Source organism: Pagrus pagrus (assembly GCF_965226575.1).
Source record: "Pagrus pagrus genome assembly, chromosome: 12".
Taxonomy (NCBI): domain Eukaryota; kingdom Metazoa; phylum Chordata; class Actinopteri; order Spariformes; family Sparidae; genus Pagrus; species Pagrus pagrus.
This window is the reverse complement of record NC_140196.1, coordinates 1,863,951-2,008,012: the sequence shown is the minus strand read 5'-3', so window position 1 is coordinate 2,008,012 and position 144,062 is coordinate 1,863,951. Positions and strand designations below refer to the sequence as shown.

The 144,062-nt window shown below is 44.7% G+C and overlaps 1 protein-coding gene and 1 long non-coding RNA gene across 4 annotated transcripts; one reads left to right on the top strand and one right to left on the bottom strand.

Moving 5' to 3' along the window:
- Positions 1-29,444: 29,444 nt before the first annotated feature.
- adcy8 (adenylate cyclase 8 (brain)) lies at positions 29,445-108,154 on the top strand. Its single transcript, XM_084369046.1, has 17 exons — positions 29,445-31,369; positions 57,979-58,128; positions 63,063-63,193; positions 63,562-63,673; positions 65,378-65,505; positions 71,369-71,527; positions 73,127-73,397; positions 87,234-87,334; positions 87,684-87,885; positions 88,226-88,315; positions 89,101-89,273; positions 90,931-91,009; positions 97,343-97,501; positions 101,134-101,280; positions 103,318-103,410; positions 105,532-105,646; positions 106,132-108,154. The coding sequence occupies exons 1-17, from the start codon at positions 30,464-30,466 to the stop codon at positions 106,629-106,631; spliced, it is 3,516 nt and encodes a 1,171-aa protein (XP_084225172.1). The 5' UTR covers positions 29,445-30,463; the 3' UTR covers positions 106,632-108,154.
- Positions 108,155-115,401: 7,247 nt separating this feature from the next.
- LOC311266586 lies at positions 115,402-120,232 on the bottom strand. 3 transcript variants are annotated; one of them, XR_014623736.1, is made up of 3 exons: positions 120,200-120,232; positions 118,078-118,143; positions 115,402-115,691 (listed from the first exon to the last, which is right to left on the bottom strand). It is a non-coding gene; the product is annotated as an uncharacterized lncRNA (long non-coding RNA). The 3 variants fall into 3 exon arrangements; XR_014623737.1 differs by lacking the exon at positions 120,200-120,232 and adding an exon at positions 119,435-119,523 and having other exon boundaries at positions 115,402-115,843; XR_014623738.1 differs by lacking the exon at positions 120,200-120,232 and adding an exon at positions 119,435-119,523.
- Between the last annotated feature and the right edge of the window lie 23,830 nt (positions 120,233-144,062).

Here is a 144,062-nt window from a genome sequence, read left to right as displayed (position 1 = left end):
TAAAAATCATCACACTGAACACGCAGACTCGTCGACTCTTTTACTGGTAAGAGACTTTAAAATAAAGTGAAAAAGAACATTAAATTGTATGTTAGGTACGAGGTGCAGGGGTTATTACAGACGTCTCATTAAACATATTAAACATATATCCTGCATAAGTTCAGTATAAGGTTGCAGATTTTGGTTGTGAGAAAACATTTCAGACGTGTGTTTGGGTTTCTGTCTTTAAATGTGCTCAGCCTGCAGAGACGGTGAAGGTCTGCTGAGGTTAAATCTCAGGGAACAGCTGAATAAGTCTGCTGGATAACAACACGTTCTCCTTTGATCAGACCCAGCAGCACTCTTAATGAGACGGCGGTGGCGGCGGCGCGGTCCGCCGTCTCCCATGGATACAAGTGGCTCTAAATCAGCAGAATGGATAAGTCCGACGCTGTGGGGGGGGGGGGCCTCTCGCCCTCCCAGACGGCTGAATCGAGTCACGGCGAACAAATTGCAAAAGTTCAAACACAGACATCTCGAGGAGTTTCAAGAGGAAGTCGATTCGTGCTGTAATAACGACGACACAGACGACATTCAGAGGAAACCGGACGAAGCATTACTGGTTACATTTTCCTGTGCAGCCTCAGCATCGTCATATCAGAGTTAATCTGTGTGTACACGATCATCCATCAGACGGTTAATTAAAGCAGAGAGTGGAACAAATAGAAAGTGTATTTCGGTCTTGTTGTCACAGTAATCAGTGGAGGGAGCACCTGTCATCTGCGGCGATGAAGTTTGAATCCAAAACACCGAAACTGTTGTGGAGGTAACGTGTCAGCTCGTGTGTGGAGTGATTAGTTGCTGATGTGCTCGTGTGTTCAGGCAGGAAGCACAACGAAATGACTGTGTGCAGGATACAGTCCCGTCCTCCAACACCTGTCAGTCAGCTCCAGGAGCTGCCATCCAGCCGAGGGTTCGTTAAAGGGTAGGTTCACACTTCTTCAAGCCTTCCTCACGTCATCTTAATCTACGTCATTTCTTTGTTCTCTGATCTGTCCACGCAGCACACGGCATCCAGTGTGTCCTGCCTGTCAGAGACGAGGGAACCGGAAACACACACATGTCCACACACACAGGAACTTCTAAAAACATATATACCATAAGGCCACGTCAGCCAATCAGGAGCCTGCACAAACAATTAAGAAATTAAAACCTGTGCACATGAATTTTACGTGAAATAAAACTTAAGTATCCAACTTTTTTATCTTTCCCTGACAGCTACAAGTCTACAGAGCTACTGTTACTAATCCTCATGTTGTCTGTGGCCTCAAGTCAAAGAAAGGTGAAACTAGATTGGAGCATTTGACTTAATAACATTCAGTCTGTAAGTTTGTTTTATTAGTTAATTAGATTTGATGGGACAGATTGTAACGAACACATTACATGCATTAGTATCAACATACAGTGAAGAGCATCTGTTTCTACGTGATTAACTACTTAACTTTGTACATTAGACTGACTGTACAGATGTCGGGCAGATGTTTCTGTCCACAGTGACCTGACCTGCTGGTTGAGAGGAGATCAGCGTCCTGCTCAAGGACACGTGGACATGAGGGAGGGATCGAACCTTTAACCCTGCCGTTAATGGTCAGCCGAGCTACAAGTGATTTTATACAGAGAGCTTTATTATAGCGTCCTACACCAGCGTGCACAGAGCAGCACTGTTACCACGCTTCAGCAGCTGAAAAACAATCAGTGACTCTGGAGAGCCGCCGCGGTGCATAATTCATTCATCATACGCACGTCAATCAGAAACACATTAATTCCACAACTTTAATAACAAGGTCACCGGCAACATCCGTGACGGAGAGCTTTGTTCAATCACACAGAGCCGCCGAATCACTGCGAGTGTGACGGCGATGCTTAAATGAAATGAATGTAAAGGGTTCGTTCTCTGTGACTCTGACATGTCCGAGCTAACGGACTGCAGCCCAGTTACACACCAGCAGCACATTAGACATGCAGGATGTGGTTTATCACTGGTTGATTATGAATAATAAACTGAGATTACAGCAAATACAGAATGTTTTTTTTTTTTTTTCTTTAAAGCAGGAATGTAGACGTCAGGATGTGATTAGCCTAGCTTAGCATAAAGAGAAGTAGCAGGGGGACACAGCGAGCCTGTGTCTCTGCAGCTAACTGGCATGGTTCTTTGTTTCTTGTACTTTCTGGTTTTTTTCAGACTCGTCCACCTGCACACACACCGGCTCGCTCACCGTTCAGTTTCTCTCCCAGCAACGTCATCTGCTTTCATCGTGAGCGGCATGTTTTATGAAGTCGACAAAAAACATCCCTCACCTGCGATTCCTTTGTCATAACAGCAGGTGAGTCGCATGAGGAGGAAGCTAGTTGTTACTTATGTAGCCGATCAAAGCCGACATGCACTGAACGACTTCGCAAGAACCAGGTTCACTTACAGAGCTCACGGGGTCAACAAATATATGTGGATGGTCATTTATATACCAGGGCAGCCCGCCCAAGTAAAGTATATGTGTGGGAAACACTGGTTTTATTCGCCTTTATAACTGGAACAGACTCACAAAAACACAAAGGAAATCCACAACGTCAACTAAAAGATGCTCTCAGACCTTTTTCTCCTCCTCACACCGACATGTAAGGAGGAAAACCACAAGTTTAGTTGAAGACTCAGTACAACAGTTGGTCAATGAACATAAACCCAAGCGTCAGGTTTAGTGATTCTCCGACGACTCCAGAGTTACCTCCCGTCCTCCAGGCCAGTCTGGCAGTTTGACAGTTAGTAAACTACACTATTGTTGCTTTTGCTGATATAAAAATGAACCAGTGAGCAGCAATGAACAGATAATTATGTCACCAAACCATCACAGAAGAAATGTGAGCGAGCATTTTAGATTCCTCACCACGGATGGAGAAGACGTGGCTGTTTGTTTCTTACCTGCCTCGTTGTGTTTGCGTTTGGTCCTCTTCTTTAGAAGAAGAAACATTATTTTGAGTCTGCATTGTGTATTTAAATGTTAAATTAATAAAGGGCATGTTCTCCTGGTTATTTAGGATGGTTTGTAGTCTCTTTCACGACAAACACCAGTATAAACGTTAGCAGTTAATGTTTTTGCTAACCACGGATATGTTGCAACCTTACGTTTTGTGACGATTGTGATTTGTTTTGGATGTTTGACTTTTTTCACTGACTCTCACACTGTATTATTTTCGGATCAAAGAGGAAGGACATGAATCAACCTCCTCACCCTCTGATGAGGAGGATGGAGCACCGCGAGGCCAATGTCACACTTGGTATGCGTGCTGGAGGCCGTGAAGGCTTTACAAACACCGCGGCGAGCTTGTTCACTCGTCTCGACCCCCTCGGCTCCTCCTGCGAGCCATTGATCACGCAATCAATGATACATTATCCTCGCGGTGACCCGAGTTCATCGGGGAGGTGCGTATACATCGACTGGCACAATAACAACTCATTACCAGACCATCTGACATTCACCATCACGCTGCCACCGAGGACCCAAGGGAAGACCGGAGGCTGGGGACAGTGATTGATACGCACTGTCGGTGTCGGCGGCCTCGTGGAGGACGAGGGGCTGATGGAGGAGGAGGAGGAGATAGAGAAGGAGAGTCTTAGTTTTCCAGCGACCCCAGGCTCTGATACAAATGTCACTTCTTTAATTAGAGATGCCAAAACAATGCAGCGAGGATGAAGAGGAGGAAGGCTCTGATCTAATCAGGACAGCTGCTGTCTGCGTGCCGCTCTCCCAACATCTCGCCCGCCGTCGGGCTCCTCCTCAGGTCCTCAAACCGGGTGTTTCGACCTCCCTGACGAGTAGTTAAACGTCACAGGCAATTAGTGTTTTAGTCGCGGTCTTCCTCTCTATCTTCATCAGTGAACACAATCGCTCTGTTGACAGGGAGGATGTCGTACACGGAAACGGCTAATGAAGGTTAGCTTTTATAACGGCTGGCAGGATCCGTGTCTGTGATGGGAAATGATCTCTCTCTGAGAGTGAGACCAGCTGATTGATACAGTGTGTAAATTAATGTATTGCAACCCACGTACAGTTTAAACGCTAGCTCACATCACTCAAGGAACAATAGTGTAGTTTACTAACAGGCGTATGCGACGGACGATCCATTTTAAGACACAGCATGCTGGTCCGCTACAAACTAAAAATCAAAACACCAAAATGTCGCCGCTCGCCAACAGATTCTGCGTTCACATGCAGGTATCCGTCTGTAGAGATGAGTTTTTATCGTCTCAAAGTTTCTTGAACTCTCGTCTGCATCCACGTCGCTCTGTAATGAAAGTACAACAACAGACATCAGAAAACTAAACGACGTCGACGAGAGCGAACGTCAGCTGCAGGAGAAACATCACGTTCTGCCGGCACGCTTGTCTCCTGCCCGACGGGAATCAAAAGTGAAAGGTTGAAACCATCTTATTTAACCTCCTGTCAGTGACTCACTGGATGTAGTGTGTGTGTGTGTGTGTGTGTGTGTGTGTGTGAGCAGAGCTTGAACACACAAACGCACATATTAACAAAGGGGAGCAGTGAAAGAAGCAAAAAGAAAGAGTGGGTTTCAGTTTTAACTTCATTTAAAATGAGCTTCAGGTAAATGAGTGAGGGATGAATTTAGTTGTCGACACTGTTGAAAAATGACGTGATGACATTAAATAACCGTTCATGTGGAAATGTGCAAAATGAAGATGTGAAAAAGAAGGAAGAGGAAAAAGAAGAGTGATGTCAAACAGTAAGTTAGACAAATGTTACAGTCAACATCAGGATCTCAGTTCGTTCTGCAGACGTGATGGACGGGCAGACGTTTAAATCTTACTGGTGCTGTTTCTCATGCAGTGTTGCCGCCTCAGATGTGAGATATGAACGTCTCCGCAGGACGCAGCTGATCGATGTTGTATCCCAGCAGGAGCTGACACTCGACTCCACGACGGCATCACGTTACAAAAATATCTGCGGTGGGAAATATTAGTGCTCCATCTACTAATGTGTTCATGTTCGGTGTCAGCAGATGAACCGACTGATGACACTGACCAGCTAAACGGGTGCGTCTGCTTCAGTTTTGCAACAATAGAGATCGTCACGTTTAGGGTTCAGGTTGTAATGAAAGCAGGTACTTCACAGTCTTTACCGTCACAGTTAAACGTACAGTTCCTTCTGGCACCGGGGAGCGCTGTCAGAACCAAAGATGTCTGAGTGGAGGTCCGGCCGGTGAGAGCCGCCGCTCAGCAGCTTAGAGCCGGCTAGAGCGTCTGGATTAGAGCCGGGCCCTCTGGAGACTAAACACCAGGAGTCGCTTCAGATTCTGCTGTAATCCGTAACGGTTTACCATCGATAGGAGCTCAGAGATTACTTAAACATCTGTAATTAAAAACATTTATCTTCACTCCTGTTTATCAGCCTGACTGCAGCAGTGATCCGGAGGTGACCTCCATCGTTAACCTCTGAAAAACCACCACTGATGAGAGTCTGTCTGATGTGAGTGATGAAAGCTTTCGTTAAATATTTAAATTGTCACCACACAGACGACGCAGTGATGCAGGGTTGTGTGTTTTATACCCTCCAGTTTAATAATCACAGGGTGACACGTTGGATTCACACATCAACACATCATCAGCACATCTTCCTGTTCAGTCTCGCTGTATTAATCAGTTTCTTCTTCTGTGGTTTACTGGAACAACAGCCAGTGGGGGCTGGGAGGCGTTCAGGTGTTATGCCTCCTCGGTGTGGCTACTGACCCACGACCAGTGTCAGTAAACACATCATCCTCGATCAGCCCTGCTGTCACCTTGCTCGGGTCAGGCAGAATATTCTGCAGCTTCACTCGACTCTGCTGCCAGCAGGACCGTCAGACGGGCTTCAGTCCGTCAGAGCAGCAGAGCAGCAGAGCACCTGCAGACCAAACAAGGCAATTCAACACAGGAAGACTTTTTTTAAACATCAGTGGTAAATGTCAGCATTTGGTCTCAATCCTGAATCAAAGAAGAGATTTTCCTCTTAGAACCATGAAGTTGTTCAACGGTCTGAAAAAAGAGGAAACACCAGAGAGATTTCTACAGAAACTCCTCAGAAACAGCAAATTATAACTTCTCGTGTTTGATGTTTCCGTTTCTCTGAACTGTACTTTCCTTTTCTTCCTGCTATTTGGATCTTGTGTCTCGAATGCATTAAAACTAGAAGGAGGAACATTTCTTTAGGTTCAGTTTTATCTTGTGACGACGCTGTGCGTCTGGTTAGGTTTAGTCACAAATCCACTTGGTTATGGTTCTGAAAAGATCGTTTTCATGTGTGCTTTTCCCCACAAACTGTTGAATAAACCTGGTGTCAGTGGCAGGATTTACTTTTCAGAAGTGTTGAAACTCAGCCTTGAACAGTGGTGTCTGGCTCAGTGGACATCTTGCCCGGCTGTCATGCATCCACCATCTCCTCCACCATCTCCTCCACCATCTCCTCCCCTCCTGACAGCTCCTATCATTGTGTTACGTGAACATGAAATATCAATACGCTCCATTTGAGACGTTCAAATTCAAATGTATTTCGCAGTTTTCAGAATTAACCCAAAATAAAATCATTAGAATAATAAAGACAGTGTAATTGTACCGCATGCAGCCGTAACTAACTGATTATAATAAACCCAGCCGATCGTTCCTCCTCCATCTTGATTCCCTTTGATCGTTTCATCCAGACCATCGACATGTTGTTAATCTGAGCCGGCACAGCAGCAGCGACGCGGTGAATCATCTCTGCTGTTGTACATTCACTTCACATTAAAAGCCTTTTATTAGCGCGTGAGCCAACATTTACACAACCACACAAACAGATGAGCTCACCGCTCAGCGGCCAGGGGACCAAACGGTAAACAAGTAAATCAGGAAGGAAAAGGCTGCACGACTTAATAAGCGCTGAGCATGCTGGGATACATATAGGTTGTTTGTTTTTCTTTTCTGTCTGTTTTTCTTGCCGTCTCCCATGATGCACTGCTTTCGTTGTGTTGTTGCTCTTCTGCAGCACGTGGCGTTCCTGCGGCTCGGTCACAGCTTCAGTCTCCACTGAAAACATGTGAGAAACAGAGTCTCTGTTCTTCAGCCGCCACGTTTATATCGTCAGTTTATTGTTTTAGCTAATCTACATTTTTCACTGCGATAAATACACGTTTGCAGTTAAAGACAGTAGTTTTACAGACAGCAGTTTAAAGACAACTGAAGATGCTGTTTGACTCTTACCTGTCGCACTGAGGACAGGAGACGGTGGACACAGACGCAGAAGACGGCAGGTCAGCAGATCAGCTGCAGGACATTTATTCAAAATCAACAACAGGATGATGAACAGCAGGATCAGGGAAACACAACATGACTCGACAAAGGCCACGCTAATGACTGGACTTAGAGACAGGTGAGCGTCAGAGTTAGCCTGTAGCTCTGCTGTGTGTAGAAAATGTATATTATTGTGATGTTATTCTGCTTTTGTGTTACACACACACACACACACACACACAGACACACATATAGTAATGAGGGTGTTGAGATTATTCTGGGTAGGTAGGTGGTGCTGACGGAGGGGGTGGAGGAGGTCTGTTCCCGTCAGGCCCTGAAAGGGAACTGGGCTGTGAAACAGAATTACAGGATCAGTTCTACTTATGCATCAATCACAGTAAATGACTGTGGCGCAGCGTTCAGGTTCGTCACCGACTCTAATAAATAACAAAGTTTCCATCAGAGACTTTTTTATTGTTCGTGAAGGAAGAACAACTCTTGGAAAATGCTGCTGGTACCAAAGATATCAAGGTTTGATTTGTTCTGATCTATTCCTACTGCTCTGCTCAGATAACCACTGTAAGTTCTTGTATACGTCCACAGATGTGGCTGTGGTTGACATTTGAACCAAACGTGTCGTACCACGTTCACATTACAGACGTATTAACCGCCTTTACAGCTACTTTACAGCCACCAAGGCAGTCAAACTGCCGACCGCAGCTCGAGTCACCCCACTGGATGTTTGTAAGGACGTCTGGACACATTTCCATTCGTTTCGACATTACCAGCAGTTTTTGTTGAAGTTGAACCATGATCGTGGAGAAGGAAACAGGTATTTTAATTCAAACCGTGATGTTTTTCTAACCCTAACCAAGTGGTTTTTATGCCTCAACCTAACCAGAGATTAATCACAGCGATGTGATGAGAGAGAAATAGAAAATTCAACCTGAACAAACGTAAAGTTGCGACACAAAGAAACATTCAGCTTGAACTCATCTGTGGTTTTTGCAGAAACGTTCTCAGCGAACATTTATTCTGGCGGTTGAGCCCGATGCTGTTTCCTCTCGACTACTTCAAGTGTTTGAATGTGAAAAAGATGTTGAGTTTTAACAATGAACAGAAAAAAATCACTGAGATCATCACGGCGATCAGGAACAGATCAGGAAACACAGATTCTTCTTAATGAAATAAAGACTGTGTACCAGCTGGTCTCAGACAAAGACCTGACTCTCCTCAGTTAAGGTCAATAAAAGTTAACTCTTTGAGAATTGATCGGTAATAAAACCTTTAAACATTTGAAACCCACGTAAGAGTCTTCACAGAAGCAGCGTCCTGCTGACTGGTCTGATGAGACGAGTGTGCCGTCTGTTATCTGGACTGAGATATATCAGGTCACTGTCTATTTCTGTCAGAGACCAGCGCTGGCTGTCTAGACAGTCGCACTGACCCAGCTCCTTCTGCTCAGCTGAAACATTAACCTCCTCTGCTCATTCACATTGTCAGTGTCCTCAGTGCTGAAACAGACGTTTTACTCAAGAACCCAAGAAATCTGAAACAGCGTAGAAGACGAAACGAGACAGAAACAGACGGTATGTGACGTCCTGGGAGTGAAACTCTTAATTTCTAATTTTTATAATGTTAAATTGGGACCAGACAAGAGTCCAGGCTGCTGTCCAGAGTGAATTTGCTGTTCACAGACTTCTAACATCAGTTTTTCTCCATACAGGAAATGAAAGCAGGCGATGAATCAGTGAGGCAGACAGATCGCAGTTTAATTCATTAAACCGATGATTAAAAGCTGCATCAGGACTCAGCCGGCCGCTCCGCTCCACTCCAGAGATCCTGAGTGACTTCAGCCTGCAGAGCTTGTTCTGCACATCTGAGACGAACAAGATGTATTTTTTTACCTCAGTGTGTGTGTGTGTGTGTGTGTGTGTGTGCTGCATAACAACACACAACTCATCACGAACAGAGAGTGTGTGTGATCAGAGGCTGGAGGGAGGCAGCCGACACTGACCAGCTGATCGATCCACCCATCATCAGTTTAATGTCTTTATTCAACATCCACCTCAGAGTTTACACCTGTCCTTCATCTAACCTGAGGTCACACCAGGTGTGACGCTGCTTAAAGAGTCAGAGGTCGACTTACACTGACAACAGGTAACTTTGAAGTAAAACTGATCACACACTGTACTCTGATCAGTCCCTCTTTTATTTTGTAGTTCACATCCTCTCGTGTGATGTTTCACTTTCCACTCTTTGTCTGTTTTCTCTTCTCCTGTGCACACCTGAGTCTCATTAGTCCGTCACTGCCTGTGTATTTAAGTCTGTGTTTTCCTGTTGTCTTCCTGCTCGTATCCTGTTTTCGTCTTGTGTGTAACACCTGTTCCTAACACCTGTGTTCTCCTCGTGCCTTACCTGTGTTGCTGCCTGTGTTGCTGCCTGTGTCCCTCGTGTCTCCTCGGTTTGCACTGGGATTAGTTTCTACACTAATAGATTACTGTTTTGTGGCTCTAGTTTTGATCGCCTGCCTTGTGTTGTTTTCATATCAGCTGATCATTAAAAGCTCGCTCTTTGTTCTTTACCTTCTCGTCTCTGTGTCGCTTTACATTTGCTCCATTTTTAGCAAAATACGTCAGTAATGACTGTCGAAAAATGACGACACCCACACGTAGCTTGGTTCTCTGTAAGCTTCATTTCAACTATGCTACATCAGGAAGAGGAATCGTACTCAATCCCAGGTAAAGGTGGAAGAACTGGAACAGCTCGCTGCTGATGGAGGAGGCAAAAGAAAGGTGAAGAGGGGCAGGGATAGAAACTGAGGTAACACAAGAGTGAGCAGACGAGGATTCACTGGTGGAGAGTGGTCCATCCGAAGTCTGTTCCCCCGCTAATATGTTTCCTCTCACCACCAGGACTTGAGATCAGGGTGTTCGGGTCAAACTGGGATTCTTACGGCTGTTTTTGGCTGTCAGCAGCAGACATGTTGTTAACTCTGTTTGTTACAGTGGAGTTAACAGTCAAAGCACAGGAAAACAAAAGGAGGAGGTTGAAAAGTTTTGTATTTCCACTTTAGATGAGCGAGAATAAGTTACCTATAAGGAGGCGACTGCACTTCTGTATGTAAAGGAGTCATTTTAACCCAAAGTATGATCTTTTCCTTCACCTCGTCCGACCAGAACAGTCCAAAAGTCAGAATATATTAACTGTTTTTTTTGGCAAGCTTTATTTTGAAAGTCTAACTGGACGATGCACATTTATTATCGCTAATTTTGAGCTCTGTACATAAAAAACTGACACTAGAGGGGGAAGAAGAGCGTTTGAAGCTTAAGACGACGGACTGAGCGGCTGTTTGACGAGTTCACAGATATTCTGCCTGATTGCAGAACATTAAACTCATTTTAAACATAGTTCCTACAACATCATCAGACCAGTGTGTCCTCACAGTGTGTCCTCAGTGTGTCCTCAGTGTCTCTCTCACAGTCGTCAGGCTGCTGACCGTGTGTCTGATTCCCTCTCAGCTGCTCTGGCACGTCGCTCCTCGTGCAGCCGAAGCCGTTAATTATTGCAGCCAGTTCACAGTTTCGATAGCAGTGCTTTGGCGCCCTGCGACATCCCAACTGTCAGTTTAATCATAGAGCCGGGTCGACCGCGCTGGGATGGCGCTCTGACTCGCCTCGTCCCCACACTGCAAGAAGTGTCTGCGCCTGCAGCCGCTGCTGCTCAAAGCTGAGGCTCGAAGCTGCACGTGAATCTGGACGTTGGACACGAGTCACATTTTGTTTTAACATGATTTGTTTATTATATGATCGTCTTTATTTGTGCTTCTGTCTGAATCTTTGTATTGAAGTTGTAATTTATTTAATCCCAAGAATCAAGAACATTAAAAAGTCACGGAAACAGTTTGAAATACTTTTACAGCTTTACTTGTTTTAGGTGGATAAAACGTTAAGTGCAGAGAACAACAGAGACCTGGTGAGGAGATGAAGTTTCCCTCAGATGTGCTCAGTCGTGTAAAGATGGTTTATAAGATCCCGTCTTCTTCTTGCAGCGTGGAGGAGGACCGGGGCCTCGGGGGCCGACAAGTCATTTCATCCGGTGGCGTTCAACCTTTTATGCTTCGTGGTTTCCAAAAACAAACCCAGCGCTGTACAGCACGACACAGAGAACAGCGTGACTCATTACTAACAGTGAACAGCTGAGATGATTACGTTTGTTTGAAACAGAGCATCATTACAGCTGCTTCAGCCACAAAATGTAATTCATGTTTAGTTTTATGTCATCTCATGATAGAAGTCAGCACGGATTCAGTGATTTGGGTGTTTGCATGGGCAGATTACACCCGAGCTAACACTGTAGACGTTTGTATTGAATTGATTTATAATCCAGCGGGACGTAGAGATCACTTCTGTTTAACTCGAGCCATCTGAAAAATTGAAAGTTCAGTTTTTGTAATACTTAGTTTTCTGGTGACGTACCCGCTAAACTCAGCTGTACTTTGTGTTCAGTGCAAATGAGCAGATTTAAGCATGCGAACACGTTAATTAAGATGTCGCTGTAGACTCTCAGGGGGAAACGCAGGACGGCAGCGTCTCGAGACAGAAATACATGAAGTCCTAATCCCCAGCTGACGTCTCTACTCTGCAGCAGAAAGTAGCATCTTTCTGCACAATGATCACTGCTGGAGCAGAAGGACGGACACACGGGCAGGAGGATCAACGGACGAGGGTTTTATTCAGGATCTTGACAGAAACAGGGAAACACAGGAGAGACGACTCAACAAAGACTGGACTTAAATACACACTGAGCTAACGAGGGGGAGGCGGAGAAACACAGGGAAGGAGCTGATAGGCTGGAAGACACAGGGAACAGGTCTGAGGCTCATTAGACAGATACAAGACAGGTGTGGAGGGAACAATCAGGCTGGTTGAGGGAACCAGAGCAAAAGACCACAAAAACCCCAGAAAACACAAATACAAGGAAACTGAAGTGACGTGTTGATGAGCTCTGTGATCCCTTTTAGCAACAAGCTGCTTAATGTTGTCGGACGTAAGTGAAACATTAAACGGCTCCGTACAGCTCGTCCGGCGTGACCCTCGACGCATCACTTCAGATGCTGTGCATGCTAACGCTTTCAGCTCAGCGGCTACAGTGAAGGTTTTGGTGTAAATAACGTCTTCTCAAATCAGTTTAGGATCTCAGGAGATTTGGATTACACCCAGCAAAGAGCTGGAGCTGTTGTTTTGAACAGTAACAGTTTACAACAACGTGCTCCAGGAGAGCCTCGCAGACCTTCACCACGAGGGTGAGAAGATCATGATGGGATTTTTGGGTGAATTGTTCCTTTAAGTCTTTGCTTCAAGGGAAATTCTGGTTACTTCTTACAACCACACTGACATCCTACAGGTTGGTCTTAAAACAAATGTGCTGTAATCATTAATGAGCCATTTCCTGCTGCTGCGCCCCTGATTTCAGGTGTGCCACAGTTTGAGTTAACCTGGATCAGCAGCAGACAGCGCAGGTGTTTAACGTGTTTTTCCCAGCAGCTGACTGTACAGTATGTTGTTAAGTGTTTCTTCGTCTCCTGCAGCTGCCACTCGAGGTCGACGTGTAAGTGAAGATACTAAAAATAAGCTCAGAACATCGTGTGAGAAATCAGACGGCGGCTCTTAATTTGCAGCGAATCCTGTTTGCTTTTGTAAATTACTGTTGGTGTTCAAAGACCGCTCGCTGCTCCTGAAGGGCTTTTACACCAAGGCTTCTCTTAACCACACACACACACACACACACACACACACACACAGTGAACAGGCCCAGTGACACATCAGAAGTGCTGTCTGAATTTCGAAGGCTCATTAATGGTCCATTTCTGTCTGTGCTGATTTGATGTGTGCCACCCGCCGCCGCGTAGTCACAGCAAATACGACATCCTGTCCTGGAGAGGGTCGAAAATAGAGGCTCATTAACTGGCTTCTCCTCCACACGCGCCCACACACACACACACACACACACACACACACACACACAGATAAAGAAGGGTGTGTGTCGATGGTTATTTTAAGATATGTATTAGATCTTAAACACTCTCATGCTCACAGGCACATGCGTCTACACATGTGTTCATGAACACACCCCAACGATCCGTCTGCACACAGATGTGACTCATCGTTCAGAGGAACCTTGACTTGTCAGCAACCTGACGGTAAACACACACACACACACACACACACACACACACACACACACACACACCTGTGTTGACTGAAGAGGTTGTTTTCTGAAATGCAAGTTAAAGCTTCCTTTGACTGAATCGTTTGGATCTTATTGGCTCGTTTTGTTTTACATTGTGTTGTAAAAAAAAAATAAAGAGCCAAAAGTCGTACTTGAGTAACGAATACGAGTAGCACTTGTGTGAAAGTCTTACAGTTCTGATATTAAGACCTAGCCACAAGCCTTTCCAAGCTTTCCTAGGGCCGGTCACGACGCACCACGTAGAGGAAATACGCCTGGAGGGGGCCAGCCAGCGCCGACCGGGCGTACCGTGAGGGGACCGCACCCACACCGAGCGGCCGTCACATGTCAAACAAGAGAGAGACAAGCCAGAAAAACCCGGTTTTCAACATAAACACTGAAAACAGTGTTTCTGAATATCTTCATCCTGGCAGGAGTTTTCCAAAAGCTCCGTCTTTCAGTGACCTTGAATGTCGTAAACGTGTACGGAGGAACAAAACACAAGCTTCATTTTAAGAAATACCCGTGTACAAGGTGTTAATGTACTGAAGTATCAGAAGTAATTTTCTGGCAAAAAAAGTATTTGAAGCAACTAAAAGGAGTGTAGCCAGTAGTTCGAGCCAGACGACTGCGACAGAACGTAGAAGTTTGAATGGCGGACGGCTGAAAGTACCGGAAACGCTGCTTGTTGTCAGTTTCTCTGATCGGTATCAGTGAAAAGAATCCTTCATCCACATGTCGTGATGTTTGATGATGTTTAATGTTCTTACTGAAGACGCACGAGATCCTTCTGTGACAGGAAGCTGCAGCTTTATCGATCTCAAAGACAGAAATGACCACGACGTGAGTCAGAACTACACGATCTGCTTCCTAAATCATTTCATAACCAGCCGCACAGAAACACACAGTTATTAAAAACACCAACAAATGAAAATGATGTCAAACGTGCATTTTTCATGAGAAAGCATCTTTTTGTTTATATATGAATTTGTACCTGCAGATGTTTTCTACAGTAGTCGGGTCTTTAGTTTAGGAGTAAATCATGGGTTTGGCAGCAGGAAGCTGCAGACCGGCAGCGAGACGCAGCGACAGACGGGGACGCTGACGTCGTTTCGGGAGGCGACATGTTGTGTCAGCTGCGGGGGTCTGAGGGGAAGGAGCGTCAGCGTCGTCAGTGTTCGGGCGAAGCTCCAAAACACACGACATGTGACACAGTGTGTGAACACTCAGCCACACCATACATCAACCTGACAGCATCCAGCCTGGGACCCTGACATCTGCCGCTGCTGCTGCTGCCGCTGAGCTCAGGCTGAGAAGACTGGAAGAGATAGAAGAGACGGAGCAGAAGTGTTTATCATTTAACGTTTTATAACGCTCACATAACTTTACGAATAGATTACGAAATGTTGAAATACGTCACGAGGAAATAAAAGGAAAGAAATGATCCGTTAGCTTCGTCTTCCACCATCTTTGATTTAAACTGAGGAGCAGTGAACGGGCAGCACGGACACTTCCGCGGCTGATGAGGGTGGTGTTGAGGTAATTTGTGTCGCCTGTAAACGCAGTGACCCGTGGGAAGCAGGAGGTGAAGGTGGTGCTGATGGACATCATTATACAGTTTTAACAAATCACTCAGGAGTGCCTCTCCTGGACGTCTCATCCATCCTGAGAGGCCCGCTGTGAAACCTCGCAGGCGTCTCCGACACGTTGGCGTGAACAATTCATCAAACAAAAGTGAGACTTGGTTCAGACGGTGACATCCAGCCTACTTCTTCCACTTCAGACTTTACTGGCTCCAAAGAGAAAACATGAAGCGAGGTGAGACACTGAACACACACAGAATTAAACATGGGACGCTTCAGACAGAAGAACCAAGTCTCAGTCCCAGAGCGACAAAAACAGCAGCGCCACACTTCTTCCTCTTTGTCACCCGCCGTGTGTGACGCTGTTTTGTCCTCGTGACTTCATATTTCAGCGTTTCAGAAGAGGATGACGTCGTCGACTTGCTTGGATTGTGTTTATTTCATCATCTCTCATTGATTTCTGTGGTTGAGCAGGCTACGTACTTTAATCTCTTCGTAATCTCTTCGTTGTGTGTCTGTTTCATGTGTTTTTTGTTCATATTTCTTCATATTTCAATCAGTTCATATTTATTTTGAAAATTGACCAGATGTACTGTGCTGTCAGACAGAAAGACAGCTCCAGTGATCCAGTGATTGGGAGAGTAGATCCCTTCCTTTGTAAATAACCATTGTTTTGTCTCAGCTGGCTAACAAGTGTGTTAATATGACATTTAACCGTTAGTTTTGACGAGGACGAACATGTTTGCTGACGTGAATCAAACTCGAGATTCTCTGGAGGAAGTTTGTCGGTTCAGCCTCCTAAAGAAAGTGTCTTCGACGGCAAAAAATAACGGAGTAAAAATAAAAACTGTGGAGACTGGAGAGAGGGATTTGTTCTGTACGACTGAAAAATCTAATTATGAGTTTCAAGTGAGCTATTTGATCATCAGCAAACAGCGAAGAAAAACCAAATAAGACTCAGAGAACAGAAACAATTCAAGACAAATTAAACTCCACATTTAGACTCTGACTGACGAGATGACGCAAATGAGTTTGTCAGACATGAATTAAAAGTTTCTTGTACATCTTGACTGTCTTCAGCTCAAGTGGACAATCAGGAAAATGTTTCTGTCCTGATCAGATTCCAGCTTCCTCTGATTACCAGCGTGATTACAGATGATTAATGCTGCAGCTCAACAACCAGAACCAGCAGCCGAGCCGACGACGAGCTGAGCGCAGCAGATTACAAGCGGAGGGGGTGACTGGAGGAATGAGGAGGAGGAGGAAGAGGAGGAGGGAGAAAAAGAGAGAAAGAAAGTCCTCTGGATGACTCATCCCCTCAGGCTGCCTCTCAGATATGATGCCAGCACAGTTGGTTATTTGCAGCAGGCTCAAACCGCCGCGTTACCCTCAAACATGATCATTTCCAGAGCCGGCCTCAGCCTCCGTGACGGCCCGACGTCATCTGAGCGCAGCAACATCTCCACCGCTTCTTTAATCTCGTACAGAGGATTAAAAACTTATATCACTGTGAACACATGAGGGTGATTTCTGTGTTTCCTCTGCAGAGCCGCTTGTTTTTGATTAGGTTATGTAATTTTTTCAGGCTCGTACAAGTACAGGACATATCTTTTACTCTGCTCAGCAAAGACACAGATGCACAGTTCTGGTGATGGCGTAAAAAGACGGTTTATTTCTGCAGGAATCGATTTTTTTATGTTGTCGTCTCACAGTGAAGGATCAGGACACACTGGTTTGGACACTCGGGTCGTCTCCTCTGTGCATTTGGGCCGAGATCTGGTTGTTTCAGCCTGAAGGACAAACTTTCACTTTGAGGTCAACACTCTGAATAAATGATAAATGTGTTGTTTTTTTAATTCAGCATCTCTTCACAGCACATGTAATCCTGACAGCATGACGAGGGCTTTGAAACAGCAATTAAACCATGATTTCTGATTAATAAACAATGTTCTTGCTTCATTTTATACACATTTTTTTTCTAGGCAGCTTCCTGGAAATAAGAAAAGAGACGCTTGTGTGTGTTCAAGTTCAGTTGGTTCTGTTGAATCAGCTGATGATTTGTCGTGAACAGCCACATTTAGATAAACCTTGCAGATAATATCAGCCAACAGAGCAAATGAAAGACCCCAATGCTAAAACATATGAGACTTTCTGTCTAGTGCACACAGAGGACTTAACCCCCGACCACAGTGTCTATAATCCGTACAGCCTTGTTTAATCTATTTACTGCAAGTTAAATATACATTATATCACTGGTCTGCTTCTGTTTGGGTTAATTCAGGCTACAAACATTATTTCTGTTCTCTTCTCTTCTTGGCTTTGAGCTCAGAAACCCTGTGTGGCTCCTCACTGGGCACAGAGGGAAGGTGAGGGCGTTTCAGAAAAGATCCTGGTTTCTCTTCAAATAAGTTTTTCCTCTAAAGAATCACCTGATCATCGGCTGCACGGAGGGTTTGAACCCTGATCTCTGCGCTCGAAGACCCGTGACTCATTTTTATGTTGTAATTAAGTGTGAATACATCATGTTATAGAAGTGACACACCTTGAAACAGCTTTATTCTGATTATTAGCACATTAATACAAAAAATCCAAACAGCACGCTGGCATCATCTGTTGTATAGTTTATATTTCACACAGTTTATGACAGCGCTCACCGCAGAGAGAGTCATCCAGAGAGAGTCATCCAGAGAGAAATTCTCATTACATTGAAAAAGTCATTATTTGTGATTAAACCAGGTTGGTGGTGATGTGTTCGTGACCTTCAGACGTGTGATTTCACTGCTTTTATTGGCTCCCACGTCACTGGAACCGTGTTTCTGGTTACAAGTACGGGGCCCAGGGTAAAAAAATACCAGAACCCCCCTTTAACATGCTTCGGCCTGACGGACTCAGCGGTGTGGAGGATCCATACTCTCATGTTTGATGAGTGACATCATGTTTGTTCCTCCACATAATGATCTTTCTGTCTCCGCAGTGATTGAACAGATCCTCGGCTGCTGCAGGCGGGTCATGTGTAACCTCAGCACATCCTTACAGCCGTGTTCCCACGCTGAGATATCAGCGCTGGGAGTCATACGCATGCATACGTGCGGATACACACACTTGTACACGTGCACATAAACACAAATAAGCTCACACACACACTCCCAAGTACACACACACACACACACACACACACTGAGACGTGCAGCACACGGCCAGCATGCTGATGGTGGTGTAGCTCATCGACGGTGGCATGTGAAGTACAGGTAAGCGTGGCAGGAGGCGGTGTGTGTGTAGTGTGTAGTGTGTGTGTGTGTGTGTGTGTGTGTGTGTGATAAGGCTCCTGCAGCCTCTCTCATTTCCCAGCCTGCCTCTGATCTGTCAGATAAACTGCAGTCGAGTTGAAACCTGCTCAACGTCAAGAGAATCTGCATCCTGTCATCACACAGACTGAAGGCGAAAGAGCTGATGTCAGAGTGACGTCCAGGAGTCCACAGAGTCCACACAGTCTGTTTGTTTGAGACCGAGTCCGAGACGAGAGTGTGTTTGAATCTCTTGCTTACGATTTTTTCCATTTGAGTCCCAGAAACAAGCTGCTGCGAAGCAGTGGAAGTCAAACTTTGGAAAACAGAAAGTGGCCTGAGAATATGAGCAAGAAACACAACGTCTGTCGCCACAGTTTCACCAAGATGCACAATCGTCCTGCTGAACTGTGATTGGTGGATGGATGTGTATGACATCAGTGAGAGCGCAGACAAAAACACAAACACATTAATCTCTCATGTGAGAACATCAAATCAATCAGCAGAATAAATGTTGCCGGCGATCGTTTCTGCAAATTAGGTACAGTTTTCAGTTTTCTGTCGTCTTTGTTGTCGACTGTGAAAGCAGCTTATCATGACCTATATTTAGGTCTCTTGTTAGGCGACGCCCTCTTGTGGCCATAGTAATTATTATTGAAGCAAAGGAGGAAGTCGGGCAAAGTACTATAAAGAGTCCACAGAGGGGGAGGTCAGGGATGGATGACTTGTTCTTACTCCTGTGGTCCACACATGAACGTAACTGAAGTGTTAGTCTGACCCTAACCAAGATGTTTTCCTGTACATAACCAAACTGCAAGCGAAGGTCGCTGGTACGCTGCAGTGGCCGTGTTGTTTTTGGATTCAGTTGTTTCCGTATGAGGATGTTCGGTTAGGTTTTGGCACTAAAACCACTCGGTTAGTGTTCAGAAAAGTTCATGTTTTGGCTTAAGATAACCAGTTTAATCGGCACCAACACGGCTGGAAAAAGACATGTTTTGTTGATGTTGATGTTAAAACGCCGTCTCGGACAGTGGTCCAGGAATATCAGTTCATAAAAATGTAATCTGAACCTCATGTTGTAGAAATGTTGATGTAAGATGTATGAAAAGTAAAAGTTTGAGCGTATTTTTCTGGTTTGCAGAAGCGTAAAGATGCCGACATTTTATTCTGGCGACTGGGCTGGAGAACACAAGTTTTTTAGGGTCTTTGAGAAATCCAGATCGATCTGATGACAACACAGCTTGATTACCTCAAACCCACAGATCCTCTCATGAGCTCGGCTGTTTCAGAGGTCTGGAAGCAGGATAACAACATTACAAACGGGAATTAAATTCAGGTTCCTTCCACTGCATCAATCTGTTGAGTCTCTGTCGGATGCAGCTGAAGTTTGTCTGGATGTTACATCCTCAGTGAGCTACTGTTGTTCTCAATCTGGAGTTTTCCAAGTTCCCCTGTCAGAATAATAAGGAGTTTTTACTCTCGGATCATGTTTGACCCAGATTCATCTCAGTCAACATCGAGACAAAATAAAACAGGACCTCTATTCTTCTGCAGTCTTTGTAGTGGTAATCCTACAGGGATGAAGAGTCTGTCTGCACTTCCTCTTTCCACACACTTGATTATTTCCCCTCAGTCAGAGTCTGAGCCTCAGTTTTGAACCCTGATGGGTCGAGAAGTGAAGCGACTGAAGGCAGAGAGAACATGTATCCGTGTAATTATTAACCATTATTTAACTAGAGGAAGGTGACGGAGCTTTTTCCACTCGTTTTCCACCCACTGCCTCCTTCAGTCATACATTAACACTCGGCAGCAGGCCAGCACAATCAGTTTGCTCTTATTGGAGCTGAATTGGAGTGAATGAGGAGGAGAGGGCTTGGATTTAAAGGAGAAGTTCACCCAAACAAAACGAAAATCCAGTCATCTCCTCCCACCATGCTGATATGAAGTCAGGTGAAGTCTCGTAGTCCACAAAACATTTCAGGAGCTTCACAGTAAAACAGCGTCGCAGTGTTCACCCAAACATCTGAAGTAGCTGGAGACAAAACAAAATGTTGTCAGTGTGATCGGAGTCCCTGGACGGCCTGAGATCCCAAATTATTTACACCCAAAATCTTCACTGTAGCTGCTGAGATACCACAAACCAGCCTGGCACAGAAATGAATCAGGTTATTGAACAACGTGGAATAAATCACATGATGCACAAAGACAACCGTAAGTGGTTCAGTTTGAAACGTGTGAAGCTGAAGCTGGTGAATGACCTTCACAGCAGGCGGCTGCAGCCTGAAGAGAGGAGGAGAAAATGTTTCTGCACATCTGACGGAGGGAAGAAGAAGAAGAACAGCAGGAGGTTCAAAACCCACCGAGGACGCTCGTACGGGAGAGATGTGGACCGTAGCACTGTGTGAAGAAATGTGCACATAAACCAGAAAAGTCATTGTTAAATCATTGAGCATATAGATGATGTTGAATTGTTTTACTGCTCATGATCAGACAGCTTCAGTCATCTGAAGTCACAGTTCAGGACGGCTCTGATTTAAATCACCCAGAACATCACTGGTACCACCTGCAGAGCGTCAGTGAAGTGAGATGATGAGGATACTGACAGACGACAGCCACAGTCTGCTCACCCTGCTGCCATCTGACAGCAGATACAGAAGTGTCTGCTGCCGTACCAGCAGACTACAGAGCAGCGTCGTTATATTATAAGCTATCAGCTTTGGGTCTCTTGTGAGTAGCATAAACGGACTACAGCCCCATCTGACTGCACGATCCTGGTGGTTGAATGATAATGACATTTCATTTTGATAAATCTGTTGTATCCTTCCGTCCGTCCTAACGCTCAGAAGTATTTACAACATCTGGCTCTAGTGCGGCTGTGCTCCGGCCTGCGTCCCTCAGCAGCCACATTAATAAGTAGTTCAGAGTTGTTTTGCTGACATCTCTCTTGTTTCACAGGCAGCTAGGATTCACATTAGTAGCTCATTGTGTTGCCACAGATTACTTTCTGTTGTTTCTAACCTTCGCTGTCAGAAGAAGCAGAACGTTATCGATGAAAACAGCCGAGTCACAGCGGCACAGACAAAAATATCCTGTCGTCTTTTTAAAAAGGGGAAATGAACTCCGGCTCAGTCGTTCTGAAGGTGAAAGTCTCAGTGTGCTTAAAAGCAGAACATCAAGGCTTCAGCGTGTCAGCAGGTGACGTATCATTACTTCAATAATTCATCATTAACTGATTAATTAGTGACTGACTCATGCAGTTTTTGTTGGATGTCTCACATCCTAATGAGTTTGATTTGAATGCAGCTCTTCGAGAAGTGAATCATCCGGGTAAAATCATCCGCGGCTGATCTCAGAGCAGTTGTTCATTATTCACCGTCTGTTGCTGCTCCGGATGACATCATCACCACAGTCTGTGTCTCTGCTGCTCAGTGGAGCGACACTGCAAAACCACAGATATGTTGAAACTTTACATTTCTCTACTTTCAGTTTTCAGTGTTGTGTGGTGACGACACTGAGCCTGTGCTCTGAGGTGGGGCGAGGGTGAGGAACGTGGTTTTGTCTCCACGGACATGGCTGGAGATATCCCAGTTTCCAGCTTGTGAAGGGCTCAATGCACGGGTTAAATATAAAAAAATATAAAATGCATTTTATTTCATTTAAATGCGTATTTCCATGTAAAAGAAAGGCATTTTAATTTTGCATAAACCCTGCAATGTGTCACGTCCAAACTTCCCGTCAAACATGTTTTTTTTTACAAACTTTTAACAAACTCGTGGTGGATTTTGACTCCACCATCATCCATCACACATCCAGACATGAAGGTCAGCTCATAAACATGTAATGTGACCATGATGTGACAGCGATTGGCCTATGACACAGACAAATGTGAACCAATCAGAGGTTTGCAGAAACGTTAAGTGTCAACATGTATGGATGTATGGATGGATGGATGGATGGATGAAAGAAGAAGTGCTGAAAACCTTGAACTGGACAAAAGAGACAAAAAAGAAAGTGAGGCAGAGACGACGTCCTGCTGCTGGCAGGTTGTCTCCGGTGGGAACAAATGAGGAGAATAAAAGCTCCTGCAGAGCTGAAAACCTTCCCATGTCCCCCTCCATTATTCAAGGTAAGGCCTTTTTTAGCTCTGCAGTTAGCCGAGGGGCAAAGGCCCGTTCAGGGACCGCAGCCTTGACACGCGGTCGGGTGACGGCTCGGGGAAAGGACACGCTTGTCCTTGGCGTGAGCGCTCGCTGTCTTGAAGCTCTGTGCATGTGAACGGAGGGCGAGCCGTCCCTCATTTCCTGTCATCTCATCATTGAAACCTCAAATTACGGCACTGTGGAATTGATGAGCTGTCAGGCGCGACCCTGCAGAGCTGTCAGGGGCTGACACCCTGAAATGAACAGGTCCGGGCGAAATGGCAAACAGCTTAATTTCTGAGAGGCTGCGACATTTTGACGGCCGACGGGCGGCGCGGGCTGATGCTCTGCAGATAATGTATGCAGCCTTTAATGTGACTGGGCCCAAAGTAAACTCAGGGTTTCACTCTAAATCAACATTTTACATTTAAATCAACACCTGATTTTCATGAGCTCATAAAACAAATATAATGTGATCCAATCTGCTCAGTTGTTAGTTAACTCATGACGTCTGTCGAGGCACACAGCTGACAAAAGGTGGATTCCAGTTGATATTGTAAAACAGGAAACCTCACATGAAGTTTATTCTTCAGCACAATAATAAAAGTATGTCAGCTCCTGTACATGAATCACTGACGTGGTGGGTTGAAGTGAGCATTAATCATGTTGAGATGTGCAGAGGCCACGCGTCACGTATAGAGAGTGGTTATTATAGTAGCATCCTACAGAGAGCACGGTGACACAGTCTGTTACTCAGACTACAAACCTGCCATGTAGCCTGGTTAGTGAGGGAGCTAGTGTTGCTTCAGCTCTTCTGGGGGTGAAAAGGCAAAGTGACAACAACAACAACAATGGCTGCTCCGGAGCTTTGGATCAGACGACATGTCCTTCATGAGTAGATAGAGTTTGCCCAGAGACAATTTCAGCAGGAGTTGTCTGTGGGGCAACAAAGCTGGGTGTTTTTTAAGGAGACATCTGTTTTTTTTGCGTCATCAAAACCAGGTATTTTAAGCCCGTCCCAACTGGTTTATGTGCCTAAACCTAATCAGTCTCCAACCAGCGTCGTCAAGCCCTTTTCACTCCTGATGGATCAACAGCAGGAACACGAAAAGACTAAACTAACAACTGGACTTAAATACAAACTACAGCAAGCTTTTATTTTGAAAGTGTGACTGGACTTTGCAGGTTTCTCTTTGAGCCCGGCTTCACTGTGGAGGCCGTCGCGTGCAGGATGGAGCTAGTTTGAGGCCACAGGCCGCTGGCCGAGCTGTCGTATTGGAGACGCTCACGAGTAATCTCGGCTCTTTTGATCACATTGTCATCAGTAGCACTGTGTTTAAGATCACATCGTACTGAGACTCACCACACGTCAGCACACAGGCCGACTGTGGAGACTGAACTCTGTATACAATCTCATAGATTACTAATAGATTACAAGAGTCCTGATCTGATAAGGAGGGTCAGACCACTGCGTGTTGATCTTTAGGTTCCTGTCTCTGGTCCAACAGGAGGGACGAAGAGTCACCAGGTCAAGATGATGTGCTGTGTTTAAGATGTGCTCCTCTCATGAGACGCTGTGGGTTCATCTGCACACGCTCCAGTTAAACTCACAGAAAGACAACAGTCGCCTCATTCAACAGAAATTGCCAGAAACACTCGTATTCACAGAGTTGGAGTGAAAATGTTTGATGTGAAACATACAGATTTAACAAATCCATATCAAGTAGTTGTCTGGATTATTTAACAAACCTTTTAAAAGGTGGCCGACCCGTCCAACAATCCCCAAACATCAGTACATTTAAAGAATATCACCTTTAACTATAAAATGTGGGTGTTTTTTTGCATATTTTTTGAAAGTCAATCATATCTTCAGGTATTCATGTGCCGTGCCAGATCCCACAACACCGCAGGAACATGTCGGTGGCAGGTCGTGTCACACGGTCAGGTATTAAACACAGATTGTTTTGTAAAGACATGTTTTATCATGTATTTGACTTGTTCAGATGTTTACTCAGTTTGATTGAGCCGGTTTGGTCTCTATGCTTTACAGCGTTTGTCTTTCTATCTGCACATGATGGATTTCAGATTTAGTTTTCTGTGACGGACTCGTGGGCTAAATTGTTTTGATTTAGATCGAGTTTCCTTCATGGTGTTAGGTAAAAAAAAGCCACAAGGTGACGTTTGTTTAATGCACATCAAGAATCAAGAGACCAGTCAGTGTTACACAACTATGTTCAAATTCACCATGTACGTGTGATCATTCATTCTGTAAACAGATTTCATTACATTTCAGACTCATTTAAAGGGAAATCTTGTTTAATTTTGACGAGTACTCACATTGTTCATGATGAATATTCGTCCCGCTGCAACACAAACAGCGTTCGCTCGTTACAAAGTGTCAGACAGAAGCCGGAGACGCGTCGGTGTCGGCTGATGCTCTCTGACGTTCAGCCTCATCTGTACGCTGCTCCTCATCTTTCTGGAGCAGCTTTCCTTCTGAAGCTGCGGCTCCAGCTGGGAACTGCAGCTTTACAAATTTCAAATTTTTTTTTTTTTTTTACCCCTATCAGTTGTGATGCCCTACTTATAAGGACAAATAAAGGGCATGTTGAATAATAGCCGGCTCTTGCTTGGTGCTTGATAGCGTTTCAGAGTGGTTCAGTTTGGGGAAAGGATTTCAGTAATTCTCCTTTCCTGGGAATCAGCAGGAAAAAAAAAAAAAGGAGCTACAGTGGAGACACGGCAGACGAAAGGAGGGTAAAAATAGACTGAATAGCAATGAGGCAACTTTCCTCCAGCCTGGAGCCATGCGTGAGTCAAAGCGGGGGGTTGCTTCTCCTCATGAGGACCTCGCAGCTCCTCAAGGTTTAGGAGGGAATCGTTTCACCCGATCTAATCCGAGTCCACCGAGGTCTGACAGGCCTTGGCCTCCGCTTCCCTCGGATAAGAAAAAAGTGGGACAAGATGCTCGCTCACAGCGGGGGATGATGGAGCCGCTGCCGTGCACATCTCCTTCTCCACTACTCCGTCTACATTTTGGGCATTTTGATGACACTCTGAATTAATCTGAATTAATCTCGCTTTAACCAGAGTCCCCCGGGCGACGACAGTGAGAAGACGTGTGGAGGATGATTGTATGAAAAACATCTCTGGGGAGGCTCTCCTTTCACCATTAATTTGAAGTTTACTGTTTGTGATTAACATTTGAAGGCCTGTGAGCCTCAGATTAGATTCACCATCGACTTTATATCACCCAGAATATCATTTTTCATTTTTAGTTGGTGAGTTGATGTCCTTAATGAGGGTGACTTACACTGAGGGCGACAGCACAACAACCCTTCAGATAAAGATGAACAAACATTTTACATCAGGAGTCGTGCAGTTGCTCAGCCCCATCTTTGATTTGAGTTGTTTACTGTAACTCCACCAGCCTCCCCTGCACCTCCTGATATTAAAAGTCAGGTCATAAACAACGTGAATGTGCTATGACATGTTTGTAGACAGGTCAACACGGTACGTCGCCTGTGACACGTACAAAAGTGAACGTGCCAACAGTTTATCCTGCCGACTGGGCTGCTAACACTGGAATATGATCCAGTCAGTAGTGCAGAGTCTGTGTGAATACCAGCAAATGACCTGAAACTGGCAAAATGGTGATTAAACTCAGAAACTATCTGATCAAACGATAAGTTAACAAGATGATGAATGTGCTTCTCTTCACACGGACACGTTGAGGTTCAGAAAAGGTCTCGATGTTTGATACCACGAACAAGAAATGGATTCATGTGTTGCAAAGTGAGGTGACGGCCTTCAGCTACAGTTCTGGAAATGTTTCAACTTCGGCAATTCACAGAGTCAATTAGTGCAAACGGACAAAAAGAACTGGAGTTGTTACTGGATAGCTAGAAGCTTCAGCTAATGTCAGCATACCAGGAAGAGTGGCTTCCACATGTTTGCCAAACTGTGATAACAAACGTCACCAGGAGCCCAGAAAACACCTCGTAGGTTTGGGGACCTTTGGACGGAGAGCTGGTCCGGTACCTCCTGGACCGGGTTTAACAACACTCCGACACCCAAACTCACATGAATGAGATGAGGAGAGGATGCACTTGTTTTAAAAGCATCACATTTAGACACATCGCTGAAATTCACCTGGCCACGTCGTTTGGAAAATCTCTGTAGCTTCAGTGCTAACGGCTGCTGCAAGAGAAGCTCTACCTGCTTCGTCTGCATCTGTTTCTACACCTGTAACATAAAAACATAAGACGCTGATCAAACTGCTTCTGAACTATCGGACGATGCTTTTTGTTTTCATCTTTAACGAAGCTACGCTCACGTTCCCGCCAGGAAAACTAATCATTTCTAACCAACATGAGTCGATGTGTGTGTGTCTGTGTGTGTGAGTGTGTGAGAGTGAGGGAGTGTTGCAGCTTTGTGGGACAATGAGTTGATGACTCATTTTGCTGCTACGCCAGCTGATGCCTGCTTGTTTGCCTGATGCGGTCGGTCCTGTTATAAAACACCGGCGCTCTGCCCTCGCTGTGGAGACACAGCTTCACACCTCACACATCATTTGATAGACGGCGACGACGTCTGACATCTGTTTCACATAAGAGTTATTATTTGTAACGACGTGAGACAATAATCTGAATTATTGTCCAGTTTCACTGACATGGAGGACAAACATTAGAATCTGTTTATTAAAGCTGCTCGTGTCCTTTAAAGACTAAAAACTAGTTGTTGATTTATAACTCACACAAGTGTTTTTTGATCTGCTGCCTCTAAAGTTCAGTTAAGTTCAGTTCACTGTGACTCGTGTGAGGTCAGGGAACTGTCCCGGACACTTTCTACATCTGAAACCATTAACTTTATTCTTTCTTCTATGAGTCCAATTACTTCTGACTTTATCTATCAAACCACAAAAACAATGATCACAATCTTCCTCTTACAATAAGTGTTGAACCTGCCTGACCAGCCTGTAACCAAAGCTTATGTGCGATAACCTCCATCTCCCCTCACTTAAATCATCACTCCTGAGTCAGACAGTTTGATTCAGAGTTTTCTAAAAGAAGAACCAGAATGAGGCCGTCCTCGTCAGAGAAACCACCTCATACATCGACTATAAAGCAACTGTGTCATGTTTGTGATTCTGTGATTTCCTGTTTTATTTTGAAGTTTTGCTTTTCATTTGCTCTTTTTGTGTGATTTCCCGCCTTTCTGTGTTCACTCGTGTCTTGAATCAGCCCCTCTGTGTATAAATAGTCTGTGTGCTCCCTGATGTCTCCGTCAGGTCGTCTGTTTTGTTCCCTGAAGCCTTTTGTTCCTGATGTCTCCTCGTTACCGGTCTGTACTTTGCTTTGGTCTCTGTGTTTTTGGTATTTTTGCACTTCCTGTGTTTTTGTTCCTCATGCTGCCTGCCTCCTGAGCGCTCTGCGTTTAGGTCCTCACCGTTTTACCACAAGCTTATTATTTACGCTTGTTGTTAGGTGGCGACCTCTAGTGGCCATAACAGCAGCAAAGGAGGAAGTCAGGCGAAGTGGAATGAAGGGCAGCAAGTCCGTACGGTTGGTGACATCAAACAGTTCAGTCTTCACGATATAATGTTAGCAAACCACAGCTCGTCTGAGGAAGGTGGTGGCGTTGTTACAGACAACAAGGCTGCAAACGGTCACACAGCTGGATATATTTAGGACACGCTGGGACAAACCACGATGTTTTGTGACAGGATATCAGATCATCTCCATCAGTGACAGCGGCGACCAAAACAGGTTCTTTAAGCCAAACCACGATGTTCGTTCTGAACTCTGACCGAGAAGTTTTAGTGGTTAAACTTTGGGCCGGTCCACACGTACACAGGTGTTTCTTATAAGGAATCTTTTTCTATGTGTTTTGTCCTTCTGTAGACGCGTACACGCCGTTTTAGGTCCCTGAAAACGGAGCAAAAACCGCCTGTTACTTTGGCGTGCACTTGACAGACTGCGTTTGCGTTTCCATACGGCTGGTGTGTTGAAAAATGCGTCTTTAAAAACACCCGTGTACGTGTGGACTAGGCCATCAGCAAACGGCGATGAAGGTCTGCTCCGCCCGCCTCAGGTACGCTGCAGCGGCCATGTCGTCAGAGATATCCTCCTCTGCATTATACACGTTCTTCTTTCTTGTCATAATCTGGTGCCTACATTACCCAGAATGCAGCATGGATACAGAGAGTTTGATCAGAAATGGCTACGTTATCCAGAATCGTCAAATATTGACAATATCGAGTCGACGCGTTGGCTTGTTGCTCAACTGTTGCCACAAAGTTGGAAGGTGTCGGTCACAAGGATCCACCGTGTGTGTGCGTGTGTGTGTGTGTGTGTGTGTGTGTGTGTGTGTGTGTGTGAGAGTGTGTGTGTGCTTTAACATCATATGTTGGTGAAAAGTCATGACAGAAAAAGAAGAGAGCAACGTGAAATGGAGGAGGAGGGAAATTATCTCAAGGAGGGGAGAAATATTTGGGGCCAGAAGGATGGAGGGAGGTGGAGGAGGGTAGAAATGGAGAACAAAAGGATGGAGGAGGAGGAGGAGGAGGAGGAGGAGGAGAGCGTGGGACGATGAAGACGGGAGAGAGGGAGCACACACACGCACATACACGCACACGCACACACAGATACAGAGGTGACTGTGACGTCAAACCGGAGCCCAGCTGACTCGCTCGCTCCGCCGTGCCTCTCGCTGACCAGCCTCGCGCTCTCTGCACATCCTCTCCACGCGGCTGCTGCTGCTGCTGCTGCTGCACGCCCTTTTAAACACCGAGGAGGAGGAGGAGGAGGAGAGGGGGGAAACCGGGAGGACTCACGCGGAGAGACGGGCTCACCGGAGGAGGAGGAGGAGGAGGAGGAGCTGGAGGAGGAGGAGGAGGAAGGAGGCTGCGCTCTGATCCTCGCGCGCTGCACGGGGACACACGGGACATCATTTTTTGGACACTCTCCATGGAGACGGGTCGCTTTTTCCCCGCGCGGTCTCCTCCGCACAGACCAGGATTGTGACTGAGGACAGGTTGTGTGTCTTGGCATCGCCCCCCTCCACCCTCCCTCCCTCCACCCACTCACCAGCCAGGTGTTGCATTCAAGCGCGAGCCCCTCGTGTGGATGGAGAGGCGCGAGAAGGAGGGCTGAGCTCGAGCACTCGACACTGATCCTGTCTGCGGAGCCTCTTCAGCAACAACAAGTTGACAATCGTGCGCGTCCTCTGGCTCCGGAGCGCTGCGGGTTTCACAGACGGATTGTACTGACGGATTCTTTGTTTTGTGGCCTCACCGGATCACCGGATCACTGGATCACCGGATCACTGGATCACTGGATTTGTCTTTTTTGTGGCACATTTTTTTTCTTTTACGAACGAAACAGAAAACAGGTATTTTTGCTCTCTGCAGCGCGCGTGAATAAGAAGAAGAATGGCAAAGTGAGCGGAACCAGCGGTGCCAACGACGCATGAGCCATTTGTTGGGTTCAGTGTAAAGATCTCCACCACAGCTGCTGTCTGACACCGTCTGTCTGTTGGTTTTTCCACCGACCCCGGCTCTCCGTGACGCCGCGGCACCCTGATGGTGCGGACGGTCGGCGCACGGTGGCTGGAACACGCCGCCCGGTGCTCGGTGACGATGGTGATGATGAAGATGAAGGCGCGCGGTTAATCCAGAAGATGCTTTTCCACTCGAGTCGGATTTATGTGCTGTTTCTTCAGTGGGATCGTTCGCGTGACGATGACCTCCAACCGCACTTTACCCCGTGCCGTGCTCGCCGCGCCCCCGGTTCGATGCGCACGAGAGGACGTCGTCTCCCCAAAATCGCTGAGCTAACTCACAACCGGGCAGACAGCGACCACTAACCGAACCGACCGATAGGAGGAGAGAACAGTAACGAGCGCAGCAGCAGCGGCAACAAGCGGCAGCGAGTGATGGAGCTGTCCGAGGTCCGGTGCTCCAGCGCGAGCGAGGAGCTGTACACCATCAACAAGACCCCGAGCAGCAACAACAGCAACAGCAGCGGCAGCGCGCGACCCAAGCGGCTGCTGTGGCAGGACGCGGTGCGGCACATCACCGAGCAGCGGTTCATCCACGAGCAGGGCGGGGGAGGCGGAGGAGGGGTGAAGGGCATCGGGCCGGACGAGCCCTACGACCCGAGCCAGGGCGCGCGGAAGCAGTCGGCGGGGCGGACGTCGGTGGGAGACCGGCACAACAACGGCGGGACCAAAGTGTTCCCGGAGCGCGCCAGCAGCGACCTGGGCTTCCTGCAGATCGACTGCGCGCCGAGCAACTCCGACTTCTTCCTGAACTGGGGCTACACGTACCGGGGCGTCATCTTCCCCACGCTGCGGAACGCCTTCAAGTCCCGCGACCTCGAGCGGCTCTACCAGCGGTACTTTCTGGGCCAGAGGCGCAAGTCGGTGGTGGTGATGAACATCCTGGACGTGGTGACCAAGCTCACCCTGCTGGTGCTGCACCTCACCCTGGCCTCCTCCCCGATGGACCCGATCAAAGGGACGCTGCTGGGCTTCTTCACGGGCATCGAGGTCGTCATTTGTGCCTTAGTGGTGGTGCGGAAGGACACCACGTCGCACAGCTACCTGCAGTACAGCGGCGTGGTCACCTGGGTGGCCATGGCCACGCAGATCCTGGCGGCCGGGCTGGGCTACGGGCTGCTGGGTGACGGGGTGGGATACGTGCTCTTCACCCTGTTCGCCACCTACAGCATGCTGCCGCTGCCGCTCACCTGGGCCATCCTGGCCGGCCTGTTCACCTCGGGGCTCCACATCCTGGTCCAGCTGCTCATCTCCCAGAATGCACAGCTCTCTACCAACCAGGTAAGCTCTCACCTGGTCTCCTCATCACCTCCTCCTCTTTTACCTTTCTTCCTCCCTGCACCATCCCCTCATCCTTCATCTTCATCCACCTCCTCTTCTTCCTCCTCTTCCTCATTCAGCCTCCTCTCTCTATCTTCCTCTTCTCCTCTTCTTCTCCTTTATTCACTTCATCTTCTTCCTTCTTCATCTTCCTCCTCCTCCCACTAATCCTAATCCTCTTCTCCTCACCTCCTCTTGTCCATTTCCAATCCTCCATCCATTTCTCCTCTGATTCCTCCATCACCCTTCCTTCCTTCCTTCCTTCCTTCCTTCCCTCCTTCCTTCCTTCCTCCTCTCCTCCTTCTCTTCAGTTCCTTCCCTCAGAAACTTCCAGACTTGATGATGTCTGCAGACTCCAGCTGTTGTCTGATCAGCTGTTGGTGTTTATTGAAAACAGACATTTTTGTGTTTTTTCTGGACATTTCTCTCAGTTTCTGCTTCGTCTCTGCTCGGTTCTGATCCTAAACACTGAGTCAGTGCAGCAGTGTGTCTGCAGCTGATGTTTCCTGTCAGTGACTGGGCTCGTGTTGTTGTTGTGTTGTTGTTGTTGTGTTGTTGTGTGTTAACGTGTCGCCTCAGTCGAGCTGTGTGTGTCTGCGACCTGTCGGGTCTTGGATGTGTTATTATGAAAGGTTTCAGGTTGCAGAGTGAAGCGAGGCGGTTTGTGTGCGACACCAGCCTGATCCGACTGCTGCTGAGGTTTCAGCACCAGGAGCTGTCCGACACACACACACACACACACACACACACACACACACACACACACACACACAGAGGAATGCACCTCAGCTCCAAACAGGTTCAGCTCCCCCTACTGGTGGATATTATAATCATACATCAGGTTTCTATTTTTCTTTCTTTCTTCCTCTCTCCCTTCCTTCCTTCCTTCTTTACTTCCTTCCTTCTTTTCTTCTTTACTTCCTTCCTTCCTTCCTTCCTTCTTTACTTCCTTCCTTCCTTCTTTACTTCCTTCCTTCTTTTCTTCTTTACTTCCTTCCTTCCTTCTTCCAGTGACTTGTTTTATTCAGTCCTTAACGTACAGATAAAACCACCACCAGTCGACTTTTCATGACATCAGTCCAGATGATCGTGTTTCACAGCTGGAGACCAGACTGAAGACAAACAGCACGTCATTAAACTTTTTATTTATGGATGTAAACATGTTTAAAGACGACCGTCACAGAGTTTAGTGTCTTTTTCGTGTTTGAATGATTTTACTGGACATTTCACAGATATGTAACGGAGGCGAAACAAACTTTACTGTCTAAAATGACACAAATGCACTGAAACAATAATGTTACTGCGAATTCAGTAATTATAAATCAGTAAAAACATCTTTCTATGTGTTTTAATCCTTAAGAGAGAGTTTATACATCAGCGCAGATCAGACGACATGCACGCTCATACTGTTATATATGTGAGTGGATGATGATATGACAGTACATCAGTCAGGCTCTGTTCTGTTCTCAAAATACGTTAACGTACCTGGAAGTGGATGTTTTACATCATCCAGGTGAACTAACTCACAGACTGAGCTGCTGATCAGGACGAGACGAGTCACATTTACTTAGATCGAGTCAAAAGTTCGTCCTAAGAAAGATTATTACACTTACAGATCTCATGCAGCTCAACAGAAGTGCTTTTATGGCTCTTGTTGGTTTGAACGTGAATCTTCCACATGTTTGACAACACGGGTTAAAACGAGTGTCTTCCTGAGAGGATCAAGGACAAACTGCTGCAGATGAAGAGCTGTGCGGCGGTTTGATAGAAACTGAAGTGGATCATTCAATACGTGAAAACCAGGAGGTGTTTATTCTTCTTCTGTGGAGTAAAAAAATCTCTCAGCGGCGATTATTTTCTCCAGCGAGTGTTTTAAACAGTCTGGAGAGCAGAACGCGTCTCACTTCAGAGCGAAGGTCGTCACAGCGGCAGTTAGATGTGAATTATATTTCCCTGTCAGCTTCGACTCTCGCTCTGTTTCCGGTGTTTTTCAGAGAGGTTAATGTTGTGAGAGGGAGCAGAGACGACAGCCTGTCAGGATCATTTATACCTGTTGGTGTCATAACAGAGAGGGCAGTCGTGTGATTTATCAGCCATACGTGGACAGTACAGACACGTGAAATATGAGACAACACAAGCTGAACAACAATCAACAAGCAGCACAGCAGCAGACCACAGTGTGTATGTGGCTTCAGCTCAGGACAACACAAACGCTGTCGGCTCGTTTACAGACGTGAACCTTCGTATGACACCAACACGGCGCTGTTTAATACTTTCATTCAGTATTAATGTTTCTTTTAGCGTATTCGTTGTTAAAATATGCTGATCAACTCAAAATGCCTTAAAGGTGCCATATGCAAGAATTAGTCTACTCCCAACAAAGAGGGGCAGCGCATCACCAGAGTAACTGCTAACTGCTGCTAACGCTAGTCTTTTTATCCGTGCATGACTGTAGCTATCGTTGCTCGATAGCTCAGTTAGCCGTGCAGTTAGCTGGGGGAAAGAGGTTAGCTGGTTAGCATCCTAATCACCAGAGTACATGTTGGCAGTGCATGTTTCTGCAAACCACAGATATTCTCAGACTTCACATTCCTTCAGGCTCAGCTTGAAACATGATGTTGTGACAGCGCTGTGCTAACGACCTCGTTAGGTTTAGGGACAAAAACCACAAACACAGCTGGAAATATCTCGCTGCCTCATTACAGATATCTTGTGGCTTTGCCAGTTACAAATGTTGAAACACCGGATTGGAAACGTTGTGGTCTTGCAGAGCTGTCACACAACCACCATCTCTTTCCTGCTGCCGATACGACGCTCAGCTCATAAACATGCAACGTGAATGTGATCTGACACGTAAAATCTGAACGTGTCTGTGATTTACAGAAGGTACATTTTATTCTGGCGTCTGAAATCAGTGAATATGTGATTATGGCTGTAAAGTGTGTGAAGGTTCAGGGACTGACAGGAAGTCCTGATGTTTAAAGAGATGATCAGTTGGACTGGAGTCTCGTGCTGAGGCTCATCAGCAGCACATTGACCCAGTTTCCCTAAAGAGACTTGTGTGTTTTTGTTCCATATTTCATCTCACGTTAAACATTTTCATATCCAGGTTGTCAAATTCTGGCATTTAGGTCACAGTGAGGTCATTCGGTCTGTGTGTGTCCTTTTTATTTTCATATTTAACTTTCTGGTCAGACGAGCAGAGCATGAACGATTCGTCAACTCATCATCGATCAGTTTATCCTCATTAGATGACTCAGCAACAGCTGTGGTCGTCCTTTAATCATTTGAGTGAACATTTCCTTAGTTTCAGCTCTTCGGTGGTGAGGATCTGCACCTTTTGTTGGTTTCATACTGCTGTGTTGAATATCTTTGAGAAAACAAGATATCTGGAGCTGCTACGTTCGACTGTGGAGCCTTTTTAATGAATATTCATCAGTGTTTTTGGACATTTATTAACCAAACAATGAAATAAAGTAAGAAAACTAAAGCTGAGGTTCATCACAGATTCAGTCAGTTGCCTCACAACCCAGGGACACGAGTCTCACAGAGCCTTTGAGTCATTTTCATGGTGCGTGTTGACGCAGCTCTCCGTCATACAGTTCATGTTCAGACGTGAAGGAAACTCCAAAAATACTCCGGACACAAACACAGTGAGCGCTCGGTGCGACTCGCGCTGCCTGACCTAACGGGCTGGATGAACAGAACCTCGTCCTGCTGTCTCTCTGAATCCCGTCATGCGTCACGTCTGTCTCAGCTGACGCTGCCTGGCCGTGTAGATGACTGTAGATGTGATGCAGCTGACTGGACGCTGCTGCAGTGTGTCTCTTGTTGTGTAGCTCAGGGGGGATTTCCCAGCTTCCCCCTCTGTCGCGTGGTTCAGCTGTGTCAGTCCGCTGGGAGCCGGCGACCCGGCGAGCCTCTCAGAGGAGAGGTCGCGGGTCGACGCCGCTGTTAGCCGGATTGGAGACGCTTTTTGCTTTGTGGGGGATGATTGCAGTGTTTTATGATTTTAGCAGATCAATAAAACATCTGCTCTCTGACAAATTAAACACGACGGTGATTCAGCCTGTTTTCAGTCCTTAAAAGCTTTTTTCTATTTGCTGCTCGTAAAATGATTTAAAAAAGACAGCGTGCTTCGTTCTGAAGGCAAAATGACGTTACACACGTCGGATGGTGAGTGTGAGGACAAACATGAAGACGCCAGGTAGTTTAAACACAACCTCCTGAGTCTGATAATAATCTGATTACAAAGTCTACTCTGCCTCCGAGAGCTTTAAACCACAGACGACTGGACTACTGGTGTTAATGATTAATCATTGATCGATTGATCGTAGTTAAGAATTCTGGCACAAATACAATAAAAAAACCTTTTACTAAAACAGATTACAGATACGTGCTTATCAAATATATCCAAATATACACAATATACTAGTATGAATAAACATATTTAACTTAAATACAAGTAATTTGTAACTTAAAAACTACAGACAGACATTTTAACAGTCGGTCTTGTTTGGATTTTGTTCCCAGTTGTTGAGCAGCGACAGACAGAAGCTCCGTAATTATTACGTGTTTAGTTTATTATTCAAGTTTAATTGGCAATATTTCTATTTAGAGATTATTAGTCATTTAATCAATCAGTTGACGGACAGTTCATTCAGACCACAGTTGTATTTTCTACTCGTCCTGTTTTCTATCTTTGCTGGACGTGGTTGGTTTTGTTGTGATGACTCAGGACATCTGCAGACGTTAGCTTGGACTCTTTCTCTCCTCTTCTCTCAGCTGACTGGTGTCGAGATGTTGGGTTTATTTTCTTTTTCAGAGATCCTTTATTGATTTGTCTCTGAAGAGGGCTCACTCAGCACAGACTGAGGAAACCAAACATTGTAACAAACTGAATTTCTCTCTCTTGTTGTTTATTGTTGAATCACTGACAGCTGTTTTTTTTTTTCATTGAACTCTTGAATCTTTATTTTCCGTGAATGTTGTTTGAACGTGCTGAACTCAAACCGATGAAAAGCCACCAGGATGATTTTCAGGTCATAAAAGCAACAAACTGTTGATCTTTACATATCCAGAGGTGAAAGTCTAACGATGGCAGAGCCGTCAGTGGTGGTAAGAAAAAAGATTTTAATCCAGAATCAAATTTATCATGTACCTTAGACCAGAATGAAAATGTGTATTAGTTGCAGCTCTAATTTCAAAGTGGTAACTACATTAAAAACTAGAGGTCATCTTGTGATGGGGTCAAACCAGGACGCCCGTCAACATTGTGGTCAAAACAAACCCAAATCTAGTCCAGTTTTAACTTAAATACATTTCTGACCTTTAAAATTTGAGACCAACCTGAACAAATCTGACCATTAAACAGCTGAACTGACTGTTCATCCTGCTGAAGGACCAACATGTTCGTCTGGAGGTATTCAGTGTCTGCACCCTGATGGATCCCAGGCTTTATGTTCTGATAATTAAAGTAAGATTTCCCTTAAATCTCTGATATGCAGCAGCGTCAAGAGTCCGTTAATTAGCCTCCGCTCGCGCTGTGCTAAGCCTGAGTTTGTGTCATTACTATAAGTAGTAGCTCTCTGTGGCTCTGTGGGCGGGTGGGATTATTTTAGCACCGCGTGTTTATTTGTCGAGCGGAAAATGCTCAGATATCAGCGACTCACATGTTAATTCGGCTGCGGTGACACGCGAGCTGCGTTGCGTTCGGGTGCGTGCGGGCGGACGGACGCGGCGGGCGGACGGAGGATTAGCACGGCTCACGCTTCACTCCTGGGGTTAGGAGGACCGGGCTCGCTGTGAAATTAAACATCCTCGAGTCAAGCGGCGCTAATCTGCTCTTATTAATTGTGTTTGCTTAAGGATGTGGTGAACATATAATATACATATTAACCGCAGAGAGCAGAGACGAGGAGGGAGGACAGTGATTGTCAGTTTAATTAAAGAGGGAGGCTCGGGGTTTATCAAACGTCTCACAATCACAAAGTTAAACAGAGGCTAAGGACGTTCCTGCTGCAGAGCAGAACAAAGACGCGTTTATGAGCGTTACGTATGTTTTCATGTCAACACTTCAGGAAACATCTGATCTGATACTAGACGCTCCGTCACTTTCTATTTGTTAGTTTGTGCAGACTTCTGTGTAGCTGTTGTTTAGATTTGGATCTGTGTTTAAGATGGAAGCAGACGAGCGACCATCACTGTCGACATCTGCAGGAGGAGGCGACACCTCCGGCTTCACTCTGTGTGTAAATGTGTGTAAAATTATGTTGAACATGTTCGAAACTATTTCAAAATAAAAAAAGTCCTGCATCTGTCCCTTTATCCAGATCCACACCAGACGTTAATGGGGTCTTATTCTGGGTCGAGACCCATCCTCCAATCCGAGTCTCGTGGAAATCTGTTTTATGGTTTTTGTGTAATCCTGCTGAGAAACCAACCGACAAATGGACACAGGCCGAAACATGACCTCTGCAGGGAGGTAATAATACATCATGTGGTTGATTGACGTGTGACGCTGGCCCAGACCCACACATGACATCAATATGGCTTCAAGGTTAAAAGGGTTTGCTTGGGGAGAAAGATCCACGGACAGAATTTATAATTCAGCCGAAAGGAAAACAATGACGTGTAGTAAAGGAAGACGGAGACACGACCTGAAGCTGCAAATGAACTGAGACACTTTTTGATGAACTGTTCTGGGCCGAGTATAAAGAGACAGAACGTAGATCACAGTTTGTCGACTAACACTATGAATGCTGAATGTGCGGATGGTTTGCTTTAAATTTAAACAAACATCATTTCCCCTGAAAGATGGATGTTTTTCTTCCCTCACGGCTGCAGAGACAGTGCACACTGTGTTTTGTCCTCCGTCTCTGAGCCTGATTGTTCCTGTCAGACTCAGAATAGCCTCCATCGATCCGGCTCCGTCTCTTTAGAGCCTCCCTGTGCCCCCGCTGGCCCCACATCCTTTGTCTCTGGCCCGTCGAAGGTCTTCGGTATTGGCCGCTGCCTTTTTCCATCAAGTCCTTCACACCAATCCGATCACGTCCCATCCTCTCTCTCTCTGAACAATAAGCTCGTATTGACCCGCTGTTCGCTCTTTTTCTCCTCCTGAAAAAGACTCTGAGCGGACCTGATTCTTGTCCTCCAGTCGCGGCTGTATTGATGGCCGCCTTTGTGCAGGAGCCATTTAGCCTTTTATACTTGCTGTTAAATGAACAGCGGCGTCCGTAAATAACAGATTAGGTTGTTCTGGGCTGCGGGGGGAGTCTGTGTGTGTATGATAATGTGTGTGTTTTGGTGTTAGGGGAGTGTTCTCGTGTAGCTAAGAGCATTATAGAAACCATCAATAGCACTGTATCTTCTTCCCTCTGTCACACACACACACACACACACACACACACACACACACACACACACAGCAGGAGCTTCACGCTCGCCGATTAGCCGTTCTTGAAGCTCACCGCTGTTCCCTCTTCCAAGGTCAAACTCAGCTTACCTGGAGCGCCGGCTGCACCGAGGAGATAGAGGAGGAAAAAACTGTTAAAAGACCAAATGTGTACATCATGAGGAGGACGCAGGCGCGCAGGTTCAGTCTTTTGCCTTTAGCGCGGCCTGGAGATACGATTTTGTGTGTCTCAACATTAAAAAGGCTTCGCTGTTTACAGTTGCAGCCAATCACAATCAACCCATTGTTGTGTGTGTGTGAAGAGGTCAGCCTCGTCCACATGCCTCCATTTATATTTTACATTCGAGGCGTTTATGTCCCGAAGAACAGATCGTCTTTCTCCTTTGACACAGAGACAGCAATCGCCATCGGTGTCACCGTTTCTGTTCTATAACAAAAATTCCCCCATTGTTCTTTTCTCTGCTTCTTCTGCACGACTGAAACAAACAGCTACTTCATAGGCAACACAGCTAGCTTAGCATTAGCCCGCAGCTGCACCTCCACTCATCCTGTGTGTTTGAACACGATCAGCTGACTGGTCAGCTGAGGAAACTCTGACAGCGTCTTCAGAGATCTTTTATGGATTTGTCTGTAAAGAGGGTTCACTCAAGGACAGATCTGAGAAACTGAACTTTGTAACAAACAAACACATTTCTCTCTTGTTGTTTACTGTTGAATCACTGAAGGCTGGTTCTGAACGTGCTGAACCCAAACCTGCAAAGACTCAGCAGGATGAAAATGTGAATGATCATTTTCAGGCCATAAAAGCAACGATCTGTTGATCTGTACAAATCCAGAGGTGACAGTCCAACAATAAGGATCGTAGCTATTCCTTAATTATTATCCATGTTTGTGATCGCTTTCTGTTTCTGGCTGAAACCCGTCCTCTGAACACCGACTTCTCCTGGAGCATCAGAAGACTTATCTTGGGTTTTCCCCCCACAAGCTCTGCCATTTTTTCGTAGCCTACTCCGTTGCTAATTGATGTAAAACTTACTGCCGCAGACACCAGATCTAAAAACTCTGTTACACTGTGAAATAAAGAGATTTATCTGGTGGTCTTAATCAGCATTGTGTGCACAAAAAAGAGTATTTCTGTATTTTGACAGCTGCATGTGTAAATAAATCACAGGTTTCATTCACACACAGTAATTGTATGTTACAGTGTGCTGGATGCCTGAGCTGCTTATTCATCAGGTGGCAGCGGAGGCTCATGGGAAGGGTTCACTGCAGCAGAAGCAGCCTCGGCTCTGGCCTCCGTCCAGCTGATCTGATCCACACCAGGAAACTGTCATCATTAATCAATTGTTCAAACACTTAATATGACCTCTGCTACCGTTGGTGCTCATGCAACACGGCATGTGACTGAAACAGCTGAGTACGTTCACGTCCCGCCTCCAACCAAAGGTCACATGGAGCTTCCTCTCCTGTGACCATGTTTCTCTTTGCTTAATGAATCAGTTGTAGTTGACCAGACTTCAACCACAACAGCGCCAGCATGCAGACATATGTCCTCCTACAGTATGTAACGTCCTCAAAGTGCTGAGAAAATGTAGAAAATCTACAACTGTTAGCATGCTAACCAGCTAGCCCCGGCTCGTCCTGTCTCGTAATACCACTTTGTCCCTCAAGAGGTGATGGTCTGATGCCAACAACGACAAAATAAACTCACAAAATGTCAAAAAAGGAAATATTTCTGCACATATTTCCCTTACTCAAAAGAAAAATACAACCTTACACGTCCTGTTTCTGTCTTTTCACGAACTAAGACAAGTTTAAGTGCCTTAATAAAACCACGTCATTAAAACTCACCACAAACACTCGCGGTTTGTCTCCACAGTCACCTCTGGTTCGGTCCAAATAAATCCTCAGTTCACTGATTGCTCCTCACACTGACCTCCGTCGGTCTTAGGAGGCCATTTAGCTCCATTGCTAACTGAGCTACTTGCTAAAGGCAGCCGCTGTGGACTGAAGGATTTGTTGAGTTTGTGGGAGGAAAACTCAGAAAACACGTTTTGGAAATGTTGAGGAAATAATTAAAATACATGTTCCTTGTTGGCTGACGCTGTGTTGTAGCTTTTATGACACGTTGTTGGTCTGTTGCCTTCAGCCTGTGATCACTTGTCGCTAGGCAGAATCTGTGTTTCCTAAATCCTGAATGCGACAACATTAAAAGGCAGCCGTGTTGATCCTGACCCACTTTCTAATCTGAAGTCGTCGTGACCTTTAAAGTCTGGCTGTCCTTCAGATGACGGCTCAGCCCGCTGCCGAGCGTCTTCACACTGACTCAGCCTGATGAGAAACAGTTTCTGAGGGAGGAGGGAGACGGGACGGGGAGGCGAAGAGGGAGTCCGACTCCCCTCCTTCCTCCCCCCGTAACCTCTTATTCACCCTTCTCCTCTTCAGCCTTTATCTCGCCGGTTTCATGCGATTGATCTTGGACAATCTTGCTGTTACCAGACACTGCACTCAGCCACTCTTAATATTTAATGAAGGATCAGGGCCATCAGCAGCGGCTTTCTGAGCTTTTAATGGCAGAGTTTTCCAGCCGCGTTTGTGCGCCGTGACCTCCGAGGCATTTCCAAAAAATTGCTGCAGACGTAAAAAGCTTTTACCGTCCTCCATTCTCATTCTTCTGTCACGAATGAAACCCCGTAATCAGGGCATAAATACTCTTCATCCATTTAGAAACCAGCAGGCGTTATTACAGTTTAACCACCCGAACATGATTGATGCTTCCGAATGGTTGAAAGTGTGTTTTAAACATTTGCCGTTGTCATAAAAGCTTCCTCCAAATAACAGTTCAACCACTGGATCAGTATGTGTGAAACTTTGCACCGTAAATGAAAACGTTTGAACATTTCTGTGGTTTCAGAACAATGCCAGGTAAAATCTGTTGAAAAGAGAAACTTTGAGTATGAGGTGACCCTGTTGTCATATGGATGAAACTACCGCTGTGGAAATATACATTTTCACCACTGCCGTTATAGCAAAGGCAATTTTATTCCGCTTAATTATTAGTTTGAGCGACGTCTCCTGAAACAGCATATGATGACGTCCACAGTGAGACATCACAAGCTGGCGTAACTGTTTCCTCCTGACACGACTGCAGTACGACACTTCTGGTTCCCAGAGGATGACTCTGAATGATTTTGGTGATCTCTCCCCGCGTTTCTTTTTCTTGCAGCTGAACTGGATTGATAGAAAGTTTGCTACAGACATCCACGGTTCCCCAGCTGTTGTATCTGAATTACTTTGGTTATCTCCTGACTTTCCTCCACTGAAACTTAGTGGTTTTGTGTCTGGACAACTATGTGATGAATTGCCATGAACTTTGTTAGCATCACTGTCACACTGACTTGAGCATTTAGCTCACAGCGCCACTGTGTCAAGTAACAGAATAACAGAGTGTCATCTGCATACTGTGTCCTCTTGGAGAGCTGATGTCAGTAACTATCTCAGTTTTATGTTGGCGCCAAAGACATTACAGGACGGGGAGTAATGTGGATGAAGCAGTAAGAGAGGGTGAGGTTTATTTTTCAGTCCTTCAGGTTTGTTTAAAAGCAAAAAGAGTGACGAGCTTGATTCAGTGTCTGGCTCAGTGCCATCACCAACTTCACTGAGAGGATGTTTGGCCCTGGCCGCCGTTTGTCTCCGTGTTTATTCCTCCGGCTTCGTCCTCGGTGAGACCGGATGAAACCGTGTGTCCGGGAGAATTACAGCCCCTGAGTCTGGGCTCTGAAACCATAAAGAAGACGCCTGGTAGTGGCTCATTTCCTCCTCTCGCCGCTGTCCGCCCTGGGCTTTTAAACGTTTTGAGAAGGTTTTTAGTGCCAGGAGAGTGTCCTGACCCGATGACTGAAATCTGGTGTAGTTTTACAGCACAATCAATCCTGATGCTGCCTTCAGGGAATGTGGAAGCTATTTTCTTTTGTTGCTTTTACTGAAACGTCATGTCTCCAAGTCCAAATCTTCTGAAATGTGTCAGTTTCGATCCGGTGCATTCAGCAGAGCGACCTCCAAAGTTACCTGCAAGTCATTTCGTTTTTTTCTTGCCAAACGCTGACTCAACACTCCCCCTCCTCCTCCTCTTCCTCCATTATCGTCCGGGCAGCCAGACATTCATCTTAATGAAAGCCTCACTTTGTGTCCCTTCTACTGAACTGCTGACAGGACCTTATTACTGGTTATTGTAGTGCTGCTGGTAAATATGAGAAGGCTGAATGCTCTGACGTGAACTCTTGGGCATGAAGTCCATTTTTTTTTCTTTTTTTAGACTCTGCAAAAATGTGCCTCGTCAGGATCCTCACGACTCATTTCTGCTGAACACTCAAAAGATTCTGATCAAAACAAACAAACCAGGTCGTTCAGATGCAGAAAGATGAATCTGTGTCAGACAGACAGTCAGAGCTGCTTCAACCTGACAGCTGTGAAAATACTAATGAAATATTAACTGTACATGCATCATGACAACGCCTCTGTAGCACCGACACCGCTCCTTTGTGGTTTACTTTCTGTTTTTATTTATTTTTATTTGCCGTGGGTGATGACGTGATCCATAGGAGACAAAAATACGGTGAATATTATCAGCAAGGCGAGGGGAAAGAAAAAGAGCCACGTTGGCGTCACCATGGGGCCGTGGAGCGCTGCGTCTTCACTCCGGGCGGCCGCCTGCTGCTGCAGACGCTCGCTCATTAAAAAAAAGTCACTATGTGGACAATTTTTCAAAGTAAAATGCTGAATATTTTCAGATATCCTCTTCTCTGTTTTGAGTATTTGCTGCTTTTCTTTTTCTCATATGATCGTAAACAGAATATCTTCAGGGTTTTGGCTGTTGGCGGCACAAAACAAGACACTGGATGCACTCAGTGTTTAATAAAGGCAGAAACAAACTATGACTACGTGTTAAACTACTGAGGAGATAAATTGCAGTCTTGCTTTTCGCTCTGAGCCTGGACCGTGAAGATTTTGAGAAAAGGTTTGGTCAGCAAATCTGAAGAGTTTTTGTGCAGGAAATTGTTTTAAAGGATGAGACGCAGTGGAGAGCTTAAAATCTAATTAACAGGATCTTAATATGAATAAAAAAACTCCCTGGAAGCCAGAACTGTGTCTGATTGTGTTCTTGGACGTCCTCTGCTCCTCTGTGTTGTTGTCCTCTCCCGTCCTGCTGCTTCATTAATTAGGTGAAGCTGTGGCCTGAGGCCGGGTCAGGAGGTTAAAGGACTCTCTCTTAATGGACAGTGTGTTGAGACGTCTGACCCTGAGACCTCTGCTATCAGGTCTCCAGAGGTCGAACACGCAACAAACAGAGTAATGAGCAGAAACAGATCAGAACAGCTGACTGAGGGTGACACTCGACCGGGATCACGACTGCTGGGACTCCTGGTGAACATCACAGCGTCAGTGCAGAGACCCATCCGTCTTCACTGAGTCGTGTCCACACACGTCTCCTGCCGTGAAACAACCACATCATATTTATAAGAGTAAAACTGAGCAGTGGCTTGTTGCTTCACTCAGATGAAGGTTGTCGCCTGTAGTCTTGGTGTCGTGGTGCATCACACAGATGCTGCAGATTAGTCGGCTCCACGTTCATGCTGAGTCTCTCCCGTTCCAACTCGTCCCAGAGGAGCTGTGTTGGACGGAGATCTGGTGACTGTGGAGGCCGATGGAGTCCACTGGGCTCACTGACTGGTGGTGGCAGCATGACATGACGGCTGCTCTGAGACACGAGGGTTATTTGTCTTCTTTCCTGTCCTCTTCTTCGACTTCTTCCTTCTTCCAGCTGTCTTCGTCCTCCTCTTCTTCCTTCTTTCCTCTTCTATGCCTTCTTTTCCTTCTTCTTCTTCTTCTTCTTCTTCTTCTTCTTCTTCTTCGTCCTCCTACTGTCTTTTTCTTCTTCTTCCTTCTGTTTTCTTCTTCTTCTTCTGTCTTCGTCCTCCTCTTCTTCCTTCTTTCCTCTTCTATGCCTTCTTTTCTTTCTTCTTCCTCATTCTGACTTCTTCTTCTTCTTCCCTGTTTCCTTCTTCTTCTTCTTCTTCTTCTTCGTCCTCCTACTGTCTTTTTCTTCTTCTGCTTCCTTCTGTCTACTTCTTTTTCTTCTTCTTCTTCCTTCTGTTTTCTTTTTCTCCTTCTTCTTCCTCCTGTCTTCTTCTTCCTTCTGTTTTCTTCTTCTTCTTCTTCCTTGTTGTCGTCGTCTTCCTGCTTCTCATTCGTCCTTCTGTTTGAAGGAAGTAGTTAACCATGATTTTACTTTTGGGGCCTTTATTTTGAAAGTATAACAGGACGTAGCGTGTGTGTGACCACAGGATGACGATCTCAGGGATGTCGAGGAGAGCAGCTTCCTGAAAACCAGATTTTTTCCTCCTCTTGGGTCCACTGAGCATCATGAGATGATTGCCGGTGAACTTCCTCCTCTGGACGCCATCAGAGTATTCACCCCGCAGATTAAAGCGCGTTTGATACGCAACAACATTTGCCCTGTTTGAGTCTGAGGACATATTGAGTGAGGCTTTAAGCTTAAAGTGAGGGTGATTTACGGCTTATTCTTCACATTGAGGATGATTTCAGACGGGATTACCTCCCAGCTGTAATCTATTCATAGCACCAGGCGCCAGCCAGCAGCGTTCGCCGCTCTCCTCCGGGGGTCAGCATTTAAATGAGATTACTTTTGGATTACTGTTATCTGTTTGAAATGTGGAAAAACAGCAGGTACTCGGGAAAATGAACGAACGGCGTCTGATTTCGACCCTCGTGGTGAAAAATGTGCGACCACAAAGAATTTACGGTACGTCAGCTTCTTCCTGTTGGTTTTGTTTGTTAAGATCGACCCATTAAAACACGGCCGGGTCGCCCCGACGGCTGAGGGACGATCAGTGTTGAATCATTATCCCGATGGGCTGACACTGTTTCTTTTCATTTGCAATAAACTGGAACAAGTCGTGTCTTTCTGGAGCGTCCTCGAGGAACACTGAATCCAAACAGAGCAGTTTGACACTTGCCAATGAAATTGCCTGGCTGGCCGTGAATTTGCCTCCGAGCTGAGTGCAGGTTGACACCCCGGTATTACACAACAACGACTATCTGTCACGTCTGATGAGAGTCTGGCAGCAGGAGAACCATTAGCTTTTAGAGTGTTTCAGTAGAAACACGGACATCGTGACAGCCAACGTGTTTCATAACCAGACTGAGGATGGATGAGTTGATTGGGATGGATTTTTATGAACTGCTCTTTAATGGATGTGTAATGTTGGATTTTAATATTCTTAGAGAAAAATATAGAGGATCAGCTTTGATTCTGGACAGTTCAACACATTTTCTCATCAGGACTTCAGGTTTCTGTGGCTCTAGAGGACAACACAGGTTTCTACAGCTCGGGAGGGAGGGTTTGTTCTCCCTCATTACTGCGATCATCAAGGCAAAAGCACAACAAACTGGACTTTGAGGGTCAAACTTGTGTTGGCACAGTTAAATGTTCTTATAGCGGACATGTTAGCAGAAACACTCTTTACACCTTCAGCAGACAGCAGACGACATGTTCATCTCATCGGAGCTGTGTCTGATGAGTATCTGCCTCTTTAGCTGCTGAATGCTCCAGTTCGTCTAACTGTGCCTGCCTGCTGTTCACTGCTGGACAGGTAGTGAACTGTGGATTCATCACAGCTGCCTGACTGACTCAGAAATGTGACCTAAAAGAGGCTGAGAAGCTCTGATACCTGCAGACTTCACATCGCTCTCTCCTGCAGTCTATACTCCTCGTGCCGTCTCAGGACAAACTGGACCGTTCAGCACATGATCCCGAGGCTTGTAGCTGCTTGTGTGAGTGTCTCCTGGGACGACGGGTCTTCAGCGGCTACAGTATCGCAGACTGTCTCTCTTCTGCCGCAGGCTGTTGTGCTCCAGCTGCTCCCTTCCCTCCGGGATGTGTCGCCGGACAGATCCTGGGAATAACTCAGCTCGCCTCGCAACAACAAACAGGACTGTGGACTCTGCTGCGAGCGTCTCGAAGGCGGACTTGCTTTTTAAATAAATTTGGATTTCCTTGTTAGAGAGGACATCTGTGCTGAGAGCTCATTGCTTTGTGATGCCAGCTGTTGGATGCTAGTCAGGTCACTTTAAAGACAAAAACATTCATTTTGCTTTCTTCTCAACTTTAATGTCGTTGTTCTGATCTTTCTGGTCCACTCAGTTTATGTGCAGCTTCGTGTCCACGGTGACGATCGTCTTTGGCAAAAAAGTAACAACAAATTCCCCTCAAATTTTACGTGATCACTTTTTCTAAGTACAATAACATCTGCATGAGTCAAATGTGACGATTTGCTGCTTTTCTTTGTCAGTAAATAAAGAGTGATGTTTGAAGACGTCACTGTGTTCTCTGGAAAACTGTGATGAGCATCTTTTTATTTTATTGACTAAACGATTGATTGTGAGAATAATCGTTTGATGCTGTTGAAACACTAATGAACTGTCACCTTTACACAACTACAGAGTGTACTGAAGCATTTAGGTCAGCTTGACTGGTCAGATATTAAAACTGTAGCACTGTAGCTCTGTTTTCACCGTGCTGATGTCTCTCTATCTGCCATGAGGTGACAGCACCAACACACTTTTTACTTTATTTATGCTGCTTTATTGGCATTCATTTTAATTGGGCAGTTTGTGGCATGATAGAAAAAAACAAAAACAATCAGAAAGCATAAATTAATCTTCTGGTTGCACGCGGACATAAAATCCAGGCTAATTTCTTGTGGAAGAAATCTGGATATTTGTGGGTGAAACGCAGCCAGCTAACAGTCACTTTCATGAAGTTATTAGTATTGAAGTCAGCACCTGTGCAGGCTTGGAGGGTTTTATAGTCCAGCTTCAGTTGTTTGAAAAATGTTTTATTATCTACACAGGAAACAGTTTGACCCAAAATGTGAAGAAATGGAAAATGTCTGTGTTCCTGTTTTGTGGATTTATTTGGATTTTATTTTGGATTTTTGCTGGATTTTTTTGTTATTTTCATTGTTGCTTAATCTGTTGATTCTTCTCTCGATGAATCGATTCGTTGTGAACAGCCTAAAACGTCGTGTTTTGTCCAAAGATATTCAGTTTACTGTGATCGAGGAGGAAAGTCACCTGAAAACAAATCACATCCGAGGAGCTGGAATCAGAGAAATGTTGACTTCATCATGCAAACTAATCAATAACTAATCACAATAATTGAATAGCTCTATTCCACAGCCTTCTTTGCAGGGTTACACTCTCCCATAATGTGTTCTGAGCTCATTCTCCTCATTTAGTTGTGTTGTATACTCGTCACATTGATAAAACCAAACTGATGCATGAGTGATATTTTGTGAAAGGGGCTCATGTAGTGAGGATCCCATCGGTCATATCAGTGAATCAGCCTTCAAAGGATGTAAATAAACTCTGAGACCATTAAAAGGAGCTCAGCTCACACTGGAGACTGAACAGTATGTATCAGTCAGCACTCAGTGCACTCAGGCAGCATCACGTCCAACTTGTTTACAGCCACACAGAGCTGATGGAGCCTTCTGCCTCGTCTCCTGCTGCTGCTGCTGCTGCTGCTGCTCGCCGTGAGGACAAAACAAGACGTTGCGTCCAGAAGGTGACATTAAAGAGACGAGCACGCTGCTGAGCTGCAGGCTGAGCTGTGGGGAAATGTCAGGAGGAGCTTTGCCACAGGCCACAATGGGGGGAAGTGCACGGATGTTGCATCTTCAGTTGGATGTAGAGAAGGTTTGAGGTCAGAGGTCGCTGTTATGAAACCACTGCAGGGATCTGAACCGAGGGAGCTGTCCTTTACTTATTCCCCTGCTGAATGCACAGATATTGTGTGGAAATATTGATGACCAATAGATTGAATCTCTGAGATGTTGCAGTTACTTTTGGGTAGAAATCTGTCTGCTGATTTGAATTGTGGGAAATCTGCAGAGGCGTTTAATTGTGTCGTCATTTTCAGCCAGAAAGAAAATATGGTGGGATCAACATCACTGGCACGGATTAACCATAGCATCGACATTAGCAGGGACAGTGCTGGCTGTAGCTCTTGTTGTGTGTTGAGGAGCTGCAGAGTTTATTCATGATCAACTGTAACCTGAACTGTACATTTACACGTCTCTGCTAAGCTTCCCCTCTGCTCCGGTCGCTCACGCTCACACAGCCACTGCACCTCTCTCTCCTTTATTCCAGATTAGCAACAGCTTCGATATGGTGTCAACAGTGTGGCTCATCCACACTGACAGGAAAATATACTGAATGCATATTAGAATATAATGTAAAACGCGGTGGTCCGACCTCTGAAAAGTTATTTTAGGTGGTTTCAATCCGTCTTGCTGCTGGTCCGGTTTACCGCTGTAAAAAAGCCCAGCCTGCTGCCGGCGCCACACGCTGCTTCTCCACACAGGCGGAGAGCTGACAGTTGAATTGTGTGTCAGCTAATGTGTGAACCCAGAATTTATTGTAAACAAACACTGTGGCCGGGTCCATTAAAATAAGACTTCATCCTCTGCAGCACAAACACACAGTGACCCGGATCATACGCAGAGTTAATCCAGCGCTTCGTCATCGGGCTGCTTCCGATCGCACGCTCAGAACATATTGGTGAACGTCTCAGTTTTCATGGCTGCTCGTTTGAAATGAGCTGCTGTGACACACACACACGCACACACACACACACACACACACACACACACACACACCCTCCTGCAGACGGTCCAATTTGCACGTCAAGCCTGAGAAGGCAGCCTGGCTGTGACACTGGTGGTGGTGAGAGGTGTTTTCAGACTGGAAGTGTTTCTGATGTGTCGGATCAGCCTGTTAGACCAGTAATGTCTTCATCCTGTATGATCCACACGCTTTAACTCTTTTCAGACCACATGCACAAGCACCAGTACGTCATTACGCCATCGCTGGAGACGAACACGTTCATTATTTTGCTGTCTTTTCACTGTATTTTACGTTTCGTGGTGAACTGGATGGGGAATCTTTTTGCACCCGACAGGACGAGGTTGCTGTTGTTTGAGTTAAAGTTTCCGATGATGACGGGCCGGAGAGAACACTTCCAGCTCGGGCTATCTTAAGTTTTAAAGCTTCAACAAGTTTTAACGCAGATTTTCAAAGATGTTGGACAAGAGCAAGAGTTCATCAGTTAAAAGCTGAATGTCAGCAGCTCCTCCTCACTTCTTCAAATTCATATTCTGACCTACATGTTAGCGTCTGATTACTTCTGCAGCTTCTTGTACATCGACTCCAAACACGTTTCTGAGGAAGTAAGATGACATGTGGCTGTTTGTGCGTGAAATAACAAAAGTCTCAGCACAATCGACTGTTTGTCTGATTGTGGTCACGAACGATATGTTCTGGTCTGTGATCCAAGACAATATCCGCGCTGTTACACTTTGGTCTTCAGCAGTTAAAAACACTTCTACAGCTTGTTGAAACACTTCTACGTGCTTATTAACCTCGACTCGCTGCTTACACCTGACAGCTCGGGTATATTTGGTCGCACATATCTAACACTAGTGCGTGTCGTGCTGCTGGGACGAGTCAGGAGCGTCTCTGATGTTCATGTGTCCTGACTCCCCTCCCCAAACACCAGTCGAGTTTCGTTCCCCTTCCCAAGACGAGAGCTCCAAAACTGTCCGTGACAATCGTCTCTGCAGAGTGACATCAGATATTGTCATGGTAACGAGTCGCACATATAGGTCACATGCCACGGGAATCACATTCGGAGCGGAGATCGGTGTCCAGAGTGGAACTGAAAAGTAGATCAGATCTGTGGCGCAGGAGGGAGGAAACAAGTCTGAATTGGGACACTCGGGGTGAGGAGGAGGGAAGGAGGAGACGTCAGCGGGAGAGATGACTGTCATCGTCCTCTTCAGAGTCACTGCGTTCTGACGACATGTTTAATGAATGTTATGAAACAGTCTCAATTTAATACCAATGCCTCTATAAAGGAAAACAACACCATCAGTAAGAAGATTCATCTCTACGTTGTTATGGCAGTTTTCCTTAAAGCCTGTCAGCAGGTCGGACTCTGAAAACTTGAAAATTAAAACCACTTGTTATGTGTTGAGTGTTGAGGATGGATGGAGTGAAGCTGCTGTGTAGTCTGGTGGTACAGCAGCCGACTTTTCATCCTGTCTGCTACGTACCTGCCTACCTGTGCACACCTGACTGATCGCCGATGACCAGAATCTTCCACAAGTCTTTGACGTGGATATAATTGCTCAAGCTATTAGCGAGCTAGCTGCACAGGAACGGCAGAGACAGTGCAGCTAATATTTCCCCCTAACTGCCGCGCTGCGTAGCCCTTTACAACTGAGGTACGTTCATGACAGCTGCCTGTGTTTGTATGTTGTGGACTAATTACAGATGTTTATTCAGCTAACCGTTAGCTCACCTCCCTGCTCCTCGGCCAGAGCTGCGGGGCAGTCGAGTCGGTGTAGTCCAGTTTCAGAGGAGTGTTTCAACTTGCTTCTCTTCATGCCGACCATTAATGAAAAAGGCTGAAATGTAAATGTAGTAGCAGCTCTATAGAAATTGTTTCCACCTGAGAATTTTAGTAAATGTAAAAAGCTGCTGATATTTGAACCCTGACGCACGCCGTCGACGTCTCAGCTCTGTTTTCTGACTGTTTTATTGTTTTCTGCTCATTTAAGAAGACGGATTGGACCCGACGCTCGTTGTCTCGACTGACTTGGAACAAGCCCGTTGGATACGGTTAATTACTGAAACCTAATGCTGTGTAAAGCTTGTGTTGGCAGAGTGTCACCGTGCACCCGGTCCGGTCCAGGTTATAAAAGAGATTTATGATGTTTGGATCAGGTTCATTCTCAGTCACACGAGCTTTAATCAAGTTGAAGCAGAGAGGGTGAGCTGGTGGTGGGGCTGCTGGGAGAAACGCTGACAGTCTGTCTGCAGAGAGAAAACACAGAGCGCAAGTTTGTTTTTCAGCAAAGTCTGTGAGCAAACATCAGAGCGATATTGCACTCGCTCATGAATTATTAACCGAGGCCGTCCGTGTCATGTTAAATTTAAAATATAATATCTTTGGACGGCCTGTGAGTCGACTGTGGAATATCTTCATCCAGTCGTCGGCAGATAACCGAGCGTGTGAAGTCGAGTTAATCATTCGCCGTCCTCTTCTTCTCCTCGGAGCCGCAGAATAAATCCCTTCATTTGGCAGCGAGTGTTTTGAGCAGAGACCGGCGCTGGCAGCAGGACGCTTTAGCTCTGCTGCTCTTCGCCAGCTGCTCCTCTAGCATGTTTTCATACAGCTGTCATCAGATACCCAGAGCAGGTTAAACTGAAGTGGCTGACTCTCCTGTCTGCGGTACATATTGTGTAAAGTCTCCTCTGTGAGTGTAATATAAGTCCAGACATTGTACAGGGAGGTAACTGATAGCTCTGAAATATTGATGCCGGGTGGGTGTCTGCGTTTCCTCGGCAGATCTGGCAGTCTGCCCGCTCTTTCTGAATAGTTTTGCCGTATTAAAGGGCGACGCTCGCTCGTTATCCTGCTGATGTGACGAGCTGAGAAGTTCCCACGCTCATCTCCACCTCCATTCGTTCTCCTGCAGCCTTAAATGTGACGTCACTGGAGTTCAGGAGGAAAGATTCACCTGAAGATTAGTCAGCTCGCCCTCGTGCACAGATTTATTGTCTTCAGTCTGAAGTGAGCGCTCTCGTCACCTGACCAGCATCGTCACAAGTACTAATACACAACTGCAGCTGGTGTTTTCATTGATCTGCTGATTTTAATTGATAGATTAAATGATTTGTTATTTGCTCCATATTGACGGCGTTTCAACATTTGTAAGCATCAAACCACAGGATATTGTTAACAAGACATCGGGACATTTTGCAGCCGTGTTCGTGGGTGTTTTAAGCAGAAATATGATCTTTTTCTAACTGTAACCAAGTGATTTTTCTCCAGTGTTGCTGCAGAATGAAACTGAGAATCAAACCTAAAGAAACACGTTGTTCAGCCTGGACGACAGACGTGTAACTGACTACAAATGCGTCTGTTTATTTCCCGTGTCACGCTGCACGCCACTCCTCAGCCCTGACTCAAACTGAAAACATTATGATAATTATTACTATTATTAACCCTGCCTCGTTATTTTCCATGTAGCTGTTTGTAAGCCGTGCCTCCTCCTGGCCCGCCGCTCCTAATGAGACCTTGTTAAAAACATCCACATCACTGGCATTTCGCTTTAATGAGCGCACCAGCCGTCTCCACGCTGATGCCCTTTACGACGAGCCGGCGCTACTCTTTTTCCAAAACAACATGGACGCCGCCGCGGCTACCGCAGCTGCTGCGGCTGATGGGGTTTTAATGTTTGGCCTCCGTTGGGAGGAGGAGCAGGAGAGGCTCATCGGGGGGGTCGACTTAGAAATTGAATCAGTGCTGATGGCGTCCTGGGAGAGATCCACCACGAGACACAATAACAGAGTGTAATGCACCGGGAGGCTCCTCAGCTCTGTGAGATACAGTGAAGAGCCTCGAGGGAGGTGTGTGTGTGTGTGTGTGTGTGTGTGTGTGTGTGTGTGTGTGTACATATATTCAGTTTTGAGTTTAAAACTCTCTTCTTTATGCTAACATGAAGGCTTTCACTTTTCCGCCTCCACTGAACTAATGACTCCTCCACCTCCTCTCCTTTCAGGGGAAAGAAAACAGTTCCATTAAAGGGTAACGCCGCCAATTTTAAGCACTGAAGTGTGTTTTTGGGAGCAGTTTTGTGGCTCCGGTAGAAGCTGCGTGTAATCTGATTAATTGCCTCCAGTGATGTCACTCAGTGGCTGGGTGGCATCGTGGGTAATGTAGGCACACAGATTCAGATCAGGCAGTCGTGGAGAGCCCCTTTATAAAAACCTCAACTCGCTCTCCACAGAGCAGTCGGGCTGTCGAGGGCTCCAGACATCAGAGAGTGCAGCAGCTCTTACTGGAGACACCAAACTGTCCGTCTGAGGTTTTTGACACGACTCTGCCTCGAGTATAAGAGCAATAACACTTTCTCCTCCTAAAAAAAAGAAGAAGAAGAAGCGACACAGTAGACAGGGAGCAATGAAACAGGCCTGAAGTTATTTAATCACCATCACTTTGATTTGCAGCGAGCCTCATGCTAATGAGACTCCTCTGAACCATAAAAGGAGCATTTAAACACACATTTCTGTGTTTAGATTTTACAGACTCCTTTTCACTGAACCTTTGAGACAAACACAGAACAAAAGGTGGTTAATTAAAGCAGCGGAGCGCTCACCGTCATACTAAATCCCGGAATAATAAACCCGCCTTGGCATTTATGTATTTTTGGAAAACAGGATGTTTTATAAGCGTTTGACGCTGAGATGAGTCACAGTGTGGTGTGTTTGTCATCAGAACAGCTCAGTCCGCCTCAAACTTTGCTTCTTCTGGAGAGATTATTTTTGTTTCGTGGCGGCCTGGTTGTTGGATGAAACGTTACTGATTTAATAAAATATTCAGGACCGTCAGCAGTTGTCTTTGACTGTACAGCAAAGACTGGCGGCTGGTTTGACACAATCTGAAGAGAAGATGCCAAAACAACATTGTCATTACAGTTAGTGAAATATTTAACCATGAAGCTGAAGTGGTCGGGCGTCTGATTGTTTTTTCCGGGCATGTCCAACTGGGAGGAATCCCCGGGGTTGACCCAGAACCTGCTCAAAGGGATTACAGATCTCATCTGGCCCGGGACGCCTGGGGATCCCCCAGGAGGAGCTGGAAAACACTGCTGGTTAGAGGCACATCTGGAAAACCCTGCTTAGCCTGCTGACCCTCGCCTGCCGGTGCTGAATGTTTGCAGCGCAGAACTCAGTCCACCAACCGCGAACTCGCACACAGTGGAAGTGGCCGAAAGATAAATGTTTACCACTGCTTGTTGTGCACGTGCGTGACTGTGCCCTCAGGCGTGATGAGTGAGATTTGTTCAGGAGAAGCCAATCAGAGGCAGAGAATCCGTTAAAGTCGTCTTTCCTGATTAAACCGTCAGTTGCGTTGCACCTCTCAGGACACTTTGTCAGCATGTTGTTCTTGTTTGTGCGACACAGTGACCTCAGGTAGTTCCCAGCACTGCTCCACTCAAACACCAGGAGTGATATTATATTGATTCTTTGCACAACGATTGGATATTTGCAGATATCCCAAAGTCTGCAATATACGATTTCAATTTGATTGGATACAGGGAGCCTGTGGTCAATATGAGGCGACATCATGAGTCCATTCAACACAATCAGTTACATTCATACCAAAGTATTTCCTCACTGCTGACTTACTCTCGAGAGGAGAGTAAATAACATCCTCATCGTCTTTTTCTTGGCTGCTTGTCAGTTTCATGGACGGAAACGGTGACACAGACGTGCAATTTCAAAATAAAAGCGTATCTCAACGATGGCGACGACATGAATCAATGTTTTATACTTTGCACTGGTGATCATTGAATTGACCCGGATCATCGTAGACTGCGTGACTTCTTTAGATTATTAATAAATTGACAGTGTGTGTGTGTGTGTGTGTGTGTGTGTCATCTGGTGCGAGGTGTATAGTTACTGTGGAAAATAAGTATTTACATCTTTTTCAAATATTCAGAATCAATATGCGTCAGTATCTCGATATCTTTGACACTGAAACACGTTTTCATGTTCAGCCACCGGCTCAGTGTCTGATGACGAGTGAAGAGGGCGGCGGAGCGATGAGGCAGCTATCTGAAGTGATTGATTTTGATTTAATGAACAGCCCGAAACCAACAGATCGATCGTCTTTGAGCCGCGTGTCGATCCTTTTGTAGCTTTCTTTTTGTTCTTTCCTTCATTGCTTTGGTCGTCCTGTTGAGCCCCTCGTTAACCTCCGTCCTCCCTCTTTCTACATCAGCGCTCAGCTCCAGGTTCGCTTCGTAGTAAAACACATAAAATACACAATATTTCACCACAAACTGAAATAGTCAAAGTTAAAACCAGTGTTTTAACTCGAGGACTTCATCACCTGAGACCTTTTATCATGTCAGTTAATGCGGCCTGCAGTTCTGCTGTCCTTCAGCCCAGTTTCCCTCTTTACTGGCTGGTTATCAAACTTTGTGTCTACAGGTCAGAGGATACATTTTAAAAGCCAGAAATCTCATCACCTGGTTCAGGTAATCATGACTTATTGATCGACGACCTTATCAGCCAGCTGCAGGTACAGTACGGCTCATTGTGTACCTCTCTGTGCGGCAATAAAAACTGTCCTCAGTGACCTTTTGGTGGAGACACTATAGATGGAAGCAGATACTCGGGACGTGTCCAGACTTGTCTGTTACTGTAATTACTCCCTGTGCTGTGAGTGAGTGTGTGTGTTTGTGTGTGTGTGTGAGGTGTGTTGAACTCTCAGCCAACCTGTTTAAACACTTGCATCATGTAAAGCTCCAGCAGGCAGGAGGAAGCCGGCCGGGCTGCTGCTGCGGCGGTGGAGGTGGAGGTGGAGGTGAAGCTGGAGGTGGTGGTGGTGAAATCCCCCGTGCAGCTGAGGAGGACGCTCGTGTTGCAGAGTGTTGCATCAGCTTTGCGATGCTCTAATGGGCCGAGCGGCTCTTCACTTCACAGCATCACAGCTGATGAAAAAGCTTCAGTCTCTATCCAGCCGAGAGTGAAGGAGGGCAGCCGTGTCTCTGAGTCGCTCCAGTGACGGAGCCGAGCCCTTTTTCTTCTTTCCACGACCTGAAACACACTTTAACCTGTAAAATCGGCGGAGTTACTTCGATCTGTAGACACTTGACACATAAATGGACATTGAGATTTCAGGGATTTATTACGCTGCCGTGCATCAGAATATTTTACAACAGGGCAGTCGATCAATAAATTTATTGCACGTTCATGTGACGTGCTAGCGGTCGGTGAAGGAAGGTGGAAGAGTTGGTGAAACGTAACGGAGGAGCCGTGAGGGCTCAGCGCTCAGTCCTCTGGTGACGATCAGTGACCTGGTTCAGTCTTTTGTCTCTGGTCCTCTCTGGTTTCAGATGTTCTCGTCTCTTTTCAGTGGACGTCTTGGCTCGTTGACTTCTTATGGTCTTAGAAATCATTGATGTCACACTGACCTCTGGCATTCATTTTTAATTTTCATCCTGACACGGGCTAATTACTGCTTTTTCTTCAGGTGTTATTTTTCGGTTTGTTCTTTTAGTTTGATAGTTTCCTTCCCTGTCAGATCTTCCCTCCTGGATACTCGATAATGAGCATAAGACTTTAGTTCTTGATGTTCGGCATCAGTGAACTCACAAACTCAATCTAACGCTTTGAGACACCGAGTGAACTACATCATCTGCTATTTATGGTCCAAACAACTCACCGAAGCTGCTTTTAATCTCTTATAACCCAAAATATCTCGTAAATCTGGCATCACTCCAGCGGTCTGCAGGACTTCCCCTCAGTGCTTCCTCTTCACTTCACGTCCACATCAGTCTGATGTGTCGTGTCAAATGCCTCAACAGTGATTTGGGATTTGGACGATTACTCATGACAGGGTCTCCAGTCGAGAAGAGCCCGGCCGTCCGGTCAGACCTGGTCACAGTTTGTCCTGGGCGTGTTAACGTACAGTAACTGTATGATGCTGTAAATGGGTCGACAGATCAGTGGATAAATAAAGCACTTCATCGTCAAACAGACGACTCAAAGATATTAAAAACATGCGACAGACTACTTTATAACACATAATCCTACAAACAGATGAACTCTGTGACATTGTGCAGCCACGATGAGTCGTCAGGCAACACGCACCATCCGTTCAGGTTGCATCTCGTCAGCAAGGCCTCAGGATGTTGTGCTTTATGTAAATGAGTCTGTACGTCTTAAAGTAATGAACCGTGAGGTCGTGAGGCGGATGGACGTCCTGTTCGCATGATATTCAGTTATAATGGTTTCCCTGCCGGTCTCCACAGCGGCGATGCTTTTGAAAATGCAGGAAAATGTTGTGAATCAGTGTCACAGCTCTCAGTTCTGTGACGATGTCGACATGTTCTCACTCCCAGCTCAGTCCCCGGCCTGATCATTGAGCTTTACCTTACGCTGAGCTGTATCTGTGATCTCACCTTCTGTCCGTCTGTCTGTCTGTGTGTTTCAGGTAGCAGCTCAGGCTGTGTTGTTCATGTGTATGAACACTGCTGGGATATTCATCAGTTACCTGTCCGACCGGGCTCAGCGTCAGGCCTTTCTGGAGACGCGGCGCTGCATCGAGGCTCGGCTGCGGCTCGAGACAGAAAACCAGAGACAGGTGAGTCCACAGCGTGACACGACGACGCTGCTCATCACTTACCACACCAATCCGTACAGAAACTAGACGAGATTTTCCGATAAGTCTGCAGGGAGGAAGAGTTTTTACAGCTGCTCCTTTGACCACTAGTGCAGACTACTTATCATCAGCAGGTAGCCTTGTTGCTGTGGAGATTCAAATCTCTGTTGCGCTGCCAAGTAAAACCGGGTGAAGCCGAGCCAGCACATGAGTCTGTAAACGTACACCAGAAACTAGGTTTTAGCCCCATGCAGACCTTTAACCTGCTCACTGGGATTGGACAGTGACCTGCAGACGACCCTCAGCAACCACTGCATCACCACTGCAGCTCTAAATACAGCAGCTGATTCCAGGATAATGTGCAGGACGGTGCGTCTCCCTCCTGTTGTTCAGTGAGGACGCTCAGCGTGCAGAGTTTGAGAAAAGAAGCGAAGCCATTGATGGATTTCAGTTGACAGGGCTGAATGTTAGCAGCTCGGCTAATGAGCCCGCTGAGAAGAGAATAACATGGACGCTGCATCGATCCACCGCTGTCACGCAAACTGTGCATCAGTGCAGTGGACACACACGCACACACACACACACACACACACACACACACACACACACAGTGACACATGGCGAGCTTTGTTTACGCAGTGGAGTGGACGGTCGGTCTCTGAGAAGCCACTGAAAGCTTTTACGCTGTCGTGTTTCCTGGAAGGGTTCGGCTGTGATGAGCTCTGCGGTGGTTGTAATGGAGCGAGACGTGGCCGCGCCCCGAGACCGCCTTAATGTGAGCCAATCAGGGCCGGGTAGTTCTGTCAACATGCTGTAAGAACACAGAGCCACGTTCCTGCCCACAACATAAGATCGACCCGCGGACGGGATGTGGATAATTACTGCAAGGAGAGAAAAAAGGCTGCAGATTAAAAGCCTCTCTGATCAATATTTTCATATTCAGATGGATAATATGACTGCATGTAATGTGAAGAGGGTCTCACATGGTGCCAAGACTCTGCAGCCTCTTTCAGCTCTTTGTTTTGGATTCACAGTCAACAAACTTCCTGCTTCCCTTCATCGTCTAAACGCCCAAAATGGGAATAAAACAAATCCATTCTTGGAGGCAGCTATGATTCTTTTAGGTCTTTAAAGAAACTGACCTTTACGGTTTTGTAAAAAAAAACCTTGGTTCAGTGCAGAAGCAGAGATTATGATTATGAATCAACGTCAGACATAAATTGCACCTGAAAACTCTTTCATTGCCGACGTTAAAGTGAAAACCCACCAGAAAGATCAGTAACAACAGAACGAAGGAACCTTAAACACACGATATGAAGATAGAGGTTGTCAGCGAGCTGCTGGAGGGCTTCAGCTCTCGGTTAAAATCAAGCTGCGCTAATGACTTTCAAAGCTAATGTGACACTGAGTCCGCTGGCTCTCAGCTGTCCAAACCAGAGACCATGTCCAGTGGAGCAAACTGTCCACACTGCAAGAAATGTCCAGCCGAGCAAGTCGCGTACTGCTGCGGATGAAGCAATGAGATGATTTCAGGAGATCCTTGAGAAGACATTCACAGTTTTTACCAGTCTTTTTTTTCTTTTTGAAAATAGATACAGAAACAGTTGGTTCTGACAGGAGACGTTAGATGTTTCCAAAATACAATTAAACCAGAAATAAAAAAGAAAGTCTGTGACAATTATTCATCTGAACGGGCTGTCAGAGGCCGTTTATGCACGAATTACTTCTGTTCAAACAAAGATTTAAATATGATTATTAGAGGAATCAGAAGTTTCCAGTAAACACAGCTCCAGTTTGACTGACACGGGAACATCCCCGCCTGAGACGCCGAGTCTAAACGATCTGAACTTTCAGTCTGAATTGAGGACGACTGTAAAAAAATCAACATTTCTTGCAGTGAATCTCCAGCACCAAACCCCCCGCAGCGCTTGGTTACGATGCAGCAGCCCCAGTATTAGCAACGCTCCACTGAAATATTTGTCCGTCTAGACCTTAATTTGTGGATGCACTGCTCCGCTTTCCAGCGCAGAGAGCAGGTCAACACAACACAGAGCGGAGCGGAGCTGAGCGCAGGCGAACACCTGCTCTCCTCCAGCACACTGTGCACGCTCAGCTGACGGAGTAAACACCACCACACCTGCACCTGGACCGCTACATGGTCAGAAACAGGGTTTGTACAGGACAGAACTATATTTAAATCATGTCAACAAATGACTGATATACAGAGCTAATCAAAAAGCTACAGTCAGCTGAAGGCAAACAAACAGTCTATTTAACAGAATAACATGATTCTCCAACATCAAGGTAATAAAGGATACGATGAGGTGTGTTTAAAGCAAAGAAACGTGCGCTGCTGGCGAGAAGGCCACGAGAGGTGAGCTGCTACCTGCTGCACAGTAAGCAGGTGGGCATCCAATCAGCCAATCAGCCTTCTTCTTTACAACAATCAGTGCAGATCCCTCCGACATCACATTTTTATTTTAGATTGTGCAGCAGCAGGTTTTCTGATCAGACCTTCCTGATTTGAACTGCAGCAGTTCAGACTTGTTTTCCTCTGGTGTGTGTGTGTGTGTGTGTGTGTGTGTGTGTGTGTGTGTGTGTGTGTGTGTGTGTGTGTGTGTGTGTGTGTGTGTGTGTGTGATGTCAAAGCATCATCCATTTATTCAGCGTGACAATAATGAATGAGATGTGTGTTTGTTTTAGCAAAGAGTGAATGAAACAGGGGATGCTCTCTCTCTCTCTCTCTCTCTCTCTCCCTGTGTCTCTCGCCCCGCTCACCCCTCGCTGCCTCCCATGATGCATCTCACCCTCTCTCTCTCTCCCCCCTCTCTCTACTTGTGCTGGGGGTCTGAAGAGGCTCTCCACAGCTCTCAGACAGCATCATGCAGCTTCACTGAGTTCACAGGAGGTTTATACAAACTGCACAGTCGGCATTATGAGGGAAACAGCACAGTGTTACTCACCGCGCCGTCAAACTCTGCCGTCAGTTTCATCTCCACTGCAAACATTAGTCATTATCTGCTGGACAAAAATCAACTTTCACAGTCTGAAGATCACAAACCTTTACAGTTTAAGCACATGTTTGATCAGTGTGACACCAGAAGAGCAGCTCTCATATCATTTCATATACATTTCTTCTATTTGAACATGGATGTGTCTGTTCCAGTGACCTGATACGTTGCAGTTGATCAGTCGTCATTAACTTCATCTTCTTTTCTCAGCGTCTTTATTACAGCTCAGTGTTTCAGCTGGTGTTAGTCGCCTCACGTTACCTTTCACCTCAGTGATCCCACAGCGTGTAGAGACGAGAGGCCCGGTGTCAGGCATCAGAACCTGTAACTTGTTCTGTGCTTGTTCGATGGGGTTCTACTGGGACTGCAGCCACGTGAAGCAGAACCAGAGGCTCTTTATTCAAACTCTTCATGACATTTGATCACATGAAGCATGATGCTGTTTGGTGACAGGTGAAGCTTTCTCACCCTCCTGTCAAACTGTTTACAACCAGTGATGTTTCAGGACTTAGTAGAGGTGTCCTCCTGTCCTTCTGTCCTCCTGTCCTCCTGTCCTTCTGTCCTTCTGTCCTCCCGTTCGCGTCGAGCACCAGAGACCAGCTGGCTTTTTGAGCGTCGGCAGAATTTTATGCGCAGAGAAACTTGAGTTTTGGTCGTATTGTGTTCAGTATCTGAAGGAGGCAGTTGCTTGGCACCGGCGCAGATCCCCGAGGCCAACAGATACTGAGGGACGCTGCGTGGCTCCCACTCCAAATCTGTTTCTGCTTTTGCCAAGTGGCACTGCGTCAGTGCAAGAAAAAAACCACAAGACAAACTGGGTTGTTTGTGCTGTTTCTGTGGGCCTGCAGGCTTTGTGGGATCCTGTTGAGGAGCTTAGGCTGGCGGAGTCAGACTCATCTTTTAAATCATTTCTTACAGACAGAACTTTATGTAATTTATTTGGACAAGATTATTTCCACTCGTGTTCGCCTGCTTAATACTCAGTTTGACTTGTGTCTCCATTTAATTCCTCTTTGCTCTCAATCTTGATGTTTTCTTATCCGCTGTAGGACACTTAGTGTAAATACTCGGTGTGTGTATATCTATACAGTACGTATGTATCTATGGGCCTATATCAAAGCTTTTAAACGTTTATAGTCAAAGTTCAACTCTGCTGCAAAAAGTAACTACTTCAATGATGAAGAGGATGAAGGTGACTCAACTTAACGTGGATAAAACTTTTAAATATTTCTTCATCTGTGAACATTTGTGTGAGCGTCACAGAACAGAAGCAGCCGACAGTCGAGGTCACCTCCGGATCACTGCTGCAGTCAGGTTGATAAACAGGACTGAAGATAAATCCCAGAAGTTAAAAAGTAATCTCTGTAAACGGCTCCAGATCCGAGCAGAGTCTGATGAGACTCCAGGTGTTTATTCCTGCAGAAGGTCCGGATCTGCACCAACTCTCTCCTCGAGTGCTGGCCGGCTCTGAGCAGCTGAGCAGCAGCTTTGCTCCGACGCTCCACTCCCCTCACAAAGTCGTAGTTTTTTAAAGAAAATATGACTTTTAAGATGAGACAACACAGGAGGAAACACTGTGAACCTTACTTCTCTCAGACTAGTGGAAGGAAAACACCCAAAATACACATGACTGAGTTTATTTTACTTCAGATTTCTGTCCTTAATTTGAAAATCAGCAGCACCTTCACACACCAAACGTTCTAGTTTATTCCCCACCTATATTTTACCAGAGGGAAGCTTCATGGTATGTCTGTAAGTTAAATCTTCCCCATTCACCCGTCGTGTCTCCCCTTAAGATTCAATAACCGGCTTCATCAGAAGGAGGTTTTTTCAGTGAAGGTGTTTAACTATCTAACAGTTTTTGTTTCAGTGCACTAAAATGATTGATTTCTTCTCCCCCCACAGGAGAGACTGGTGTTATCAGTCCTGCCACGTTTTGTAGTTTTGGAAATGATCAACGACATGACAAATGTAGAGGACGAACACCTCCAGCATCAGTTTCACAGAATCTACATCCACCGCTACGAGAATGTCAGGTGAGGCCGCGCATTTGGATGTAATGTAGTGATGTAGCGGTGACTTAATGGATGTCGGGGGGTGGGTCGGTGGGGGAGGCGTGTTTGTGAAAGCTTTCAGAGGCCTCTGAGGACACAGGACATGTTGTGAGTCTGGAAAGATAAAGATAATATATAACTCACAGAGACCTGAGTCAACTTACAGCTGTTTATCGTGCCAACTGATTAAGACTCGCTGGGAAGTGTCACAGATCCTCATGTCAGACTGTAACAGAGAGAACAGGACTTCTTCACTGACTGTAAATAAAGTGCATTGAATATTGTCAGTGTTTGGATGCTGTGGATGAACTGACCTGGATATTAAAGTGACATTTCCGTATTTTATTCAGCATTCTTTTCGCAGATGTTAAAGGCTTCACGAACCTCTCCACGACGCTGTCGGCGCAGGAGCTGGTGCGAATGTTGAATGAACTCTTTGCACGCTTCGACCGCCTCGCACACGTAAGTGTCTCGACCTTTGACCCCACGGTGTACGTTGATGTGGTGAACCCTGATGCTCAGTTTAAAGTCATTTCCATTACCAAAATATCACTCAGGCTTCAAAGTCGGCTCCTGTGGTCAGGTCAGATTCATGCCTCTTTCAGTTGATTCCACATTTTTGTGGCTAAAACAAACAATATAAGAATAATCGTCATGTCTTTCAACCACTCTTGTTGCATAATCCACTTTCTCACTGTCCAGAACCTGCCAAAGCTTCACATTTCCACCATAAGCTGCGTCCTTAGTCATATTGTTGTGGGCTTGTGGGCTCAGTCTGTTCCCAAAAGTCTTTGTTTGTCAGTGTCTTCCAAAACCAACACGACCGCTCCAAAAACGTGAGCTGTTAATGATCCGACTGCGCTCCAGCCAGCGTTTGGTTAAAGAGACAGTTCACCACAAGATCAAAAGCACATGTTTCCTCTTACCTGTGGTGCTGTGTATCATCTAGATTTTGGTTTTGGAGATGTCTGCCTTCTCTTCAGTATAATGGACCTCGATCTCTTTACAGATATCATGACCCAGATACTCGAGATAACCCGCTGACCTCGTTGTGAGCAGTTTCATGTAGGAACTATTTTCTTCTGTATCACTGCGCAGCCAAAAACGAGAGGCTAGCTAACCAAGCTAAGCCAGGAAAGCTAACTTTACAACTCAGCTGATGAGGATGCCATTTGTGTTTCCATCCTGTGATGTCATGAGCACGAGCCTCTCGTCCACGGGGAGATGCAGCTTCCTTCTGCACGGTGATACAGGAAAAGAAAACAGTTCACGACTGTAAGTCACTACTTCTGACAACCTCTGTGGATTATCTGGACTAACAGGGTCACTGGAAAGAGACGATGCTGTTGGGTTGAAAACATGTCTTTTTCGGGCACTTTGAGCACCACGAGCCGAATGCCGCTTCCATTACACTGGAGAGAAGGTAGACGTGTCTTCAAAACTTCATACAGCAGATTCAGAGATATCTTTCATTCCACACGTTGTTCTGAGCGACATCGCTGGAGGCAGTTTATCAGACAACATGCAGCTTCCTCTGGAGCCTCTAAAGGCTTTACACTACGTTTCCCACACATGCAGTCGGACTCCCCGACCTGTAAACACTTTAATGTGCGTCACCCTCTGAGTGGCAGACTTCTGCAGACGCTAAAGGTTTCATATCAAGTTGTGTTCCAGTGGCGTCTTCTTCACGGCTCATGATCAGATTCAGATATAAGACTTCTCTTCCTTCTCCGTGTCTGATAGAAAAGTAAATCTTCAGAAACAAACGGTGAACCCAGATGTGGCTCCGCCGCCTGGTTGATTGTGTTTTTTTCTCGTGAAAGCTAAAATAAAAAAAGAAATAAAAACTCCAGCAGCAGAATAAATATTTTATTCAGAACAACAGAGTGAATAACTGATTCACTCTGTCGGACTGAGTGTTTGTCTCATATCAGATTTTCAGCCCGTCACGCTGCTTCCAGTCAGGATTTCACAATCAGCTCGTTGATGCAGAACCAGCCTCGCGTGGAAATCGATTTTTTTCCTTCATGTTTTCATTCCTCACTTATATTTCTCTTCATTCAGATCACGTCAGCTTCACTGTTCCTCTGTTGTGAGCTTAATTAAATGGATTTTTCTTTACGTTATACTTGCAGCTGTAAACTGATGTGATTGGTTGTTTTTCAGGAGAACCACTGTCTACGAATAAAGATCCTGGGGGACTGTTACTACTGCGTGTCTGGTCTGCCTGAGCCCAGACAGGACCACGCCCACTGCTGTGTGGAGATGGGCCTCAGCATGATCAAGACCATCAGGTACTGACGTCCTCCATGAGGTTTCTATGATGACAATTATTATGAGCTGTGGGGACGGAAACTGATTGGTCTAAACTGAAATATTACAAAGACTGCTGGATAGATTACCCTGAATTATTTCATGGACTAAATGGGATTAAAAGAAGTAAACTGTAACAAGTAATGCTGGAAGGCAACAAGTACAATTACCCAAATGCAGACACTCAGACAGGGAGATGGTTAAAGGGGAATTTATTATAATTGCTGTTGTAGAAGGCAGTGAAATGAGGCTCGGGCAGGTGGCTCAGCAGGTGTTGTGGAGGCTCTGTTGAGTGAAACGTGGAGGATCCAGAGGCTGGTGGCGACAGAGCTGGACCTCGAAGGTAGTTCAATCACTGGAGAGGTCGAGGAGAAACTCAATGACACAAGAGAGGAAAGTCACAGCTAGCTGAGAGAGCGTGCACCACATCAAGGAAGAAGAAATAATCTGGCAGAGTCAAGGACAGAGTATTTGAGCTGGCGCTGATGATCCGATGAGCTGCAGGTGTGTGAGGCAGCCACGCCCAGCCTCTGCAGAGCACTCCTGAAGACACAACACGCACAGCACGAGCAGGAAACAACGAAAGCCACAACAAAAGTCCAAATCATGACGCTTTGTTTAAATTGAGTACGTCCTGCGTGCAGTGAGCTCATGGATGTACAGATTCAGTGGATTGTTTTGATATTAAAGAAAACTTAAAAACATGATTCTGCAGTAATGCAGAGTGTGTTTTTTTAGGATCTGTGAGTTCTGAGCAGGTTTACTGACGTTTCGACGATACGAGAAAAAGAGGAAGTGGAAGTCACTCTGAAGCTAAAAATAAGTGTGTCAGGTCCGTGTGATGAGTCCTGACTCAGGTTTTACAGCATCGTGAGCTGCGTGTCACACCACAGTGCTGATCAGCTGCCAGCTGACGCCTGCAGACACCCGGTCCTTCACCTCACACAGACACTCTGCTTCACATCAGATCTCCAAAACTAAAGAAGCAAATGTTCACGTGCCGCTGCTACCGACACGAAGTGTACGCTGCTGTTGCCATGGAGTCACCCCGAGCCCTGTTTTAATAACTTTAAGTTGTTAAAAGTTTGCTGAGTCTTTCTGTATGAGCTGTCAGTTTCTGTTGGATGCAGAGGGTTACGGTTGGTACTGAAGAAACTGTGTCTGTGGATTTATGGACATTTATCTGTGATGTATTCACACTGCCATCACTGCAGTGTGTTCGGCGGCTGTGTGTTCAGGATCGACTGCAGTAAGTTGAGAATGTGTGCGAGTTTTGATGCAAATTGCGTCAGTGGGTTTCGGAGGCTTAACGCGGCTTTAAATACAGTTTTGAGGCACTTGTATGTTCTGCTGATGCGTGAAGCTCACGCAGAATGACTTTTACTTCTACAGCAGAACTTTGCTGCAGGTACGTTGAGTCAGAGCAGCAGCACACCTGAGCTGTCTCCTCGTAACTTTAAAGGAATCTTCTGGAGAAAATAAACCTCTTCCAGCCCGAGGCGCTGGACAACAGTGCCCTTATCTTTACATGTCTTTCATCTCATTTCTCGCTGCACTGTGTTCGCCTGCTCTGTGATCTGAAAGAAGCTTCCCTGCAATATTTGCATTTGCAAGAATAAGCCCCCGGCTGTGTTTCTACAGAACATCAGTAACGTGCAATTACAAGGTCCGACCGTATCACACATCCGTGCACGACTGAGACGGGAGAGAAAATATTTTCTGTGATGATATCGTTTTTTTGAAATTACACAACAGGGATTTGCAGATTTCATAAGCTCGTGAATCGCGACACATAACTGACTGTGTAATCTTCAGTTTATGTAAAAATGAGCTATGAAGCAGAAATAAAGTCAGCGGCACACAGTCGCTCTGCAGCGAGTCGTGAAGAGGCACGCAGAGGCCGGAGTTTGTGCTTTTAAAGCTCAGAGCGTTTTTTCATTTTGATTATCTTCTTTGTGGCGTTAACACTTTGGCCTCGTCACATCACAGTCAGCGTGACAGAGAGGGAGGGAGGGCGCCGATGTTTGGAGGGGAAGGAGGGATTAGTGACGGATAAGCTGTGAGATTTGTGCTGTATACTATTAAGTCAATATGGTGAGCCGCCTACAGACGACCACTTTGTGCTGCAGAGTGCAGCTTGGTGCTCAAGCGCTAATCAAAGGAACTAAAGATAGAGACGTCTGCAGGTGCTGGCGGCACCGGTGTCACATAATTAATAGTGGCTGTGTGGATGTAAGTGTGTTCTCACCGGTCAGACAACGACACAATCCAGAATTCAAACAAGTTGAGACAGGAGCAACAAAAGACTGGACAAGTTCTCCCAAAACACGTGTTGGGACCGGTCCACAGGTGAACAGGTTGATTGGTAACAGGTGATGTTATCGTGATTAAATCCGGATTTTAGATGGGATCTGTATCTGGGTACGTTGTCCTTTGCCTCTGGATTTGTCTGCTAAACCTGGTGCCGACTTTGAATGTGTTCTCTTTATTCTGAGATCAAATCTCGTGAGTACATCAGCACCAGACTCCTTTAGAAAAATCAGAGTTTTATGAGTTGGTGATCTGGAGAAAACTTAATGAGCTTTACATGAGGACGGTCAGGACAAATGATGTGTTATTGGTCCTATCGTGTAAATGTGGCAGATGTAACACATTTTTTTCTTTTCTTTGGGGAAAAAAATCAACGTCAGTTTGTCCAGGTGTGTTGCAGTAGAGGTGTGGAGGTGTTACTGTATATCTGTCACATCGTTTGCTGCTGTGATGGCAGAGAATAGACGTATAATCAGTAAGAACAAGCTTTTATCTTTCGTATGTTGTGCACAGATGCCAGCCTGTTGTACGGATTTGCACTTCAGAGGTGGTCAGGCTTGAGTTTCACCTGCTTCACATCAGCATGTCAGCATTATCGCTGTTTAGCCTGAAGCACAGCTGAGCCCGACCTCAGGACTGTAGCTCTTCTTCAACACCACAGTCAGCTGTGCAGAGTCTGTCATGGTCCCGTGAGGCTCATCAGTTACACTTATTAAATCTTGTATTGACTCTATTATGAGCTTTTGAGCGTATATTGACTTCACAACCATGAGTCACCACTGTGAGCTGCTGCCCTCAGGACAAGGTGCAAAGAAAACCATCTATAGATAATCGTTTGTCCCTGGTGCCGTAAAGTATCCTAATCTGTAAGGACGAGTCTCGTACCTCAGCACACAGCTCTTCATAGCTTTATTTTGTTCCTGCTCCAGTCCAAGTCATCGTATCATCGAGGACCTGCTGCTCTTTTAAATGTAAAAGTGTTTTAATGTGTCCTGTTCAAATATGAAATGTGCAAATTTCTGCCCTTTTCAGCACAAAAGGTGGAAAATAATGCATTTTATATTTAATTCTTTTATATAATGATGATAAACAGCAGGAATTCCACTTATTATAATGCTACTAATACTGACTAAGTGAGTTTCTCCATTATCCAGATAACGTGTTGGATAAAGATCACAATTTAAAACCAGATGTGAATTAGATCAAACTTGATTGTATAAACGATATCACGCCGTGTGCAGGAACAATTCATTTCATTTCTAAACACCTGCATTGTTATTTATTCACTTTTTGCACAGCGTGGGGTACAAACGTCCACGACAGTCCACTCAGTAGTTGTTGAGGTGTTTCAGTCTGCAGCAAAGTGGTGGAGCGATGGATCTAATACGCCTTTTCTACTGGTCTAAAATCCCACTTAAACCTGCTGAGATCAGGTTTTGCATTTACACCGGGTTTTTTATCGCCTCGGCTTTGATCCAAACCTAAGACCCGGGTGGACACGCTAATATTGATGGAAAGGCAGCATCATTCAAACCTCACCAACATGAAGTGTTTTCCAGTAGCCAGGCTCGTGACTCGTGGGTTTCTTTGTTGTGTTTCTGTGTCGACTGTGTGCTGCGGTGAGAATCTGTGCTCATGTTTGACCTCAAGGATTCTCACAGAAACATTGTGATCTGCATTAATGGTGCTGATAAATGAGGCACTACACCTCACGGCCGTGATTAACTCGCCTCTTGTAAACATGAACATTATCATCAAAAGAATAAGAAGCTGATGATGAATAAACAGAACATTCAGTTATTAAATGGATACAAAGGCGGCTGTTGACCTGCATGTATGACCACAGATGAGTAGAAATAATTTGATGGCATAATGAAACTGTCCGTCTGAGCTCTGAGCCACTCAGACACCAAAGTGTTTGGTGAAGCAGACAAACCTTTGGAGCGAGAAGGGAAAATGTTCAGCGCTCCTGGCCTTTGATTTGGGCTGATTTTCCACAACGATGGCAACAGACACTCATCATGGATGTACGTCGGCGGAGGCACTGAGGGACGCGTGGACGTCAAACAGCGGAGGTCAAATCCAGTCCAACCAGGAGAAACTCTGTCCAGGAGCTGAGAGACAACAACATGTTGAGGTATAAGGAGACAAAACCAAACACTCTGACCGTCACAGCCTAATCCACCGCTACTCTTCAGGATTCTTGGTGTATTTTATTGCCACAGTGTTTCTCTCACACGGTTCAAATCTCAGTGTGCTTTAAAACAAACACGTCCATGCTGCTGCTCGTCCGGCCGCGTCAATGAAAGCAGAAACCTGAGTCACTTTTATGATTCAAGTGACCTTGTTGATCCCCTGGCTGTCCTGCAGCGCCACATCAAATATTTCATCAAATATCGGATAGATTGCTATGAATATGATGCAGACGTGCATGTTTCCCCACAGGATGAGATGTTTGAGATGTTTTGGTGCTCACAAAGAGGTGAATGTGTCTTTCCTCACTACCTGCGAGCTAATTTCCTGTAGGCTTGATTAGCTTCATTACTGCTACTTACTGTCATTTCTCCTTTGAACTGAATGTGTAACGTTAGCTAGCCAAGGCCAGCAGGTGTCTGTTAACATTGGGTGCATAGTAAAAAAAGAGTGTGAGGACTGTACCTTTAAAAATGACCCTTTAAAGAATAATTCCACTCATTTCCATTGAATTGCTTGATTCTGAATACTGACTGACGCCCATAGAGAAGCTGTCGTGACACGTGATCCGCGATTGTTCGGCTGTAATCGTGTGTCTGATCGGAGCGCGGCGCCGACCTCCACAGTCAGCTGAACAACCTCCCTGCAGAGTCAATAAAGTCTCACATCATCGTCGTGACTAACTGCAGTTTGTCTGAGTTAATTTCCAGCCCCTGGTGTCGTTCGGCAGTCGACCGACTTTAAGCACCTGTCACAAACTCCCAGGATGCCTTTCACCTCACATTCATCACTGCCGTTACGAAGCATGAAATGAGCCCGGGGGGCAGGGACGGGCGTGACAGCCCCGTCTGCTCCGCACAGACGTTTTATCAGCCTCGGTTTGTCCTGTGTTCATTGTGTTCTGGGATAATAAAGTATGAAATGAGGAGCAGGTTTTTATTAACGGCTGTGAAAAAGTCTGCTGAAATGTTTTTCACCTCGCTGATACGCATGAAGCGTGTTGTGCTCATTTCCTGGTGGATTTGTGAACAATGTTTGTCCGTCAGCGTTATCTGTGTATCTGTTCACCTGAAGGTCAATTTCATGTATATTCATTGCTGAATTAATGTCGCACAGACACGGTTTTGTACACACTGACCCAAAATCACCCCTGGACTGAATTTCCACTGGAAAAAAGCGAAGCACACCATATAAATGGTTTTATGGTCTGTCCAGCAGCCTTAGTTTTCACTCTTCTGTTCAATATGTACTGAGGAGGATCTCGCAGTTTGCAGTCGGGCAGACCGCTGCGTCCATCTGATGGTAACTTTCAAACTGAACTCGACTCCTTGTTTCTTCCAGATACGTGCGATCACGTACGAAACACGACATCGACATGCGTATCGGGATTCACTCAGGCTCTGTGCTGTGCGGCGTGTTGGGACTCAGGAAGTGGCAGTTCGACGTCTGGTCCTGGGACGTGGACATCGCCAACAAGCTGGAGTCCGGAGGGATCCCAGGGTGAGTAAAGATGAAAGATTCAAGGTTTGTTGGAGGCATTTTGCCTCTAATTTGAGTGTTGGTTAGTGAGACAGATACTGGTAACAATATTTATGCCTCCGCCCCGGTGACGGTCGTTGCATGATGTTTTTGTTTTGTCCATCCATCGGTCCCAGTCCTGTGACTGTGGTATCTCAAGAACGGCTTGAGGGGACTCAAAGATTAACAGATTAAAATTTGCTGGTCAAAGGTCGAAGGTTAAGGTCATTGTGACCTGACTTCTCTCCCATTCTCGGGAACGCCTGGAGGGAACTTCTTCAAATCTGGGACAAAGCATTTGGCTGATAAAATGCTTCAGGTGACAAAGCTGTTTATCAGTCCTCTATGAACATATTCTCTCAGTGTAGACGCCATGTTTCTCAAACGATCACGCCGATATAGTGAGAACTACTTTTAATACCTCCTGTCAGTTCACTAACTGCCTGTTTGAGATATCCTGCCAGCATCTGCTGTGGAGATCTCTGACTGTCTGATGATGTATAGCCTCCGATTAGTGCTGGAACACACTGGACCTAAAGCTCGAGCTCACTGACCTGACACTGTGCAGGATTTCATTCACACCTGAGCTGCACTGATTGGCTGGAGGCGTCTCTGAAATCAGCTGCTTCAAACTGGCATCCATGATGTTTATTCTTGAAGGAGGACTTGGTGAAATAAATCTGCTGCAAAAAGGTTGTGTCAGTTTTATTACAAAGGAGTCCCTCAAGAACTAGTTAGTGTGTAGATTGTAGTATACGTCCATTTGTTGTTGTTGCCTGATCTGTATGTCCTGCAGGACATCTGTATGTCCTGCAGGACATCTGAGGATTTGGGCAGTTTATAGTGTCTTACTCTGTGGCTTCACATGTTTTAGGTCAGCTGACTCTACAGAACAAACACTATTACATGAACGAGCTCTTGTCTTGGCTGTTTCCCAGCTGTGATAATCGGCATTCACTATCATTTAAATCTGTGTAACAGATCTACAATCTTTCTGATATCAGGTAATTTGTCTTTCTAATTTGTCTTTTTCTTGGTTTCGTTGCTTGTTCGTGTTCTGTTTTCTATCTTTGTTATTAAAGCTGCACTAATCTGCACTTTATAGATCGATAATGAATCAAAAGACTGAGAGAACTCATTTGTATCGACACTCTGACCGACTCTGCAGTTATACAAAGCTTGTTTTGTATTTAAGGCCCATTTCCTCTCTGGTTTAGTCTCAGTGTTTCCAGCAGCAGCCAGCTGTTTTCATCACTTTACACTATTTCCTCAGCAGCAGACAGCAGACAGACACAGTCAGACACTAGCTGCTGAAGAAAAAGGAGCATGTAGCAGCCAAAAATGAAAAGTGGATGTTCCTTCACCAGCTGGACAATGACACCTCTCCATTGTGAGGATAATGCTGCTGTGGCTGCTGAATGTGTCAATATGCAGCTGGTCCCTCACATGTTACCTTTAAAAGGTGATAATGTGTCAGGACTCTGTGTCAGTCAGCTTTTTGTGGAGTTTGTTTGCCTCCTAGTGGCCAAAACAGCCTACTGCATCTTCAAAATTGACTGCACTCTTCCCGTCCCGCTCCAGGAGGATCCACATCTCCAAAGCGGCTCTGGACTGTTTGAACGGGGACTACGAGGTGGAGGCGGGCCACGGGAAGGACCGCAACGACTTCCTCCGCCGCCACAACATCGAGACGTACCTCATCAAGCAGCCGGAGGAGAGTCTGCTCACCCTGCCGGAGGACATCATGAAGGAGGCGGCCAGCTCGGCCGACCGGCGGGCCAGCAGCACCACCTTCAACGAGGCGTCCTGGAGCCCCGAGCTTCCCTTCGACAACATCGTGGGGAAGCAGAACGTAAGTCCCGCCGCTGCTCGTAGTTCAAGTGGTGTTGTGCACTTCATCACACTGTGAAACACGTCGATCTTCACAACTAACTCGTTCTGCAGCTGAGGGTTAAACTGCTATTTCTATCCAAACATCGGCATTAAAACATTTTGTGGGAGGGAATTCCTCTCACGGGGTATTTTAGCTGTTTTCTTTTTAATCTTAACCTGTGGGTCAGATTTAAAAATACCACTTTAAGCCTCGCTGCAGGATGGAGTGGTGTGTTAAGGTGGACATGTTTTGCGGTGCATGGGAAACTTGTCGCCTGTTTGTTAGTTGTTCTGTCTTCTTTTGTTTTTCTGGGAACGAGTGGACGGCTTTGTGTGGAGAGTTTGTGTTGCCGTGGTAACGCGTCACAGTGTGTCAGCCTGCCTGTTTGTGAGGATGACGAGCTTCTGACTGTGTGGCCCATTAAAACATCCCCTTCATCCCTCCTCCATTTGTCGGTTCCTCCCTCCCCCAGAGGCATCATGGTGACATTTTGGGTGTTTTGTCTGCGAAATTCTTGATTTTGGAGGAAGCGGTGCAGGGATGTTTTTTTTTTTAAAGGTCAGTTCATCCAGAACATCATTTTACCTTCCACAAAGTTGGACACAGATTCTGAAGCCATTCTTTAAAGCATTTCAATGTTTTTTTTTAGATGAAGTGCTCATATACAGCAGCATTCAGTGTGAAAAGACAAATAAATCTTTGAATTAGCTTATTGAACATTAAAGCAAACATGACATTAAACATACAAAGAGTGTGTTTGTGTTGCATTCTGCCTGCAGGGTCTGACAGTCAACTGAAAGTTAATTATGTGTCTTTGACGTGTGCTAAATGATTTTGTTCTGGTTTCTGTCCTGGACGCCCGATACATGAGGTCCCTCCAGGAGATATTGTGCTCTGCTATGCAGATGATACTGCATTTTTCTACTGCAAATTATTTTCTGGATTTTTCTATTAGTCATGTTGTTTATAAACCATCAGAAATTAGTGAGAAGTAACAACCATATTAACAGAATCACTGTTAGACAAAAACTACAAAACCACGGATACGTTCGACTGGACGTTTTCTTTACGTTGCAACTTTACGTTTGTTTAGCGTTCGTTTTCAGTGCTGTGCTGACACTCTGGAGGCACTAAAACACTTTCAGGGTTAGGGTTAGAAAAACATCGTGGTTTAGCTTTTTGTCGCCACGATCACAGATGGAGGTGGTCCGACTTCTGTGATCGCCAGTTTTGGTGGAAATGTCTGCAGCTCTCCTTAAAAAACACCTGTTTTTTAATACAGGATGGAAATCCACTGGTACGACTGGTGTAACAAGTCCCAGTCTGGTGTCCGGCTGTGTTCACTGGCAGGCAGCTGGTTAACTGTAAACTCCAGTCAGCTAATAGGGCCAGTAGCTCCACGGCTAACTGCTGCTACTTGCTAACAACATCTAGTCGCTGCAGACAAAGGTAGTTACAGCAAGTGTGTAGTGAACTGTGAGCTGTTGTGTCAGCCTCTAGTTTTGGATCTACCTTTGTATTCTGACCTTTAACAGCAGTGCCTGGATGGATGCGTGATCCGGCCTGGTGTTTCTGATGTGACATAGTGAGGGGCGACATCTTGGCCACATTTTATGTCTTACGTTTTTCTTTTATTGTGATGACTTTGTGATGTATGTGGAGAACACCACAACAGTACGCAGGGCTGACAAAGATGAGGCTCAGGGTCAGTTTTTATTTAGTCACTGTCCTGGGCTTCATTCCAGAAAAAAGTTGGTCCCGAGCCTACACTGCCACAAGTCATTCACAGACTCCTGCATGGAGGTGTGTGTTGTCCCCCGCTCACACTCACACTCACAAATATGTCCCTAATGTATAATAGCTCAGAGGGAAGGGGGGATAAAGCTGCATATCCAGGCCGCAGTTGCATCCACAGATTTGTTTTAGGGGACGAGCTGTTCCGCCCGGCCGGGACTCGATGTTCCTCCACCAGAACCAACTGCTGACTTTGTGGAACCTGCTGCTTCTCCTCCAGGCCCAAACACATTCAAAAACACTCGCAGAACCAGACAAAAGTGTGAAGTAGATCGGATCAGCGGTTCTAGAGAGATGTGGAGGACAAACTGAAAGACCGACAGACAGGCAGATGAAATGAATTTGGACTTTAGGATCTCAGAAAAAACTATTTCTATCTCATTTCTGACGTAGAATGATAAATAATCCTCACAATGGGACTTCTGTCACCTTCGTGATAAAGCAGTGTTCTCCAGCCTGAAGTGAAACATGTCCTCACTCTCTTTGTGACAAATGAGCCACAGTTTTTTTTGTCTCACCTCCTTCAGCCGTGAGCTAACGCTGAACTCTGCGTTACCTCTTGTGTATATATGAGGATTTGTGCAGCTCCTCCTCCGCCGCTGCTGCGGGCCTGTCAGGAGCTTATAGCGGTTGCTGTAACTGTTCGTTTGGATGCAGAGGAATGTTATTTCTGAAAAGTGCCACGTCTTTGTTTCTGGCACAATGAAAGCCTGTCAGGACAGTCATTTCAAAGAGTGGCTCTTTGCATATCAAAGGCTCCTCGGAGGAGTTTTTAAGTGTCTTTCATGTCGTCGCTCGGCTCTGCCTGGAGCCCAACTTCTCCCTCTCCGGTGGTTTTCCGTCCTCCGGGTCCCCGTCCTTCCCTTCCTGTTGGTCTGGTTTAGTTTTCAGCATCACTGGATTGAGGACAAGGTGGAATATGAGTGTGTGTGTGTGTGTGTGTGTGTGTGTGTGTGTGTGTGTGTCAGTGAGACGGAGAGGAAAAGAGAAAGAGCATTCACTTTCTTCAGTTATGTGTATGTGAGAGTTTTCACTGCTGTAAAATCCAAACAGTCTGATCTTTACCTGTGACGTCCATACGTCTCATAATAAGTTGGACAGATTGACACAGACACTTGAAGTTAGCGGTGGGAGCTCTTAGGCCTTAAAAAGTCTGTACGTGTTACTGGAGGACACCACTAGATGGCAGATGTTTGCTTGTAGTCCCTCTGTTGTTCCTGCTGCTGCTGATGTGCTGACTGACCCCTGACCCTGTCACATCCCTTCAGTGGCCCTGCACGTACTCTACAGCTCATGTGTGTTTTGCATTTTGCGGACGCATAGCGTTCATTTCTGAGGATGTGCACGACCGGCAGTACAAACAGACACAGGGCACGTGAGGCAGCCATCATGCACATTGTTAAAAGCAAGTATATGTTGGACCTTTAAACAGGAAGTCAGTGATTCCAGCAGACACGAAGCATCATGGCCGCCTGATATTGTTGACTTGCTGAGATTTTGTTTACTACATCATTTTCATTGACTTTTGTGCTTTTGCCACGGGGAGTCGGCTTCATGGTGTCGCTCGCCTGTTATAATCGTGTTCAGTGATGTTACAACTGTGTCGTGCTGTAGATACACTCAGGGTGTTTCATTTTGAAAACTGACCGGATGCTGTGTCTGACCTCGTGCTTGAGTCGATCTGCTCCGTGCAGTTAGACGAGTCCGCCGCTGTCAAAAATAGACTCGCTCGTATTCGCAGGCGTGGCACGTTGCAGCAGCCTCCCAGTCGTGGCTCGGCTCTGGCGGCCGTGCCGTTGCAGTAACTTGACATGGACGTGCCCTGTGGAGTCGGAGGTTACGCTCACTAATGAACCCGGCTGGTGTGTTAACAACATCTGAAGTGTTGGAACAACAAATCATGTGGGTTAATGTGCTGGACTGTGTCTTGGTCAAGCGCTGCTGGCTGGCTGAGTCCTTTTATTCAGCCAGTACAGTGAGAGGCAGAAACACACAGCTACGTCCTGACATGGACAGCTGGAGCCTCCATTAACTGTAAGTAGCTGTTTGAAGACGTGCAATAAAGAGTAATGACGGATGATTCATCTTCTTTACATACGGCTGCGTGAGGTGCACTAACCAGGTGACAGCTCTGTGCTCGTGTCTGTGGAAACCGTTATCTTCCAATCGTCCTGTTTTTTATTGATAGGTACGCTGATGACTATTGAATAAACATCATCATATCCTGTCCATCACTGCGTTTATGGGAACTATCAGGACCGACCGCCGTCATCAGACTCACAAGATTCATCAGCAGGAAAGACTCGTGCGTCCGGGCCGACGAGCTGCAGCCCTGAAATCAGACTCCCAGCTCTGTGTAGGCTCTCTCTACCGGCTGAGTGCCTCTGCCTTTACCTCTTTCATGCTTCACTGTGTGCCTGCTGGCTCCCATGATGCACAGCACTGTCACACTGCTTTCACCTCAAAGGAGGTTGTGTGTTTCCTCAGAAGACCCAGTTACTCAGTGTCTCTGCGCTGTGAAACCCGGGCCAAAAAGAAAGGGCTCCACTTTCACGTTTCTTACCCGGTGTCGGTCTGTTGGTGCTGCTCCTCTGAGGTGTTTACTCTCCTGTCAGCTGAAGAAACGAGATGTTTAAAATGAGACAAGAAGAAGAAGAAGAAGAAGAAGAAGAAGAAGAAGAAGACACAACAACAGGCAGAATGATTACACACTGTCTGATCTCCATGTGCTTCACTGCAAGTAAATTATATTTTTTGGCTCTGTAAACCTGCCAGTGTTATAGCAGCAGATGTTTGTGAACACAACTGATCCAACCACTGAACCACAAAATCACCAGACTCCCTTAATAAATCACATAATTTTAAGAGTTGTTGAGCGAGAAGGAACTCAAACAAAACTTTGTGAAACGTCTCTGACAGACTCTGAATCATTGTCTCCTTCTTGTAAATTCAGCATTAAATGAAAACAGTAAGTTGTTTGTTTCCTTGTAAAAAGTGTCAGTTTGTGGCAGCATGGCTGTACCAGCCTGTCTGCTTCTGTGTCTAAAGTGCTAAAGTCTGACCTGCCAACATTTAGCAGCTGTTTGAACACACTGTTTACACTGATTTCACCATTTACACTCAATTTATGAGAGAAGAAACATTTTATTGATCTAAACATGTCACATTTTACAGACACACTAAACAGTAACCAGTATAGGCGACTTCTTTGTCCCCGTGGAGAAAGTCCCCAGACTCCCTTAACAAATCGCTAAATTTAGTGAGTTGGTGAGTTGGAGACACTTTATTAACATTGTGAAACGCTGTCTCTGACAAAATCTTAACAATTTGGGTCTTCTTATGAATTCGGCAAACGTTACACGTGAAAATATTTCTTGCTTTATGTAAAACATGTTGTGTCTGCTTGTTCCAGTACGTCTCCATTTGCATATAGAGTGAGACGCATGTCGAGACGCATGTTAATCACTCAGGATGGATGTTGTGTTGCTGTACTATGCACACTGATGTCAGAAATGATCTCAGATGAACAGTCGAGGCTGAAGAGAGTATCCCATCATGGAGGTGCAGGACGAGTGTAGACGTTGACCTGTTGGAGCTGCAGAAGTCGACACCTTCATTTGGATTCATCCATGAATATGTATGTCGCAGCTTTCATGGCAATCTGTCCGGTAGTTATTTCACTTTGTGCTGCAGCGTCGCTCCAGATCCTTCATTTGGCCCGAAGCGTGTTTGCGGTTTACATAACGGCCCGTCTGCAGTCCTCTGAAGAACACCGGCTCCAAACAAGTCGTGTTGCTCTCTGGCTCTAAAGTTAATCTGCTGCACTAGCAGACATGTGAGACATCCAGCACATGAACATCCTCTGATCCTACTGTACATGTTCACATTGTGTGATCTGAGCGTCACCCCCCCGCCTCCACTTGACCTTTTTCCTGGCATCATGTGTTGGCATTTCCAAGACACAAACATGTCCTGTTATTAATATGTATCATAACATGTAACCCCCATACCGCTCCCCCATACAGCCGACCACTGCTCTGGGCCACATCGCACCGGCTGGTTTGGAGGAGGGAAATGTCAGGGAGGGAAGCATGTGCCCTTCAGGCTGTGTGCTGCTTCTTCAGGGACGTGTACGCTCAAAAACAATCATGGCAGCGCGGCTTATAACAACCTTCCCCTCCGAGCCATCGTGTCATGAGTGGTCGGCTGAGGGCAGCGGTCTTATTGACATTATGAAGTGGCCTCTGAAGCACTGGACCACCTTTCCGATATAGAGATGCACTTCTTTTCCTCTCATCCATGTTAAACCCTGCTGCTCCCAAAAGAGGCTCCAGACAAAAGCTGGTTCACCGCTGAGCTTTTGTTTTCAGCTGAAGTGGAGATCCCAGAGTTTCCTCCGATAGCAGCAGTCCCAGGAAATAATAGGGTATGTGATATATTTGTGACATCCACAGAGTGGAAAGAGGCGACTGAACGACGACACGACAAAATAGGTGAATAAGTTCTCCTGGACATTTTTAACACAAGTGATGAAGTTAGTCTGTGAGTGTGTGAAGAGGTGAACAAATGGTCAGTCTGCACTCAGCCTGGTATCACACCACGCTGTGTGACAGCGGTGCCGGTCCACCGCGCTGCTGTTTTTGAGTTTGGCCTCGCCGACCTTTAAAAAACAACACACTCACATTCTGTGTTCGAGTTAGCAAAATAAAAGCACCACAATCAGAACTCCTTTGTCGTTTTCACGCCTCCCTTTAATTGTCTGTGTAGAAAGCAGTGCAATGCATCATGGTAGCGGAGTGTTGTGTTTCGAGAGACGTGCTTTGCGTTGTCGCTCCTCAATAAGTTGAATTCTGGCTACTATATGCAAATAAGTGGCATAAGACGCGCCACTTCTGTCGGGTTAAAATGCTCATCTCTCACCTAAAATGTCCTCAGAAACACATTTTGCAGAGCTGTTTTTGTAATAGAAGAGAAAGTTTCCAAATGAGCCGCCATGTTGGTCCAGTTCGAAGTGCCAGGGCAGCAGCTCACGAGCGGCGCTCATCCAATCAGGTGCAGCCAGTGTATTTCTGTGTGGTTGCTGGAAGCCTGCAGAGCCGGGAAGAGTTACGACCCAAACCCAACCTCCTCTCATCGGGACTGTCCTGCTCTTTAATTCTTAGTTTGTTGTTGCTTCGGTCATTATCGCCCCCTGCTGGTACCGAACCTCGCCACACTCACTCGCTGTCCTCTGGTGGATCGGTGGGTCAATTACTCGTTTTGTTATGAGACATGATGCTGCTACATTATAATGAGTGAATCATTTGAGTCCTGACAGTCGTATTAAACAGCAACATTTCATCTTCAGTAGCAACAAGTAGCCTGAATATAATATGACGAGACCATCCGGCTCAGTTCCTGTCTGTAGTTTTACAGTGTATATGTGATATGTACACGGTTACATTCACACATAATGACACTGTGTCTCCACTGAGATGAGCTGAGATCATCCTAAAGCTGATAACGTGTCATCAGCACCAATCAGCCCGGGAACACGTCCGTCTGAAGCCGTCGGTCCTCATCTGAATCCACAAAATGCCGTCCGATTGTCTTCATTGTAATGAAGCTCGTGTGTTTCTGGCTGTGTTAATGATTTGACACACAGGCCACTCGTCTCCATTCACATGCAGCAGAGGTTCAGTCGGGTTCGAGTTCAGCTCCAGTGCAGCTCTCGCTCTCCTTTATCTGCTCCGAGTGCCGGGAACAAAAATTTGCATTCAGTTAATACTTTATTCTGACGGGGACGGGTCTGTTGGCAGGAAGGACTTTCTCTCTGATTCTTTACATCCGTTTTACTTTATCTGCTGGATTAAAAGTCTTTTTTTTTTCATTTCCTCACTTATAAATGTTCTGAATGTTCTGGTGTCTCTGGTCTGGTCGGGCGTCACGAAACAAGTCGCTTCAAAATAATATTTTGTTTTGACCCGTCTGTGGTTTGAATATCCAACAACTGAGAATCGAAGCACCTTCAGTGTGTGAGAATCGTTCCCTGAGGCTGATAAATGCTGCAGTTTGCTGTGATTTGTGAGGCATTAACCAATAAACCTCCAAATTACAGTCATTTATAATCTCCAGGTGGCTTAATTAGATGAAATCTCTCTGTAATGACGGCCGGTGATCGTCAGAACGGCTTCGACAGGTAAAAAGGAAAAAGAAATCCTTTAATCGAGATTAGTCTGAGAACATCGGTTCTTCAGTCTGAAGATGAACGTCTGACGATCTCAGTGTGATGGATTTTATTTGTGAACGCATTAAGTGAGACGAGGTGAGACGTGTGATTGGCCGGAGCCGGCGAGAGACATTTTTGAATTTCTCACATTTCTCTCATAATCACTCTGCCGGCTGCCGGCTCTGCTGCGCTCAGACACTCAGAGGGGTAATTTGTTGGAAGTTGCCACGCGGCTGCTTTAGCTCCCAGCTAATGGTGGAAGGCTAATGTCAGCGGCTCTGAGAAAATGACTCCTCACGTATGACCTTTATCGCTTCCAGCTCAAGTGCTTCACTTGAACGAGTGAATGTGACAGGAGCTCACCACGACGTGCTTCACAGTGCAGCACGTCAATGGACCACAGTAAGCTTTCTTCTTCATGTTTTATCTTATTGAAGACAAATCATGTCTACTTGAGAAGGGACTGACCGCCTTAACGGGGACAATGACATCTAAAACGACCAGATTACAGGAAGGAAAGCAGGAAATGTAAAGATGCTGTCGTGCAGCACAAAGCTGTTTGTGTCGGGATCAGACGACAGCGTCAGGAAATGACGTACGGGCGTGCAGAGCAAAATAACTGAAGAACAGTGATGTTGCATCAGGGACGCTCCACGACACCCCGAGGAGAAGTCGAGCATGTCAGGATGTTTTGCATCTTCCTGCCTAGTTTGACGTCTCCTATGACGTGTCCCTTGACGTTGACCAATAGGACGACAGAGTGCTCTGTCACGTAGATGTAAACATGGCGAAGAGGACGAGGGAAGCTGCTGTCAGGAGGAACAGTGACGTAGAGGAACGGTTCGTTGAGCTGTGGCAACTAAACCCTCGAGGGTCGACCATGACGGAGTCAAAAAAGAAAAATATTGGTGAGAAAGACTGGAGGCGCTTCAGCTTCCCAGTGAGTAACATGCTTGTTAGCTATGCTAGCTCCGGTAGCCATGATTGACAATTTCCTGTCCTGAAACCCAGATGACCTCGCGGAGGGTCGTGAATGGTGATTGGTCGTAGTGTTGCCAGTCTCTGACCAAGACACAGCAAGAGTTTGTGCCGTCCGGGTCCTGCTGAGTCCACTAATATCATAAACTCTCTCCAAATTTGACTGTCGGTCTTTCTAAAGCAACGTTCGAGTCACTGTAAACTCATTTTCATATAAATTATCTCAACCAAATTCCTTTTGAATTATAAAAGTCAAATTCGAAACCATCAGAGCGGATTAAAAAAGCAGCTTTGGGGAAGGTTACGACCTCGAGTGTGTTTTTGTTTTCGGAGAGCGAAGGAAGGCGAAGTGGAACGGGAAGTGATGAAGTGGTAAATTAAAACCTGAGGAGAACCTTTGTCGAACCAAAGCACCTCGTTCATTTCAATTACAATTCACGATATTACACATGACTGTGTGTCGAGGCTGCTCTGGATGAGGACGAACGCTTTCTAAGAGTTAAGTTTAAAAATACTCAAACGTATTTGAAGGTTAAATTAGTGGAAACAGGATAGTTTTTCTAACCTTCGCTCTCTGACGATGAATCCATTAAATAAATGCTTCAGAATCTGTTTTGTGCTTTTGGTGTTTTTATCCACATAACTCGTCTTTTCTCAGCTGTGTTTTTTTGTCCATTTCATGCTTTTATATTCATTTATCACCCGTGTCCATTCTCCCCTCCAACCACAGTTGCAGCCTTGTTATAATGAGTGCATGATCGCAGGCTTGTCACCACTAACATCGATGCACAGTGAACGAGTGAATGGGAGATGCATGACGCTGCTCTGAGCCGTCCGTCTGACTGCGAACGTTGCATTTTGGTCTTCCCTCTTCTTCCTTCTCCTTAATTTTCTTTCTTTCTTTCTTTTGTGTATGTAATGATCGTAACTGTGTGTCTGTTCTTTCTTTTTCTCATTTGTAACTTGAATGAAACAAAAAGGGGGACAAGCAGGTTCATTCTATGTGCATGTGCTTTCCCCCTAGACTCTGGCTGCCCTAACGAGAAATTCGATAAATCTGCTTCCAAACCATCTCGCACAAGCTTTGCATGTCCACTCTGGTCCTGAGGAAATTAACAAGCGAATAGAGAGCGCCATCGACTTACGGAGTGGCGATAAGTTGAGAAGAGAGCATATCAAGCCTTTCTCACTGATGTTTAAAGACTCCAGCCTGGAACAGAAGGTAGCTGGGGTTTTAGACAGATAACTGTTTTTTTTCTTTCTCTCTCCTCCTCACATCTATTCTGAGATGAAGACTTTCAGACGCAAAACAACAACCAACTATTTTTTGTTTCCTATCATGAGTAAGCTAAAGGCATCGTAGACACTGAAGTAAAAGCCTGTGCTTTTTATTTTACTGTTTATATGAGTCACACCGCGGTCACATGAGTGACGGACAGACAATAATGCAAAAAACGGGACAAACTTTATTATTGATGGAGTCTGAAGTGAGCTGCAGGTTTCAATTACAGCCAGTCACAACTTTTACAGACTGACCTTATTGAATAATAAATTCAAAGACAAAATATCGATTAATAATTCAGTTTTCGTGCTTTAAATGATAAATTGTGATTAACAAGAGTCTTCCCTCTCACAGTTGTGTCGTTGTTTTGATTTCATTTTAATTACAGATCAAACATTACTGTCCCTGTACCTCTTTGTCATTTTGAGATTTGGCATCGTAAATTCAAAATGGTGGAGGGAAGACGAGATGCACAAACTGTTAAATCCTCATTTTCAGAAACCAGACAGGCAAAACAAACAAACAACAAACAAACAAACAAACAAAATTAAACTCAATAAGTAGTAATAATAACACCAAAGGGTATTATTGCCTGAATATTTGTGCATGTTTTAAAGTTGTATGTGTAGATTTCTTATTTATTTAGTTAAATATTGTTATGTGTGTTCTGGCTTTCTGAGAGAAAAAGATTTAACAGATATTCAAGAAAGTCGTGCATGAACAGGTTCATTTTATGACTTGAATTCAAAATTAGAGTGATGAAGTGAGTGAATTAAATCAAACGAGTGACATTTATTATTACATTTTATGATCTTTTGAATGTAATAATTTATTAATTGGTTATAATGAAAGGTTTTACACTTCAGTCTCCATTAATGTGCATGAATTAACACAGTGAACTCTGATGTCAGTAGAAACACTCAGAGATAACAGATAAAACAGTTTAACAACACGCAGCTCAAACATTAAACCAGCTGGAACACGACTCATGTTTCATTCTGAAATTTAAAAACAATCAGCTGAGATTTTTTGCTTCGACGGTCGTGAGATAGTCAGCTGATGTTTGTCGCGCCTGCAGAACCTCCTTCAGTTTACTCATGAGCCAAAGTCCACCGTGGACCTGTGACCCGGTCACAGTCTGGTGGAGAAAGTTGACTTGTTCAACTTTTCTTTTTCTTTTTGCAGGAGCACGTTGCATTCACCAAAGAAAAGAGCTGAAACATGTTTCAAATGTACGACCAACATACCCCGTAATCAGATGTACATATCAGACTTAATGGACTGAAGACAGCGAGATATGTGGTGTGAAATTACAGCAACAGATCAACATCTTCAATTAATATGACATCACTGCAAACCAAACAGTCAGGTGTTGCGTCAGTCATCGCAAACTCTTAAACTCTTAAATCTTAAACTCTATTTTAGATCCTAAAGTTCCCAAAGATACCAGAAACATCAGGCTGAATCAGAGGAAATGTTCCTAACACAAGAATATTTCCGTTGAAAGGCGTCTTGAGTTTGACTGTTTCACTCAGTGTGAACATGATATATCTCTAAAGCCACCGACAGGAAGTAGAACCTGAAAACTACATTTTAACCATCAGAACTCCAAAACCGGCACATCAACATCCTCCTACCTAAACGACTAAATATGTCGATTATCAGCTTCTCCAGGAACATCCATCGCCTCTCTGCACTTCCTCCCTCACAGCTGTAAAATGACTCCAGCTGCTGGAGGCTTGTCACCTAACAGTAAACATCAATATTCATTTTGATACAGCAGGTTCAATTTACACCTTTAATCACAGTCAGAAAATGTAAAAACAGATTTCTTTTAGCAGATTTTCTGATCTCAGACGACTCTTAAAGTAACCAATGTGCTACAACCACAGCGTCAGGAAACATAACTCAGTCTGAGTTTAATAAAGTGACATTTTACCAAAATCACAAAATAAATCAAAGAAATTCAACTTGTGATAAACGACGGGACTTGTGAGTGTAATTAGCATCGTGTCCTCTTTGGCGCACGGTTAATTCACAGCTGCTAATTTTGCTGTCAGGACCTGAACACCAGGTAATTACAAATCATGAACAGGAGATGTGAGTCCTGATGAGGAGGAGGTGTGTCCAGATGTTTTCTCTGGTGAATGCAGTGCACTCCTGCAGCTTTTTCTTCTCTTCAGTTTTTTTGTTCCATGACTACGCTCACCTCTGACCTTTAAGTTGACCTTCATGTCGGCCCCTCTCCCTCCTCCACATCTATGTTTCCCCCTTTTGAATCCCACACCGCCATTTTCAAAACTTCTCCAGGAACCTTTACTTTTATTGGTTTGACCTCTGAACCTCTGTGCAGTGATTTGCTGTTGGCCTCCCTCCATTTTTTTCATTTTTTTTGCCAAAGTTGTGACAAAACGTGACGCATCCTCTTGCTAATTTCCCAGCACCCTTTGAGAAAGAGACAGAGCGAGGACGGGGCAGCGGGGGTCACCGGGGAGAAAGTCTGAGATTTGAGATGAGTCGGGCTGTCGGTCCAAATCGGTGACTCATGAGTCTGACATCAGCGCAGGGCTTTCTTCAGGAAGTGCTTATATCCACCTTCTGAAACTCCAGACAGTTTCCACTTTAACTTTTTAAAGAACGAGTTACTGTTTCGTATGTTTTGAGTGCGTCTCAAAGGTTCAACAATTTGGAAAATGAGCTTTCTATCCCAGAGTTCAGTGAAAACGTAGACTCGGTTTGTAAAATAAAGCTCAGTCTGTAGTTTTACAGGAAGTTACATGAACGTGCTGTAAATGTTTCTAGTTACAGTAAATAACCTCCAAAATCACAAGTTGTTGTTTCTTACATTTCTGCCTGTGTAGTTGTTAATGCTAAGCTAATTGCTTCCACAGCGATGCACAGACACGAGCGATATTAATATTCTCATCCAACTCTAAGGAAACAAATGAGCACATTTTTTTCATATCTGACCAGAGACTTCTGATAAAAACAGCTTATGGCTAGTTTCTCTTTGTCCGCTTCAGTGACGTGCTGCCTGGAGAAGAAATTATTCAAATAAAATAAAAGTAAATATACTATTACAATCAACGAGTGACGGTCCTGCATTCAGATTGTACAAGAAAACTACAAAACTGATGAGACTGGATAGAAGTTGAGTTGTTAGCGCTTGCTAACTCAAAAGTTCATCAAAAATCCTCCCCCGCCTCAGTGTAGCTCCTCAGTTAGCTTGTTTTTTGTATTTCTTTAGCTCTCTGTTTGTGTCTCTGACTCAGCTAACAGCTAACAGCTAAAAGCTAACAGCTAACAGCTAGCATTGTGCTCGTCAGCTTCGCTCCCTCCCCAGGACCCCACGGCTAACCCACCAGCTCCTGTCTCTCTCTAACGCTTGTGGTTGAAAACATCTGCATGCATCTGTGTCCGTGCGTCGGCGTGTTTGAGGTGCATCTCAACGTGTCCGCTCTTCTTCGTCAGTCTGAAAACCTGTCTCTCCGTCTCCCCCTCACCTCCTCTTCCTCCTTCTCTCTCTGCTCTTCTCCTCCCTCTCACGGTGCAGTACTCCCAGATGAGGGACGAGGTGTTCAAGTCCAACCTGGTGTGCGCCTTCATCGTGCTCATCTTCATCACCACCATCCAAAGCCTGCTCCCCTCCGCCAGGTAACAGAGCAGAGTGAGAGTCACACTGAAGCTGTAGTTCTGTTTTAATTACAGACAATATCTTTAATACGTTCAGGAGTTTGACAGCAAAACATGTTCAGGGAAATGTTTGATATCTGCTAAAGGTTGACCCTGGAGAACGAGTTTGGAGATCTGTATCTTATATTTAGAGAAACATTTCTCTTAGTTATGGAGTTTGGATCTGTTTATTATGAGAATGCAAATAAAAAAATGTAATTAAACATATTAAAATGTTAAATCTCATCCCACAACTGATGGCATTATTATTATTATCATGATTATTATTATTATTATTATTATCATTTTGCCGTTTATTGTGTTTCCGCAGGATGGTTACCATGGTGATCCAGTTCTCGGTCCTCATCGTCCTCCATTCCTGTCTGGTCCTAGTCACGACGGCGGAGGACTACAAGTGTCTGCCTCTGGTCCTGCGCAAAGCCTGCTGCTGGATCAACGAGACGTACGCAGCGCGCAACGTCATCGTCTTCGTCTCCATCCTCATCAACTTCCTGGCAGCCATGATCAACATAGTGAGTTCTCGTTTCTCCCCGAACAGATTGTTGTTGTGCGACCGCTGGATATTTGTTGTGTACGCTCTGAACCTGCCCACGAGGACACAGACACAAACTCAGCACAGCAGAGGTTCAGGTTCGCTGACCGGAGTTTTCTGACTTTGCTGTTTCTGTTTTATGTTTCTGGCTCTTTTCCTCTTGAAGAGGTCAGAAACATGCAGCTGAGTCTCAGCCCGCTGAACCTCTGACACAAACATGTTGAAAGATTAAAGGCTGGATGATGTGTGGGGAGGAAGTCTGGATATTTATACACTGATTCTGGATATCGACAATAACTCTGCCCGCTGGTCTCTCACAGCTGTGGTGTGACTTCGACAAGTCCACCACCTTCAGGAACCAGACGTACAACGAGTCGGCCTCCATCCCAGACATCTGCTTCTACCCAGAGGTACCGCCTAAATGAGTTGTCTGAATTTTTGCAGTCAGGTCCATCTGTTTTTTTTTTTTTTGTTCCACTTCTGCGACAGCGGCAAAAAGTGATGAATTAAACATCAGCGACATCTGCTCGCGCCCAGAGGGAGGTCTCTCCTCAGACAACGGCGACTGATGGAGCCATCAGGACGTCACGGAGAAAACTTCCATCATGTTATTTTGCTCACACAATATGCGGCTGATTGATGGACTCAATAAGGGAGAAACATGTTTATAGCTGGGAGCTGGAGCCGAGGCACGTATCGCTGAATGTATAAGTCACAGCCTTATTTCCTCCAGAGGGGAAGAACGGCTCGTCTTTAGAGTTATTGACTTTTCTATCTGGGACAGAACCAGACTGGAATATTAGATCAGACGCACACAACTCAAAGGACGCACAAGTCAAGACTTTAAGTGCAATAAAATGTCAAATATTCAATTTAATGTTTATATTCTCTAAAGGGGCACTCCACCAACTTAACACTAGTTATTGTTAATACTGATCAACCAGAGAAATTAGATTAATATCAGAAAGCCTGTGTTAAAAAACTAGACGTAGGTGTTTAACAAGCAAGGAGAGTCTAATGAACAGATGGTTTTGAACTGAATTATGGGAAATGTTGCCTGAAACCATCATACACTGATTTGTTTGTCATTATACAATAAAGGAGGTTGTAGTGTCCTCACACAACACAAACATAGAGAACTGAACTTCAGCACTGGATCTGGTGATATTAACTCTCTGTCCTTGTTTGTTCTCAGTACTTTGTGTTCACGGGCGTCCTGGCGATGGTGACGTGCGCCGTGTTCCTGCGGCTGAACTCGGTGTTGAAGCTGGCGGTGCTGCTGGTGATGATCGCCATCTACTCGCTGCTGACCGAAGCTTTCTACACCTCGCTGTTTGTTCGCTACGACACCGTGCACCACAACACAGAGTGAGTGTCTCTGCAATCATATTCGACAGTTATGACGTGATGTTTGCGTGTCTGTGTGGCTCGTTCGGATGCTGACATACATTTGATAATTGTACAGTAAACTTTATGTGTATAACACCTGTCTGCACGGTTACAAAGTGCTTCACAGGAAAAACAACATAAAAACACTGGCGTGGTCATCTTACCACTGATCTCAGAGAGCGCCTGCCGGGGGGTCAGAGGATCATTTATGTGATTTGGAGGCCATTTAATGTATAAAAGTGATCAATACAATTTTAAAGAATCAATGCAGAATAAAACAGCCAGTGTGAGTCAGCTAACAGAAGAGTCGTGTTCATATTTCTCTGAGCCTGTTAAAACTCACCGTCCGTGCCCTTGGATGGTGAAGCGACGTGTGACTGATAAAGTGCTTTTAGATAATCAGATAAACGTTATTGATCCCACACTGAGTAAATTTGCTTTGACAGTTTATTGGATTTATTGTAAACGTCCAGGTAAATGTGACGAGAATAAATTAAAGCGCTTTATAACCTGATGTTAAAAAGATCTGATTTCAGAGTTTGGATCGGCCTTTGAGTCACGGAGACTTCGACATCCTCGAGGACGGCAAAGAAATGTTCATATTAACAAAGAACATGTGTCAAAGTAAAGACAGGCGCCGCCTTAAAAGCACGTCAGAGAGCCACGCTGACCTTATTTCTGGACACTAATGTTGCAAATGTGAGAAAACTCATCTCACAGGTGTTGTCAGCTATTGCACAGTGACCTTTACAGTGAGGAAGTATGAAGGCACCTTGAGAATATAACCTGTTAATAAGAAACCAGAGCACTATAAGCCCTGGAAGCAGAGGTTTCCATACAGAGTCAGATCGATTCCTTTAAAGTCTTCTGGGACATGAGAGAGAAGGTCGAGATGAAAGACCTCAGCAGGAGAGGAACAAGGACTTGGTGGCATTTACACAGCAGAAAGTTCCCGACCCGAGTCGTTCATGAAGACAGTACTGTTTGATTTGTTACTGATTAAGTCGAGTTTGTGAAGTGCTGTGTTGTGTTTTATTTCATTTGGATATGAAAGACATCAAACTATATTTCACTGTCATAACTTTATGATCTGTGCTGAGTGAAGCTCTTAACTGACCTTAAAATACTCAGAGAAGGAAACCAACATCTGTCTGAGCTGTGATCCTCAGATCCTGCAGGACTTCTGGTTCTGCTCCAGGAGGTTTGTGTTGAACAAACTCAGCAGGAAGTTTAGGCAAGAAAATATCAGTGTCATCTGCAAAACACTTGACTTTAAGACTTTCTGTCAGTTATTGGCCTCTGAGTTCATTCTCCTGATATAAAATATTTTATTATAGTTTCATTTTAGACTAAAAGCCAAATGTTTTGTTTACACATCTTGCTTTTGTCAGATGATGTCTTGTTTGGTTAACATGTTAAATTGGTCAGAACTCTGGAAAACATAAACCGACACGATCAGATATATAATTTTAAAAAGTAAAGCACTGCATGCTCATTTGAACATTTAAAGCCAAAGCAAAACAAATAAAATGTGACTTTTACTTGTTATTGCTCAGCAACCTACAGTTTGCATCACTGAAACAACCAAAGAGCATCATGTGAATCAGTAACATCTCCTCTGTCGTCGCTCCAACAGAAACTTCCTGGGGACCAAAGAGACGTCTCTGCTCCTGATGGCCATGTTCCTCCTCGCTGTGTTTTATCACGGCCAGCAGGTGAGACCGCACGACCCTCCAGACTTGAACCATCAGTCAGTTCTCCAAACGCAACCAAGAAGCTTATCGTCTGAATGTTAGCAGACCTCAACCACAGAAGCCTTTATGAGCTGTTCTGGAAAGCACTGGCGAGTTGTCTTGTTGTTACTGTACGAGGACTTAAGACACAAAATTCTGTCTCTTTTAAGGAGATTTGAGTCGTGTCAGATGGTTCAGAGTTTGAACTGTATAACGAAATGTAGGAACCATGTGAGACAATCGTACCAGCAGAGCTCTGCACGACTATATGTGAAGATGTGGGTGGAAAAAAAGTGACTCTTTCCTTTAAATGTGTTTCTTTAGGTCCAGTTTTCAGTTTAATGTTGCTGTGCTTATAGTTTGTTTAGGGTTCGGAAAAGATCATGTTTTGGCTTAAAGTAGCTGGTTCTGTCGCCACGAACACGTCTGGAAACATCCAGTGGTTTCACGCTGACGGATGAGGAAGCCTGTCCTGAACAGTGGTGTCTGGCTTCACAGCTGACATAAATACGATTAGCTCTTGACTCTTTTAAGTAAACTTTAAAAATGTACAGTGTATACAAGAAATCACTACAAGCACAAGACTAAATCAAGACTTTACTTCATTTTGAGGTCATCAGTTTCCCTGAGTTTCCCCCCGGTCAGATTTCACAGTGTTCCTTGTCTTGGTATTGAAGGCTGAAATCCCAGAAATAGATTTCTTAAAAGCAAAAGTGTCTCCAAGTCTTAAAACTGCTCCACGAGGTCTGCAGCTCCCACTGTGGACTGGGATAAACGTCTAAAGTGACTCGAGATAAAGTAAAAAGAAGAGAAAACACACTTCGGCTGTACTGATCGTGAACAAGCTGCACAGAGATTCTGCTTTAAAGGGCCACAAGCCAACAGAAATGGTAATCAACCTTTCATTAACACTCAGCAGAAGCATTTCATCCATAATGATCAGCAGGAAACTCTCCTGTCAGCTGTTATTTCTGTGTCATATCGGACCTGAGTGACTCTTCTTCACACAATGAAAACCAGAAACAAACCACTCTGTTCACACGTCTGACGCATTATACGAGGCATTGTGATAAAGATGCGGTCAGAGTCAGCAGCCTGGAGGAAACTGGTGTCAGCGCGCTGCTTTCATGCTCTCTCTATGGAAACCTTTGATCACGCAATTCAGCGGCGCAAAGATGGAGGACGCGCGGCCGTAATTGAAGGTCCTTTGTTGCCCCATAAATGTAGAAAGCAGCCGCATTTGAAGTCATCCAGTGGCATATTGATTTTCTCAGGGTCAGCTCCAGCACTTGTTTGGTAAAGCAGAGACAATGACAGTCACAGCGTGCGGCGAGCAACACTCTGCGCTCTGAGTGCATATAAAAGACTGTTTACTCTTTGAGGGGAGGTCCAGCGTGCACAATGTGATCCGGCTTTCTGTTGAGTGTTAATGATTTGATGTTTACAACACAGTGTGAACTCTGTCACGTCATCAACACTCTTTGTTGCAGTTTTTCATGCTCTCATCTGGTTTTCATGCCTCCAGAACATCAGTTTAATATTTAGCGTATGTGTTAGGACCCATGTTTGTGTTGTTGTCGATATAAAGACCTGATGTTTCTGAAACGTGTTCGTAAGTCTGCATTTCAAATACGTTTGAGAGGAAAGACTCCAGATCAGCTCAAAAAATAATTCCCCTGAAGCGTTGACTGAAAGTTTTTTAATTGACGTCAGGAACTGATCACCTCAGGATCAAACTGCAGTTGTACAAGCTAAAAAGTTTTAAAAGCAATTTAAAACTATTTGTCTACTTTATTGTACTACTTGGTCATTTTGAGGTGATCGGTTGATTCGATTTTAGTTAAAGTGAGATAACTGTCAGATTTAACATTCTGTGAATAAATCAAATAACTGATTAGATATTAACTTTGTGTCGCTACAGTGTTTGTCTCATATGCAAAGGAACAAGAGTAAACTCATTGATGACTCATCAAACCTGTCATCGAGGTCCACGCGTCCACAGACAGAGATTATAGTCGGATCAATACCTGGATCCAACAGTGCTGATCAACTATGAACCAAGTTTCTGTCACTTCACTATTTCTCACCTTAAACCTTTTCCGAAACGTATTTTTACGTCTGTTCAGCTGTAACGAAAAACGGAAACTGAAAATAAAAGTTTCGGTGAACTGTTGATTTTGAGCAAACGGTCTGAACATGTCGACTCAATTTACAAACATATTTGTGTCTGCTGCAGCCCAGCGATCTTTGCAGCGGTGAAATAACTTTAACTGTTAAACATGCAGTATGTAACTTCTGCCACTAGGGGTCGATCTATCAAAACAAACCATAAGTAGCATGGAGTCATGGGAGCTGTCTTTAGTGTTCAACACCCGCCGTCGCTGCTGTGACTCAGTGACTCAGTGACTCAGGCAGAAATGTTCGTTTTATTGACACGTTTTGTTTCGTTCGCCGACTTCCTTCCTACGAAACGATGCGATGACAGGAAACTAATTGAAACGCTTCCTTGAATAAACTTGTGGATTTCTCTGATTTAATGCAAGTTCACAACCCAACAGCATATAACCAAGGTCTGACCGTTTTTAGACGTTTTAATGCAGAAGTGATATCTGTAATTGTATATTAGTCCGTCTGATCGTGATGATGTTGCGACACACTCCTCCTTGTACCGCAGAGAACAACAGCATCTTGTAATCGTCTCAAACAATAATCACAATCCTCAGGTTTTTTCAGAAGGAGATGATGTTTGCTGCTCGGAGCAAAGATCCGACAGAAACATGTAGCGACGAAGTAAAAACAGAGGAAAACACGTCACCGAACTAAACGCTGGAATAATGAAGCCGCTCCATCATTTGGTTTCTGGAAGGAGAACAAGGTTACTCGCTCCTTTGTAGCTGAAACTCAGCAGCGTCTCTTTTGTGGAGAAACACACAGAGGGAGTGGAAACATTAGTTAGAGCTCCTTTCAGAGGAGACGTTTAAGTGATTTGATTGTGTCGGGAAGAAGAGCCAATTAGAGCGGCGAGATGGAGGAGGACCTTTTCTTCTTCTCTCTTTCATTACAAGAATCTCATTCAGCGTGGCGCTTGTTAAATGTGAGCGTTACGTATGATGTCTTCACAATAACACACAAAACAACCTCTGCCAGCATTTTGAATTATGTGTAAGTGTACGACACATTATGAGCCCGGAAAAAAGTCATCTGAGGGATGATTACGGGGGACGACGACTCCTTAAGTGTGTTATTGTGCATTTAACTACAGTATAAGTAAAAGGAGAGGTTTTATTGATTTAGGCAGTTTTTTGACACATTAGCTTTCTTCAGAGGAAACTGAGCTGCGGATGATAAACTGATGACCGCAGAGCACTGAGGCCAGATGAGGTTGTCCTTCATGAGCACAGCTTCCTGTCGGAGCAGTAATTACATTATCAAACACCGTGAACACGACGCTTTTCATTACAAGGCTGCAAACAAGACTCTTATTTTGAAATAATGTCATAACTGAACAACAAAACAGATCATTCTTCATTTTGTTCCATCGGTTCGTTTATCGACGCGCCACATATACGTTACGGTTGAGCTGAGGCAACTGCATTAGTTAGAGTCACGTTCAGATAGTTTTACTGCTTCTCTGTCATCCACTCACATCCTCTGAGGAGTAACGACAGACAACATCACTCCACTTCATCTACGGCGACCGGTCTTTGAACTGTCTCTTTGTTTTGGTCATGAAAAATCAAAATATAACAAACTGTACTTCAGTTATTAGTAAATAAAAAGGCATTTACTTCTCACAACAGAGCATAATGATATCATATCCAACCAAATCTCCAGAATTAGTGCTGGCAATGTACATTTCTGCAGATCACTGATTTATTGAAACTTTTATTTCTTTATTCTTCACTTTTCTTTGGGTTAAATTTTCAATATGCTGTGCTTATGGCCTGGTTAGGTTAAGGTAGGAAAAACACCGGTGAGACTCGAACTGCGGTCAGCTGTTTCACAGCCTTGTTGACTGTTATAATGTAATAATCTTGAAAATGTGTATTATGCTGCTTTTCTACCAGAATTAGCAGATCCTGACCCCATTCCCTCTTCCCGCAGACAAGCGTTACGTTGTACGTCACTGACGTCACGAATGGGCTTCGCACTTCACGCAGGGGAATTTAACGTGTTCGCCTGGGTCTTACGTTCAGACGAGGCCGAGCCGAGGTGATAAAAACCGTGTCTACTGCAGAGTCGACTGACCCGGGTGTAAATGCTGAGTTCACACATTCCCATTGCACACAAAAGCTGATCTCAGCAGGTTTAAGTGGGTTTTAGACCAGAGGAAAAGGCGTATTAGATAAAAAATGTCCAAAGTGACCAGTGAGCTCAGCTCGGGAGCCAGAAGTACAACAGATAACTGGACAAGTAGAAAGTCTGTGTTAGCTCTTAGCTGCTCTCCACATTTGTACTAATATGAACATTTCTTCCAGACTTTTCATTTTGTTTAAATCTTCTCTGTGTTGATATGCTCATATATTTTAACCCTTGTAGAGCTGAACATTATTCTACAGTGAACCTGGTTTCAGTGTGTGAGGTGACAGCAGCAGTCGAGTGAAGTGATTTTCTGTCTCTGAGGGTTAAAAGAGGCCGTTTTTGAATCAAAGTGTGACGCGGCTTCGCAGCGCTGAGGTCATGTCGGTTAACGCCTGAGCGGCTCGTTATTTCACCGGCCACCATCTCATTATCCCGCCGCCTAACCAGCCCCGCAGGCTTTGCCTTCTTAATTAGAAAAACAGAAATGAGATTGAAGTTTTGTACTCACTCATATGATTAAAGGACTAATTGATACCAGGATTAATCACAAAACTGTTTCCGCCAATCGCCAGAGAGAGACGCTTAAATCCTCACAGGCTTATCTGCCTGCCCCCAAAATTAATTTTCAATATCAGGGATTTTTCTCCCCCCCCCCCACCTCCTCCTACAAAACTGAACTGTTCTGACTTTTGTTTGGCTCTAATGTATTCAAATGACTTTACATTAATTGTGCATTCAGAAAAGCAATTTGCGTTGCCTGTTGAATCCTTTTGCTGCACTTCAGATTGATCGCACGCTCTTCTGTTCCATAATTGATCCAACCTATAACAGACTTTTTAATTAAACCACGGCTCGGCCCTTTCCATCATTTAAATGATGCAAACAACTACTCTCCACTCTTTGGTTCAATTTATAAGTAATTAACACAGTCTTAGGCCTTTCTGGAGAAGAGTGAGGCTCCAGAAGTCGCAGCAAAGGTTGGAGAAAATGGAAAATAATAGAGAATAGTCCCAGTTATTAGTTTCTGTTTCTGAAAGTAATCTCCAGCCTCTGTATCAGGCAGCGTTAGCAGGGTCAGGAGGAGTGTCTGGATGAATAATGCAGATGTTGAACTCCAGCAGACTTACAGGTTTGTTTTGAGAAGAAAATATCTTCAAGCTCCTCAAAGTGTTTCTCTGTGACATCAATTATTTATAAGAATCAATCAAAGTTAAAGTTTTAGAGTTTTAAAGTTCAGCTAAACTGCTTCTTGAGGACGCGTTTCAGCTGCCCGGCAACAGTTTCAGTCTGTCCCTGCTGGAGTCCACTGAAGACGACCAGGCGACACAATCAAACGTTGTCATTTCACGTCTCTGCAAACCACAGAGACGTTCAGATTCATATGCGTTATAGGAACCAACATGACACTTTTACAATCCATGTCACATGTTTATGAGCAGACTGCCGTGTAGAGAGGTGGAGGTGATGGTGGTGGTGTTACAGGGCTGCCAGGTGTGAAACCACTGGATATTTTTAATGAGACGTCAGGAGGTTTTGCAGCCATGATCGTGGTGACAGAATCAGGTGTTTATATAACAAGTGGCAGAGACAGAAACTGAGACGTCAGGACATTTTCTTTCAGTTCTTTTTAGAGATGGTGCAACAAAACCAGATCTTTATACCAGGACATGGGGACGTATCTATTTGTGTTTGTGGCGACAGAACTGGATATTTCTGAGGACGTGTCAGGACATATTCATAAGTATGTTTGTGGCAACAAAAGCATGTATTTCAAGCCAAAATCTGATCTTTTCCAACTCTAACCAAGTGTTTTATGTGCCTGAACCTCACCAGACCATAAGCACAGCATTGTCACATACATTTGATGTGATTAGGTTGAGGATGATCGGCTGTCGGCACAATAACACGACCTTGAAAAAGACTGAAGTGAGAGAAGAGTCAGAGGATGTGATCATGTCGTGCTGAGGACACATTACTGACTATCTGCCGTGTTTGTGTTCCTCCCGTCTTCAGCTGGAGTACACGGCCCGGCTCGACTTCCTGTGGCGCGTCCAGGCCAAAGAGGAGATCAACGAGATGAAGGAGCTGCGAGAACACAATGAGAACATGCTGAGGAACATCCTGCCCAGCCACGTGGCCCGACACTTCCTGGAGAAGGACCGGGACAACGAGGTCTGCACAGAACCAACACACACCTCTGGATCTTTCAGAATAAATATTCAGTTTGATTTATGGGAATTCAGACACTCGAGTTCCTTCGAAATGCAAAAAACCCACAAATTCACAGTGTCCCTTTTACTGTCGTCGTTTTTTAAATGTTTATCTTCACATTTTGAGGATACGACTCTGTAGCTTGTGTTTTTATTAGAAACATCATTCTCATGGGACACAAACTTTATCATCTTGGGAAAAATTCAAATTTGGCATCACTGTAATGAAGTCTGGCTGCACGGGCAGTCAGACGATCACACAGGAGGGAAAAAATAGAGCTGGAACGACTAATTGATCAGTTGTCAACTATTCTGATAATCAGGGAAATAATCAACAGTTTAATCAGCACTGAAAACCAACGTTTGGTGCAGTTTATGCAGATGATGTAAAACACTTTATTTGGAGGTGAAGCTCACCTGAAGTGTTGATAATGATCCCTCATTGCACAGAAAACTGAGTTAGCACGACGACAGTGAGGTGCAGGTGGTTAGGATGAAACAGGAAGTGGTTCTGTTGGTCAAAATGTCGTTAACCTTTGATTTCTCTTCCAAATAAGTTTGTTTCCAACTTTCTCTGTGGGAACGTCGCTGCACTCCCAGATCTCAGTTTGATAAAATGATGGCACACGCTGAATATTTTCAGTAAACCAGTAACTGACATCTAAACACAACAGAGGCTGTGAAGTATTCAGCCGCATGTTTCACCTCATTTTTCATCACAAACCTGCTCCGAAATTAGTCCTCGGCTCTCATTATCATTTGCTCCCCGAGCCTCGGCGTTCCAGCCGGCGAAGAAAAGAAAAGGCTCGGTAATCGCTTTTCAAACAACTGTACAGAGAGAGGAGGGAGGGAGGAGGGAGGAGGGAGGGTGGGGCTGTTCATTCAGCTGTGCATTTGATTTGATTTTAATAACATGTTGTCAGTCAGCGGCAGAGAACACACAGCGGTGACTCAGCTGCCCCGACTCTGCAGAGAGTCAAACTTTGCAAAGTTTGTCTCTTTTGTTCACCTTATCTCCGCTGCCCTTTCCCTTTTGTCCTTTATAACGAGAGCAGCGCTCTGTTCAAGGGACATTAAGAGTCTGAAATGGGAAAACACACACATTTACACACAAAGCTGACGGTTCCTGTGTGTGTTTGAGGATGTTTCAGCCCATTAATGTTGAATTTCATGAACTTTACATCACCTGTTTTTCAGATCATAACAGTGTGTGTTTGTTTCAGTTTGTTGGACAAAGTTGAGGCAACCCAGTGTGCAAACATAAATGTTTCTGCATACGTTGAAACGTTGCATTTGTGTTGTGACAAAGCTGCTTTTAGGTTTCAAACAAATCCTTGGGAAGGGTCAGGGAAAGATCATGTTTTAGCTCATAATACCTGGATGGAAAATGTCCCGACATCTCATCAAAAACACGAATGGAAATATTGAAACCTCTCGTCAGCGACACCGGGTGTCGTTGCCACAAACGCAAATGGAAGCATCTTGTCAAAAATATCCAATGGCTGCAAAATGTCGCGTCATCTCATTGTCGTTAAAGGTCTGGTTGGGGTTAGGAAAAGTTTGTGTTTTGACTAGAAATACCTGGTTTTGTTGCCACGTCTGTGACGATCTGACAGAAATCAACATGACAGATGAGATAACTTTGTGCTGAATCGAACGAAGACAAAGATTATAAGTAAAATATTTCGCATATTTCTTTTGTTTAATGTAGGAAGAAAAAGTTGACAAGGAAACAGCATCTCTCTTTCCTTCTCTAACATTTCATTCTGCTGCCGTCTCAACCAACCCGATAACGACTGGTGGTTCTGGTCGGCAGAGCGGACAGTTATCGCACGCGGAGTCAAATCGCCGTATTGTCCTCGACGGCTCCGTCGGCATCGACTCCTCCAATCTTCCGTTTCCTCCCGAACAGACGGCGAACGGCCGATGAATTATGAATGTCAGGAGAGGAGCGCTGATATCACTGCTGCCGTGTCTGCTCCTAATTAAAGAGGACGTGATTAAAAATGCATCCATTAGGATAGGTTGGGTCCTAATCACTCGTTACATTATTAATCAGGCTGTTTATTGTTCCGCGGTTTAGATACTGGAGAACCGGGTCGTTAATGGGCTGACGAGGTGTTGATGATGTTCTGAATTAATCAGGCGTCAGAAAGCTGAGTGTCATTTATATCAACGTTTTCATTTTAAAGCTTAATTAGTGTTCATTTTGCAGGTTTCAGCGTCTTGCTCAAGGACACTTGAGCAGCGCTTTCAGCCGCTGGAGGTTCAGAAAGCGAAAAGCAGAAAAATGAGGTTTATTTGAAGTTGCACCAGTTCGTCTTTTTCAGCAAATTTACCATTATGTTTTCAGCAAGCCAGAGACCACTGTTGGAGTCTGCGTTTCAACATCTGTCTGCGTGAAAACACTGGATGTTTTGGATGCGACATCGGGATATTTTCAGCCACGTTTGCGAAAACAAAACCGAGTATTTTTGTCAAGACGTTGGGTCTTCAATCCAGTTTTTAATCCTACAAGTTACAAAGTAATCTCTGAGCTCTCCTCCCGTCGGTAAACACAACTATGTCTTGAGGACTTATTGAACAATAAATGAGTTTATAAATGATTCACTGTCACCAGATATCAGATCTGTGATGAGGAGCTCTGATGCTGGGACACATTACTAACACACCTCCACACACGTGTCACCTCCGTACGTCTACGCCGTGTAGAAAACTTCTCCATAAGTAAGTTAAAAGGCTTCATCTGAAGGATGAAACGTGCGCTGACGCTGACTGACGTGCTCCTGAAGAGACCAACAAATTCAATTAGTTCGACTTTCCCCAACTTTGGCTTTCAAGCGTTGACATTTGACTGAGCTCATTAAGTGTGTATGGTGTCAGTGAGGATGTCACAGTGGAGTCAAAGGGTTATTTTCATAAGTGCGTAATTACATTAAAAAGGCGAGCAGCATACAGAGAGCGAGGGAGAAGGAGAGCGAGGGAGGGAGGGAGAGCCCGGCTCCTTAATTATTAAAATGAAATGTTGAACTCTGGCTGGACACCGTGTTTATCAGCCAATTATTCAAATATTTCCATGATGACGTGATGAATTGCTCCATGTGACATTAGTATGTGAGGACAAGCTGCTTCATGTCAACAGGCCCGCTGTGCTGCTCGGTCATGTGTCCACACTGCCCCCCGGTGGTGAGACAGTGTAGTGCAGCTACAGTGTCAGTGTTGAGCCTACACATCTCTGCAAAAGATATCATAAATCAAGCATTAAAATTAGGTGTAACTTTAAGGCTTAATTATTGTTTTTTTTCTTATTTTTCTATGGATTTTATTGTGATATAGATGATTTTTTGATTTTCTCTGGATTTGATTAAAATCAAATGATCCAACTAAAGAATAAAAATCAAAAGCTCAGTTGGCAGAATTCAAGCGAGAAAAACAGAAAAACTCAAATTGATTGATTTATGTAACAAAACAAATAGTCAAATAAAAACTTCAGAAAAAACATGTTGTTAGATTGTATATGAATGTTTTTGGGTTTTTTTTTTTGCATTTCTATCATGAAAAATGTGACGGTACATGTTCAATCTGTCCTCACAGGAGCTGTACTCGCAGTCCTACGACGCCGTGGGCGTGATGTTTGCATCCATCCCGGGCTTCGCCGACTTCTATTCCCAGACCGAGATGAACAACCAGGGAGTGGAGTGCCTGAGGCTGCTCAACGAAATTATCGCTGACTTTGACGAGGTGAGACTGCAGCTGAAGTGCACACGCTTCAACTTTCAGACGTCGTCTCACACGTCCTCCGTTTTTAAATTAAAGCAAGCATCTTCTTCCCCAGAACACTTCAGAACAGATTAATGCAGAGGCAGAAAACAACAGCTCACGTCTGCAGGCGATCAGATGGCATTTATCTCAGGCAGAAGACACTAAACACTCAGCATACCAAACATGATGAGCACCTTCCTTCATGAACTACAGTACTGAGATGAATCCAGTCTAAGTTTACTGCCAGTGTACAGGAGCTGTGTGGTAGCAGGAATGGTTCGACCGGCTTGTCTTTTCAGGATTCCTCCAAAAAGATGCTCAAAAATGAAAAAAAATGTTTTAGGTGAATGTGGATTTCTTTCCCAAGCTGGAAAACCTGCATGTTTGATAGGTTCATGTTTGTCCTGTCGAGGTTTGACGTCTCGTTCTTCACAGACGTACGGGAGTAAAACCACACACGAAAACTAAAGAAAAACATTTCTGGACCCGAACAATTGTAGAGAAAACAGCGAAAAACACAACAAAGACACACTGCTTCTATTCTTAATGGGTTTTTTTAGTAACTAAATTATCAGTGTGTATGTATGTGTGTCAGGGTCACGATACACAGCAGCAAACACTTCAGTCATCCCAGAAAAAGAGACGCAAAACTCAGTCCTTTAAATGATGTAACTGTAGTTGAACTAAAGTTTTATTTCACGCTTCAAAAAGACGACATCACTCCTTCACTGGCAAATCAAATCTAGATCCACTATTCTCAAAATGTAGTACGAGTACTGCTGGTGGCACATGAGCGCCCTCTAGTGGTAAGTGGAGGAATCAGATATATGTTTAGAAGATTAAAGAAGTCACATAATTAAAAAACGTACCGTTATATGAAAAACTGCAGAATTTAGAATTAAACTGAAATGTAATTTACGCTCCTGCGTGCATACGTCATCTGTGATTAGTTACGGACTAAACTTAAACTGTGATGATGAGATAGTAAGCAGAGGAAACACTGAAACTGAAGCTGACGACAGTAAACCGAACATGTGGCTGTGTAAGCGGCACCACTGAGGCATCAGCAGAACCGGCTAACGTTAGCAGCAAACGGTGCAGAACAGTTAGCCTACGCTGTCGTGTTTCAGTGGTTGTACGTGAAGAGCCTCGTGTTTTCTGAAGTGGGACGTGGTGTAAAACGTCTGTGGACTGATAAAAGATTCGAACACAAGGCAGCACAACACACCAAACTGAATACAGCAGAGTCATCACGCTCACGTGTGTTTTGTTCAGATAGGAGGACTTACGAGGGTTTGAACATCCATCCCTCTTTAACTTCCTGCGGTGGAAAACTTCCTGACCAGTCTGACACTTCTGCATTATTTAGGTCAGGATTGAAGTTTAAATTCAATTCAAAATCTTCAAATTAATTCATCACTTTTCTGGAAAAATATCCGCGGCCTGTTTTGTTTTTTTACTCACACTGCTTAAACAGAAATGTTTCACTTTAAAAGTAAAAAAAAAAAAAGTGAAATGAGCAGAAGAAAGAGCTTCAGGTTGAGCAGCAGCGAGCGCATCGCGGTTCCCTGTGGACGCACTGAAGTCTGGAGGAAGTCGTGTTCCTGACGGAGGCTCCGAAGTGAGTTTTTGACAGAACGTATCAAAGTCTGCTGATCAGAGCGGAGCAGGACGGACAGACAGCGACCAGCTGAGCGCTCGGCTGCCTCGGGCCACTCTCCTCACTTTACCCTCAAACATGAAGAACACGTCTCTTCTTTCCATCAGGGAACTCGTCCTGAGAGACGCAGTCAGACGGCAGCGAGTCATGATGAGCAGAGGAAAAGTTGAGGATGGCTTTTCTTTTTCCTTTTTCACTTCGATAAGTTTGGTGCAAATAACATTTTGGTGTTTTTCAGACAAAAGGGTGAAAAGGACAAAAGAAAAAAGATAAATAAATGACTGAAACTTTACATTTCGTCTCAGAACGTTTGCAGGGACAGAAAAAGTTACTCTCTCTGAATCTCTGTGTCACAGCTGCTCGGCGAGGATCGTTTCCAGGACATCGAGAAGATCAAGACCATCGGCAGCACCTACATGGCCGTCTCTGGTCTGTCGCCTGAAAAACAGGTGAGATCCTCCAGGTTTCATTTAAACTTTAACACGCCCTGATGACTCACCGCTTTATCTTCACGCTGACCTGCAGGATTGTGAGCGTGAAGCATGTGGACTTTATCTGGAAGACTCAGAAACACAAACAGTGATGTCTTATTTTTAGAGCGTGTTTTTTTGTCAAACATCAACTGTTGTTTTGAGGTTAGTGTGAAGCAGATCCGGTTTGGCTTTAACATCGTGGACTTCTACCTGCTGACTGGGTTGATTGCAGTAGATTCGGGCCACGTGTTGTACAGGGTGTGGAGAGCAGCTCGGGGCATTCACCTCACAGCCAATCAGGGTGTGACGACGCCATTTGTGAAGGCTTAAGAGAGGAGGGGAACCGTGTCAGTCTGATGTGTCCTGGACTGACTGCAGACGTCATCCTCACAGACTGTCAGCCAGAATCTATCATCTGGATTTCTTTGCCGTCTTATTGGGGGAATTTTTAAGCATTGAGCTGTGCGACAGTCAAAAGTCACTGTTCAACTAAGTTACCTGCATCTTGGCTGTGCTCGGTGCTAATTGAGAACGGCTCGCTTTACAACAGCCTGCAGGTTTCTATCATCACTGAACCCCTCGACACCAGAGCCCCTTTACATCCTCTGATTGTTTCCATTTTATTTCATTAGGCAAACTTTAAAGGCTGGTACGAGGAAGAAATACATTTACAATACAGATCTTGTGGTCACATCATGGTTATAATGGCCAAAGATGATGTGTCATGTATTTTGAAGGGCTTGTACAGTGCTGGAGTTTAAACACCAGCTCCAACAACAAACCTTTCCACTACTTATTAATATTAACTTGAGAGGCTAAATTTGAAATATGTTTGTCACACTTGAGTACCATGTAGCTCCATATTAGTGGAGATTGACACCACCTGGGTTGTTTTTTTCTGTGAGCAACATGAAGTTGTTTTCATTTATTCTTTCTGTTGCTGGTCTGAAAAGTTTGTTTTTCTAATCTGATAAATCAAAAGCTGCACGCTGGTTCATCCTCCCCACTCACACTTCCATCCAACTCCAAGAGCAACACACTGATTTACAATGAACAACAGACTTTCAATGAAAAGGCAGAAGAACTGAGTGATAGTTTTATTTCCAACCGAATCACCAAAATAAATGTTAATGTGCGTTTCTGCAAACCACGGATCTGTTGAAACTTAATTTCAGTGTTATGTTGTGACAACGTTGTGCTTAGGTTCTGGTTAGGTTGGAGTTGGTTTGGTTTGGTCCTGTCAAAAATATCCGGTGATTTCACGCTTACAAATGTTGAAATGCAACGGACAAATTTGAATGTATCTGTGGTTTGCAGAGACATAAAATGCACATTTTTGTGTGTGTGTGTGTGTGTGTGTGTGTGTGTGTGTGTGTGTGTGTGTGTGTGTGTTTGTGTTGTCAGTAAAAGAAATTGCATACAACCTAAAACTGCTCATTTATCTTGTATGTTGGGCTGCTGGTTGCTTTATAATTTGTTAAATTGACAGAATGAGTTTTACAGCGTTTGTGCACCTTGCATGTGCGGTGGAGACGGTTAAAAAGACAAAAATGTGTGAATGTGCAGAAAGTTGGTGGTAATGAACCTGGACCTCAGACCTCTCTAATGCATCATTTATTTTGGTGAATCACAAAACAGCTGAACTTTTCATGAAATGACATTTTCAGAAGTCAGAGCCGGACGGCTTGATGCTCAGTGCTGCAGACACTCAGAGGTATACAGGGTCATACCCGGCCCTCCTGCTAAGCCTCGTTAAGCCTCTGCACTTGACCTGTGTGACGCTCTGATGAAGAGGCATAAATCCACAGGAAGCTGACGTTTGGTGCCGTCACATCAGAGGTGACCTCATGAATAAAACAAGTGAGGAGGACTCAATAAATCTAGTAGCAGTATGAGACGCTGTAGCTGAAGGCAAAAGTCAGTAAACGTACCTGAAGATGCAGAATCCTCCGTCGTACAGCGCTTGTGACTGCCACGTCTCCGACACATCCACACTCTTCGATGACAGTTTAATCTGAAGCGCTGCCCTCCGGCTCGTCCTGACGCTCGGCTGACTCACACTCTCCCTCTTCTTCTCTCCCCCTCTGCCTCCCACAGCAATGTGAAGATAAATGGGGTCACCTGTGTGCGTTGGCCGACTTCGCCATCGCCCTCAACGAGAGCATCAAGGAGATCAACAAGCACTCCTTCAACAACTTTGAGCTGAGGATCGGTAAGAGCAGCGCGTCACTCAGGAAAAGATTCAGTCTTTTTACCTGTTTTCATGTTGTTTTTGTTGCTGACTTTGGATCACATCTCCTCTTCCAGCTGCCTTCTGTTGCAAGTAACAGTTAGAGTATCATCATTATTGATCAATTCATCATTTCCTTTGACATTTCAGTTCGGCTGATCCCCTACCTAGTAAACAAAATGAACTCAAAAAATGTAAAGAAAGCAAATATTTTTACACCTGTTTGCCTTATTTAACAGAAGAAAATACAACCGTACATGTCTGACTTCCAGTTTCCCTCTTTTACTGAACTAAGACGACCTTAATCGCCTCGTTAGGTTTGGTTTGTCTTTCCATAATCACCTCTGGTTTGGTCCAAATAAATCCTTAACTCAGAGAAAGATGTGAAAATAATCCGTCTCTTCACGTTGCTTTCACCCGCCGCTGGTGCCCGACTCTCTAACTGACCCCCTGTGTGTCTGCGGCAGGTATGGCCCACGGCTCGGTGGTGGCGGGCGTGATCGGCGCCAAGAAGCCTCAGTACGACATCTGGGGGAAGACGGTGAACCTGGCCAGCCGGATGGACAGCACGGGCGTCAGCGGCAAGATCCAGGTCCCGGAGGACACCTACCTGATCCTGAAGGAGCGCGGCTTCGCCTTCGAGTACCGCGGAGAGATCTACGTGAAGGGCATCAGCGAGCAGGAGGGCAAGATCCGAACGCACTTCTCGCTGGGCCGCGTGCAGCCCAACCCGCTCATCATGCAGCCGCGCAAAATCACCGGCCAGTACTCGCTGGCGGCCGTGGTGCTCGGCCTGGTGCAGTCGCTCAACAGGCAGAAGCAAAAGCAGATCCTGAACGAGAACAACAACTCGGGCATCATGAAGGGCCACCACCACTACAACCGGAGGACGTTGTTAGCGCCCGGTGGCTCCGAGGTGGGAGGGGGGCATCACACGGAGGCGGCTGATAAGACTGAGCTGTCCTGAAGAGCAGACCGGAGCTTCAGTTCCACACAGATCGGTCAGAGGCCGAGCTGCTCTTCAGGCTGAAACCATCCCAGTGGTTGAGTTAAAGTTCAGTGGGAGCAGCTGAAGAGGTTCAGCAGAGACGGGGGGGCAGGTGAAAGCTTGGCTTCAAGACGCTCACGTCTCCGATTTTATTGTTTTTCTTTTAGGTCATGTGTTGATTACTGACGGGTGTTTCCCCAGCTGGAGGAACAACAGACCATTCAGAGCTTTGTAGGCAGGATGAATAACAGGGACGTCATGTTCCTGCAGCAGAGCCAGAACCACCCGAAACAGAAATGACAAAAGTGAAGTTAAGACGAATTCACCTTCTGTGTCGGCTGATAATCGAGGACAAAATTAAATCCATTATTAGGTCACAACAAACAGGTTTAAACCTTCTGACTTTGAGTTGTTCTCAGATGCTCTCAAACATCGCTGCAGCTCTACGTAGAGTTACGGGCTGTGGAGGCAAAACTGCCAGATCCAGAGTTAGGGTCCATTTCACGAAGGCAGTTTCTGAGAAAACACATTGTGAATCTGACGGCGCTCTTTTCTGCTCATGCATGAGATGTAAAGTGTTTGTTATGATCAGTGGAACCTCAAAGCTGACAGACCTCCTGACAGTACGTCTCGTAGGGCAGTCGGCGGTGCAGTGGTTAGCGCTGTTGTCTCAGCAAGAAGGTGCTGGGTTCGAGACCCGGCTGGGGTCTGCGGGGGTTCTGTCCGGCTTCCTCCTGCAGTCCAAAGACTTAATCACTGACTCTAAATTGCCCATAGGTGTGAATGTGAGCGTGAATTTGTCCCTATGTGTCGGCCCTGCGATGACCCGGCGACTCGTCCAGGGTGTTCCCCCACCGCTCGCCCAGTGTCAGCTGACACACAACCAGCTAACATGGTCACACTATTACCAGTGTTCCCACTGATCTACAGGTGGCAGTAAAGGCACCAAGAGACACAGCAAGACAGTTAGCATCCACGGACGTAGAGAGCGCAGGGTTCAGGCTTTCAGAAATGGTGGAGGCGAGGGAGGAGATACAACAAGTTTGTTCGTGTTTTGGTGAGAAACACTGAATGTAAACTGAAACTTTGTTGTTCGTTTACAAGAAAACTCCACGGGGCGGCTTCACTCCTCCGGCCGGGCGACAGCAGGACGTCTGGACCAGCTCGCTGCGTATTCATGTTGGATGAGTTGGTTTGTGAGCAGCCTGAACATGAAGCAGTCTCATGTTATGAGGTTAATTAGCAGGTTAGCCCAGCTGAGCTAACACGGGGCTTTCGGGGTGACCTAGTGACCTTTCAACATCTTGAATGTGGCATACGAATGACTGAAGTCGGTCAGTAAAGTCACTTTTCCAGGTTCTTCAAAACTGTCTCTGGCTCCTCCCACTCAGGTCTAACTCAACCAATGAGGTCACGTCTGCCTCCTGAAACAGCTCTGCTTCTGATGAGTGCTTGAAGAACTGAAACTCCACTTGTCACTGGAGGAGGAGGAGGAGGAGGAGGAGGAGTAGGAGGAGGAGGTGTTGGGGTAGGGAGGGAGGGACTGGACCGGACAGGACCGCTGCGTTCTGTTTTCGTCCGCCCTCGTCTGTTCGATGTCTGTTCGACTGATCCCCTCGGACTGTCTGACGTTCCTCCTGTCGTTTCCACTTCCCCTTTTTATGTCGCCCGCCCGGCCACCGACCCGCCCCAAACCCAGAAACCCCGTCCCGCTCTGACCCTCGCCCGGTGTCGATGTTTCTTTTTTGTATTTCTTTTATATATGAGAACACAATAAAGGGGTCTAATTTTTTATATAAGCCACGTGTCTGGTTGCCTTTATTTTGTCTTTAATGATATAATTTCTAACAAATATCATTCATTCCTGAACATTATGTTCTTTTAGCTTATTAGGATATTCTGGGATCGATTCATCAGTCGATACACATTTACACAGAATCTGTTCTCGACCCGATTTGAGTGATCATTGCAAAATCATGTGTTTTCAACACTTGACCAAGATTAACAGGATACTCTACATTTAACATGAACTTTACTGGGGATCCAATAATTAAACTTTAGCCAGAGCATCTTTCACTGCAGTTTTCATATAGGCGCACATCATCAGCTTATACTGATATCAGAATATTGATAATAATGCCTGACCAATATATTCATGCATGTCTGGGGTTTCGACATCGTTAACTGAGTTTGAGTTTCAGCTGCTGCAGTTAATTTCCATCAAAATCTGTGAATCTTTGTCATTCTTCGGGACTTTTCAAGGGTTTTCCAGGATTCCTGAGCACCCTGTCACCTCTTTTTTAATGCATAAAATAAAAAGATCAAACTGAAAACAGAAACTTCTCATCAGGCCGCTGAGCTTCCAGTTCTTTGCACTTCGCTGCAGAGAAACTAAAAATCCGAGCTGTGAGAGCTTCATGTTCGACTGCAGCGTAAAACCAGAGGAAGAACTCCGTCTTCTCCGTCTTCTTGAAAAAGGTTTTGATGAATCACATCGTCAGACGAGCGTGGAGAGGAGGACGGGACGCGAATGAAACCAGACACCGGCTGGATGATCCCACACCATCTGGACTCTGAGTGACTGAGCTGACGGTTGATGATCAGTGTCAGACCCGATCATCTGTACTGTTCAGCTGCAGACACACGATGCTCAGCTGTTAACACACACACACACACACACACACACACACACACACACACACACACACACACACACACACACACACACACACACACACACACACACACACACACACACACACACACATCCTCAAAACTTTTTTAAATTGCAAACATTGTGTTTAATCGAGCCGTCAAACAGTTTGGATGGCCTCTTTTCATTCGACGGCTCTCTGCAGGTCTTATAAGGGTGTTGTCACATAGGAAGAACATGCCTGCACACTCTTCAGTTCAACTGGTGCCAAAGTGAAAGGAGAGTGAACGTTTGGGTCTGAAGAACACCAGAACAACTTATGGATCATCTAGACAGGCTGCCATGCAAACAGCCGTCAGGTGGGGAGAGGGAGAAGGTGTTTGAATATACAGACAATACATGCAAATACAAAAACATGGAAATAGAAATATCAAAGTGATGCTCCTCATAAATACATCATGCAAATATTTACAGAGACCTTCTCTCTGTCTGTGAAGCATGATGCATTTTATCTGACTTACTCAAAGACAGAAGAATCTGTGCACGTCAGTAAACACCACTCAAACCAGTCACACTGAAGGTATCTGACCTGAAGGGAGGGACTGTTCAACACCATGGAAAGAGTTTTCTTTCTGATTATTTTCTGCTTGTTGCTTCGTCTCGTTCCACTTTTAGCTCTTTTTTTGCCCTCAGCTTTGAATATGACTCGGTTAGTTCCAGGTTTCTGTGGGTGTTTCTGCAAAAACAGATGCAGAAGAAAGAAAACTGAAAAGACGAAGATTCAACCTAACTTTTATTGAATCTGAAACATGTTGGTGTCCAGATTAAAACACTGTAGAGTCAGACCTCAGTTATTGTCATTATTCTGATGAACTTGCAAACACAGTGAATGAATAGGAGAACATCCCCTTTGTTAATCTGATGTCCAGTTCACCAGACTGAGCTGTGACAGTCAGAACCATCAGCAGCCTAACTGTGCTGTGTACTGATGAATTAGCAGACAGATTAGCCTTTTCATGGTGGATCTATAATAATCTCTACAACTATAAAGTCTCAACTTTCTGCTACATTGTAGCCTGTGTACTTTACAGAGTGGTGTCACCTGTGTCATTAAAGTGGCAACGTGCAGTCGAGAGGATCAGAGACTCACTGCTGCCTGTAGTATCCTGATGATGTCATCTGTTTATGACCAACGACAGGTTTGACTTTACTGAGCAGCTTCCATTTGATGCTAATTTATACTTCCACCCACTGTTCATTTCATTTCAGCTTTAGGTCATTTGTAAGTTCAGTTAGCTCAAATTATAAATCAACTAATACATTATTATCTATTATTATTATAGATGAAGCTACGCAGCAGGACAGTGAGTGTTGCTCCTCCACCAGAGACACCTTAATGCCTCACTCATCAGAATCCAGTGTGAATATTAGTTTTGTATAAAGAGTACTTTTACTTCATGTTGATGCTAATACTTGAGTACTTAAAATGAAAGATCTGAGTACTTCTCCCAGTACTAGAGAGAGCAGAGGAAACTGTTAATGACGGTGTTATAGAGACCAAACCTCTCGCAATGCGAACAAACGTCCACTAGATGGCAGAAGACGCTCAGTCAGAACCTGACGAGGGTCTCGGCTGTGATGGACGAGGAAGACTTCATCCCATCTGTTGTCATGGTGCTGAGGGATCGGACCTGACAGCATCCGGAGGAAATGTTGTCTGACAAAGGTGACACAGGCAGTCGGACTCCGTCAGGAAATAAATGATGAGAAACACTTTAATGTAAAGAGAAGACAGTTTTAACTTTTATTAACCACACATGTAAAATAAGCACAAACATTACAACCCGTACCTGCTGACACACCATCACACTGTCACACTGTTAAACTGTTAAACTGTTAAACTGAGAGTTTTGTTTGCTAACAAATCATTTTTAAGACCATGAAGGTTTCAGCTTCTGATAGAGTTACTGTATGTTGCAGATGTTTATTTAACTTGGACAGAATAAACACGTTTGTCTTTTTCAAAAAGACCAAAGAAATAAATCTTGATGATAAACTGTTCAGCATGAAGTCTTAAACGCGTTTCTGTCTTTTTTATCTCCATTATTACATTTTTAAATATTGTTTCTAATGATCAGTCTCACACCTCGTCATACTTGTACTCTGATAGATCAAAATCACTCTTGTCATATTTTATTGTGATATATTATCAAATCCATCAGTCAGTCCTAAGTTTGCCCCAGAGATCTTATGAACTTGATGAACTGTAGATTTGGGCGGCACGTATGTACCTGAAGACCGACCAGGAGCGAGGTGACATCAGATGACGCTCAAACATGGCGGACGAAGCTAAACATCGGGTTGATGGTAAGAAACTTTTTGTATCGTCTCCTTTGCTCTTCCTCGTTACTGAAATGGAAACCGTCGTGGACGTGTTGTCGTATCGCTCAGTGATAACCTCTTCTTGGCGTCCTTGTTGCTCTGACATATAACCAGACTTTACACACCACGCTGGGCTGTAGATGCTCAAGTCTTCACCTGTTGTTACTTGATTTTGGATTTAATGGTGCATTCAGCAGGTGGCGTCCAGTCGGCTCGTGAAACTGCTTCATGATCGAGGTCAGTGAGAGCGGTCCGGTCTAAAACAGCTGAAGGTTCATCCTCACATTTCTCTTCCACCTGTTTTCCTCCATGTTTTCTCTTCTCGGCTGACCTCCCCTCAGAGAGAGTACGCGCCCATGTTTATTCTTATTAAAGTCAATTTCAGACCGACACAGAATTTCTACCAGACACATAACATCCAATGAATTTGATGTATTGTCATTTTTAACGTGTTGAAAGTTGCAGGCGATCACTGCTTTAAATTCCCTCCCACTCCTCCTGTCTGCCTCATGTAGGCGCCTCTGAATGGAGACATCACGGATGAATAAATCAGTAAATGAAAGTGAAAACGACTCGGAGAGCGTCCGGTCACCACGACGGTGACAAACACAAACGTCGAGCGTTCGGGAAGGATTGATTGCGTTTCTCTCGTTTCCCTCCCTCGTATGGATTTTCTGTTAGACGTGAAGGAGGAAGAGGAAGAGGAGGAAACAACGGGAGGAGAGGCAGGGATGTGGAGAATGGAGTTGCCATGGCGACCATTGGCATGTTGGGGGTGCAGTGTGTGTGTGTGTGTGTGTGTGTGTGTGTGTGTGTGTGAGTGTCTGTTAGCAGATCAAGTTTTTCAGATTTCAGAGCTGAGAGAATAATTCTGCTTCACGCAGCCTCACCATTTTAAAAATAAATCCAAACCATCAAAAAAACACGAGATCAGTGTTTTTCACAAAGCTGCTCAACAGGTGACGAGTTTAATCCAGAACAGGATCAGATGTAGCTGCTGCACGATAAGAGGCCATTTTCCTTCCTCCTGCTGCAGCCCCACAGGTGTTTCCTCTCGTGGATAATTAGATCTCAGCTCAGGTTGAAGCTGGCTGGAGCTGCGCTGCGATTACATGATGTCGCCAAACTGCACGGACCAATGAGAGCGACGAGGCTGCAGCTTCTCCACCTAAACAGCTGCGACACATGTAATCATGGGATCAGAGCGCACACGTCCACATTCTGAGAACGCACCGAGTATTAACCAGTTAAATGACTTTAAAGAAACATTTTCTGAGTGCAACACAACTGTCGTGAATTCAAATCTCAGGTTTCTGTAACAGTTTGTTTGCTGGACTCACGGCGAGCTGAACCAGAGACAGATACGTCTGCTGTGACACGCTGAACTCTGTCCACGTGGGCGGACTTGTCCTGTGATCAAAAACTAGCGGGTTGATGACTTTACACAGCCAAACATCAAGAGAGTGCACCAACACAAGCTGAATGACTTAGTGAGCCAGCTAATATTACGTACTGTTCAACAGCACAGAGTCCAGCTTGGACTGAGCGGGTCAGCCTGTGTGGGTACTGGACTAACAGAACCACGATGCTTCCCCTCACCTGGACCAAAGGGCTTTTGTTGCCTGAACCACATGTGTAACTCCAGATGTGGACGCTGGCCTGCAGTCATTTCTGTGCTTGTTGACGCCCACCCTGCAGCCGGACCAGCTCCCTCAGACATGTGGTGCTTAAATGTTGAGCTTCCTACACTCAGCAATTACTGTACGTGTCCCGTCAAACTGTAATTAGCACCACAAATTAGTATATAAATGTAATTTCTTGGAGATATGGTGGGAGAGGTGGCTGGTGAGTTATGTAGCCCCCACTCTTCATCCCTCAGGAGAAATCTGGATGTTTCTATCAGCATCTCATCTCTTTCAGGTTGTTTTAAGCTTCATGAAAGGTTCAACTTTTGAGATATTTTAGCTTTTTTTTATTGATTTTCTGTTATTTCCACTCAGGTTCCAGCTACAAATGAACAAACCTTCAGATTCAGATCCCAAAGTGTCCAGAGGTGACACATTTATCAGTCGGGGCTGTCGGCAAATGAGTAAAAAAGAAGAAAATCATGCAAAGAAGTCAAGAATATTTCTGGCTTCTTAAAAGATCATTAAAAATGTTCTGTGTCGCTCTTTCATCTGTATTTTAGGTTGAATGTTTATTTTTCTAAAAAGACACTCAAGGAGTGAGTGAGTTGAATAAAAAGCAGAAGCGATGAGAATTAAATAAACTGTATTTTTTAATTTAATAAATATAATGACATGAATTAGTATTCTTCAATAACAAACTTTCTTTCGATGCCGTTTATCCTCGACATCCCTGAGCATTATATTTTAAAAAGGAGCTGTCAGTCACGTTGAAACAGCGGCTGATGAAGCAGAATGAACGCGAGGCGTGCAGGAGCAGACCACAACAACCCGCCAGGGTCTAATGGGTTTTATTATCCGGGCAGCGCTGGCCTCAGGGGGTCGGGGGTCGGAGGTCGAAGATGAGGCCGAGCTCGCTTCATTTCTGCTCCCAGAGGCCCGCCGACCCGACTGACCACAAACACAACACTGCCAAATCCAGCTTTTTTTCAAACAGCTTTTTCCTCTCGGCTGGTTAAAATACCCAACTGATACTCAGCAGACTGCAGAGAGAAGAACAGCGACGCTCCACATGAACAAGACATCATAATGTTCATGATTTCATTTGTTGCTGTTCTGCTAAAAGTTACAAAAGAGCAGACAGAGTTGAACGCAGTGCCGTGGTTCATATGGACTGAAACTAATACGAATGATGATCTGTGGATCCTTTTATTATCAGTTGCTTCCTCCATGATTATTAATGATTGATAAAGACTGAGGTGTGAACCTTTTTTCAGCCTCTGACGGGGACATGAATCAGAGATATAACCATCAATCCAATCTGAATGAATTATTTTATCTGTTCTTCTGGTTTCTATTAAATGACCTGAACAGCTGAATCATGGAGACTCTAACCACATAACATGTTAATACTGACTGCAACAGTTACATCGTCCCTCTTTGAAAGCGACCTGATGGGTCTTAACTTGGTCTTAGTGACTGTAATGATATCACCACAAACCCTGTCAGAAACACGTTGTATTACTCTGTTACTGTTTAAAGTAATATATTACTGCGATGCATTGCTCTTGTGGTCTGACCCTGTTGGTCGTGCATGTCTTAAAAAATGATTAATACATTTCTACAAGATGCAATTCAGCACCTGAACAGTGGGGGCAGTAAACCAGCAGCTGAAACATACTGTGTGTGTGTGTGTGTGTGTGTGTGTGTGTGTGTGTGTGTGTCTGTGTGTGTGATAACACTGCTGCTGCTTTTTAAAATGGCCTCCATGAATAAACCTTTTGAACAGCGTGACCTTTACCTCAGGACAAACATATTGAGTCGCAGAACGAGTCGGACTGAGACGACATCACGGACGAATTCTGTTCATAGATCCACATTTCTGTTGTCTGGTGAGTAACAACAGCCTCACCGAGCTGTGACCAGGCTTGTGCTGTTGTAATGTAAAACACTGACACACTCCCCTGTTTCCTCCTCTGTGTCACACACACACACACACACACACACACACACACACACACACACACACACACACACACGCAGCAGAGAGCCTGTGGCATCGCAGCTGAGCTCAGATTATTACCTCAGAGCTCCCGAGCCTTTTGTCTGGATCAAATGAAGCAACCAAGTTGAACCCAGAGACGAGCGTTTATTCACAGCTATTAAAAAAAAGTCTCCATTCAGCTCCACCGCCGCTTTTAAACCAAAAAGACAAAACAATGAAGAGGAGGTTCAGTCGGCTCGTTTCCTGATTGAACTGTGTATCAGGGAGATGATTGGACGATGGGGGGCCGGCGCCTCGATGCTGTTTTTGGGCCCCGGTTGAACAAACGTCTGTGTGAAGCACGTGACAGTTCAGATCAGAGCCGCGTCCTGCATCTGGAGGTGAGAACACAGAAACACTCGAGTCGAGTGAACAGTTTTCTGAAGCTGTTTGAATATGAATCAGACGTCCCTTTCACCATGGCAACCGCCTCCTTCCCGCCGGTGATGCTCCTGAGTTGACCACAAAGAGTCCACCGCCATCTGGACTAACAGGCGGAGGGAGAAGCGCGCGCACACACACACACACACACACACACACACACACACACACACACACACACACACACACACACACACACACACACACACACACACACAGAAAACAGTGCACAAACACACACACGCATGCATAACTAGACACACGCTGTTACAGATAAACACATGCATGCATAAAAAGGATGTCAATGTGCCAACGAGCAAATACACAACTCATAAATGTGTGCAAAACCAGAAGTCGACTCACAACCTTGATTAAACAGAAGCATAAAAACTACATGCAGCGACTGACAAAAACATTCAAACACTGAAAGCTTTATCGTCATCACGCGTCAAACATACATCAACATTTGTGTGACATCACCTCACAGCCAGTGACCACTGTTCAGGTCTGTCTCAACGTTCATCAGCCTGAGGCCACGGGATATTTTTAACTGGACACTGTGACTTTCTGCCGTCGTGTTTTTGGCAACAGAACCAGACATTTTAAGCCTAAACATGATCTTTTCCTAACCTCTATAACACTCTGCACTCCAGGGGCTGGACAGGATGGATCCTTAAATAGCTTTTAATATGAAGAATATGAAAAATGAATCCACTTCACCTCAAATATTCAGAGAGAGAGAGAGAGATGGGCTTGTTATTCACGCTGGGTGCCCTTTCTGTTTACTCTCCATGCATGGAGATGGTGGGGGGGGGGAGGGGGGGGGAGGGTGAGGGTTGGGAGGGGGTCATGGTCGCTGACACAAACGTCCCTACACTCCCCCCCCAAGAGACTGAGCGCCCTACATTCAACCATCAAACCCACTGTTACATAAAACCACCAGCGCCACACAAGCCCGGCTTGCTGCCTGTTGCTAGGCAACAAGCCCCGGAGCCCCATCGTCGAGTCTCGCTGGGTCCGCGGCTGTACCTGAAAGTGCTCAAATGGGTCAGCGAGGACAAAAGAGAAGAGACAAACCGGGAAAATGAAACAAAAAGAAGAAGCTACATTAAACCACTTCCCTCAGTCTGCACTCAGGATAGTGTGTGTGATGAGGTTTGTTTGTCAGCAGAGGAACAGCAGGAAGGACGAGGTTCTGTCAGAGTCCAAACAGCAGTCTGCCCGAACAGTCGAAGGATGAAGAGATTTCTTCAGAGATAATCACTCATTCAGTGTTTTGATGATGAAACATGTCACTCCAAAATCTTCCAGGTGATCAGTTGGCTCGAGATCTGATGACTGTCGCCCCTCTTCTCCACATTAACTTTGATTGTGGGAACCTCGTTGGTATCCAGCGACACCCACCTCAGTTTCCAACAGTTTCCAGAGGAACCGCTGTAATCAAGGACGCACCATCAACAGAGGACGGTGAATGAGAAAACAACCTGCAGGACATCATGCACACTTCAGTTCACACTCATCATTTGGTCGTAAGTCGCTTCCATTGTGGTAGAAAGGAGCAAACAGAGCTCAACATACAAATGTAAATCTGATATGTTTGCTCAGATATTCAGTTTCTTCCCTGATAGTCTGCCACCATCTTCAGTGTTTGTCTGTTTTATGACTCTTTCATTAAAAAAATAATAATGAAACATTCGTCTTGGGTTTTCTTTTGTTAAACTATTTTTGTAAATGTTTGTGATTCAACTGCTCTAAAACAAAATAAGAGCTGTGGATTTAACTGCAGATTGAACACAGGGACCACAGAAAAAAGAAACAGGTCAAACACCAACATTTCCTCATCTGTAAATCAAACTGGCGACAGCAGACGGCTCTAAATGCAGGTGGGTCAGCAGGTGAACAAACTTAAACTCCTCCCCCACACAGCCACTGTCCAATCAGCTCAGCCACCATAAGTAGGTGAGCAGGTGTGTCAAGCTTTGATTTCTCCTCATACTGAAGTTGTGCACATCAGACTTTTTCAAAAATATCCACATACGTGAAGAAGACAGCTGGTTAGACACGTGCTCAACATTTTAGCCTCTTGTCCAGAGTTTGGGGTCACTAACACTTTTGAAAACTTAAATGTTGCTCTGTGTAATGAGTGTTCAGTAAACCTGCTGCAGTCATTCAGAGCTTCATGGGTTAGAAAAGAGTGGATTAAAAAATAAATCTTGGTGAGGATGAAAGCTGAGTGACGGGGAAATCATCAATAACACCAGCAGAGAGAGACAGCAGGAGACGATGTTGCAGTCTCACCTGTTCATGATCAGAAATGTAATTTTAAAGCAGCCATGTTACCTTTTCCTCACTCTTCATCCCAGCTCATTATCTTGTTTGAGAACACGTCCTTCCTTTCTAATTCTCCTGCAGACAAAAAGACAAATCCAAGTTTTTAACAGACGAGGATAAATTCTCCGAGCGGTGACGTCGTTTCAGACCGATGAAGAGATTCGATCATTCAGAGTTCACGTCCTTCCTCGCAGGCTGGGAGCGTCCAGAGTTCACATTTAATATTCTGTATCAGCCTGCAAACTCAATTATTCTGTATACGAGGTGGTAAATCCAGCATTAAATCCTGTAAAGGATCTGAATGGATAGTGTAGCCACAGCTGAAGCTCTGCGGTGCACGCACGCGCACACACACACACACACACACACACACACACACACACACACACACACACACACACACACACACACACACACACACACACACACACACACACACACACACACACACACACACCACGCTGATGCCTGATGTCCTCTACTTCCTCTAATCATGTCTCTATTCATTTTAATTGCTTTAAATCATGCAGATGTTTGTGACTATGGACTATTATCATTCATTACACTGAACTGAGTGTCCACATGACGACACAGCTAACGTTAGCTCGACATCCTTCTCTCTGTAACGTAATAGCTAAGATCCATGTACGTGAGCCGATTCTCCACTTTTTTCTTGTAAAATGGGTTAAAATTTATGTGCACAAATATCAAAGTGTGTTTTGTGTAGTCGAGGCGGACGATGGCCCAGCAGTGAGTCCGGTTCTGCTCCAGGTTTCTTCCTGTTAAAGGCAGTTTTTCTCTCACGTCACCAGGTGTTGCTCAGGTTGTAGACCTGCTCAGGTTGTAAAGTGTCATGAGAGGACTTTTGTTGTGAATTGGCGCTTTACAAATAAAGTGACTGATTTTTATTAAAACATCTCAACCAAAGCGGTTTGTTGCGCACTATTTTTTACCTTTACGCCAAAAAAGACAATATTCCCACTGAGCTGTTTACATGGCAGATGATAATCATAGATTACCGCTCACATGCAGTCGTGCATCAACGCAATGACACAGCTCCCATTTCCACTTTCTTTTCAAACTGCCGTCACGCTGCTCCCGTGATTTTTACACATATCCTACAAACCTGATATCCACCTCTTTCATAAAGTACGTGTTTCTCCATCCGAACAGACGTGAGCTTTAGTTCTGTGCATGCATCTACTTCTGTTTTATAAACCTCTCTCTGTTATTTTTCACTTTCTTTGTCTCTCCTGTGTTTTCCTGGCGTCTTTCTTCCCCTCCTGTTCTTTCCTCCACACCTGCACTGCATCTCCCTCGTTAGCTCAGCTCTGTTCCCGGTGATTGTCCACCTCAGTCACCTCACCTGTTTCTCCACCTCAGTCCCTCGTTAGTTTAGATTTGTATCGATTCCAGTCTTTGTCGAGTCGTCTGTTGTGTTTGCCTCTTCCTTTATTTTGCTGAATAAACTTCATCCACTGATCTTCCTGCCTGCCGTCTCCTGCATTTGAGTCCATCTTCTCTGCTTACGGACAAAAGCTTCAGTTGTTCTTGACCGATCACAGTATGTGGGAATGAAAAAGGGATTACGTGTCTTGTATATGAAGTTGTCTTATTCACACAGCAGTCCATGGATGTTGAAGTTATTATGGCAGCTGATACTGAAAATCAGAAATAATTATTGAAATTTTAGTTTCTGAAAAATTCTGCACAACCTCCAAAAAACAGTTGTGATTTTAAAATGAATGAAAGCAAAGCCATGTGCATCTGCAGCACACACACACACACACACACACACACACACACACACACACACACACACACACACACACACACACACACACACACACACACACACACACACACTGAGCCGAGGCTTCATCAGTGCTTCCTGTCTAACAAACCCCTCATGTGTGATCTCCAGTCGCTCTTTTAACTCCTGCTCACCCACTGATCTCTACACTGCCTCTGAATTATTAACGGGCTCCTTCATCAATGTTTGATTCCACATTTTAACGATTCACTATCTATCCGCAGCTCTGGCTCATGATATACTCCCTTTGAAATGCATACAGCTCCATCTCACCCAGTCCCAGGCTGTGATTAGCAGGAGGAGAGGAGCAACACAAACCTGTGGGAGCGCTGTGTTGGTCGGGTTCAGTTTGATGGATTCAGCCACATTTTTTATTTTAATGACTGATGTTGCTTCTCTGCTGTCACACACCTGTAATGAATTAAGGGATGAGTGATACAGCAGATTGGATGCAGACACACCTACAGTTACATTCAGTGAAGTAACGCAGTCATATTTTCCACATTTCAAACTTCTGTCCTCTTCAACAGTGAGACACACTTTATTTTGCCATCGCTGCCAGAGGGAAGGACTGAAGAGATGCGTTTGGAAACGAGAAGGATGCATCATTCATTTGAATCATCCATCGGTCACTTGCTGATTAATGACTTGTAATCTATCGTGTAGTGATAGACGTGTGCAGATCCGTTTATTTCACAGTGGAAATAAATGGATCAACTTTCCGTTGTCGTCCTGTGCAGGAAGATTAGAAACTTTTACTGTAAGAGGTTTTTACCTGAAACGACTTTTCTCTGTTCCTACTTCTCCTCCGCCTCCGACTGACAAAAACAACACAGCAGCCTTGTTAATTTCATGCCAAAAATAACCTCCACTTAAGATCCCGTGACAACAGTCCCACCAGTCTATCATCGCACCAGCCGACTTGAAAAGCGCTGAAAATAGTTCCACTCTCTATGAATTTCTGGCACTTCTCAGCCTATAAACCTCTTAAACAGAAGCAGTCGGAGGCGAGTAGCACCCTCCATCCCAGGAGAGACACTCGAGGGAGAATTTTGAATCTAGGACAGTCGATAGCGCTCCGGTTGACTGACGCAGGCAATTGTACGGCAATCTGCTGTAATCACTGAGCTTAACTATCTATAATTCAGGAGAGTGAGGGCCGGATGATTCAAAGGACAGGCAGACTTTCTGTAAAGCGGGAAATAATTCATCAGATGCCTCCTGCTCGACGGGGACATCTGAAAACAGTGTACGGCAACAGAAGAGGCACATTAAATGAGATTGGGAGGAAATGATGCGTTCGGACTGATTGATTAGTTAATGAATTGTTTGGTCAATGGACAGAAAATGTAATTATACAATATTTGGATGATCTGAAAGTGTTCTCTGCTCGAGCTTCACGAATGTTTGGACTTTCTGCGGCCACTTACTGAGACGGGATGGATGTTAAACAGTCGAGTAAACATGACCATGATCTGGTTCCAACATTAAACATTTCTGCATTCAAATGTCTAAAACTGACTTGGCCTTTGTTATATATTTATGGTGAGTTGTGTATTAACATTATCCCAAATGTCTCCAATGACGTTTGGTCGCCTGTTGCTAAAACTTCCAGTGGAGTCGGAGCGATGAAGGAAGCTGGAGAACGAGACTTTAAAACATCACCTCGTCTCTGAGTCACCACACACAGAGGGTCAGAGTGAAGTCCGCACTCAGCAGAGACTCTGGTTCTGGTTCTGGTTCTCTGTCTCCTCTCTGTAACGTTACGTTCATGAAGTAAAGTCCATTTCCCCTCCAGCTCCAGTCAGCAGTCAACATTACAGAACAGAAACACCTGACGATGGAGGTCACCTCCGGATCACTGCTGCAGTCAGGCTGATAAACAGGAGTGAAGATAAATCCACTGTTTAATCCCACAAGTTACAAAGTAACTCTGAGCTCTGCTCCCGTCGGTAAACGTCTCCGGATCAGAGCAGAATCTGATGAGACTCCAGGTGTTTATTCCTCCAGGAGGTCTGGATCTGCACCTGAATCTCCTCCACAGCTGGCCAGCCTGCTTCGCCGGGCACGTCCTCATCGTCAGTGATCATTTCAGGATCAAGTATCTCTTCCATTCCAGCAAATATCGTGACGTCTGTTCCCTGACCTTGTTACCTCAGCCGAGGAGGTTTTGTATTTACGGTTGGTTTGTCAGCTGGATTACACAAAAACTACTGAACAGATTTCCACAGATCTTGGATGGAGGATGGGTCTTGGCCAGGAATAGATAATTTTTGGTTTGGATCCAGGATTTTTTTTCTCACTTTCTTTCTTTGTTTTCATGGACGTTTGTTTGACTATTCCAAGATGCTATGAAGACAAAGATATCAGCTAATTGTCTTCACTGCTTTTTCTTTTGTTTACACAAATGTACATTTCAGCATCCAGCTGCTGCTGCACAGTGAAATACTGCAGCTGTGACAGTCTGAAGTTCACCCAGTGAAACAGAGTCAGAAAAATACCTTGGTCAGCTGATATCAACACGGACAAAGCTTAAACCTCTTAATAGCATTTGAGGAAACAGGTTCTGCTTGTCTGATCTGTCCAACATGTCTTTACAATACAAATCAGACTCCACTTAGCCGTCATCGATTCACTCCACTTAAACACACAGCACTCCCAGCGCGGCTGATACTCTCAGATCTAAGATAAGATACAATAAAATGAACTTTATTGATCTGTGAGGATGGAAGTGGGTCAGCACAGCAGACAGCAAGCGGAGAATATAAATAAGAGTCCAATAAAAATCTACAGCAGCATGTGAGGCTGTTCAGACGTCAAACACCAGAAAACCTACAGTGCTGGACAGATGATTGATTTTACCACCAACATTTAAAAACCATTTTAGGACTTTCGACAACTTGTCAGACTCGGCTCTGCATTTCTGACCTTCATCAGTCGATTGTAGGGCCACGGACAACTGTGGATAGATTCCTGTGTGAGTCTGCTGAAACCTTTATGAGAGCTGACTTTACAGTGGAATGACTTAACGCTTAAATGATGTAAAACACCTTTTTTTAATTCATACTGGACATTTTGGTAGGTGATATGGCCCCGTCCTCATCAGAAAGACAGCCGTACATGTATGTTGACTGGACCGATATAGTCCAGCAGTTTAGTACAACCCATATTTACGTTTCTTGTTGGGCACAAACCCTTTAGTGGACATAGTAATTATAACGGCAGCAAAGGAGGAAGTCGGGTAAAGTGGCGTAAAGAGCGACAAGGTCCTCACAGGGAGGAGGACGGGGTGGACAGTCAGACTGAACATGGCTCATTTAAGTATTTCCTTAACTAACCAAACCGCAACCGTTTGACAACTTCAATAACAACCCGAAGGTCATAAAACATAATAATATGTGAACTGTGTGTTAAAGGTCTAAACCGTATATAAAGATTTATAGCTAACTTGACTTGATTGCTAAAACTGGCGCTACAGGAGTAGGTAGAGCTGCTGTATTTGATGAGTCGAGAAGTGAGAACATGTTGGCATGATTTTACATGTACTTTGTATATTTGATATCATTTTATGCCTCTGTGGCCGGAGGCATTATGTTTTCAGGTGGTCCATTTGTCCGACCGTCCGATCAGTTGGTACAAATGTTCCCGTGGACTTCGGGATGAACTGATGAGGATTTGGTGTCAAGGTCGTCTCACAAAACTGTTTTTGTCCATAACTCAAGAAATCATACGATAAGATTTGACATACAAATGTCTAACAGGATAAAATGATGAAGTTATGACATTTGAGGTTGGATTCACAGTGACATCATAATCTGCAAAAATTGATCAGGTCGTTATCAAACACCACAGCTCTGCATCAAGAGCAACGAGACTGATGCACGGAGGCAAACAACCACCAAAGAAAGTGTCGGATTCGCCTTTTATTCATTTGGCTCTAGAGACGTTGATGTCAAAGAGGAAGCTCACTTATTTATTTGCTGTAGACGAGGAAAATAACAGCAGAATTTGTTTGTAAAATGAAAGCTCAGTCTGTCAGCTCCGCTGTCGCTCCTCCAACACGGTGACACGAGCAGCCGCTATTTTTAGCTGAACTTTGAAGCAGCAGAAAAAGTTCTCGTCCACTAATAAAACCCAATTTTGCATACAAACTAAGAGTCCTGTGTTTTCACCGAGCGCAGCGAGAGAAGATCAAAGATTTATTCTTTTTTAATCAAAACCCACTCAGCCTGTCTGCAGTTTCTCTCAGACACAGAAGTACTGCTGTTGTTGCTTAGCAACCATTACACCCATGAAAATATAATGAACAAAAGTGAGAAGATGCTGTAATCTTTGTGCCTCCTGCAATGAGGCCGACTGAAAATAACTCTTACTTCACCGACTCTGAAGTTCAGGTTTTGCAGACTTGCGCCTCGTTGATGGATCGATAAAAGCAAAACGCAACAAAGTGCAATGGAAACGGACTCGGTGAATAAATCATGACTGACATGAATGTGACTTAAACACTCACTGAAGCCTCAGCTCCACTAAACAGAGCTGATGTTTGAGTCTGTGCTGTTGTTCGTCTGTGTGCAGCGATGAGACGACTGTAACGGTCGAACAGAAACGCCATACTGTGTTTTCTAAATCGATTTTCACCTTGTGAGGTTTGACTTGACGCTCATTCAATTAGTTTATCTTGTTGCATCCTCTTCTTCTGCGATAACCTCGGCCGACTTGAGAACTGGCACCAACTTCTTCTTGTTCCTCAGCTAATCCATTAACAGTCGTGAGTGGAAACAAGCATTCGTAAAAAATTGGACCGATTGTCTTGAAATTCAGGTAAAATTTCAGGCACATTTGGATGGAAACCAAACTAAATTAAAACTGCAAGCAGTGATGAACGGGCCCTCGCCCCCCCACGTACGTCAGAGTCCTGTGTGTCCAGATGTGTGTTCGTCCGTTGCCTTTGGAAATTGAGCTATTGAGCTAAAATGCTAATATTTACATATAAAAATTAATAAAAATTAATAAAAAATATGAAAAGATGTAAAATGTAAAAACAAGAGGCGTATCTCATGCAGCCAGTGTAGTTACATGATCCCAACATGATTTATTTTTATTTATTTATTTTTTTCTGATCAATTTTTTATTTCATTTTATTTCATTACATCTCCATTCATCCATACCCATTACCCGCACCCTTTTCTCTGGGGTGACAGTGATTAAGGATAGTTACGTAAAATAGTAAATCAGACTCATCAGTCAGAGGTTGGCCTGAATTTAAACAATATAATCGAGCTGTTTGGGGCAATGAACACTGAAGAGCCCGTTCACGTACAATGTTATTTGTTAATAATAATGTTTTTAAAGTTTTATTCTCACCATGTTTGGTCTCGTCTCCCTGACTCTCTCCTGGAGGGAACCTTCAGTAAACTAAGTTGGTTTTGGACATGTTGATGCAGAAATCTGACATATCTCTAACTCATATAATTCACTGACCAAATGCTGGAACTATTTCTTGACAAACAACAGTTGGTGCTGTGACTGTGTGTGGGTCGTCACAGTGGGGTTGCCAGGTTTGGTGCAGTCGTGCCTATACAGAGACCAAAACTGTATCTGACAGCCCACACTGGAGGAGCTGGGGCAGTTGATGGGTAACCAGTTGGATTATTGAGGAAAAAGTTCCAGCCATTACATTTGTTGTGTGAGGATTAAACAACTGAGACATTTAGTGAGAGGTTTAGGTTTGTGTATTAATCACTCTGGACGGAGCCGGACTGGCTGTTTCCTGCTGTTTTCAGTCTTTAGGCCAAGCTAGGCTAATTAGTCCAGCTCCTTATACGCAGATGACATCAGTCTTCTCGTCTCACTCTGTAAAAAGGCAAGTATTTCCCCAAAATGATGATCTATACCTCTTAGTAGTGCGACGGATCACAAACATGATCACCAGCTCGATGAGTCATCGATCTCTCTGAGCTTTTTGTCTCGTCAGTCGAACCACTTCTGTTATTATTTGTACGATTCAACGCAGCCACAGTGAGTGATCATCTGAATATTTGTATACACGGTTAATGTGTGTGTGTGTGTGTGTGTGTGTGTGTGTGTGTGTGACTATGATCCAGTGTGTACCGACTCAGACTTGGATTGACATGGCAGACACGGGGCCCTGGGGAAGGACAAGCTGCTAGACTAGGCTGTGGGTGGGGGTGCTGATGGTGGGATGATGGTGTTTGGCTTGTCGGGGGATCAACCCACATCGAAGGAACAGCCTCACATCACCCCCTGCACACACACACACACACACACACACACACAGCCGCTGTCTCACACACACCTAACACAATGTGACAAGTGTGCCTCTGAACAGCCCCCCCGCCCCACAAACAGAGATTTTCTCAGTATCTGTCTTCTTGTGTGTTTTTAGCCGCACTAGCAGAGCAGCTTCGGGGGGTGACAACAGATAGCTGAAGCTCTGAACCCTTTTCCAGCTCGTCTCCTCAAGTCAGACTGGATCTTCTGTTCTAAAAGGGCCAAAACCTGATACCAAGGTCCATTTAAAAAACAGGCAACATGTGTAATTAGACCATAGTTACTTCGTACAGACGTGGCCAGCATCCTACATCTCGTAGAAATACACACAGTACACATGTAGTTTGTGCCCGGACACCATACATTTACATTTAGCAGACGCTTTTGTCCAAAGTGATTAACAGTAATTCATACATTGATGGCGGTCCATGTACGGTGCCAACCAGCACATCAGGGGTTCAGGGTCTTGCCCAAGGACACTTCAACATGCAGCCGCCCAAAGATACCACCTCGTCTTTGATCACCAGTACAGAGTAGCATACAATCATGCCTGCAGCACGAGACAGGGAACCAACAGTTTTATCCCCAGACAAACCCAGAACTTTGTTGGGACCTGATGAGGTCGGGTCGACAGAATAGCTGACTCCATTGACTGCTGTCCCGAGTTATATAAAATTTGATGTCGCAGCTTCCTCTACTTTCTTTCAAAGGTGAAGATGGTTCATGTTGGTTCGTGGTCTGTCAAAGTTCAACAGTTTGGACCTCAGGGACGCAGAAACAATGTGCAGATTTATTACTTCCCCTTCATGAAGGAAACCACCGCTCTTGGCAATGACACCAAAATATTTCAGTCTGTAAATGAGCGTTCTGTAAATCTTCACCTCTTTAACAGATCAGCCAAATCTCTCTATTTGTGCCAAATGTGTGTAAATCTATACACGAATCATCGTTAACCTCCTCGCATGAATTAACCCCACCGACCGCACCATTGTTCATGTTTCTGTCATCAGTAACGTCTCAGCGTTGTGTGTAGCTGCACTGGTCATCCAGCCGAGGACCTCACACACGCCGCTGAGTGCCGTTTAGCAGAACCCCATTTTCTAATACAAACAGCTCGCAGGTCTCAGGGGCGAAGGGCTGAGCGAGTCGATCGCTCTCTAAGTGGGAGACAAATTGAAGCTTGTTGAGGCGAACGAGCCAAAAATGAATGCTTTCTCTCTCTCTCTCTCTCTCTCTCTCTCGCTCGCTCGCTCGTTTCTAAAAATGTTGTGATGGCCGTCCTCAGCGGGGAGACTGTGTGCAGAGCGCCAACTAAAGCTGCCGGAGCAGAAAAAACAGCATTAACTGCAATCTTAAATGTTTCGCCTGTAAACTCCTGCCATGTGTGAGAGTAAGCACATTTACATAAACACAACTTTAAACCTCATGGAGCCGTCGTTAAGTCAGTAATTGAGACTGATACATGGCCGCATTAACAGCTGGATCTGAGTTTGGCTTGTTCTGCACGTGGAGCACGATTTCAGGGATTTCCAGACAAAGTGTCACGCAGGATATTTGCACCCAACAAAGCTGCTATAGTTAAACATGTTTCTGTTCCTCTGTGAACGCCAGAGACAAACTTTTTTCACTGTTAGTTTTGCCTGTTTCTCATTTCACCTTGTCCTCAAGTGTCCCTCGAATTTTCCAGTCACAAGCCGAGCTCATCACGACAACAGCAGCTGCCAGATTAATGACATCCAGTGAAACTCCTACTTTGTCACCTCGCCATGATTCTGTGAATTCAATACTTGTTTTTATGTTTGCTGGGAAACATCAAAAGCAAAAGATCCCTGGAGATCAGACCATTGCAAATAAGAAGGAGAAACACAACACAAAGACGTGCCAAATTTATTATCTCAAACCGTGTGTGTCTGTTTCTGTGCGACAGTGATGATAACTATATTCTCACATTGAAATGTGGGTCGAGACTCCGAGGCGTTTTTTTTTTTTTGTGTTGAGCAGGTGTGCTTCCACCTCTTTAGCCAATGAGAGCAGATGACAATGTCTGAAAGGTGAAAACACATTTCTGTATTGTTAGGCCCGGCTCGGACAGGAGACCAACAGAGGAGGGAGGGAGGTCCACACAGGAACCGCTTATGGTCTGGTCAGGTTTACAGACAAAACACCTCTTGGTAAAATTTTGTCTGTGGCGACAAAACCAGGTATTTTAAGCCAAATCATCATCTTTTCCAAACCCTTACCAACATCAACAGCGCTCTGTGGCTCGGCACCACCAGCATCCTCTCCGCCTCCCAACACGAGAGTCAGCTCGTACACATGAAATGTGACTCACATCCTTTAAATGTCGACACGTATGTACAAAGTTCTGCGGTTAACAGAAATGTAAAATGCAACATTTTAATCTGGTGAGAAATCAAGTCAATTCTGACAGGAAGGGTCAGTTACTTCAGTTTATATTTATATAAATCCGCTTGTCTTTACTTACTAGGTTTTAAGTGTCACAAAGCATTCAGCATGTAAACATATATTATACATATATATATATACACACACACATATATATATATATATATATATATATATATACATCGAACAAGTATGACTCAGAGGCTTTGCTGCGTCGTCTCTGAGAGGTCCAAATTACCAAGTATGCGGTTGCCATGACGATCTAGCTAGCCAATGAAAACCGTTGACTCCACTGAGAGGCAAGCGGCATCTGCAGCTGTAAAGAAAAAAAAGAAAAGGCAGGTGGCCGCGGACAAGAGATGTGGAGGGTGGAGGATGAAGGGTGGAGGATGAAGGGTGGAGGGTGGAGGATGAAGGGTGGAGGGTGGAGGGTGGAGGATGAAGGGTGGAGGGGGGGTTGAGATGAAAATTACAGCAATCACAAAGCTCCAGTCCTTCTGTTTCCCACACAGCGCCTGACGGATGCACGGACCCCACACTGAGCAGGATGGAGAGGTGGATAAAAAAAGACGGAGGGAGCTGGAGGAGGCTCAGCTGACGAGCTGCTCTGACGGAGCGAACGTGTCACAGCCTCCTGCAGTTTGAGACTCGCTGCTGCAGGAGCACTTGTTGCACTCGGTGACTGAATGAAGACAGTTGAGCTTTTTCTTTATTCTCTGCAGGTTTACTGACAAGTTTGTGCTCAGGATTTTTAAATCAGACTCACTCACCACGATGAAGGCTGTCTCCTAAATAATACGTTTCTATACTTCTGTTTCTGTTAGCGGGGCCATGTAGCAGAAATACTTCACACACTAAATAGAGAAGTGAAGCTAAGTGATGAAGAGCTACGAGGATGCTGAGGTTGGGTCTCACTGTCTGAAGAGACGGGAAAAGCAAAACTACAAGAGGGGTGATCATCAGCAAGCTACAGGAAAACTTGAGCCAAGATTTGTCAAAACAGGTAAATTAGAGTTAAAGGTGGAGCGAGCAACACAATCTTTCTCCAGAATCACTCACTGGACCATGACTGAAGTTCAGACTTGGTAAGGTGATCCCAGGAGTCCAGACTCGAAGAACGGGACGACACGAACACTTTTTTGTAGTCGGGAACACAGAAAATAACACAGACTGAGAGAGGCCTCATTTATTGTCGTTCATTTGGTCAAAATGTTGATCATCTGTATCTGTTTGGAAAAAAAAGTGAACTTAATGCAGCAATTTCATTTCTTCCAAAGCGTAAAGGTCCCGTAAAGGTGGGCGGTGCCTGCTCGGACCTGTAAGAGCTGACCAATCAGAACAGACTGAGACTCTTAAAGAGACAGGCAGTGAAATAGCGCCATTCAACAGAGGGTGAATAGAGCTGCTGAAGCACTGGACAGTATAATTATGTGTTTTTTGAACATTAAAGCATTTTCAAAATAAAAGTATGAACCTGAAAGTTAGTATAATTAACTGACAAAGAAAGCAGGTAATAAATAACGTGTTTCTAGGAGACTGGGTGGTGTTTCTGTGACCTAATATATGAAAAAAGATTATGGATCGAGTCACTCTTCATATTGTTGTTATCTTCATTGGTGCTCCAGCCTGCTGAGCTGAAAGCTGCTGGTGTGCTGGAGGCATTTAGCAAAGACAGAGTGAGTTGGCTGAGATGTTAAAGAGGTGAAGACTCTGAACGCTCCGCCGTTCTCTCACCTCCCTCGAGGAAAAGCATCCCGGTGCAAATGGCAGTGATGAATGAGATCTCATACTGGCTGCAGAAGTAATATTATTACCGTCATTTAGCGTCAGCCTGAGGACTGCGGGCAGCATCATTTGGACTGCGCACAGTTATTTTGTATGCAGGTACAGACGCTGTGTATCTGCAGCTAAATCAAATGATGTGTATATATTGCTGTATTGGATTTCATCCTGGTGTGCTGTGTGTATCAATGCTGTGCTAGCTCTTTTGCTTTATTGACCAGTCTGCAGCAGCGCCGTGACAAATCCCTGCACATTTGTTGTACCTCGGAAAATGAAATGTTTTAATTATTCAGTTCAGAGTCTGAATATGGAGCAGACCAGTGTAGGGACCATTTCTGATGAGCTTAAAGGCTTCTGGCTTCAAACATGAAAATAGGCTCGTGGGTTCAGAAAGACTTGGACCGGTTCCCTGGACACGTGACCCCCATCTTGGGTACAGACCCTCGAGGACAAGCTGTATTAACCGTCTGTAGATAAACTGGTAAAATGGAAATCGTCCGTTTTTTGCCTCTGAAGCTCAACATTTATTTTTAAAGTACCATACAAATGTCTTAAAGGTTCAGTGTGTAGGATTTAATGTCATCTAGCTGTGGTTACAGATTACAACCAACTGAACACTCCTCGTCTGACCCCCTCCCCTGCAGTGGCTGCTGAACACACAAAGTATAAAAAACAAAACAACTTTGGTTTGTCTGTTTTTAGTTGCAGTAGAAACACGGCGGTGCAACGAGGACTCACTCCCTCTGAATTTAGTGGAATCAACTTATTTTTTCTAATTAACTCTGCATCATTTTATTTCCAGACCACTTCTGAACTTATAAACGTCTTTCAACTTTTAAAAGACTTTAAATGATGAGTTGGATGAATGTAATATACAATCAACTTCATAGAAATACGTTTCTAAAGAAAGATGATCAGCATATTGGCAGATTTCCCAGCATGCATTGTCTGAGAAACTCTCCTGAGACCTTTTAACAGCTTGAAGATGCTGTTTCTAGTGTGAAATGAAGAATTGACTCTTCAAATGAGAGGAAATCAAATTTAATTGTGATGATTGTCACTGTCTCTGATGTTGATCTTAATATCTGAAGTTAACTGAAGTTAATGTATTTTCAAGTTAACTTGAAATTGTGTTTCACAAAAAAAGAAACAAACTATTTAACCTAATTTAATTAACTCAGCAACTGAACGTAGACTTTCAAGTGAAACAGCCCAGAATTATTTAGAGTGTGGGGAATAAAGGGCAACAAAAATGCAACAAGTCTTAGTTTGAGGGGTGATTACACATTAATAAAAACATAATTTGTTTCTGCTGATAGATCTACTTAAATCCTACACACGTATATAGTTTGTATTTAAGTTCTTTGTTGAGTCATCTGTTGTTTTGCCTGATCCGTCTGTTCATTTATCCCGTTCCTGTGTTTTATTTTGAATAAACTTTCTGCAACCGATCTGCCGGCCTGCTCCCTCCTGCATTTGGGTCCACCTCCTTCAGCTCTCAGCGGGACATTTAGGTTCAGTTTTCAGTGTCGTGTTTGAGACAACGCTGTGTTTATGGTCTGGTGGGGTTTAGGCAACAGAACCACTTGGTTAGGGACGGGAAGAGAAGGAGATTAGGCTTAAAAGTCATGGTTTTGTCACCACAAACATGGCTGGATATGTTCCAACTTCTTGTCAATAATATTTGGCTTGGTTGCCAAAAACACGGCTGGAAATGTCCTGATGTCTCGTTAAAAAATATTCAGTGGCGTCACGCTTACAAATGTTCTGTCCTACTGCACTTACAGACATTAGAGTTCAGTCACAGTGTTGTAAGATTGGTCCTCTTTCCTCTAAAAACCGTAATGGATCCTCACCTGTGGAGGAAAAAGCCTGGAGAGGTGTATGGAAATATTTCAGCAAAGACCCTGGACGAGAGACACCGATCACAGACGACATCTGTCTGCGACTGAGTCTAATCTTAGTGATCCAGAACATCAGTGCACAACAAAATCATTACCGCAGTATTTCCATTAAACTGCAGCGGAGACTGAGCTCGTTGCAGTCGAATAAATCATCGAAAAACCTGTAAAATCTCCCTGAAATGAGTTTGAGTCTGCCAATAAGAATATTTCTGCCTCTGAGAAATGTTTGTGGAACCAAAACCCAACCCAGCCTGTGATAAGTGAGAGGAAATTGGAAAAGCAGTCCAGTAATGAGCGTCTCCCTCCGTGTTCATTAACACTACAGTACGTCCGGATGATGGGCCATTTGTCAGCGTGAGTCAGTTTACTGCAGCCTCCCTGCATTTTACAGAGCACTCAATGAACACTGAGACACGGAGCAGTCAGATACCTGTGTTTGAAATAATAATAAATGCTTTCACCCTGATCTCTCTCCTTCATTCTCCCTCCTCTTCATCAGACCTGCCAGTCTTTGTAATCGTCTGCCAAACTTGTGATATCTAAATTTGGAAAGCAGCGAGAGGACAACGGGTTCGTGGGCTGTGAAAAAAACGACAGCTTAGACGAAACTCGCAGCTCGTTCTCCAGCGCCATTTGATGAGCTGCTTTAAAATCTCTCCTCTCCATCTTGAAGGATGAAAGAAAATGTACATGCAACAACAGACGGATAACAGAACCAACAGAGATCAGACTGGTTCTGCAGAGCTCTTTCCCCATGGCCTTTTGCTCTTTCTTCATCTGTTGAAGACAAAACTGGCAACGTGTGATTTAGCAAGTCAAGCTCACACCTTGGTTATGTTCAGGCCCTAAATGACTTCACATCCGTTTAAAATAAAGGCAGAGAAATGTCCACAATAATGACGACAAGTGCAGATAAGATGAACGAGCTGCACGGGTTGTTATTTTAAATCGACATACGTCCAAATACAGCAGCCTGCTTAGTGGCTCGATCCATCTTAGTTTGACACGTCGTTACACTTTTAGCGTCAATTCTTGACGTGCAATAGCAAGAAAAGTCAGAGCTGGGGGTAGTTGGGTCGGTTAGATGGGTCAGCTCCTGGACTTTTCCTCCAGAGACCGGGCTTTGCATCCTGTTTGTGACCAAGAGTCGAGTGATTTGTTTGTAAGTTATGTTACGTAAAAGAAACATCCAGTTTGAACGTATCTGTGGCAGATACATCACATCCGTCTGATTATCAGGTGGTTTTGGTTGAATATTGAAAAAGTCCAACCAACCTGGAGCACTTGGAGCTGGAAGCACTGGATTTGATGCTTTAAGACCACTTCCCTAACCTCAACAAAGTGCTTTCACAGGTGTTTCTGTTCACATAACCATAAAAAACATTAATTATTCTCGACTTTGCATGAGAAGATATGTAAAAAAACAACTAAATATTCTGACACGTTCTGAACATTTTGTTTGGACATCGATATGAACGTTTCCTTGTTATTTTGATTGAAAGTTACATTTCAAAGTGTCGTTGCTTCATAAAACGAGACGTACATGAAGGTTTAATTCAGGAGAGGAAACTGTGGGTGAAGTGTTGTGTGTTTAATGTCCCTCCAGCTGCTCCTCCAGGCAGACGCTGCCATCGTGAGCCTGGTTATGTAAGGGTTAAACAAGACAGTACAAGATGTACTTACTGTATCTGTGTGTGTGTGTGTGTGTGTGTGTGTGTGTGTGAAGCTTCACACTGCATGCATATTCAGCCCTGTGATTATGTATTTGTGTGCTCGTGTTCAGATGCCATCCTATGTTCCTCTCTCTCTCTCTCTGTGTCTCCACATGCTCGATCTATCAGCTGCTCCCCCACACGGATGCAGGGGTGGGGGGGGGGTGGGGGTGCTCTGCAGTGGCTGCACTTGTGCCTGTTGCTAGGCGAGAGTCTGCACCGTGGCCGCCTCCACAGCCAATCACGATGATGCAGGAAGCTCCCGGACCAATGAGGCGTCTCAGCGAGGCGGTGGGCCGACGCTCGGGTTCTTCATGGGAGTTTTTTCGACTGATTTCTCAATGGGGTTGTTGTTGTGTTGGACATCAAAGCAGGTAACTGGAGTTATTTCCAGCCCCCCTGCTTCTTGTTTCAGCAGCAGTGTGTGCCGGGCTCTTTGTCGTGGGCAGTTAGCGGTGACTCCTCTTCACAACGAGCTCGCGGGAGTAATTAAAGTGATCATTAATTCTGTGGTTTAGACACTTCTGCTGTCGCCCTCCTGCTGTCACGTGTCAGTTTTTTCAGTTCTTTTGATTTTCTGGTTTGATGCAGTTTGTTAAAATCATCCTCATATATCCCTCCTGATTCAATAAATGTGTTTATGCATTCAGTTAAATAAAGATTTATTCATTTTTATGTCTGTTGAGTTGTGGAGACTAAAAAAGTGAACGTGATTAAAAAAAGAAACCTTGAAAATCTCTTAATTTTACAATAATGCTCAGTTTATTGTTGTTAAACTAAAGGTGCTTAATTTGTCAGGGACCATTAGCATCTTATTATCCACCCTGATTAAAAAATAAAAGGAGGTTTGACATTTTTTCTTCTACTGCATTTATTGCGTTCATTACATTTGCACATATTAGAAAGTGATCAGCCAACGACCGGGTGACGTTAAAGACATTTTGATTATGATGTAAAACTTCCTTCTTTATGGACGACGACATGGATGTTTTAAGGGAAAGACACCCACAGACACACTGAAGACAACAAATAGGGCTTTTTTTATCATACAGGAAGAAATCTGTGCCTGAAAGAAGGCAACAACAAAAGACTCATATCTGCACCAGCAGCTCCAGAAATAGACCAGAGTTGAACGCAGGGCTGCAGCGTAAGCAGGGTGACATCGAGCTGCATCCAACTCTCAGAGATTCTTGATTTATTGATTAATTATTCGGTATATAAAATGTCAGACAATAGGTAATTAAAGAAAGTTGACACATTTTTGCATCATAGAAGAATATTAATGTAATAATAGAATCGCACATTATTTGTTCGAGGACCATCAGAAATTTAGAAAATCCAACAATAATTTGTATTTGCCAATCATCTCTTTTCATTCATCTCATGATCTCCGTCTCTTTCTCAGCTTGCTTCTGAAACCAAGAGCTGGATGGAAGTCGAGAGTTCTCTACAGGCCGTCCAAAGGGATTCTGGGAAATGTAGTAACAACAGAGATTGGTACACAAGGATACACCTGATTACAAAATAACAGCTGGAATAAACTGAACATCATGAATTTACATGTGTGACTCTGCGTGGGTGGAGTTCGCTTCATGTGAACACGATCACAGCTGTCAAACATTTCAGTTATATTTCATCAGCAGGCAGGTTTCAGGAGCGTTTGTGTTCGGGTGCTTCCTCAAAGACGGGAGTACACATCCTTTAATTACGTCCAACAGCCGTCTCTCCTTGTATTTTTCCATCGCCCTCTCGAGTGAATCCAACTACCGTCCTCGTTCCTTCAGCGACAAACAGGCACTTGAGCTAAACCCGCTTTAAATATTCAACATATTATGTAAGATTACGCAAGAACGAGGGAGACCGGGGAAACATGAGGGAGATCATGGGAAACACTGAATATTTTAGGAATGCCCTCATGCTTCACTTGCTCCAAGAGGAGGCTAAAAATGCTCACAAATGCACATTTCCTCAGCACTGTGTTCACGTCTGCATGGGAACACGACTGACCTGTTGGCTGAGTCACTGCATGTAGTGTGATGTACAGCATGGAGACATGAAGTCTGGTCGTCAAATCCATGTTTATTTCTCATATGTGGCACATAGACTGGTACCAAGTCCTTTTACTGGGAGCAGGAGGAACTCAAAATCACAATCAAATGTTTATTACATATTACATGTGTATTATTATTATTATACACATATTGTGGTGGCACAGGAAGCTCAACCCCCTGCAACTTGAAATACAAAGAAAATGCTAATACATAAAACTCAAGATAAAGAAAATGTATCTTCACCACTTTGACAACATAAAGAGGGCATGAAGAAACCTGCTGCAAATACAGCAAAAACAGCCACAGGTCGCCTGTGAAGGCAGCTGATTATGACTTATATTTACGTTTCTTGTCGGAGGCGACCTCTAGTGGCCGTAGTGATTATTACGGCAGCAAAGGAGGAACTCAGGAGAAGTAGTGTAAAGAGCAACAAGGCTGCACTGGGAGGAGGTCGAGGATGGATGGTTGAGTGAAACAAGCACAGGAGGCAGCTATTTGTGTCACATACGTTAAGTTACGTATGTAACGTCGGTACGTTCGTAACTGATGTTATATAAGTAATGTAGCTATTTAAAGCCAAATCAAGATGTTTCCTGAAGCAAACCAAGTAGATTTGTTAACCAAACTGCAAGCGTACACTGAAGGTTGGTTCAGGCGTCGCTAGAACGTCACAATGGTCATGGTGTTTTTTGGAAACGGGGATATATGTTATCTTGGGACTCACTGGCAATCAGCCTCTTCATTGGTTTAGATGGTGTTGGTAAACTGTGGGAAGGAGTCCGAAAACCTGGAGGTGGGTTTTGCATTTTGTCCTCCCAGTTCCCTTGTCTGGAAGTCAATGGATGTATTTTTAAATAAGGTCTGTGGTTAAAAGCTTTTACACGTCTCAAAAAAGGCGGATACCAATAAGTGACTAAATGTTACTCCAGAGGTTGTTGGGAATATTAAACGTCATCACGCTGAACTGAACTTTAGTTGCAAACTATTCTAATTCTGTCTGACTCGTCGACTGATCCGTTTATAGTTACGTGTCTCTGGTACAATGTCATAGGAATTATTCTGGTCAAAGACACGCAACCACAACGTAGATCGTTTAACCTCTAGCAACTGCATTACCACTTCAAAATGATAAAGAGTTCATATGTGAGGATTTTGATCAAAATCTGCAACTACCATAAACTTGTGTTTGCCACAGAGCAAAATCCAATAGAAAAATCTCATCAGCTTATTGTCGAGGGAACCAGGGCGATGCTACCTTCAGGGTTAGTTTACAAAAATACGTCTTCCCTGCCACTCTCCATTATATTACATAGTTTATAGTATAGTATAGTATATTTAGTTAGTTTTCTTCCAGTACTGTACCTACAGTTTTTTTGCCAACAGTTTCGATTTTCATCCAACTCATCTAAAAAATGAAAGGCTTCGTTCTTTAACGTGCTCCTACTCTACAACCCACAGACTGAAGCTTTCAGACATTAAATACTATCCTTTGATAAAGTGCCATAATTAGCTTTACATCCACGCTGTCAATCATTCTGTAATAAGTTGGTGTCACTCTCTCAGATGGTGGCAGTCCCATTTTGGACTGCAGCTCTTCATCTCTCACATTAATTCAGACTCTTTCATTACAGCTAAATGGCACTTTATGAAATTAAATAGTTCATTTCCATAATGCTATGTGATCATTTTAGGAAGGACTCCTGCAGGTAGTCATTCAGTGGCTTTAATATATAGATGATCTAAGCTGAGTGCTGTCGTTTCTTCTTAAATACAGATACCTGCCCGCCACTCGCAACAGCTGGCAACACCTTCGCCAGTGATGGCCATCGTATATTCAATATGCATTAATGCATGGATTGTACTTTTAACTGGATAAAGCTTTATTCAGCTTCAGAGTTAGGGCCTGGTCACTCAAGGACAGTGGCACCGTTCACAAAAAAGTTCATACCCCATGATTGATTGATGAATTTTGGGGCAGCAAGTAATAAAAAAGTTGAGTATTAGAGAAATAAAAGTCAGTACGATAGCATCAGCAAAATTTATTCTTGGACTTTATTATTAGATTTTTGGATTCTACCATTTTGAGTCACCTGGGATGGTTCGTTTCGTTGGCTCGAACTAAAATATCTCCATATATTCTATTTAATAAATTGGAAAGAAAGTTACAATAACTCATGTTACCCAGAGGATGAATCTTTACCTCAAGTTCCAGTGGATAAATAGCAGGTTACAGACAAACGTGTTTTCAGGAAGTGTCCGTATTAGGAGAAAACAAAAGAAGAGGGCTCTGCTGCTCATTCTCTGAATTAAAGACTTTATGTGGACTTTCATCAGGTTGTTGTCACAGGGTTATAAAATACGTACAGCTATTTCTACACATCTTTAGGTGCACCAAACCTAAAACCCTTACAGCCTTTTTAACCTGGCTTGCAGTCAGTCAATCTGTGTTTAAAGTACAGTAAATCATCCCAGCGAGCCAGAAGCTGTGTGTCTAGGAGATTTTCTATTTCAATTCAGATTGTGTTATATTTTGTTCTGTACCTTTAGGACCCGTAATACACCAGAGCCCTCCACGCTCAGCCTAACAGCAACACGACTGAAATAAATCAAGTTCTCATTTCTAAAGTGTTACATTAAATCCTTCTCTGTGTCCCCTGAGCCTGAAACATGTCTCACTACCATCGCACAAATGTCTGGTGACAAACATGCGAACAGATCCTCCCTGACAGCCGCCGAGCAGAGATGCCGGCAGATTCTGCACATTTGGCCCGAAGGCCCCCCGATCGAGAGTATCCACGCGTCAGGAGGATCTGACTGATCTTCCATAAAGCCTTGCCTCCGTCTAGCTCCCCCCCGCCCTCTCTCTCTCTCTGATCCTCCCCCACAACGCCTGGCTTTGAAAGTGGAGAGAGATGGAGGCTGGGTAAGGACCTGCTCAAAGTCAGCAAGCTAAATGACACGGACGCTTTGAAAGCGTCGCTCGCACAGTTCCTCACTCCGGCTTCAAAGGACAGCCACATCGGAGGGAAAGAGGAAGAGGAACCGAGTGAGAGACAGAGAGGGACGAACGAAGAGCTTCTTGGTAGAAGAGCAGAAATAACAGCAGCTTCTCGACGCCTCTGTCCTCTGGTCAGGCCTGCTGGGAGATTTACACCTGCTGTCAAGCAATGTCCACGCTGATGCAGCTGATTAAAAACATTTCCTCCATCATCACATAACATACGGTGTGATCGGCATGTTTTAGGCCACAGATATGAACTCATCAGATATGAAAGCTTGTCAGAGGCCTTAAGCTTCAGAATATGACGCTCTACCTGCCTCTCTCGGGTCGGGCTGCACCCCTTCATGTACAGCTGGCTTTAGTATAGCCATAGTACACTTTTAAAATAAAGCTTGCCTACCATCGGTTGACTTTTGGACTGCTATTAACATTGGACTGACACACAATTTCAGTTTGGTCAGGTTTAGGCAACAAAATTACCTGACTAGGTGTAGCCCCCAAATCTACTTGGTTGGGTCCAGGCCCCAGAACTCCCTGGTTCTGTAATTTCTTACTTTCCCTTGAGACAAAACAAAAAAACAAACCACTCATGGTCAGAAAGGGGGACACAAACCCAGACTTTCAGAGGGAAGGTCCAGTGTATGACCCATCCAAGCACCCGACCTCCTCCCGACCACAACTCTTCTCGGCCTTTATACTCCTGCACTGGAGGGGAACCACAAGAAGTGACACTTGACGGGTAAACTACAGCATCGGACCTCGAAGACCAGCCTGCTGTATTTGACTTGTTGGTAGTGAGAATGAGCCGGCTACAGGCCTCAATCCCCCCATTCACCACTCATAGTGTGCAGAACACATCCTCATACCTAAACCACTGAACAGGTCAACTGCCAGTGACATGTCATGGTTCCCAATACCACAGGACCATTGACTGTATCAGTAACAGGCATACCGGTCCTTTGTCATGAGATTGCAGTTGGTTGGCTTCAGGCACAAAAATCACATTGTTGGAGTTAGAAAAAGATCATGTTTCCTGTGATCCAGTGGTGTGACACATACAAATGTTGGACCGAACATATGATGGTGATACGACACGTATTGTTGAAATGCTGACATGATACATGTGACACGTAAAGGTTTGTAGAAGCAGAGTGCCAGTGCTGGGTTTACATTAGGACGTCTTTTCAAAGCACAGACCATCTTGGGTTTCATTGTGTGCTGTTTAACAAGCTTTTACCTCAGATACCTGCTGCTTCATCTCATCACTGTGACATTTTACAGTCAAGCTGACAGAAGATGATAAAGCCTCGATCTGACAGCATTGTATATCTATAATTACTGCATGTCTGACTCTTTTATCTCACATGTTATCTTTGACGGGGACTGATGGACCGGATTGTGAGAGAAAATAGCAGCTGAGACAAAAGTTTTATTTTCCTGCATTGTTCAGCACACAGCCAGTCCTCTGCCTCTGCACGACGCCTGCTGATGTGGAGCTCTGCAGCCTGCTCACACCACTACAGGGAGTGTGTGTGTGTGTGTGTGTGTGTGTGTGTGTGTGTGTGTGTGTGTGTGTGTGTGTGTGTGTGTGCGTGTGTGTGTGTGTGTGTGCGGTGGGTTCGGATTCGCTCCACGTACAAAAGGTCAGAGCTTCTGCTTCTGAGCATTTTAATATTTGTGACAGACGGAGAGACAGACCTCGGCTTGCAAGCATTTTCAAATAAAAACAAACAAAAATAGAAATGTCAGACTGCATCAGTCGTCCCACCACACTGCAGACATAACTACAGCAGGACTGTCTCAGTACAATACAGAGGGCGTGTGTGTCTGTGTGTGTGCGTGTGTGTCTGTGTGTGTGTGTGTGTGTCTGTGGTTGTCTTCTCGGCCACATATCCAGCACATTACCTGTTCTCTGTCATGCTGCTCTGTATCGCCATGAATAGACAGGCAGTGTCAATGTCTTTGAGACTTACCTGAGAGTGACTTGCTCAGTGTGGCTTGTTGTTGCGTGTGTTTTGGTTGGACGGTGAACCAAAAAAAAAATAAGAATAACAAAGCCTCCAACCAGCTACGCATTAACCCGGTGTAAGCCCACACCTTTAAACATGTTTCTTGCCCTGCAAATTTTGTTTGCCAATGACTTATAATAATTCATTAATTTTAAGTTACACTTTAAAGGTAAGTGCACACATCTCTGACTTCCACTGCCAACTAGTGGTGGCATCATGCCCTTCACGAGTAGTTTTACTTCTAAACAAAGGATCAGGCTGCTCAACGGGCGACCACAGTTCAAGTCTTTGTTGCGGCATTTGTAAGCGTGACACCACCGCGTATTTTTAGGAGAGCTGAGGACCTTTCCAGCTGTTTGTGGAGACAAAACCAGATGTTTTCACAGGAAGTCTCACCATCTTCAGCCATGTTTGTGGCAACAGAAGCAAGAGATTTTAAGGAGACCTCAGGACAAATCTAGCCGTGTTTGTGGCAACCAAAACCAGATATTTTTCATAGGAGGATGGGCCATCTTTAGTCGTGTTTGTGGCTTTGTGACAAGAGAGAAATTGAAAATTGGACCAAAACAAACACCAACACATAGAAACGTACAGCTTGAACTTATCTGTGGTTTTGCAGAAACATACTTAGCATAATACTTGTGTTGGGTTTGCAACATACATCTTGAGGTAAAAATCCTTCTAAACTGTTAAAGCCTGCATGTGGCACAGCACGTTTAGTATCGACTGTTTGAACCGACTATCTGGAGTTTTACAATACCAGGCCTCATTTTTCGCAGTCATGGCGAACATCCATCCAGTTTCTATTTCTGTACATCGTCCCCATCTTATCGAGCCTCGCTGTGGCCCGTGTAAAGGCATGGGGAAGGTATTAGCGGGTGAGAAACAGCGTTTGAACAGGTGTAAATCACAGCAGTGAGATTAAGTCCTTGATTTACTGCCCACCACCCCCACCCCGCTCACTGCGAGAGAGGGAGAAAGAGGAAGAGATAAAGACATCAATCATTACCTCTTGGCATGGCTTCGTTCCTCCTGGTATGTCGCCGCTCTGGTGTCCCCGTCGATATTTTTCTTTTTTATGAGATAAGGAGGAGCAAAATTATTGTTCAGCTGGAGCGCCGCGACCTCAGAGACAGTTTGTATGGGCCTTTGGTCGCTGTGTGTGTTATCAGTGTGAACCCAGTGAACTCAAACAACCCTGTGATTCTGAAAAACACAATATACGAGTGTTAGTATCACATCACACACAGTATCAAGTGCTACCTCTAAACGTCACGGGAGTGCAGCTTTGACTGGACCTTTTCTGTTCTGTACTGTTTTTGTCTCAGACAACGTTCATGCATTTTCTCCCAACTCAACAACTCACTAAACTGACACATTTGTTAAGGGAGTCTGGGGACAAAGAAGCAGCCTATACTGGTTACTGGTTAGTGTGTTTGTAAAATGTGACATGTTTAGATCAATAAAATGTTTCTTCTTTCATAAATTGAGTGTAAATGGTGAAATCAGTGTAAACAGTGTGTTCAAACAGCTGCTAAATGTTGGCAGGTAAGACTTTAGCACTTTAGACACAGAAGCAGACAGGCTGGTACAGCCATGCTGCCACAAACTGACACTTTTTACAAGGAAACAAACAACTGACTGTTTTCATTTAATGCTGAATTTACAAGAAGGAGACAATGATTCAGAGTTTGTCGTCGCTGCTTCTCACAGTTTGCTAAGTTTCTCCTCACGTAACAATTCTCAAAATTGTGCGATTTGTTAAGGGAGTCTGGTGATGTAACGTGTAATTGACATGACAGTGAAGCACCTGGAAATCAGACATTCTGCCTGTTGTTGTGGCTTCTTCTTCTTCTTCTTCTTCTTCTTCTTGTTCTTGTTCTTGTTCTTCTTCTTCTTCTTCTTCCTCTTCTTCTTCTTCAGATCACTCAGGACATATGTTGGTACCAGCTCTGAACATCCGACAGACATTTCCCATTTAAAAGTTGGAGAATGTTTAATATTATTTGCTTGATGACTCATTTAAATTATTCATTGATTATCAAAATTGTTTGCAATAATGTGTTGGGTGGTTTTGGCCAGCTGACATTCATATCAGACATTGAGGACCAAACAACAACTCCTGTCTACAAACCAACCAATCAGAAAGCACCATAATGTAACTACTGCACGGTTTAATGTGGTCGTCAGCTGATGTGGCTCACCTGGTCGGCTCCATTAGTCATTCATCTTCTTCTCTTTGTTGTAGCACCTCTGCAGCACATACGTCATGAATCCACACTCTTCTTATTTTACACTATTTTAATTATCTTGATTAACGATCAGTTGTTTGCTCAGCAAGATCAGGAAAGAAAGAAATCTTGAAATTACGTGTTTGGTCTGAAGATCCAAGATCACCAGTTTACAACGATGTAAGACAGGAAAGACAAGAGCTGTTGCTGATTGCTTTTCTGATGATCAGCTAATCGTTTTCATTTCATCAAAGAGAAGAAGTTGACTCTTGTGTGAAGAGAAAATGAAAACTTTCAGCTTGCTTCACAGATAATTGCTCAATAATCCTCTAATAGTGTCCCTTCCCTGCCTGTAGTAAGATTACAGATTTCACAGTTCAGATCCATCCGTGGATAGTAGATCCTGATCTAACCCACATTTCACACACGGATCCTTAAAATAAGTCTGTCCTAGTATTAATGTCTGCCGCTCCGGAGACGAAGAGGCTGCTGAAACTGTGCCAGGTGCTTCAGGTGTTATAATACTATGAATCACTCCGAGCAGATGAGCCTGAATGGGTTTTACCCAGAAGAGAGATGACGGCAGGTCAAAGCACGCTTTGTAAAAGAGGCATTTTCAGGATGTTTTTACTACCAAGTGCATGTGAACGTAGGCAGCAAACAGAAGCATGTGTGTACTGAAAACACACGTTGTGTCATTAATATTGAGACTGTGGTGTATTTGTTTCCTCCCTTCAGCTCTGAGTCTCCACCGACACTCGAGTCAAACATCAGCCTCCTCAGCTGCTTCCTTC

Bases quoted from the DNA above. Each gene is read 5' to 3' on its own strand.
- adcy8 (XM_084369046.1), top strand. From the start codon at position 30,464: ATGGAGCTGTCCGAGGTCCGGTGCTCCAGCGCGAGCGAGGAGCTGTAC. The intron at 63,194-63,561 runs GTGAGGCCGCGC...TATTTTATTCAG, and splicing joins CACCGCTACGAGAATGTCAG to CATTCTTTTCGCAGATGTTA. The intron at 105,647-106,131 runs GTAAGAGCAGCG...TGTCTGCGGCAG, and splicing joins CAACTTTGAGCTGAGGATCG to GTATGGCCCACGGCTCGGTG.